At 43.4% G+C, this 131,658-nt stretch overlaps 12 protein-coding genes and 1 long non-coding RNA gene across 15 annotated transcripts in view; 4 read left to right on the forward strand and 9 right to left on the reverse strand.

The window, feature by feature from the left end:
• sirt2 (sirtuin 2) overlaps positions 1-1,773 on the reverse strand; it is a 6,422-nt gene extending 4,649 nt beyond the window's left edge. The window contains exons 1-3 of the mRNA XM_023961476.1: positions 1,636-1,773; positions 1,471-1,517; positions 443-491 (exon numbers count right to left, since the gene is read on the reverse strand). Coding sequence (XP_023817244.1) covers positions 443-491; positions 1,471-1,517; positions 1,636-1,651 — 112 coding nt within the window. The 5' untranslated portion in view covers positions 1,652-1,773. The remainder of the gene's footprint in view (positions 1-442; positions 492-1,470; positions 1,518-1,635) is intronic.
• A 365-nt stretch (positions 1,774-2,138) lies between these two features.
• On the reverse strand, positions 2,139-4,185 carry dmac2 (distal membrane arm assembly complex 2). 2 transcript variants are annotated; one of them, XM_004075455.4, is made up of 6 exons: positions 4,087-4,185; positions 3,538-3,725; positions 3,269-3,349; positions 2,947-3,086; positions 2,645-2,807; positions 2,139-2,562 (listed from the first exon to the last, which is right to left on the reverse strand). In XM_004075455.4, the coding sequence occupies exons 1-6, from the start codon at positions 4,102-4,104 to the stop codon at positions 2,406-2,408; spliced, it is 747 nt and encodes a 248-aa protein (XP_004075503.1). In that variant the 5' UTR covers positions 4,105-4,185; the 3' UTR covers positions 2,139-2,405. The 2 variants fall into 2 exon arrangements, with proteins under 2 accessions (XP_004075503.1, XP_023817245.1); XM_023961477.1 differs by having other exon boundaries at positions 4,090-4,119.
• Positions 4,186-19,006: 14,821 nt separating this feature from the next.
• LOC101175254 (gap junction delta-2 protein) lies at positions 19,007-42,852 on the reverse strand. The gene is made up of 2 exons (XM_004075456.4): positions 42,069-42,852; positions 19,007-24,216 (listed from the first exon to the last, which is right to left on the reverse strand). The coding sequence occupies exons 1-2, from the start codon at positions 42,137-42,139 to the stop codon at positions 23,367-23,369; spliced, it is 921 nt and encodes a 306-aa protein (XP_004075504.1). The 5' UTR covers positions 42,140-42,852; the 3' UTR covers positions 19,007-23,366.
• Positions 42,853-47,874: 5,022 nt separating this feature from the next.
• nop53 (NOP53 ribosome biogenesis factor) lies at positions 47,875-53,511 on the reverse strand. Its single transcript, XM_004075457.4, has 12 exons — positions 53,042-53,511; positions 52,469-52,545; positions 52,270-52,372; positions 51,170-51,369; positions 50,687-50,742; positions 50,519-50,614; positions 49,840-49,941; positions 49,598-49,762; positions 49,198-49,373; positions 48,406-48,472; positions 48,054-48,130; positions 47,875-47,974 (listed from the first exon to the last, which is right to left on the reverse strand). The coding sequence occupies exons 1-12, from the start codon at positions 53,434-53,436 to the stop codon at positions 47,914-47,916; spliced, it is 1,575 nt and encodes a 524-aa protein (XP_004075505.2). The 5' UTR covers positions 53,437-53,511; the 3' UTR covers positions 47,875-47,913.
• A 326-nt stretch (positions 53,512-53,837) lies between these two features.
• On the forward strand, positions 53,838-61,695 carry LOC101155705 (histone H3-like centromeric protein CSE4). The gene is made up of 7 exons (XM_023961865.1): positions 53,838-53,958; positions 55,084-55,227; positions 55,294-55,447; positions 55,539-55,664; positions 59,135-59,274; positions 59,341-59,494; positions 60,534-61,695. The coding sequence occupies exons 2-7, from the start codon at positions 55,100-55,102 to the stop codon at positions 60,660-60,662; spliced, it is 831 nt and encodes a 276-aa protein (XP_023817633.1). The 5' UTR covers positions 53,838-53,958; positions 55,084-55,099; the 3' UTR covers positions 60,663-61,695.
• A 9,824-nt stretch (positions 61,696-71,519) lies between these two features.
• On the reverse strand, positions 71,520-74,726 carry LOC101154795 (homeobox protein otx5-like). Its single transcript, XM_004075458.4, has 3 exons — positions 74,133-74,726; positions 73,379-73,530; positions 71,520-73,291 (listed from the first exon to the last, which is right to left on the reverse strand). The coding sequence occupies exons 1-3, from the start codon at positions 74,230-74,232 to the stop codon at positions 72,653-72,655; spliced, it is 891 nt and encodes a 296-aa protein (XP_004075506.1). The 5' UTR covers positions 74,233-74,726; the 3' UTR covers positions 71,520-72,652.
• Positions 74,727-75,306: 580 nt separating this feature from the next.
• On the forward strand, positions 75,307-84,245 carry LOC105355444. Of its 2 annotated transcripts, none has more exons than XR_909858.3 (3): positions 75,307-75,940; positions 82,355-82,413; positions 83,293-84,245. It is a non-coding gene; the product is annotated as an uncharacterized LOC105355444 (long non-coding RNA). The 2 variants fall into 2 exon arrangements; XR_909857.3 differs by lacking the exon at positions 75,307-75,940 and adding an exon at positions 77,735-78,124.
• A 32-nt stretch (positions 84,246-84,277) lies between these two features.
• On the reverse strand, positions 84,278-89,205 carry LOC101155046 (proteasome subunit alpha type-6). The gene is made up of 7 exons (XM_004075459.4): positions 88,954-89,205; positions 87,963-88,057; positions 86,718-86,799; positions 86,482-86,637; positions 86,222-86,400; positions 84,669-84,763; positions 84,278-84,590 (listed from the first exon to the last, which is right to left on the reverse strand). Exons 1-7 carry the CDS (start codon positions 89,027-89,029, stop codon positions 84,533-84,535), a joined length of 741 nt encoding a protein of 246 aa, XP_004075507.1. The 5' UTR covers positions 89,030-89,205; the 3' UTR covers positions 84,278-84,532.
• A 1,595-nt stretch (positions 89,206-90,800) lies between these two features.
• Positions 90,801-98,969, reverse strand: LOC101155947 (DNA ligase 1). Its single transcript, XM_023961523.1, has 6 exons — positions 98,732-98,969; positions 98,011-98,051; positions 96,260-96,329; positions 95,782-95,847; positions 94,813-95,708; positions 90,801-92,305 (listed from the first exon to the last, which is right to left on the reverse strand). Exons 1-6 carry the CDS (start codon positions 98,778-98,780, stop codon positions 92,237-92,239), a joined length of 1,191 nt encoding a protein of 396 aa, XP_023817291.1. The 5' UTR covers positions 98,781-98,969; the 3' UTR covers positions 90,801-92,236.
• Positions 98,970-101,114: 2,145 nt separating this feature from the next.
• sars2 (seryl-tRNA synthetase 2, mitochondrial) lies at positions 101,115-109,746 on the reverse strand. Its single transcript, XM_011482636.2, has 16 exons — positions 109,433-109,746; positions 108,200-108,295; positions 108,094-108,123; positions 107,859-107,999; positions 107,732-107,786; positions 107,589-107,652; positions 107,404-107,509; positions 107,074-107,121; positions 105,301-105,409; positions 105,078-105,123; positions 104,907-104,994; positions 104,723-104,835; positions 104,242-104,335; positions 101,853-101,945; positions 101,711-101,776; positions 101,115-101,566 (listed from the first exon to the last, which is right to left on the reverse strand). The coding sequence occupies exons 1-16, from the start codon at positions 109,706-109,708 to the stop codon at positions 101,426-101,428; spliced, it is 1,566 nt and encodes a 521-aa protein (XP_011480938.1). The 5' UTR covers positions 109,709-109,746; the 3' UTR covers positions 101,115-101,425.
• A 406-nt stretch (positions 109,747-110,152) lies between these two features.
• LOC101156424 (kelch-like protein 17) lies at positions 110,153-113,140 on the forward strand. The gene is made up of 5 exons (XM_023961661.1): positions 110,153-110,577; positions 110,716-110,869; positions 110,944-111,022; positions 111,135-111,362; positions 111,435-113,140. Exons 2-5 carry the CDS (start codon positions 110,716-110,718, stop codon positions 112,927-112,929), a joined length of 1,956 nt encoding a protein of 651 aa, XP_023817429.1. The 5' UTR covers positions 110,153-110,577; the 3' UTR covers positions 112,930-113,140.
• Positions 113,141-116,414: 3,274 nt separating this feature from the next.
• On the forward strand, positions 116,415-121,866 carry slc5a2 (solute carrier family 5 member 2). The gene is made up of 15 exons (XM_004075460.4): positions 116,415-116,589; positions 116,745-116,816; positions 117,117-117,221; positions 117,303-117,362; positions 117,446-117,550; positions 117,633-117,738; positions 117,836-117,916; positions 118,735-118,964; positions 120,064-120,199; positions 120,270-120,377; positions 120,459-120,609; positions 120,746-120,914; positions 120,984-121,199; positions 121,341-121,461; positions 121,527-121,866. Exons 1-15 carry the CDS (start codon positions 116,494-116,496, stop codon positions 121,733-121,735), a joined length of 1,965 nt encoding a protein of 654 aa, XP_004075508.1. The 5' UTR covers positions 116,415-116,493; the 3' UTR covers positions 121,736-121,866.
• Positions 121,867-122,202: 336 nt separating this feature from the next.
• On the reverse strand, positions 122,203-130,343 carry fbxo46 (F-box protein 46). The gene is made up of 3 exons (XM_011482637.3): positions 129,932-130,343; positions 125,653-126,268; positions 122,203-125,551 (listed from the first exon to the last, which is right to left on the reverse strand). Exons 2-3 carry the CDS (start codon positions 126,130-126,132, stop codon positions 123,752-123,754), a joined length of 2,280 nt encoding a protein of 759 aa, XP_011480939.1. The 5' UTR covers positions 126,133-126,268; positions 129,932-130,343; the 3' UTR covers positions 122,203-123,751.
• Between the last annotated feature and the right edge of the window lie 1,315 nt (positions 130,344-131,658).

Here is a 131,658-nt window from a genome sequence, read left to right on the forward strand (position 1 = left end):
TGTGTGTAGGGGGGGCCCAGCGACAGGCACCCTTTTACAAGGGCCCCTGTCTCCTGGTAAACTGCCCATGGGTGCCAAAGACTGGGCGGGGTCTAGCGGAGGCAGCCTGGGAATGACGGGGCTGCAGCCATCCAGCAGTGGTGATTATGTCTCTTGGGTGTTGGGCTCTTCACTCAGGGAGGGGGGGAACCCTGACATCTCTGGCTATGCCATGAGCCGGGGATGACACGGCTCCTGCTTGGCCATCCAGGGGGGGGGGCCTTGGTGTGGGGGCGACCAGAGCAGGCCTTTCCTTTTGTTTTCTTCTCTACATCCTATAACAGCATGGTGAGGCACCATAAACACTCACCTGGACGCGTGCAGTAACGATAAATGCTGGACTGGTGTTTGCAGGATGAGGAATAGAAAAAGAACAAAGGAAACAGAAAAGAGGAGAACGTACTCTCAGCTCCTGCTGCCGCCTCGTCGTCACTGCTGTCGTCCGACAGATCCTGCAGAACCAGAAAGAACGTTTTGGTTTGGGTTCTACCTGCTGATGCTCGTGTCTGCTGCTCTGTGTGGATAGGATCTGTACAAGAAGTGCTGACTATGCAAAATGTTTTTACATACATTACTGGTTAGAGCAGGAATCTCTGATTATTTACAGTTGAATTTCTGATATTAAAGGTTGTTGTAATGTCTTAGAAATATCTTTCTTGCTTCAGTCTCAAATCTTCCCCACAGCTGAAGACTGCGTTTCTTGACAGTAACTCTGAGAAAGTAGCCCTCTGGTTCAGTTATGATTGGGGTTTCCTTTAAGTTTCCTACAGATTCTTATGTTTAAAACAGTTCCGTATGACAGCTTGACCTTCTCTGCTTTTTTCTTTGTAAGAAAGAGCTAAGCTCCTCAGTGAAGGTCTGCTTCTCATCTATAGATTGTTTTTTTTCTTGTTGTTTTCAGTTGTGCTTTTATTTTGAAGCTCATTGTCTTTATGCAGAAAGACTTAAATCCAGGGCGGAATGACCTGGGTCAAAATCCTACTAACGTGAAAACTCAGAGGACGATTCGTCCACATGAAGACAGAAAGTACGATGTACGAACTTTTCACTGACTCGAGCTTTAACTGATCATTAATGCGAGAAAAGATGTCGACTTTAATCAGAAACAGGCACAATGATGCTTCCTGATTCATTAAATTACGAGAGAAAAACGAAGATGTGTTTCATTAATGAGCTCATTTTAGAATGTGTTCCTACTGTCCATCACAGAAAGTGTCATATTAATGGTTGATGAATCAGATCTAAAATAGCCTGATTTGATTCAGAAATCCTGCTGTTCATTTAACAGTGATGCATTTACAATCACTCTTATAACTTATCATATTCACAGCAGTCCTGTCATACAGACATACATTACAGAATGTAAACCTTCAACAGATCTACCTTAAATTACAGTGGATGTAATAATGCTCCCCTTTACGTTCAGCTCACCTGTAAATCCGGGGTGACCTCCTCCTCCTCCTCTGCTTTTGGAAGATCTATAATTTAAAGAAAACAAAAAAAACGTTACGTTACGTTAAAAACGCCAAGACAACAGGGTTATTATTCCTGCGGGACTTCTCCTTTGCAGAACCGAGCCGAACCGAGCCGTTCTACCTGCAGCATTAGACATTGATCAGCTCGAGCAAACTCCAACCCCGCAGCCCAGCTAAATACAGAATATCTGAGAAAAAGCTGCTGTTTCGAATATTTGTCATTCACTTCCGCTTTGTCCGTCAACAAAAACAGTCCGCGTGGTCACCGGGAAAGCAGGCTAAAAGTTCCTAGGAGTGATGAGCGTTTCGCAAACGCGCCGACAAATATTTAGATTCCTAAACGAACGTTAATTCTACGTGTGTTGCAGTTTTAATGTGTGATTAAATAGTCTAAAATCTATAAATAAACAAAAATATTTTACATTATACTTCACCAGCACCACCAGGTATTAGATGTTCAGCTACCGGTGTCTTTTATCAGTCCACTGCAGGCAGTGAGTGCAGGTTTATTCAGGATTATGGGCTTTGACCAGCTGATATAAGCTTCTGTAGTGAGAAGTGAACATACATGCAGACGGTTTACCTTACATCTTTCTAGTAGGAAAATAAATTTAAAAACCAAAGTATTTGAACCTGTATAGTCTTTATTTACAGTCATGTTTACACTCATACAATAACCTCCAACACACCTTACAGTATATTATAGTTTTTACCAATAGAAGTCATTTTCACAATTTAAACATTACTGTACTTGTATTGAAAACAAAGTTCTTTTTTTTTTTTACAAATTGTATTTAGAGTCAACATCTTCACTTTTTCAGCTGCTTTCATTGAAACCAATGAAAAGTCCGTTTCATGTCCACAACCAGCTGATGAAACCTTCCGGCTCTTTCAGCTCTCCATGCGCTCCCCCTCTGCCTGCCTCACGCTGTGGTCGTAGCCCTCAGCGATGATCTGACACTGAGGTAACATCTCTTCCAACAGGATAATCACCAAACCGGGACATGAAACCCTCGGGAGAGATGATACGTAAAGCAGCTTCAGCCTCCTTCAACAGAAACAAAAGAAACAGCCTCCTAGAGGATTGCTTTTGCGTTCACTGAACTACGACAGACATTCTGGTTGATTACTTGAGATTTCGGAGGGCAGCCAGGCCTCCTGTGGTGATGCGTGGACAGTCAGAGATGTCCAACTCCTCCAAAGAATCCTGGAAGACGTGGAGTCTCGCCAGGAACCAATCATCTATCTCAGGACAGCCTCTTAACCTCAGAGTCCGCAACTGTTTCTGCGTCTCTGAGCGGAGACATACATCAACTTATGACTTTCACACAAACATTTTAATTCAAAGCTGCGTGATAAAGTATAAACAGTTTTGATAAAGTAACTTGACATGTGGAAGGTTAGGAAATGGAAGCAGAGCTAGACTTCATACCCAAGTTTCTTAGTCCAGTGTAGTTGATAAGAGTCTGGCTCATGTCGACTTCCTCTAGAGGAGTGTTTTTGAACTTTAGGAAATCCCAGCTGAACTTTCCCCTTCTGTCTGCATGGAACCACTCGGACTGGCCAACAAACCTGAGGTCAGATGAAACCCAGATCCCATCAGCTTTACATCACAGCAGGACGAGGACCAGACCAAACCAAGAGCTTCACATAAACCCTGTAGACAAACCACAACAGACTGCACTGCGTTCAATAACCATTTAGGAAGAGTCCAATACTGGAAAAGGAAAAAGGAAAAAGGAAGAGAATCTCACCGAACTCCTCCCCCAAGCTTTAAGATATAGTACGCTGCTGCTATGTCTGTCCCATAAAACTTTTCAGTGTAGCCATAATACCTGCAATAAAATACAAGTAGAAACAAGACTGTTTCAGGAGTTTAAATCATTATGACAAATAAATGAAAACATCAAGACTTAATGTTTCTGGAAAGAAAAGAAAAACTTTAATGTCTGAAAAAACACATTTTTGCTTTCACTGTAAAGTCAGAGCTGTAAATGTGTCTTAGACTGCATGCTCTACTTACGCATTCGTTTTCTGGAGCTGGTTTCTTTTAAAATGATGCTTCCAGCTGACAAGCATTTCTACGTCATAAAATCTCTGCGTGAGGAAAAGAAGAAGCCTCGATACAAGAGGAGGACGAGATGCTGAGCTGGACATCCACTGTCGCCTAGCAACAAGAAGAGCTGAGCGCTGGCAGCATCTGTGGAGAACCTGAGCAGAGGAACCAGAAGAACGGAAGGAGGGAAGAAGGAATGGTGAGACACCAAACTTCAGTCCAGAACAGAGGGATGGAAACAAAAGACGTTTGACTACAACATAACTTTATCTGTTGAATACACTAAGAAACTAACACCATAAATCAAACAAAACTTCACGAGATAGACAAGTTCTGACAGAAGTGAAACAGGAAAAATGCATTTCTCCCGAAAAATGACTAATGTGTGAATGAAACAGTAGAAACCAAACAAACACGTGCGTTAAGAATGCAGTTTAATCTAAAGACATGCGCACTAAACCAGTAGATTAAAACACGAAGCGCTGTAGTTTAACACCGAATTCAAGGATAACTTACGACCATGGAGGCAGACATGACTGCGCTGATCTACAGGAAGCCGCAAGGGACAAATCTAACGGTTCTGCATTTTCAGGTCCGCAGTTTTTAAATTGGCCAGAGGTCGACGCCATCTCCTCATTTTTGAACTGACAGACAGGAGGCACCGAAAGTCAAAGTCAAACATACTTTTACTTCATAAAATAAGACTATAAAATTTTGTGACTTTTCAGATCATTTTTATTTAAACACAATTATTCTCCTGTTTACAAACATATTGGAATATCCATTACTAAAAACAGGAAATCTAAAATTTGAGGAAAATTAACTGCACAATAAAGTAACTATAAGTGCACAGTAAAACATTCCATTTAAAGTGGATTCGGGGATTAATAGTCTGGAAAGATATTCCAGAAGAGATGGTCTCAAGAAAAAATATATAATCAATCTATTTTGATTTTCCAGCAGTTTTTAATGAAACAAAATGTTATTAATATTTTTCTGCTGAATCTTGATCTTTGCAATTTTTACCAGAATTTAAGGGGGAAAGGGGACAAATTAAATTTATATTTTTTAGCTTCTTAACATATTTATTAGGTACAAATAAATTAATAGATTTTTCTGCAATTAAACATCTCAGGGGGTCTAGATAGATATTCTTTATTGATCCCACATTGGGTAAATTCTAGTAGAAATTCATTCTACTTGGCAGTGGTTACCCCATGGTTGCCACATAGATCCGGGACCCTCCCCTCTCGGTTTTAATTGCACCATAGACATGTAGGACCCTTGGTAGGCGGGTGCTTGGACATCAATTTTAACTGCACCCTTTAGTACACACTTTACCCCAAAACAGTAACAGTAACACACCCCCACACATTCATGCACACAAACACATTCAAGGAAGGTGGGACCTCTGATCTTCTGTCCCCTACCCCATCCCTGGCAGAGGGAACCAGGCCCTTGGCAACGGTGGCCATGTCCCTTGGGTGCTGGCTTCCTGGGCCCGGCGGCCCTCTCTCCACGCAGGGAGAGGAATCCCTCAGTATTCTGGCAAGACCATGAATCAGCGATTACATCACATGTAAGCCTGGGGGTGTCCATGTCCCTGTGGTGCAGGTTCTGGTCCTTGCCTAGGGTGAGCCTGGTTGGGCCATGTTTACTATACTCACACTTACTCTTGTGTTGTTGCTTTGCAGATGAGTCTGTTTCCCTCAGCCTGATCACAGGAAGCTCCTCAGCTCCAAACAACATTCGCTTTCGTGCAGGCATGAAATACAATCCAGACTAACACACTCATAAGAGTTATAATTCTCTTCAATGCACAAAGCCAAACTAAACACAAATCTTTGGATGTTATAAAAGTCTAATTCAAGCCTTTCATTAAGTTCAGAAGGAGTTTTTGCTGCTTCCAGGTTAAACAAAGAGCGGACTGTTCTGCAAAAGTTCTGTTCTGAGTTGAGTGAGTTTGTTCTTGTGTCCTGAGGACAGCCTCACACTGATCCTTTAATTCTTATGAGATGATGAGCTTCACCACTCCATTAGTCACAAAGTGCTGCTCTCATTATCGATGCTGCAAGATTTAACGCAGTTCGTTTTTCTTGGTGGAAAGAAACGTGCACGTGTGCAAAGGAACCACATTAGCCTTTTATTATCAATATTTCGGATCCTCTAGAAGTGTGTGACAAATGTGGCGACTCTGCTGTGTAGTTTGAGATATTCTAGGCGTTTTTAGCTTTAACCAAATAATCAGTTATCGCTTGAACATTTTAAATGCATTTTAAAAAAAGATTACACAGTAATAAAGCTTTTCTTTCTGAAACTGGAGTCAAGACTGAAGGTTTTGAAGGAGGCACAGCAGATAAACACACGTGGACAGAAACTTAATTTAATTTGATAAATGAACCCGAATATGTCAAATATTGAACCAAACAAAAACCTGTAATGTGCAAAGACAAAAGGAGAAGACAAGAAGGACAACAGAAATGTAGCTTTAAGTCTTGATGAAGAAGTAATGGAACCAGAGCTACAGTGTTAAACCAAACATGGCTTTACCTAAAAAGTTGAAAAATAAGTAAACTCAACTAAAAATGTACAAATTCTGATAGTTTCATTGTTTGTACTTGGTGAGCCTTGGGGGAAAACAGCTTTTTCACTTTTTTCTTTTTGTCATCTCCAATTAACCTGGATTTGATAAAGTAATTTCTCCAATTAAAGTCCATCTCTGTTCAGGTCAGATACTTAGGGTCACACAGACAGAGGACAAGTTTTTCATACACAAAGTTAATGTAGTGTGACTCACAGGAACACACAAAAGCACTGACAACACCAGTCAAAACAAGTATTAGTACAAAAGTAGAATAAAGTTCCTAAACATGAAGATTTGGCACAACATATAGGAAGTAAAGGTTTAAAGTTTGGTCTGAAATGTCAAAGGAAAAACTTGGATTGAGCATTGTGCTGCGGACTGACTGAGGTGCTGACTTCCAACAGCCCTTATTTTAGTAACCAGACTGAAGTTTGAACTTTATGAAAGGATTTTCACTTACAGTAAGTGTTATATAAATGATTGTGGGTTCATTAAATAAAAACATAAAAGAGATCCACTAATTCTACTTTTCTAAGGCCCCAAAATAGTCACAGTTGTCTATGTACAGTCAGTAAACAGACCACAGCGGCAAAGAAGCAGAAAAAAATCTTCTATACAGTGGTTTCCAGCATTCAGGCATTTTTTGTCAGCACGATTAAGTACCATGGTGATGAACCGCGAAATACAGAAACATTATCCTGCTTGGAGATGGCTCTCAGAATAGCACATCTGCTAAAAATAGCATGAAGGGAGGGGAGCGTGCAATTGGATAAAGGATGCTCCAACAGAAAAATGCCAATAAGTGTGAAATCTGTAAAGTGGGTGTTTTGACACCATGAGCACTAGAGTGTGTGTGAACCGTATGAGTCCTCGTCTTTCTTCCTTTAGTCGCTGACATGAAGACATTCTATAGTCTGGAAAGTACTTCTCTCTTGAGTGCAGAAATTTGCAGAGTCGAGTACAAAAATGAAGCAACTTATGACTAAATTTTCCTTTAAAAACTCCTCCTATAAAACCAAAATACGACTTTTGAAATGCAAACTCTAGAAACATGCTCACGAAAAACCCCAGATGCTCAGATTTGTGACTTCTACATGTTTACCGATCAGCCAAACAAAGATGTTTAACTCGCATCACTCTTTCCCATTGACGTAAATCACAACATGAATTGGTATGTTTCATCAATAAACTAGTTAATAATTAGATTTTAGCAATGTTCTAACTCACTCAAATAAATACTAGTATAGGATGTTAATGTATGGATAAAGACACATGAAAGAAAACCTCACATTCCTAGTAATTATATTTGTATTATTTAAATGTGTTATTTGTCTTCTGTTCTGGTGTATTTTAGGAATTTGGTGATTTCAGTCTCTGTGAGGCGCATTTGGTTTCAGCCTTGATTGCTGATGTGGTTTCTAATTTAATATCTGTATTAATTTCTGATTGGGTTTCTGTTTATGTGCCTGGTTTGATTTCTGATTTGATTTCTGATTTGATTTCTTCAGCGATTTCTGATTTGGTTTCTCCTGTGGTCTCTGATTTGATTTCTAAATTGGTCTCTGATCTGGGTTCTGCTTTGGTTTCTGATTTGGTTTCTGGTTTTATTTGTAATTTGATTTCTGCTTTGGTTTCTGGTTTGGTTTCTGATTTGATTTCTTATTCAACAACACTGCAGTGACAAACAGCAGCTACTGTAAGGAAAGCCACGCCTCTACTCATACCAGCAAGACGCTTTGGTCTTGTTTTTTTAAACTGTCTTGTAAATTTGTGTTCATTTAACAACTGCACTGCAAAACTGTTGTAAAGTCAGCACAGATTTGGTTGCTGCTCATCTTTGTAGCTGTTTTCTTTTTCTCAGTTGGCTTACCAGTAATTTCCGGGGGGAAATGTTGCGACAATTGAATGCTGTTATGTAATAAACAATCTTTGAGGAAATATTTTTTAGACATTAATATTCCTGCAGAGGATCAGACATGTGTTACCCATGGTGTCAGAATTGTACAATTAGGAACTCAAACCATTGCGGAAAAATATCAACTGATTGAATCTGTGTTTGACAAAAAAGACAATTTTTTACTAAAAAGTGAAAGTGAAGAAGAGTGACTCCGGCAACCAGGACAGTTTTTTTACAGTCAGCCACGATTGTGCGGTTAATCTTTATTGTTAGTCGTAAATCAGACTTTGTTAAATGTCTGCAATAAAACACATAGGGTCACATGTCAATGAGAATGTAGTTCAGTTTATTCTTGTTTCCTCCGTGCTGTCATCATCAGATTTGTCTGTTTCTCAGAGTCAGAAACCAAAACCCTTAACACTCTTGTAATCCTGCGAATCTACCGGTATGGAACATAACCTCCTCGCTATTTTTCTCCTAACACATTTCTGTCGCCTCATTGCAACACAGACGCTACACCAGGAGTCCCATTACACTGAAGGCAGTTTGTCAGCAGCACCGGCTGCAGTGGATTAATAATACAAATAGAATAAATGGCTTTTTCCTGCACAGCATCAGGAGCTAATGATGCACAGTATAACCTCTGCTGACAAATCTTCTTCTTGACTTGGCACGTTTGAATTGAATTCTTTCAACCATGAAACATTTGGAAATAACTGTGGACTCCCTCCAGAACCTGCTCTACAAGCTGCTGCTGGTCTATGTTTTGCTGTAACAAAACAAAATCGTTATTTTGTCATGTGATGTTGTGATCATTTTATGAGTTTCAGATTTTGCACCTGTTTCTTCAGTTCTCCTTTTTAAACATCAGTGTTTATTGCAGGACTTCCATAGAAAATCCAGTTTACTGTTATAGACATGTTGGTATTTTCACCAACATTCCTTCCTGCACTTTCCACGATATTCTGTCTTAAAGAAATAAAAAACACTGATTTTATTTAGTGGTTGATGCCATTTCAGACACATAAATCTGTTCGACTGCCAAACCTTGACGTGTGCATCACATCTCCCAGTAAATAAAATAAAAAAGCTTATGATCACTTTCAGACACCTGGGGTAGTATGTCACCAAACATGACAGTAATCAAATCAGTCCCCAAGTGTAGTTGTCCAAATATTTGCAAATATAACATTTTTACCACAAAATGGAAGAGGAAATTAAAGAAAATAAAGCGTAGAACCCATAAATTCTAACCATGGCTAAAAACAAAAAACAAAAACTGATATACTGTCTGCACAAACTTAATTCAAAGCTCTTGATACATTTTGTTCAAACAAAAACTTTTACATGCTTCTGCTTGGTTTCAGTCCAACTCTAGCACAGTCCAAAGTCACTGTTTTTCACCTAAAAGTAAGCTCAGACAATTACTCGGCAGTTGCAGTCCAGTAAGATGGAGCCCTTAGGATCAGTTTGAAAGGTAGGGAATTTCCTCAACTTTATCTGCTTTGGTTTCCTTTGTACTCTGACTGGACCGTACCAGCTATAAACTGTCCCGGTTAACCAGCAGGTCATTTTTGGAGAGTACTGCCCACAAAAGGAACAGTTTGGAAATTTAAAGAGTTTGAGGAGTAAACTAAATGGGCTCCTCCTCTGACTGTCATTTATGCATCTATTCAATTCAATTCAATTTTATTTGTATAGCCCAAAATCACAACAACAGTCGTCTCTATGGGCTTTTAAGTAAAACATGAACTTAAAAGGATCACGAATACAAAGAGTTCAATAGGAAAATACTAAAATGAACTAACAAACTGACTAAGCTATATTGGCATCCCTGCCCTTAGACCCCCCTTCGCGGTAAGGAAAAACTCCCAAAAAAAACGGATTCCGGAAAAAACGAAGAAACCTCAGGGGTGCCCACATGAAGGAGGGATCCTCCCCCAGGACGGACAGGCGATTTACCAGAACTCTTAGAGAAGAATTAACTTATCTAAATCTACAACTACATATATAAAGTCCAGCAGACAAGCTTCATCCAGCCGTGGTTGTGGGGACAGTCAGGGGCGCGAGTTGAGCCGGAGACAGGAACCACAGCCAGGTGTAGGAGAAGAAGCAGAGACGAGGTACTCGGTCAGGTACAGAGCAGAGACGAGCCAGAGGCAGGATCCACAGCCAGGTGTAGGAGCGGGAGCAAAGGCGAGGTAGACGGTCAGCAACTGGATCACGGATGAGCCAACTGGAGTCTGGAAGCACTCCCACTCCCCAGGAGGGGAGAGGAAAAGAGGGACAATACATGAATCGCACTGTACCAAACAGAGGCATGGAGAACTAAATGATAAATGATAAATTATGATCTACATCTCCTCACTGCATAACAGCAACTTCTATATGATTTGGTCTTCCTAAGGTTCAGCCTCTGTCCTGATTCTCTCCATTTCCTTGGTTTGGTTTATGGTTTAATTACATTCACACTGCGGGAACTGCTCCAAAGCTCCTCTGGAGCCGAAGATGAGCATCTACAATGAAAAGCTGAAAGTGTTCCTCCATGCTCCTGGATGCTCCGGCATGGTCCAGCATGGTCCTGGATGCTCCGGCATGGTCCTACGTGTTCCTGCATCCCCTCATCACTGGTCAGATTAGGATCAGGTGATAAGCTGATTAAATAGATGTCGGCCTCCTGTCACAGACGGACTCGCAGCGGGAGGTCCAGTGAAGCAGAGCCAAGCCCGTTTTCAAAAAGCTGATTGATTCTGCTGCTGAGCTGAGTTGAGCCAAAGATATGACCAAAGATTTTTTTAATTTTGCTGTCAGGTTCCCCAAAAGCAGTTTTCCCTAGAAAATGAAGTGGACACATCTGTATGAGCTAATTCACTGAAAATTCATTGTATTTGGGACATTTTCCTAACGTTAGCGGTGTAACAATAATGGCAGGCAATATTGAAGCGGTTTGGAGACAGACACCAGCACGGACGAGGAAAACAAAGACGTACATGCATCTATTTTTCTGCACTGGATGCTTCAGAATGGAGAAGAGCAGGGAACTTGTGGCCCACCAAACAGCATCTATGTGACTCCTAGCTTTTTCCAAAATCATTTTTTTCCAATTCACAACAATTTGGATAAAGGAAAACTCAGAATTGCAATTTCGATCTTAGTTTTCTTTATATATGTCCTCTATCATCAGAAAAGGGCCACAAGAACATGTTAAAAACACCAAAAGGATCATTTTCGTCGGAGTGGGTCTTTAAGAAAAAAAAGAAGAACATGAACAGAAAAACAAATTGCGCAGGAAATCTAAAGAAAAACCTCATAAACTGAATCCAAGGCACATATTCTCACCCTAATTTGCATATTGTGTGTCTCTAAATGATCAACAGTAGTTTGAATTCGTTGAGATACAACATTATAAATAACACACAACAGGGGAGAGCATTGCTATTACCTTTCTTTATATCTTTCAGGTCTTTCATGATGTCACATCAACAAAAAAGTGTTTCCTGATACTTTGATTGTAATATCATTGGACTCCATAATAGAATATGGGGTTTTCATGAGAAATGATTTTTGCTCCCATATTTAAATGCAGTCCTTCCCTTCCTCTCGTGTCTGCACGGGTTCATCCTTTCTTCCTGTGTTCTTACATGAAGGCGCTGTCTCCTTTATCATGTTGAAGCAGCAAACTAATGAGGTTGAAAACTAATGAAGGATTTGTCATCATGACCAGTAGCCAGCAGAGGCACAGAGCATGGATGGAACCATTTGTCATAATTTCAAGTATTTCTGCTACTCCTCTTTCATTACTTTCTCCTAATTGACTTTGTTCTCTTCTGTGACTTTACTTCCTAGGTATTTTTCCTCACTATGTATTTTTGCTTTTTTATTTTAATGAAACCAGCATGAAAAAGTGGGATTTTGATCTAATGATAAAAAAAATGAAAACTTAATTCCAGTTGCTCGTCAAAGCATCTAAAATTAGACAAAAGGCCTGAGAGGAAGAAGCTGTCCCTTCTTGCAGAGAACACTTGTTCAGTCATAACTGAACTGCTGCTCCTCACAATTATACTAAGAAACCTGAGTCTTAACTAGTGATAAACAGGAAACTTTTCTAAAAACCTCATTTTTGGGACTGTGCGCTTAGGAAGAAATAATAAAACTGAAAATAAAAGCTTTGTCTTCTTAAGAGCTGCAGCTGAATACACTTCAGAAAGTGATAAAAATATTCTTCAGTTCCAGATCCAGTTGCATCCTAACTGGTTTGCTTTACTGATCTTAACATATTTGATTCAGTGATAAAAGGTTTGTAGCTGGGAGGCTCTGACTCAGAGTCAGATTTACAAACATACAAATCCAATGCATTTACCAACTACTGATTGTGTGTCAGACCTGTCTAGTGTTACCCGCCTTCACCCAACAGGGACAGTGACAGGTTCTGGCGACCTCGAAAGGGGCATAGCGTGTTAGGAAAATGGATGGATTGTGTTTCACATCTCATATCATTTGGCAGATACATAGGAAGAATGTAAAATGCATAGCAGTTCAATATGAGTCCTAAAAAACACAGATGAAGGCTACAAACAGACTATAAAATAGACACAGCACCAGTGCTCTCTGTGACACAAAATCCACACCATGATCTAACCTTTGCATGTAAACAACGTTTCTCCTTCAGGGCAAAAATCTCTGGCAGGGATTCCCTTTGACTGGTTCTATTCACAAATCTCGTGGACAGAAATCCCAGGCCCAGTCCAAGCCATAAGGGGGTCTGGTTTGGGGACCGCAGAATTACTTTTACAGACAAGGGGGTGAAGAAAACAGAGGAAGTGATGGAGAAGTTTGGTGTTTAGGACAGGAATGCACAGATGATGGGACTTTGATGAAAGAATAGAAATGTCAGTGGTGAAGACATTTTTCCACCAAAGATCTGAGCAGTGAATGTAGGAGCACACAAGTTTCACACATCCAAGGTTGCAGCAACCAAGAACGCTTTCCAATTTCCCATAAACTTCCTATAAGTATTGAGCTATTCTCAGAGGAGGGTGTGTCAAAGAGAATTCTGCACTGTTGTGCTTTGATAAATAAAGAAGCATTTCAGCAAGTAGTGCTGTCCAAGTGAACAGTGGTGAGAAGGACTGAGGACATTGCAAGAAATCTGGATCTTCAGCAGCAGCGTGAAGAATTTTTGACTTTTCTGCTCTGTTATCGACCAGAGCTTTGATGTATGTGACACAGTCCAGGCCCTACTGTTTGTTTATGGGACAAAAAACTTCGAAATTATGCAGGAGCCTTCAGCAATGACATCACTGAAATAGAACACATCTAACATGTAATTCATTTTTGAACATGAACTTTTATTAGATGTCAAGAACTTCTTTCACCTTTACATCAGTGTAAATTAGCTCCCTGGAAACTTCTTTCATATTTCCTCCTGACATTAAACTTTTCTGAGCAGCCAGCTGACCCATCTGTCTGCATTTATTATGTCTTTGTCTCTAAGGGGGACCTATCATTGATGACAGTCTAATTTACTGCTGCAGCAAAGTCAAGTGACTAAATGCTGATGCTGACAGACTCACAGCATCGTTACAGGAGGAGAAAGGGACTGACTGGTACTTCCCACTGACTTTTCAAAATGTTCTGCAATAAACTTTCCTGTAGAGACCCAAACATTATTACCCTCATCATGGACTTCCATCATTCAAGCAAGGATTTCAAAACAATTTGCCCATTTTGTCTCCAATGTGTAGAATCTACAAAGTGGCACAGACATCACAGATGTTGCACAACTGTGCATATTCATTGGAGGTGTTGAAGAGACCATCACAGCGGACTTTCCTGAGTTGGTTCCTATGATGGACACACCAACAGCTGATGACATAGACAGCTCTCTAGTTACTGCACTGGATTTGTCATCATGAGCAGGAGCCAATGTTGGAGTGAACCGGTCACGTGATGTCTGTCTGGTCACTGATGGCGCTCCATCAAAGGTCAGGAAAAAGGCAGCAGTTACCGTGAATTCAGGCAGCCAACCAGGAAAAGCTTCTTGGACATTTCATTGTGTTTTGCACAATGACAGTTTCAGGAGAGAAAGAGAGGTTAACTACAAATTCTTGTTATGTTCACAAATGTTTGCAAGTTTAATGTAGTTAATTTTTCATTGATTTGTACATTTGCATTTTAAGCAGGGTGTTTCGTTTTTTTCTGAAGCCCCTTTTGAGTTTATTGTCAGGATTGCTTCAGTGTCAGGTGTAAGATATTCCGTATGTATAACATTAAATAAACCAATTTTTTTTAAGTGAAACGTATTTTATTTGAGATCCATTGGTGTCTGTGAATGAATGTGTAATAATAAGTTATTAGGCAACTGTGTTGGTTGAGACATGTTTCCAACTGAGGAAAACAGAACAAAAACAAAGTTACAGATAACAAGCTGACCATAGATTATTTTGCTTTTATGTCACTGGTCCGGCCCACTTGAGATCAGAGGGGCTGAATGTGGCCCCTGAACCCAAAATGAGTTTGACACCCGTAGTGTAGATGATGAAGTTTGGAGGTTCATCCTCTGGGCTTGTAGACACCCAAATTCTTCCAAATATGTACACTGCAGTTTTTTTCTTTTTTGTTTTGTTTTTTTGGTTAATTTGTGGAAATATTTGTTTGACACAGATGAAACAACAGCTTCAACATACTATCTGTTTGGGAAGCTACTAAGTAAGACCATTAACAATTTCAGGAAGTAACATGACCTGACTTTAAACTCTAAAAACAGCAATCAGATTAATCAACCACAAGATAAGGATGCTACAGTTTTCAGATAAATTATTCTCCGCATCATAATGAAGTTTAATGTGGAGAGCAGCACTTCTGTGCCCCCCCCCCCCCCCCCCCCCCCCCCCCCCACACACACACACACGCTCACACATCGTCATCTTCAACACTCTTTTTGTTCTCCTTTAAACCTTCTCTGGTCTGCTCAGGTTTCTTTTTTGAGCTGTGCTCCTGATCACACACATGGGGGCTAAAATGCTTTCAGGTGGAATCAATCAAAAAGGCAATCGTAATTTAGGCTTAGATACTTTTTGTACAATTACCAGTGTGACGCCTGTTGAGACAACCGTGTTGTGGTATTGGGCTATATAAATAAAATTGAATTGAATTTGATTCAGTACATAGAAGAATCAGACAGATGTTCTTTACCGAGGAACTAAATCTGCATTTAAAATTCTGGTTTTCCTTGCAGATTGTATGTTCCAAAAACTAAGAATATTCTGAGGGTTTGGGAGGGATCAAGCAGACAGTCAATTTATCTCTGTTTGCGTCATCGAAGGAGACTAAACAGATGCCAATGCCACAAAAAGCCTCAAATGAGTATGAGTAAGGGAAGTTGAACATTTCTGGGATTTACTTCTCAGTTTGAAGACATCTTCTCTTACCCTCGAAGTGTTCAGACTGCAAGACACAAGTATGCAGGACTAGCTGCAGCACCAGCTTCCAAGATTTCTGTTCTACATCACTCTCAGTACCAAGTGGGAAGACAGTAGAAATGCTGAAGCTTTGAAGGCTCAGTTATGGTTTATGGCTTTGAAGATTTTAAAACAGTGTGTACATTGGATGATTTGTGTTTATTAGTTGGTCTTTTAAATGTATGTATCTAAGGTAAAGGGGTAAAGGGGGTCTGTCTGTCCTAAGACCTTCATACTGGGGCCCAAAAACAACAAAAGTTCTGGTCTTTACAGAAGCTACACATTTATGGATGAAATGCACTGAATTCATTAATAAAACCTTCTAAATAAAAGTGAACATTTATAATGTCATGTAGAGGGTGAGTGTCAATCCTGAGAAACAGATGTTTTTGCTTCTTGGTGTGTCTGGAGTTTATGTCAACTCTCTAACAACGATGCTGATTTAAAATGAGGGTTCATATCAAGTGGAAAACATCGTTCAGAGTAAACTGTCCTGATTCATGGTATTTTAGCGCTTTACGATGGGTCAAGAACCATCATTTTATTGGCACTTAACTACAGAAAAAGAAGCTACAGGCTGATCCACAGAAGCACAAGAATTCTTAAGGCTTACTTTAGAAAATACAAAGTAAAACAAAGTTCATGTCCCCTGTTAGGAGGTAAAAAGGAATGTCTTTTCTCAAATCAGTGAATTTTGTTTAGTAAATGTAACGTTTGTGCTTAAGAGACCATCCATCCATTTTCTATACCTGCTATAGCCCTTTTGGGGTCACAGGGTTTCCTTTTCTGTCTCTTCATGTAACAATGATGATTGAAGGACAAAACTGCAGGTAGTATGTGAAACTTTCAGTTTTTTTCAGTGGTGATTGATGCAAATATAAGAGAGAAAGGGCTGGCAGGAAACAAACCAACAGATGTGGACTTCACGGTTAGGTGTGTGTTTGGGAGGGTTGGACCTGAAGAAACAAGGGGAATGTGCAGAAAACGCTCGTAAGGATCATGCTGGCGGTCAAGGAGGACGCCTTGGAGAACTGGTGCTTGATTGCTGCATGCTGCAGAGATCTGCTCCTTCCTGTTAGCATACGCATCACTTCCTCTCACCCTGCCCAGAGCTACTGCCTCGCCATCTCACAATCACTCTGACACCATTCCATCCCTTCTTATCTCTGCCTCTTCATCCTTTGGTTTTTTTGTCCTACCAGAACTCTTCATCATTGTCACATTGGTCTTTCACCGCCTCCTGATTCCTTCTTACTCTTCAGACTTCCTGGTTTCTTTTTTTCTTTTTCTTTACTCCTTTGCACTTTTTCCCTGTATTCTATCACAGTTTTCCTTTTTCTCCAAAACTTTCTAGATATTTCTCTGCTCGGGCTCTTAACTATAAACATGACAGCCAGTTCATCATCCTTCATCAGGCATTGCTTTGTCTCACCCTCCGAATTTTCTCTCCTCTTTAAAGCTTCCAACTCCTCCCTGACCTCCTTCTTTCTCTACATATCTGCTCTGTATTCAGTCCTTTCTCCTCCTTCTAGTCTTCCTCCCCCCTTTTCCTCCTCCTCCTCCTCAGCTGCTCTCCCTGAAGACAGAGCAGAGGCAGCCAGGCAGAACAGCCAGCATGTTCCCATGTTCTCTGCAGCAGTCTTCTCCAACCTCCCTTTTTCTTCTCCATCAATGCTTTTTACTCACATTCATCATCTTATCACCTCTTATCAGGTTTATCAGCATTTAGGATACAAAATTCCTAACTTTGGTAGCATTTTGCTTGTTTTCCTTTTTTTTCTCTTCTTGTTGAGGAGAAGGTACGGATCATCACAATGTTCTTCTACTGTTGTTCCTTTCAGATGTTCCTGAGGGCCGTGCTCTTCTCTATCTTCATCAGTATTTCTCCTTTCTTTGTTTTATTACCTTAAAGGTTTCTGCCCTTTTTCCTTTATCATCCAGTTTATAATCCCTCAATAATCCCTTCTTGATTCTGCAGCAGCTTTTTCTTTGCATTTCATTTTGTTCTAAACTTCCAGGCCCACAGCTCTGACACATCACGTGCAGCTTCATATTTGGAGATGAAAGCACTGAGGATTCCTGCTGAAGCTGTCAGGCAGATGCAGTCAAAACTGGTGGTTCTGGGTATTCAATCTAGTTGATGAGATCAGAGCAACAAGAGATTTATTTTATTCTAAACATTGAAGCTGTTGAAGGAAAAATGAACGCAGCGACTAATGTTTTGGCAGCAACTAATGTTTTGGAAATAATTGGTGGTGAAAGCTCTGAAGTGTATTTTAAAACAGGCTTCCGGACTTTTGTTTTATCTTCTCTGGGTTGCCTTGCAGAGATACACACTGTCATCTGCTCCAGAGTGTAAAACGGCTCCGAGGCTAAATATGATTGTTTGATTTTCAAATCTAGTAAATGTCAAGCAAAAGTGTTATCTTTTCTGCTGTTGCTTCATTAATAGAAAAGCCTGAAAGCACAGTGAAGATTGGCTTTAGACTCTTAGAAAGGCCAGTTTGTTCGAATTTAAACACATTTAGAATCTGTTTGAGATTGTTGTCTGGGTGGGTTGGGGCTTTTTTGGATCAACTTTGAATAATTGATTGGATTGAAAGCCTCTTAATTTTGGAGTTTATATTAACTATTAGTTTGACTATTAATCGTAGTCAATACTGATGTTCTAAACCAGAGTTTAAAAAACTGTTTTCCTACACATGTTCGTCTGTTTGGTCCATCAACAAGCCGAAGAGCTCCAGTGCAATTGTTGAAAGGATATGTACCTGACTGGACAGAGGTTTCTTTATGATAACAAAGGGAAATCTAATTCAGAGAGACTTATTGTCACAAGAACAGGCAGACGGCTGGATCCAATGGCAGCATTTCATGCAGGAAGTAGAATGGATGTGTGTTTCAGGAAGTGACAGGGAGCGTCCAGCCATCTGTTGGCAGACTAATCCTGGCTGTGCTGAGAGACATTACCAGCTGGCTTATCACCGTGGCAACAACCCTTCAATCCCAGTTGATCGCAGCCACCATGTGACCCATCTGAGAAGGTTGGATGTCTTTTGGACACACACACACAGGTCCAGAAAGTGGCGCAAACCTGCCTGCGGTGCTTTTGTGAACGAGCACATTGCATTGTGCGCACGTGTCCTGAACCCCCAGCAGGAGGGCAGGTTGTGAAAAACAGACACATGCAGAGGCGGCATTCTACCCCCCACCCCCCACCCCATCAGTGATGAGAGCTTAATCCTGCTGAAACATTTCAGAATCACCTATTGAGGTCAGAAATGTCATTTTACTAACCAGCTGCGCTGCAAACCTCACTCTGAAAAACTGCTGTGCATCTGCTAAATATAGAACTGTATCAGTGCACCACCTGTGCGCCACCGCTTCTGAGTGTTTCAGCTTCAACCCTGTCACTCCATCACAGACACACATTCAATTCATCAACCACACAAATGCAGGAACTGAATTGTAGGTCAGAAATCAGCAGGTGAAGGCTGGTTCAGGTGTTATGTCACATTCAAGGTTTATTCAGTCTTTACATACAGTACACTGATTAAATGTACAGGGACTTTAACGAAGGGCCGTCACGTATGTTTGTGAACCTGCAACCACAGATTCTCTGATGGTGTCACCAAGTGGTAGGTTGTGTGTGCGTCATTCCTGGGTTCACATCTGCTTAGATGTGACTGTGGAAGCCAGGATTTCCTAAAATCTAACAAGGTCATCTTTCTTTTATAAATATTGGCCATGTGTCGCTTTGCTCCTCCCACTTTGCTGAAACATCAACATTCAGATCTTCTCCTTTCAGCCAGACCAATGATGGAGACCTTGAGCTCTAAGGAGCTGCTGTTGGTCAGGACATGAAGTAAAGAGGCCGTTTTAACTGAGTCTGCTGCAGACACATAGTTGAGAGTGAGCATGCCGAAGGAAGATTTCTGCGTGTTGAAGTGGTTCTGATCCAGTCCAGGAGCACCAGTATGACACAGGACTAGAGCGACTCAATGGAAATCCCTGCTGAACGTTTGGATAAATCAGATTTTTCATTGCCTTTTTTTGTTGCATTAAACACAGAATTTCCTTTAAAGCTGTTTAGTTTCAGTTTAAATGCAAAAATGTCTTAAACATTAATTGGTGAAGTTCTGCAGAACTTCCTCACATTGTGCTCTTTTATATTTGGAATGTGTCTTTTATTCTATGGCTTTGTAACCTGTGATGAGTAAGAAACCCTAAAATTCTTTTAAAATCCTCCACAGAGCTGCAGACGAGCCCGTTGCACTGGCTAAATCGATCTCAGTTCCCTCTGGCAGAAACAGAGATGTACCAGCGAGAGCTGTGATCATGAAGGAAACGGACTGCACGCTGCGTCCCGGAGGAATCGAACGGTCGCTTCATTTACTGCAGGATAATTCTACAGAGAATTTGATCGGAAACGTTGTGACCTGTAAACCGTTGCAGCCAAGCTGACAGCCTGGTAACAGTCAAAGGTGTGAGCTTCGCTTCTGCAGAGCTACATCAACAGTGATGCGTGGGCAGGACTTTGCTGGATTTAAAGGAATGTATCTGAAGAAGGTAAAGTCTTCACGAACACCAAAGAGCAGATGGCTCAGGCTTTCTGAGGAGGGTCCAACAGTATCAGGATTGATGAGGACGATGCCAACGCACAGTTTCTATAAAATGTAAAGAAGGTCCACTTCTACCAGTATAAAACGGATGTTTTCTGTCCTGAGTGTGCTTCCTGTTGTTCGTTTTCTGAGAATTCAGTCCACCTCAAATACACTTTGTGCTACAGTCTAAATCCTGGAATGTTTCAGCAGCCAGTCTCATAGCTGCACATTTAATATTCTGTGATTTCTTTCTTTTTTTACAGTACTTTTTTCACAAACCCTTCAAAGGAATATCTCATGAGTCAAAGCCCATGGTGGTCATTTTAAAGGTATTTTGTGCCATTTTCTTAAGGATGAGGGTTCACAGCATTTGTCACACTCTTTTTTGGACTGGCTGAGCTCTGTTTGGTCCAAAGATCTGGGTTTCATCTGCACACTAGTCATCATTCCTGTATAACTTCAACTGTAAAAATCTTTCTTTTTAGATTCTGTTGAATAAAACATAGAAACATGCTTATTATAGCTAATACACATGCAGTTAAAAAGTCTTGTAAATTTGCATATGACTTTGGCGAAGGAGGAAATATAATGTTTTTTCTGCTACTCTTATATTTCAACGCTCTACCCTTGATTTTCACAAAACCTTTAAAAAAAAAGTTTTCACTACATGAAAAACGTTGTTTCTTTTTTGATACGTTTCCATACAAAAAGAGCAACAAATAAAAATGAATCCAATAGTCAAAACAGGAAGCAAATAAGAAAAAGTTTGCATAATTCATTTCACACTGACAGACAGTAAAGCAGGCTGTGGAGAGCAGAGGACTGCTGGAAGAGCTGGGCTTTTACTCTGAAAGGGGAGGCAGTGTTGTAATCACAGGAGGTTTGAAGCACTAATGAACTCTGGGAAAGAGCTTGATTCTTTGGCTGATGTGCCCACCTGAAGGACAGCGGACTGGAGTTCCCGCTGAAGGAGACGTCTGCTTTATGTTCAGATCTTCTCCAAAGTGAGCGCACGTTGAGAGAGTGCATGTGTGCAATTCAGTAAAAATAGAACTCAAACCTGCACTGTCTCGGAGACTAATATGAATGGACTCTGTAGCAGCAGCCGGATATAGTTCCGGACTCGGCTTTTAGGCTTTTAAGCTTAAGGTCGCATTTAAGCCTTCACTTGAAGCACCGTTTCTAATGGGAAACCCAGCTGCTATTATTAGTGTTTCTGGCAGGACCTTTCAGGGATGTTGTCTTCGCTGGTGCATGCAGAGGACGGAGTCCATTTCACTGAAGATCCTGAGTATATCTAAACCTGGAGGGAATTACCTGTTAGATTCCAAAAGGCTGAGGGAATCTGCGGCTGCTTTAGCTGCTGCTAAAGTCAGCTCTGATCTGTTTACAAGGAGGAGACGCTGAGAAAGCACAGATAATCTGCACGCTGACCTGACTGAGGGACTTCTAGCTGTGGGGCTAGGGTCATATGAAGTTAAAAACGTACAAAAAAAAAACAGAAAAGTTGACTATGAAACTTATAAATCAACCTAATAAAATAGTTTTGGTGAGTGAAGACTAATTTAAAATAAGATCATAATAGTTTTTCAGTTGCATACATTTCCTAAACAAGTTTTTCTCTGTGTAACTGAGCAGCTTAGGTTTTACATTTAACCAAACCCATTTTGGTTTCTCAGGGTTGCTGGTTTTTGCGACTGCCTCCTGTCAGCTCCAGGTTTTTAGAAAAATCTGTGACATCCAGAAATGTTTTCCCAGCATTGGTCCCTGCAGTCCGCCACTCTTCCACTCCTCTTTCATGATCCGGGTGCACTGCTCTGTCCTCTTTTTTTTTTTACTGTTCTCTCTCTTTTTTTTCTTGCATGCAAGCTGATATCAGTCGGCACAGAAACAGCTAAAAGAAAACCACTGAAGTTCAAAAACACACGTGTCTTAATAAATCCTCATCAGTAACAGCTCGGTCATTCAGGAAACGTGCACATGCCTCTAGCAAACACAGGCTGCAGCTGGTTGGCAAAGAACAAATACTGTACAGATGTGTTTACAGTTTTCTTCTGAAGGAAACCAGCTGCACACCTTCACTGGTTCACATTAAAGCCCACAAACGCCTTCAAGTCATGACGTCCCTTCCATCAGTGAAAAGATTATTTGTGTTAAATAAAGAGTTTTTACATCTGATAAAGTAAGACTTTTCAACCACCCAAAAAATAAATAATTTGATTTGGATATACTCAATAATACTATGGTATACTTTCTATATGTTCTCAACAATAATTTGAATATATTAAAAATGGCACCATCTCTGGAAAATAAAGAAAATCTAAACTCATGGTTATGTCATTTACAACGTTTGTATAAAAGTTAGGGTTTCTTCTTCTTCCTGTATTTTTCTGTGCTCTTCTCTAACAGCAAGGACTTTTGGTTTGGATTCATGGGGGGATTACTCTAATTAACTGTTAGTCCATTTGTTCACTAAGTTTGTTCTGCTGCCAACCACGGAGTTCAGGGATGAAAGTGTTTATGGTAACTTCTCTCTGTTTGTGCTCGCATCAACTTTTGCCAAGAGACAGAGCATAAACACAGTCGGCTCTTCTCTGCTTTTGGCCTGTGACGTCATCTCAGCAGAAGACACCACGCTGGAGGCAGACCAATGAGCCTCCAGAGAAAAGATGGAGGAACTTAAAAATATGTCCGTTCTTCTCTCCTCCGTCTTTTGGTTCACATGCTCTTGTCCCACCAACACCCCCCCCCCCAACAAACATGGGTTGTGACTGCTCTGACAGTTCTTCCGTTCCTCTGTTAATGATGTTCCTCTGTCCTATCCGCTCCCCCCCTCCTCTTTTTGGTGAATCTGATGGAGTCCAGATGAAAAGCACCATGGGATGCATCAAACACCGTTGTCACTTCTCAAAGAATACAAACAATTCCTCCTAAGTTTTTCCTTTTTTTCCATTTCCTCCCTAACTTCTTGATGACTTACGCCTTCCCTCCAAAGGGCAGTGGAGAAGCTCATGGATTATTAGGATAAAAGTATAAAAACAGACTGAATCTCCTCACGAGATCCCTGTTCGTGTGTTTGCTAGCAGACCCAAATACTTTGTCATTTACTGTATTATTCATTTTCCACTGCCCTTACATTCTCTTCATCTCCATCATCACCAAAGGATTTTTGTTTTGGCCTTTAATCCTGAGCAAATGAAAATCATAATTCCTTCTCTCTCCACATCCATCCTCTCCTGTTTTCATCTTCATCGTCAAACGTAGGCCGATTCGCTGGACTGAGTGCGTCCCAGGTTGGGCGGCTGGGACAAGTGGGCCATGTCCTTTTTTCTGATCTCGCAGATGGATTTCCTGCGAGCCTGGACGCCCCGGATCGCTGCCTTGATCTTCCGCCAGCCCAGGTGGTTGAGCTCGGCTAAATTCAGCACAACGCAGATGCCGCTCACTGCAAACATAAAAACCAGGAAAACAGTCTTTTCCGTGGGCCGGGACACGTAGCACTCCACTTCCTTGAGGCAGGGGTAACGGTCACACTCAAAAATCCCAGGCACGCTGAAGCCATACAGGAAGTATTGGCCTGCCAAGAAGCCAATTTCCAGGGCGTTTCGGAACACGACCTGAATGATGTAAAAGCGAGAGATGCCTTCTTGCCGACGTACTTTGGAGCTCTTCCCATGTGTGAGACCTCGCGGGGCGTTGGGAATCTCCTTAACTTCTAAACAGTCAGGCTCTTCCTTCCCCCCTCCCCCATCACCACCGTGCTGCACTAAAATCCCATTTATATTGCGAAGCTTTCGCATTCCATCTCTGCCGCCATAGTCCTTCTCCATGATGGGATAGAGGAAGGAGTACCGGCGGTCTTTCTGCTTGGCTGACTGGTGAACTGAGTAGGTGATGAAGCAGAGGCTGGGAGTGCAGACCAGGATGATCTGGAACACCCAGTAGCGGATGTGGGAGATTGGGAAGGCCTTGTCGTAGCAGGCCTGGTTGCAGCCTGGCTGCAGAGTGTTACAGATGAACATGGTCTGCTCATCCTCATAAACCGTCTCCCCAACTATGGCCACAATCAAGATGCGGAAGATGACCACCACAGTCAGCAATATCCTAAGAGAGAAGCAAACAGAGACACTGTTAGTGTAGCCAAAGATATAAAGGTTTACTGCAGAGGAAAACAGAGAAATGGTCCTTAAAGTTCATTACAAAAGTCAAAAACGAATCACTGCGACACAGTTCCACCTTCTGTTGGAGCTGGGTTTGGTGTTTCAGATGTCTCACAAGAAGTAAAGCACAGAAGTAAAAGACAGTAGTGATGGACAGACTGACAGATGAGGTTATCTCTTGTGAACCATGATGGTGGGTGGAGATTTACGGTGAGAACAGCCATGTTGTTGGTTTAGATGCACAGACAGGAGGCAGAGCTGAAGTTAGCACAGATGAAGATGTTGTGGTTCTCTTTAGGAGTGACCAAGATGGAAAAGATCAGGAATTAGTCCATCAGAGGAACAGACCGAGATAAATGTTTTGGAGATAAATGCAGGGCAGCAGACTGAGATGGTTTGGACACATTAAGAGGAGGAACAGTTATTATGTTGGTCAAAAGATGATGAGGTTGGAGCTAGCAAGAAAGACGAAGGCTAAAGAAGAGTTTCATTAAGAGAAAGAGGGCATGAGAGCGGAGGAGGCAGAAGGGAGGGTAGGAGGCTTTGCTGTAGCACCCCCTAAAGGAAGCATAAGTAGTGTGACGAAACCCAAGGTGTTCGATGTTTACCTCTCTTTGAACTTACAAATACTTCCATGGTATTTTATTGGGGATTCTGGTTTTTAGAAGATATGACTTTTAAATTATTGAACATTTCAAAATAAAATTCATTTTTGCCTTGATTGGTTGGTTTTTACAGGTAAGCTTCATCCACATGTAAACCCTCACCATCACAGATTTGAAAAATGAGGTTACATCCATTAAAGGTCATTGGGAAAAATTATTGATTACTAAAAGTTCACTTAACTCCTAAGATGACCCGTTAAGACATTTGAAATGATTTTCAATTGAAGAATGAACAAGGCCTTAACGGAATTGAAGACCTTTGAAGCAAAGAAAAAAAGTTGGAGAAGGTTCTCCTTCATCCAGATAACGTTGTCTTGAAGTTGAGTCATGACTCAACTTCAAGACAAAGAAGCAAAGAAAACCAACTCTAACTTACTGATTTTACCCATCAGACTTTAAAGAAGAAAAGTAAATAATTAAGGAGCACTCTGAGGACCACTCTATAAGGACATAAAGGATCATTTGGAAACATCTGAATCAGGTTTAGAAGAAAAAGAAGACTATCAGTGCAGATGGCCCTGGTGTGTCAGCCCTATTGAAAACTGTAGATGATGAGCTGGACACTCCCCACATGTTGCTGTCATTCATGGGGTCAATAGGAAACGTTACAACCATTAGAACATCATCTGTCTACCTAGAGTGTTTTCTGTATATTAACGTCCAGTTCAGAACAAACACATATTCTGCACACTCCTCAACTTGAAAAAATAACATCACTGCCATGGCAACAGGTAAAGGTTAAGATGAGCTATTTCATTTTGTGGTTATGAAACAAAGAGATTATTTCTGACAAAATACTTGAGTCTGTGTTTTGTCAATACTTCATAGATCCTTAGAGCACCTTCCAGAGAAACACCTCATTAAGGTTATTATAGGTTAACAGGCTCCTTGTGGACAAACATCCTTAAGTAAGTCTGAACAATGCAGAATGAAGAAAAACTTTGCTTCCTGTTTCACAGCAAGCAGTGATTTACAAATACACTTATTTCAATGATTGTCTGACAGCATTTCCCCTGGTTACCATATGATAGATTCATGTGGTCCCTACTGTGCCTCCACGCTGTTGACACCATGGTCATTGTATCAGATGACCAGCTCGGATTGTATCATTCCACTGACCATTAGGAGCCACTCGATTCCCAGCTTTGGTTCATCATCAGTGAGTATAGGAGCTGGCTTTGGCACGTTCTCCTTCCAACTGCTCATGAGTTGGATCCAGATTCAGACCAGAACCCGGATTTTTCTGGTCTTTTAACCAGTTCTGGGATGGGAGGGTGGGAGGGGTCTCCACACCGCTGTACCTGAAACACCTGAGGAGTCAGACTGCATCAGACCAAACTTCCTCTGGGCCGATGAAGAATCAAAGACATGAACCTTTCTACTGGGGGAGGCGTTTAGGTGGTCAGTGAATCTCACAAATGAAGAACGTTTTTAAAAATTTCTGATACCAATCTGTCCGCCTCTGATCTGCCAACACTGTGGGGAAGGGGGTTGGGTGGGGGGTTAAAAATGAAAATGCCTCTGCCCTTGTTGTGACTCCATTAAGGAGCTTAGTAAATCCACACACGTGCACCAATACATGCATGGACACACACACACGGACATCCATGCAACAAAGCTCCACAAGGACAGTTAAGTGTTTGAGAGAGAAGTTCAAAAAGATGCAGAAGACGAGTTCCAGTTAAAGGATTAGACTGTCAGTAAATAAACTGCAGCTCAAACATCTTGAAGCCAAATTAAAAGAACAACCTGCCAGAACGAGGATGGGGGGGCAGGGAGGTTAGCGAGGAAAACCAGCAATGGCAGAAAATCTCATCATGGAGAATGAATTATATAATAGCTTCTGCACGCAAACCCGCTCCTGTAATCTGTGGTAGGGCTGGGACGGGGAGTATTCTTACATTAGTTCTTCCTTTTTTTTTGGTTTAATGCTATAAAACAGCTGCAGATTATCATAGTACAGCAAGCTCCGCCCCCATCCTGCCTCACTTTGATCTTTCCTTGACCTTTTTTTTCTCACCTTCTTCTCCCTCCAGTGATGCACACCTCCTCTTTTATCTCTAGTTAAGATGACAGAAACTAAATTACAGCTTCACACCAGCTGACTTATGCCCCCCCTGACGCCGTAGATGTGGATGGTCCACACAGCAGCAGCAGATTTGCCATGGAGGGGGGGGTCGCTGCAGGCTGCATTTAACCTTCATTTCAGGACCTTTCTGAACAAAACTCTTCGTTTTGATGCAGATACTGATCTGTGTGCCCCCCTGCAGGCAGCTGGTTCGCAGCGCTGTCAGTGAAATGAACATCAGCAGATGTTCAGTCAAAGGACGGAGGGCAGGAGCCTTTTCTGCTCATCAGCTGCACATCATTTAACACGCTGAAGCTTTTCTGGCCTCAGATGATCTGCTGCTGATCAGTGAATAATTTCAGACTTTCAACTTTTTCTTTTTAATTTTCTGCAGTTTCATTACATTTGGTGAAACACTTTTAGTTTTGGGCCTAGTTCATGTAAAAGAGCCAAAAGCTTTCTGTCAAACAGAAGGAGCACAGACCTCCCCACACCACCACCACCACCACCACCACCACCACACAAACACACACACATTCACAGAGACACAGAAACAAATCTCTGATTTCTATATTTTACTACAAAGATTCTATTGAAGCTGTTCTGTTCCATTTAAGCCTCAGTTTGTGTTTGATTTGATCCTTTTATGACAAAAATATTCTCCACCACCTCCACCACCTTCACCATCTCCACCATCTTTACCATCTCCACATCTCCACAATCTTCATTGTCACCATCTTTACCACTCCAATGTCGTCACCATCTCCATAATTTTCTTGTGTCTACCATATAAACAATCTTCACCATGTGCACCATCTTCCGCATCTCCTACATCTTAATGGTAATATGACAGAAAAAGCTGCAGAAATGCTAAAGTGGGTTCAGCATTCTGAGCTGCAGCTGAATTTGAGGGTTTAATGACGCAGCACAACTGTTGTGTTGTTTGCTCTTTCTGAGAAACTCACTCACTGTGTTGTGAGGCAGCAGAACTAATGCTGAGAGCAGGAAGGCCTGTGAAGTGATTGAGCTGTGTGAAGAAGGAGGTGATCTGTGAGGAGCTGAAGGTCAAAGGAAAAATGAGGTTTCAATATGTGGGAGAAGCATTGACTGTACAAGAGAACTGGACTAAGCGAGTGACGTTACCCACAGCAAAATGAAGTCAATTCATTCATCTTCTTCTGTTTGTCCCTTTCAGGGTCACAGGGCTGCTGGAGCCAATCCCTATTATGGGCGAAGGCAGGGGACACCCTGGACAGGTCCCCATTCTGTCACAGGGTCTCATATATCACACACCCATGCATACTCACATTCACACCTAGGGACAATTTAGAGTTTAATGTTTTTGGACAGTGGGAGGAAGCTAGAGTCCCCGGAGAGAACCCACGCATACACGGGGAGAACATGCAAACTCCACACAGAAAGGTCCCCCATTGGTGTTCTGTTTTCAGGTTTTGTTTTGTTTTCAGGTCCCCCAGCCGGGACTTTAACCAGGGGCCTTCATGCTGTGAGGCAAGAGCACTAACCACTGCACCACCGTGCAGCCCAACTGAAGACAAGTCAGACAAGTCGGTCTGAATCAACGTTTCTATGGCAACCACTGTCGCTAATCAGGAGTAATCTTGTTCAAAGTCCGCACCCCTTCCGCCGAAAGCGGCTCGGGAAAATATGTCAATCCAACATTTTGAACATTCAAGGTGGGGGTCAGTGGGCACCACATGCTTTAATTGAGGCATCTGATTGGTCAGTTTATAACTTGAATAACTTGCAATAAATACAAACTATGAAGAAAATTAGGATTAGCAAGAACCTGTTAAAAAAGGGTAGTAGAGCAAGAATGGTTATTCTGACAAATGGAATGAATGTTGTAATGATAGCTTCTTCTTTCTCCATAGAAGTCCATTTTGGCTTCTTGGGGCCAGCAGGTACTTCCTACTTAGAACACGAGGGAGGAGGAATCACTCAGTCCAGTTCTCATTACAGTCAATGGGGAGAAGACACGGTAACAAGCATCTGCCCCCCTCTCTTCAATCCCTCCAACTCAACCTTCCTCTGCTGGTTACCACGGCAACAGGCAGGGGGCCTAAAATGAAGATGAAAGGAGAAGAAGATGTGCCTTCTAGAGACCAAATCACCAAAAGAATAAGATTTTTCTACAGAGAGATAAAGGAAAATAGATTGAAACGAAATTGATTCAGGAGGGAATTCTTAAACCATCTTCATGGATTTTATTTGGAAAACTTGAAGAGGTCGATGAAAATAATCATTGAATAATGAAAGTGAATCCTCTAAAAATAGACTTACAAGGATTCAGTTTAAAGATTAACGGTTTCCTGGACCTCCACAAACAATTAAGATAAAACAGTTAAAGAAAAAGGAAACATCAATAACTTCATTTATTTGTAATATATTCCACATTTAGGAGAAGCCTTTAAGCAAAGATGCATTAAACTTCCAGCTTCTACCTGAAGAAGAGTGTTTTTATAGAAACTGGTGAATGATAATTACTGAATAAATGTGAGAACCTGTGACATTTATTTTAATATTTATAGACAAACAAATTATCTAAATAACTTATTTGTTATTTGTTACAGATCATGGCAGCAGTAAACAGTTCACAGTTTAACTTTCTAGTTTTATGTCCTTCAGCTGAAACCTGACAATGAATGAATCACATGTGAGCTGGAGGTTTCACTGACATGTTCTTCCATTATTCAAGAGAATAGTTTCTATGAAAGATGTCATTATAATAATTGCATGTTTTGTTAGATTTTTTAGAAATTTTTTATCTTTATTATTTTATTTGAAACTATAAATTATGATATTATCAGAATAATAAAGTAGCTAGATAGCTTGGTTGGCGAAGTGCATAACTGAAGCCCGGGAAATCAGGGGTTGTTTCCCATGAGGGACAATAAGCTTCATCCACTGGGGGTCCTTGGGCAAGACCCTATGTGCTACTGCCTAGCCACAAGCGGGACCCATGTCTGAGTCTTCCTGTGCCGGTCCCCAGCCTGGATAAAACACAGTATTGTGTCAGGAAGGGCACAATCTCTACCAAACCACCTGTGTGAATCAGTGGAAGCTGCTACCTGTGGCGACCCCTGAAGGAGTATGCCGAAAGGTGAAGACCAAAATTAGAGAAATAATAAAAGTAAACTAAAAAAGTGTGCAGGAAATTCTTATACCTTAAATATGTATTAACTTAAGTGATAATACAAATGTGGAGAAATGTAATAACATTTAAGAAACTAAATGCTTTTTGATGAGCTGGCCTTTTCTCTTTAGAGACCTGGGGCCTCATTTATAAACGTTGCGTACGCACAAAAGAAGGCGTACGCCACTCTCTACGCAATAGTTGAGATTTATAAAAAGCAAACTTGACGGGAAAATGTGCGGTCCTTCACGCAAGCTCTGACCCAGGCGTACGCACAAAAACGGGTGAAATGAGAAACGGCGACACCGTCGGCAGATGGAAGAAACACGTGAAAGTGAAAATGACAATACTGCCTCTCAGAAATAACATGAAGACTTCACAAAGCAAGTCTTACAATTAACAGCTACACCAACACCCGTTTGATCGATCAGCAGTGAAACAAACAAAAAAAAATCAAACGAAAATTACAACAGAAACTTAAATGAACACATATTTGCAAAAAGAAAAGTGAAATATGTTCTGCAATATTGGCATGTAGTGCAATTCATCCTCATAAATAATATAGTTAACAGAACGAAATAATGTACAAAACTGATATTCTCGTCAATGTGTCCGTCTGGTGGAGCAGATATAGTCAAAGTCAGCTTTATTGTCAAATATGTTGCATCCGTAAGACATACAGCACAGATGAAATTGCTTTCCTCCCACCCCACAGTGCAAGCAGCATGTACAATAATAAATAAACGACTTACGACTTAAAATACATTCTTTTAAAAACAATAAATCCTTGAAACCCAAAAAGATAAAGCCAAAAAAAAGCCAAAAAACACTGAAGGTAGGGGAGAGAGGAGCCGCTGCGTGTGCACGCGCCGCCAGATGTGTGCGAATCAGACAGACGGACGGACGGACGGACGTATTAATTGTCCACTGGGGAAAGTTGTTTTCATATTAAAACATTTCTTCATAAGCTACGGAATTATGGTATTCATGCATATGCCTTTAGTTTGTTTTATTTTTGATAAAACAATGTATGGCGTATGTCTCAACCATTCAGAAAGCAACAAGAAATTACATTTGCGCGGAACAATTTCCCATTTCCACGTCGATTATTACCGACATCTGTAGCTTGTCAGATGTAATTAAATGGATGGAAATAAAATGCCCCATCACAATGCGTAATGACGCACAATGGCTGATCTTGTGCTCTTAGAAGATGTGGCAAATGGAAGAATTCGGAGTGAACGCATCTTTAGACAGCAAGAAGACTTGCTGGCAAACGAGGACGAGTGGCTTATGAGCCGGTTCCGACTTATTCGAGCCGTCCCTTTGGACCTCTGCGGGCCTTTGGGGGGGGTGTCACCCGGTGAATCTGGCGCGTCGGTGTCTCCCTCCGCCTCAGTCACCACACCCCTTAAGGGATTCCCCAATTATTGCCGCCAGTCTCTCAAGAGGGGTCAGCTCCGCTGCCCCCCCCCCCCCCCCCCCCCCCCCCCCCCCCCCCCCCCCCCCTTGGCAGACACACTCTGGCGATGCAGCGCCAGACGCTTTTTTGCCGCGACTTTGATGTCCGACCATTTCTTTTTTACTTCGGCCACGGTCCGAGGTTGTGAGGCTACAGCATTTTCACGTGCCTTTTTGGCATTAGTAATGCCCACACTTTGCCCTCCAGACAACACTTTTCTCCTCTTTTCCACCTCGTCAACGATAACTTCTACTTCACGTTGAGTGAAGTTACGTCTTTTTGATTTCCTCTCGGTGTGTGCCATGGTTTCGCAATCAATGAATATTCATTTGTGGGCGTTTCACTGACTATTTATGGGCAACTATAGGCGTGTCATGAAGCCGCAAATGCTGCGCAGCATTTAGAATTGGTTGTGATTTATAAAAGGAAAGATGCGTAGGATGTGCGTGCGCACGGTTTTATAAAGGGGCCTCATTTATAAACGTTGCGTACGCACAAAAGAAGGCGTACGCCACTCTCTACGCAATAGTTGAGATTTATAAAAAGCAAACTTGACGGGAAAATGTGCGGTCCTTCACGCAAGCTCTGACCCAGGCGTACGCACAAAAACGGGTGAAATGAGAAACGGCGACACCGTCGGCAGATGGAAGAAACACGTGAAAGTGACAGTGTGTGCCAAATCGTGCTGGCATGTGCCGTGCTACACAATGTGGCACAGCTTAAAAACGTGCCTCTACCCCCTGGCGCTGATTGCTGTGTTGGCCCCGACCCTGGCGCGTCGGCGTCCCCTCCGTCTCAGTCAGGTGACTGAGGCGGAGGAGGACGCCGATAAGGGGGACTTAATAGGGATTCCCCAATAATAGCGGACAGTTTCTCACCAAGAGGGGTCAGCTCCGGTGTCTCCCCCCAAACCCCCCCGCCCACCCCCCCACACGTGGCGGACACACTCTGCCGATGCAGCGCTAGACGTTTTTTTGCCTCGACTTTGATGTCCGATCATTTCTTTCATTTCTTTTTTATTTCGGCCACGTCCGAGGTTGTGAGGCTGCAGCATTTACGGCGTCTGCCACCGTTTGCCACTCAGACTCACGTGCCTTTTTGGCATTAGTAAGGCCACACTGTGCCCTCCAAACAACATTTTTCTCCTCTTTTCCACCTCGCCAACGATAACTTCTACTTCACATTGAGTGAAGTTACGTTTTTTTGATTTCCCCTCTGTGTTTGCCATGATTTAGCAAGCCATGAATATTAATTTGTGGGCGTTTCACGGACTATTTATGGGCAACTATGGGCGTGTCCTGTAGCCGCAAAAGCTGCGCTGCATTTAGAATCGGTTGTGATTTATAAAGGGAAAGATGCGTAGGATGTGCGTGCGCACGGTTTAATAACTCCGAATATTTCTGTGCGTACGCACGTCCTATGTTTCATCCGTACGCCACTTCTGACGCAAATCCTACGCAAAGTTTTATAAATGAGGCCCCAGAGCACTATGATGCATTTTCAGTGTTTTCAAAAGTCCACAAAGAGATTTTTAGGATCTAAGGATTTTTTGATTCATAACAAAAAATTAATAAAGAAACAACAGTGACTGGATGGTAAGAACGGTCAGAGAATCTGCAGTGTTTTTGTGTTTGACTTGTGTGAGGAAAGGTCTTCATTCCGTAGTGTTTGGTGCATCTTCATATTTTTGCCCTGGTCTGTCTTCTCCTGCTTGTGTGTTGAAGACAAAGCTGAGACTCAGGTACGACAGGCACTACAGGTTTAATCCTGGATGATCATGCTTGGACGGACGCTCTCCTCGCTGACAGTTTGTTCCTTCACCAGTGTTGATCGTGGCTCGAGGTTCCCGGCAGGTCACCTGGCACGGGTCTGGATCCAGCTCCACACAGTTTTCCAGAAGGCTGGTTCCTGTGCTTCAGGCCAAGGACAGAAGGAGAGAGAGGGCTGTGCCCTCCCCCACCGACAGGCCAACACCTCCAAAGCACGCACTGGCTTTACCGTCACGCTCAATGCGAATAAATGACACCAATGCAACTGCTCTGTTATGAGCTTCTGTGCAGCCTGGTAACTTTATCTACTGTGTGTGTGTCCTCCAGCCAGAAGAAGATCATGTTACATCTCCATCCAATCAGCAGGTTAGGATCACCTCTTCAGCCTTTGTGTCACAGCCTGCGTTCAGACTGAAGGTTTGCTTCTCTGACTCACAGAAAAAGAAGAAACATTTCTCAGGTGGACCTTGATGAGCATCAGGTGCTGTGGAGCATGACTCCGTCTGTTGTCTGTCAATCAGGCAACTTGGAAAAAACAAAAATGATCTGCCAGAAGTGTGAGCGGGGCATTTTGATTTAGTGTTGGGAACATTGTGTCAAAAAGTAATCAGTTACAGTTACAACACCAAATAACCACTACCCTTTAACTGTTTATGGGATTGATGTTATTCCAACAGATTCTGCGTGCTCTTTTCTTAAATAGACCAGCCATTCAGCAGTGCTCTTATGTGCTGCCTCTTTCTCCCATTTTCTTTTCCAGTTCCGTTTCCAGCCTTGGTGGGTCTGCTCTGCTGTGATGACCCTGCCACTGAGCGTACACTTTCTTAGGTTGAGTTGGATCCTTTGCGTTATTTTAGAGCTGTTTACTCATCCATTCAACTCTCCATGTCAAAAACACAAAGTCAGTTTTGAATTAAACCGTGAATGTTTTGTACCTATCTGTAAATAGCAACACACGTGTTGAATACGTACATCATCAGGTTTGGTAATAAGGGGTGGGAGCAGACAAGATTTATCTTCAACCGACTCCTTTTCAAGCACACTGTATTATTTTGTCTTTTAAACCACTGTGTGTTGACTTTTTCACTTGTTTTGTGTTTGAAATAAACTAAACTAAACTAAACTAAACTAATTGAGAGGTTTATTCTAGTTTATGGAAGTACTGGTGTACCGGTATATTAGATATAAGGTAACCCATCAATCCACAGTGGGATCATGTTGCGGCATTACAGTTAAAAAGCAAAATGATTCAATTTGTACAGTTAAGAAATAAGGATGTAAAATGTTTCACACTTTCAGAACTGTACTTCAGTCTAAAAAGCAAACTGACATGAAAACACTGATGACCTTTCTTTCCTAATTCATTTCAATATGATGAAACTCGGAACATGTCATTATCTGACGAGTCAGCACATCAGTTTGACTCCAGTTTCCATGGCGATAAGAGTATGTTGCCTTGGAAACCTAAGGTGAGTTAAAAACCAGAGACAGACTTTCAGAAATTGTTCCATCTTTACACCCGGTTAGAATGAAAATGAGATGGAGGGGGTTACCATGGCAACAGATCAGTCTGCAAGTTATTTGGGGTAAACTGTCAGGTTAAGGTGGAGGGGTGAGGACAAAAGCAGAAGAGAAAAAAAGGATGAAGGGAGATGTGAGGGGGGGTTTACAGAGGGATAACTGTAAGAGAGAGAGAGTGGAAAAAAATGATGGCTATAATCCAGATTAAATCAGTGGATTTTGGACAATCCCAAGCTTGGGCCGTCACATCAATGCCAATTCCCCCCCCCTACCGCCAGCGTCCACCCGTGCCAAGCTTAGACCTCAATCAGCTCTCTGGCACATGCAGGGAGCTTCAATGACACAAGCTGGGAACAACCCCCACAAGCAGCAGGTAGCTGCATGCTTCCTGCTAATCCAGAACCAGAGGATCCAGAACACGAAAAAGAAAAGATTTGGATGAACTAACCTCACATCTCCACTGGAAGTTGTCTATGGTGGATTCAATCTAGAAAATGAATTTCCCTTAAATCTGCATTTTTACTTTAGAGGAAAGCATCTCCAGTGTTTGAACCCGAGGGGTCTGTGTTTTACTGCTAAACATAATGATCCATTCAAAGTCCCACAGATCGTCTGTTACACTTTTAAATTCAATGCAGTTTTACATGCAGATTTCTGTATAATGATCACATTTAGGCTCAACATCTGCCTGTTAATATTAGATATATAAAAAAACTCAGCAGAACTTTTTTTCTAATTCCATTTGTTTCAAAAATACTTGATCATCTCATCGGGGAAATTCCGGAACATGTTGATCCTGTTGTTTGTTTCAGCTGGTTGGAGTTCATATTTTGGGCAGAGCCAACATTAACTTGACGAGTCACATGGTGTGTTACACTAAACCATCTGCATGTCCTTGGATAGGAAAAATCTCTGTAACTGTGATGCTGTATGTGCTCCACGCATGTCCTCAGGATCAAATCCCCGAACCAGAGCCTACCGGACAAGTCCAACTTTTTTCTCGCTTTTTCTCAACTGAGGCAAACAAACACAGATTCACATTTCCCAAATGTCACACTGATGCCTGCTGGGAGATTCCGTCACAAACAGCAGTCAGAAGCAAACTAACGGCTGTCTTTCTGCTAGTTTTAAATCAAAATGTTTCCCTTTTGCTTCACAGAGCCGTCTACCAGGTTGTCTCTGTGTGGAGTTGGCTGTGAGTCTGGTGTGAAGGCAGCATATTGCCATGAATCCGGCAGACTATTCCTTCAGCTCTTTGCTTCATTAAATAATCTGCAAAAGACATCATGTGACTGTGTGTACGTCTTTATGTGTGTGTGTGTGTGCTTGCATGCGTGCGTGCGTGTGTATGTGTTCGTGTGTGGATAAGTGTGAAGAACACGCTACAATCTTCTTTGGGGACAGTCTGCAGGTATGTTACGAGTGTTTGCTGGCATGTTTTCTGCAGTCTTGTTTTTTACAGCCGTGTTTTTAGCAGCCGTGTCTTTGCAGCAGTGTTTTCCACAACCGTGGTTCCTGCAGCCGTGTTTCCTGTAGCCGTGTTTTTTGGCAGCTGTGTTTTTGGCAGCAATGTTTTCGGCAGTCATGTTTTTTACAGCCGTGTTTTCAGCAGCCGTTTTTTCGACAGCCGTGTTTTCAGTAACCCTGTTTTCTGCAACCGTGCTTTCTGCAGCCGTGTTTCCTGTAGCCATGTTTTCTGCTGCCGTATTTACTACAGACACGTTTTCAGCATTTGTGATTCCTGCAGCCATGTTTTCAGCAGCCGTGTTTTAGGCAGTCATGTTTTTTACACCAGTGTTTTCTACATCCGTGCTTTTAGCAGTTGAGTTTTCAGTAACCGTGTTTTCAGCAGCCATGTTTTCAGCAGCCGTGTTTCCTGCAGCCGTGTTTTTGGAAGCAATGTTTTCAGCAGCCGTGTTTTCGGCAGTCATCTTTTTTACAGCAGTGTTTTCTCTGTTTTTTCCGCAGCCATTTTTTCGACAGCCGTGTTTTCAGTAACCGTGTTTTCTGCACCCGTGTTTCCTGTAGCCATGTTTTCTGCTGCCGTATTTACTACAGACACGTTTTCACCAGTTGTGTTTCCTGCAGCCATGTTTTCAGCAGCCGTGTTTTCGGCAGTCATCTTTTTTACAGCAATGTTTTCTACATCCGTGTTTTCCGCAACCGTGTTTTCTGCAGCAGTGTTTCCTGCAGCCATGTTTTCTGCTCTTGTATTTACTACAGCCATGTTTTCAGCAGCCTTGTTTCCTGCAGCCGTGCTTCCCGGCCTGCAGCGTTGTGAACAACAGTGAGTCAGACGGTCTGGTGTCCCGGTGCGGATGGATGCGGCCGGTGTGATCATGGATCCTCGTGTGTGGGTTATGTGGAGTTAATCACAGGCTGATCCTGCCTCTGGCCAGCAGCTCGCCAACAGAACTCTCACCTCATTTACCACAGATCCTCATTAAGAGAAACTGCAGCAGCAGAGCTGAAGAGGCAGAGGAGAGCGTCCTCTTTATCTTCAGACTGGAAGACGATTTCATTGAAATGAAAATGCAAAGTTTTTGATGCTAAGTAAAACACAAAAGAAGGATGTGATGATCTCTCAAAGACAACGATGGCTGTGCAGAAATGCTGCAAACTGCATGTCATAAAACAGTCTAAATAAAGCTGGCAGCTCCAAGCGCAACCTCACTTCAAATACCACAGCTTCACTTTGATCCAAAAAAAGACCACAGTTGGTTCATTGTTTTCCACTTTAGATTTTGCATTTCAGGGAAATTGGTTTATTACCATTTCCCGCCTCGTAATTTCAGCAACTCCATGTGCTGTAAGCATTAGCAGAGCAGATCAGGAGCAAGAGCACTAAAACAAGCAGATGTTCCAGAACTGACCAGCTTCAATAATTCTGCTAAAGCTGCTTTGGTTTCATGTCATCTGTGGCAAATGAAGCTCTGAGAGGGTGGCATTGTGACAGACAAGTACTTCTAAGATCAGGAAGTCTGTGGCTGCACCTGAAAACCAGGTGAACCACCTTTAGAAACCCTCTGCTGGCCAAAGCCAACACAAAAACAGACACCATGAATTTCTCTGCTTCGTCTCAGTTTTAAAATTCCATCTCATGAGTTTGACTCGACTGGTTGAAAAGATTGGAAGAAGACACCTGGAATAAAGATGCAAACATTTTTGCAAGCTTGAAGCCATTAAAGCCGGCTTCCTTGAAGTCCAGAATAAAGGTCATGATAATGCAAAAGACAGATTTAAACCGGAAAGCTTATCACAGATCTGGAAAAGAACGTCATGAAGGCCTTTTTAACATGTTCAAGGAAAACAGGAACTTTAAATAGATTTTAACATTCCAATCTTAGAAAATCATTTGAGATTTGTGAAGCTTTGGTTATAAAACACAATAAAACTGAACCGGAATTTCACTGAAGAACAGAACAAAATCAGTTTTCATCCAAAGCATTAGACTTGATCAGTCTGTAGTAACTTTACAAAAAAAAAAAACTCCTTTATGAAGAAAGTTCTGCTAATTCTGGTTTGCTCTGTTGGATGAATGTGTCCCTTTAACACTGACCTGCCCACAGCCAAACTAAACCAATGAAGCCCACTGACTGTCAGCAGCAGCCTCATCCTCTCCTGCTGTCTACATCCCGGTCATCCATCAGGTCTTACATTACATTTTTAGACCTTTTCATCATCATACCTATCCAAAATTAATACACCAGATTTTCCTGATTTTGAGCAGCAGGTGGTCAAGTTACATTGAATTTCTAAAGAACTAGTATGGACCATGTGAGGCCCCTTTAATTCTAAAGCAAAGAAGGGCTGAAGGTCTCCTCAGGGGACAGGCCACCAGCCAGGCGAGAACATTTCGCTTCTTCCTGTGACTCCTATAAACACAAGTGCAGACTGGTCTATGGGAGGATGTGAGTTCTCCACAGGGGACCGTGGAACAAAAGCACAGTGAGCTAAAGGTCATGTGTCAACAGCCTGCGATCCTGCACAGACATGATGGCATGCATGTCAACTGTAATGCGTGCAAACATAGGGGTCTGCAAGAGGCAGGGGGCTTCAAAGTTTTTTGGAACATATTTGACAACCCCCCCCCCCCCCCCCTCCCAAAAAGAAAAAGAGACGCAGCAAATATTTCTCCGTTCTATTTTCGAAACACCTCTGACAGCTCCAGAACTTTTTTAAGCTCATCAAGAGCTTTCTGAGGATCCTCAAAGCTTGAATACACATCAAACAGTGTTAGCCCTGCGTCTGATTGGCTGACAGTTGGACAGGGTTGCATCAGCAGGTTTTTAGCCTCATGAGACGCAATGAATGCAGGGACTAAAAATATATGCAAACAACAGAAGTGAGAATGCATCTTTCTGGAGACAGCTCTTTCGGAGCACAACAGAACCAAAAGATCTTAAACAGACCAATCCCGGCAGAGAAAAACCAACTCCAGTCGTTCCTGAAAACCTCACTGGGAGAAGGAAGGGAAATGAGCAGGAGGCGGTTTCATCTAATTCCTGGGTTATTGGTTGTAGTGCTGAACCCCTGATCATCTGTTTGTGTTGATGGGGTGGGGTGGAGAGTCCCTCTGCTCTGTGATAGAACAGTGATTAACTGCTGTTTCACTTCTGTTCTCCTTAAAGGGGATTTAAAAACTGGACAGGTTCTGACGGCTTTAATAACCGTCCAGACTATAAGGAGACCTGAGGGTCCGATTACAGACGGCCGGTCTAAAGGCGTTTTCATTAAGATGCTCTTTGTTCCATCAGGCTCCACTTTTATTGCAACAATGGAGATCAATGTGAGCGGGAGGGAGCATCGATCTGCACGTTTGGCGGTTTGATCAACAGCAGCTTGCAGGTGAGAACTCGCGGCGTGACGGATGTGTTGGGAGTAGTAAAGCGGCGTGTTCCTCATCACTGTTTATCCTCCGGGGCTCTGCAGTCCATCAGCGTGCCCGCTGCTCATAAAAGCAGACATAAATCACTGACAGTAAGTGAGTACACTCACACAGCGCCGTGCCCACAGAGGGGCTCAAACACTCAGAGTGTCTGCTCATGCACACGCTCTGACCCAAAAAGGGAATCTCTAGAGCGCTCTGTAATCTCACACTGACTTCCACTCCCCCTGATGTGACTCATGTATGACCAAGGACTCAGACTGTTGCCATGGTGACAGCACATCCCCCTCAGGGACTGCAACCTGTCCGCGGCCCCCTCTCCCAGGACTGTGGCTTGGTTCACCAATGAACACATGAGAGTGGCAGCGCCTGGACCAATGGCTTCAGGACAGACGGAGTATTAGTGTACATTTATGGAAATTTATGACGGCCCACACAAGGCCTTCCGGACCTTCAGGAAACTCAGCAAACTGCTGCTCACAAGTCCAAGACGAGGAAAAGCATCTTTATTCACTTCACATGAATTCCGCTACTGATAACTAACAAATAGAACCACCATGAAAAACAACACAACCCATGTTTATTCACTAATGGAAATTGTGTTTTTTGGTGTTTTTAACATGTCCTTGCAGCATTTTTCTCATTATAAGAGGACAGACATTAAGAAAAATGAGCTCAAGATTGCATTTCTGAGTATCTATTTATTCAAATCATTATGAATCAGGAGTAGACAAAAAAATAAAGTTTGAATATGGTATATGTATATGTGAACTGGCATCTGCATCAAAACGTCATAACTGGATAGCTCCAATATTGCTTGCCATTTTTTTTGCACAGCTAATGTTAGCTTGGGGTTATAGCGGAAGAGAGTGTAAACAAAGGGATGATAGGAAATGAGGGTGGGCTCCATGCCAAAAGTCCCCAAAAACAACAGTTTTTTTTTCATTTTGGCTAAAAAAATGGCATAAATATAATTAAAAGACCACTGGGAACGCTTTTAACCCTTGTGCTATCTAAGATGACCCCACCCTTACATTGACGTGTTCTCCCTCCCATTACAAAGGTGGATAAAGGTGGAAAGATTTCATGTAATCCATGGATACCAATTTGTGAAGATCACAAATTATTGAAGAAAAAAGGTTCAGAGCACTGTCTAGTGGGTCCAGATGACCCAACTCCCAATGTTAAAGTGCCTAGGATAGCACAAGGGTTAAAATAGATCAAAAGATGATAGTAGTCTGACTTTAAAGTCCACAACAACATCTGAGGTTTCCAGAGACTGAAGCTGTTCAGTCAGGATACATTTTCCCTATAGGAATCAGAAAAAGGTCTGCCATTGTTCTGAAGGACTATCATGAGAAGAACATCAGCATTGATGTTCCTTCCATTGAGAACATCAGGGCCTTCGCTTTATATTGGCAGAAATCAATGGAAAAGTATGAAAGTGTGAATGCCTGAATGACATATTAGTTCATGGGGGGGGGGGGGGGGGGGTCTGAGGCATGAAGACAAAGGTCCACCGTTGGTCCATCCTCCTGCCGTATTGTGTCTCAGTGTTTAACCATAACCTGTCATCTGTGGAACATGAATGTGTGTTTTTGTGCTGCATTGAAATGGTGACAAATCAACACAATACAGTCAACGAGAGACCATCACCTTGGCAACGGTTCATACCAAAAGCGCAGGACTCTGAAGACCAATCGTTAACGCAATCTCCGTTCAGTTTCTAGGATTTTTACACATCGCAGGATGTTACATCAGCAGAGACCAGACGGCAGGTGATCAGATCATCAAACCTCTGATGAAAACCTGCAACCATGTGCCCTGAGTGGATCGCACCATGTTGTCTCAACCCCCCCCCCAGACTGTGAGTGTCCACGCTTAGACCTCTACACCTGTCTCCTCCTAACCCTCCTGCAGCCCCACTCCGCCTGTAGGATGGGTAAGTATGAACCTGGGGTGGGGGCAGGGGGGTTAGTGCATACCACGTTCGTTTCTAAACAGCTTTTGAAGCTGCTCCTGCCTAAAAGTCTGATTCAGTGAGAGGTACAACAAGGACACCATCATGAAGACCTCTCTGGTGCCCCCTAGAGGAGAGATGCTGCCCCTCGTGGCTGTTGAAGCTGCCATCATGTCACTGACAGACAGGGATTAAGACATTAAAGCGCCCCCTCCTCAGGAGTTCCTGAGAGTCCCTGCTGGAACGCTGTCCCCCTGCAGATCCAGAGGTGGACACATGGAGACATCTCACCCCAAACCCTGCACTCACCTTCCTATCATGGTGGAGTGCTGCTGCACCGCAGCCTCCAGGAGGCGCTCCAGGATGGTCCATTCTCCCATGGTTGGAGTCAGGAGGCATCCACTGGGCACGGGGATCAGGATGGGGGGGGCTCCCTTTGAGTAGAAGGAGTGCTGCTGGTACTGAGGTCTTCAAGTCCACTTGTGTTGAGTATAGAGGTAGAGAGTGCAGCTGCACGCAGCCTGAAGTGTGCGTGATGTTCTCTATCCACGCACGCTCCTCCTGTCCTCCACCTCTGGCTGCTCCTGACCTCCTCTTACCCCCTCACCAGCTGGGCTGTCATGTGCTGTTAGACACACCTGGTCTAACGGAGAGGAAGCAGGAGGACCTCCATCAGCAGCTCTCCTCTCCTCCACGCATCACTGTACGAGTCATGTGAGCTGGAGGAAGGAGTCATCTCTGCTCCTGCTCTCCCGCTGCGCCCTCTTCATCGCCGCTGTCTCCTTCCTCCCTTCGGTCTCTTCTTCTTTTCCAAGGCTTTCCCGCCTCCCTCCTGTTGCTTCTTTCTCCCGGTTCGGTTCCGGCAGACTACGAGGAGCAGAGCATCGTTCTCCTGCTCCGTCTTCCCGCGTGAGGCCCCCCTCCGCCCTCCTCTCAGCGTGTTTTCCGAGCGGCGGCTCCCCTCTCTTCTCCTTCCTTCATCTCCTCCACCTGCCTCCGTCTCCCTCTTTCCCTGTTCAAGCCAGTCGGCAGTTAGACCGAGCGCGAGTCTGGAGGATTAGAGAGGAATCATCTGAGCTCCTCCCCCCTCACGCGCTCTCCATCACCATGCCCCCCCCCCCCCCCCCCGCAAACGTGAGATTCTTTTGGCGGTTTTCAAGCGCTGTCACTTTCAGGTGATCACAAGAATGGGAGGAGGAGGGGGGGGGTAACTGCCAGGGCACAATGACCCCCCTCCCCCCGGGGGGGGCAAAGCGGGTTGGACTCAAAGTGCAGCTTAGAGCTCGAGGCATCAATGATTATTGGCTGATAGGCGCGTGCATGTGCTCCAAAAGCTGGTGAACAGCCGCGCACTAAAGAAGATGCTCGATACAGATTTCTAACTGTGTGACGTCACATCTCTCAATTGAACAAGTCTTTTTTTTTTATTAAATGGCTGAACTCCAAAGAAAATGTTGCATTTTAAAAATAAAACTTTTGAGTTTTTAATGAAAAATGTTAACTTGCTCTGCTTAAAAGTCTGTATTTGTTTATAAAGTAAATGTTTACATAAATGAACTTCATAAACCAGGATAATACTCTTTTGTTTTTGTTTTCAGTTTTCGATGTTATCTTGAATCTCTGAATCCTTATTCCTCCCTCTGAGCTCATTTACATATGTTCCGTCAAACCAGCCAATCACAGACAAGAAGGTTTATGGTGATTGGTCAGAATTAATTATCTATGCCTTACATTGACATTTTCCTGATTCAGAAACCAGACAGTTATTTGGTTCTGTTCTGTTCTCCAACCTTATCTGGTTTGGTTCTGATCAGAACACAGAAGGACCAGAAAAGCCCCAAATATTATTATCATGAAATGCAATTAGGATAAAACATTTAAAAAGAAGGGCGTGATGAGGGTGTTTGGTGACCACAGAATCTGCTGTTTGGATATTCTGATGATCTTTTTTTAAGCTGTGATCTTTGTTTTGGATCTTCATGTCCATGAAGGTCATGTGTTCCCAAAATTCTTCTTGTGGTGTAGATTTTTTCTGTGGCATTGAGCGGATCAATGAGTTTCAGGATTGATTGATTTTAAGATACTTTTAACAGTTTTTAAATGTCTTAACGGTCTTGCGCCTTCTTATTTATCAGATCTTTAGGATATGAACCCTCGCGGACCCTGAGATCCTCTGGCACTTGTCTGTTAACCATTCCAACTGTAAAAACTAAAACCTATGGAGAAGCTGCATTTCAGCACTATGGTCCCCGTTTATGGAACAGTCTGCCAGAGAGCCTGAGAGCCGCAGAGAGCATTGATACTTTTAAGAAAAGGCTCAAGACCCATCTTTTTAACCTGGCTTTTAGCTAATTTTTATTTTTTATTTAGTTATTTTACTACTTTTATTTATTTATTCAGTTATTTATCTATATGTATTTTCTATTTTTATTTTATTTCTTTATCCATTTTATCTCGTTTTATGAACTTGAACCTGATTTTTAACGTGTTATTTTAATTTACCTTATTTCAATGTTTTATCGTTTTTATCAATATGTTTACTTTTTGATTCTCATTTTTATTCATTTTTATTTCCGGTGCTTCCTCAGCTGGAACCTCTCCCTCTTGGACGGCTGCTGTTCAGCCGCTGCGGCTCTGGGTGGGGACCTGCATCACCGCTTAGCTGTGGTGGAGCGGTCCCCGCCTGTGATGTTGCATTTGGCTGTCTATGCGGCTGTTCACAGGGGGGGAGGTTCCAATTACTAGCGTTTCCCGCATCATGTTTTTGTGCTCAGCATATGTTTTACAGCCTATTTTTCATTGTCATTTCCCATCAGTTAGAGAGTGGGAGGTGTGAAAGGCGTGGGGGGCTAGGTACGGGGAGGGGGGCCCTATTATTTATTTATTTATTTATTAATGCTTGCTTGTTTTTATATTTTGTTGTTTTAATGTAAAGCACTTTGTGTTATATTTTTATATGAAAAGTGCTTTATAAATAAAGTTTGATTTGATTTGATTTGATTCCTGCGAGACTGTCATCCACATATCTTTTCCATGATGAGTCTTGCAGAGTGGGGGAGTTGTGGTCATTTGTCCTCCATCAATAAACTGCTCATTACAGCTAATAGATCATCTGTCTCTGCTGTGTTCTGTTTAGATGTTGTTTCAAAGCAGAAATGAAGGATTTTAACTCGGAATGTGACAATTTATTTTAACAATGATTCGATTCACATCCTAATGTGTGGTCCCTGATAAGATTCAGTCGATGTTGGTTCATTTCGAACAATCCGATTCACTGACCTAAAATCGATCCAGGACATTTTTAGCCAAAAATTCAACCTGTGTGACTCAGAGATAAATACCTGGGTACTGAACAGTGCGGGTGAGGTTTTCCATGTTCTTAGAAGATTCTGCCACACTCTATGGTCACATGTCTGTGTTTCCGCACCTTGGACTGGAATGATGACTTGATCATTTTTTGCTGCCATCATGAGTGTGTTGTCCGTGGGATGTCACTCCATCATTTTTATGATACAGTAAAGTAAATCTACATGCCTCAATCCAAATGGTACTTTCCTACATCGATTTATTATTGCTTTATCTCATTTTGAAATGATTTTTAATGATAAAGTTAGATCTGATTCGATTCATGAGATCATCAAGAGCAGAAAAAAGGTTTATTTATCCCCTTTTAACACAAAACTACGACCATTTGATACATTTAAATTCAGTTTGGTTAGTGTAGCCTTTTGGTCAAAGGTAGTGAAGACTCAGAGCCAGATTTATCAGTCTCCAGGCGTTACAGGTTCGACATTTATAAAATGATTTTATTCAAATATTTGTCATGCATTATAACTTTAACATGCATCTTTTGCAGTTCTGAACTTTTTGAAATAACTTTTTCTGAGCAGAAATCTTTGTGCTCAAAACAATCCGGAGATGTTCATGTGAATCATCCTGCAGGACTAAGCTTCATGTCTTCATGTGTGTGCATCTGTGTACGGGGGGGTGTCACCTGAATGTTCATGTAAAAACCTGCAGTTTCACAGCACAGCTTTGGACTTTAGGGTGGAGGTAGTGAGTGCAGCAGCAGAATAATGCAGACGCATTGTCGTCATGCCAGATTGAACAACACACACACACACACACCCACCCCTGGCCTCACGTGTGAGACACAGAGCTGCCAGATTGCCCTGACGTGGGGAAGAAGGGATTACGAGTGTGCAGTCACTCATTACAGAATAGATTACTGCTCTGGTCTGAAGAGTGGCATCTGAGACGGACTGTGAGGAAACAGCATGACCCGGTCTGTGAACGGTCCAGAGCTTCTGAACGGGTCAAACACTTCTATCCTCAGAAGCAGCTTCCAGAAAACCTGCATGATCCAAACACTGAAACACATCAGACTCTGAAATCTAATAACGTGTATGTATAGCTAACATTTATGTTTAGATGCACTAAAATGTTTGCATTCTCACAAACCGCACAGCTGCTCCTGAGGAGACCATCAACAACTCAGCTGTGATAAAAGGTTTTCTAAGTTTTCTCAAAACACACAATTTAATGCAAATTTACAACAAAAACTTAGATTGGAGGATTTTGGTAGAATGTTCTGCTGTCTGATAAGAGTGCAGTCTACCCAGGAGACATTTGAACTTTAAAGAACCACCTTAACCAAAAGGATAGAAACTGGACCAAACGACAGAAGAGAGCTCCTGAAGGCGTTTGATAAAAAATGTGCTGGGCATGAAGAGTCAGAGGATGAGAAAATGTAGGTGTGACGGTGAAGCTTGTCCGGTGTTATGCCTCCCAAGAGAAAGTCTGGACAGGAGATGGATGAGCAAATTCATGGTACCTCCAGAGGGTAGAGAATGGTGATTGGAGCAGACATGTGGGTGAAGGAAACGGAGAGGAAGTGTGGTGTCCAGGACAGGAATGCAGAAGAACAGATGATGTTAGACTTACTAATGACATGGTGATATCATTTTTATTATGGGATGTGCAGTCAATCTTACCAAGAACCTGAGAGCTTCTGGAGATTATTTAAACAAAATTTAAAATCCTACTTTTTAATATCTTCACAAAATGAAATGTTTGTTCAATAATTTTTCTAATTTCTTTGTTCTTTTATTTTGATAAAACAAATTCTGTAAATTTTCTTGTTTTTGTGTGTTTTTTCTATTTTTTTTCATTAAACTTGAAATATTTAATATAGTTTATGTTGTTTGCAATTTCTATATAAATCTAATGTTCCTGATGGAAATCAGAAACATGTTAGTCATTAACTGTACGAGAGAACTGAACTGATTGAACTCAAGAGTCACTGGCTCCAAGAAGCCAAAACTCCATAGACTTCTATAGATAAACAGCTATCACAGTCTTTCCATTTGTCATAATAACCACTCATTCCTTTTTTTAACATGTTCTTGCTAATCTTTTTTTAATTACATTTTTCTTTAGCAAAAAATGGCAACTGAATTGGCTTTATGTCACTGCGAGCCAGAAGTAAGGCGAGAAGAAGATGAAGAGCTGAAAGACAAAAGGTCCTAAGAACACCTGCGGGAGTCTGGAAAAGTTACTGAGAGGCAGCAGACATTTCGCAGGAATGGAGTAGAGTTCTGGTTCTATTTATAAGAATAGAGATGTTCAAAGAAACGACAGGGGCCACAGTAACATTGTGACATCACACATGAACACCTTAAAACAGCATATTTACCTCTAAACACACAAAAAAGCAGCTCAGACGGATCAGAGTCAGAACAGCATCAAAGTTCTACTTATTTTAAATACTCTTTTCTTCTCATCCAGATGTTAAAAGGAGCGAGCAGAGGCTGAGGTCTGCTTCTTTCAGCACATTCAGTAAACTCAATTCTGATTTTTGGACAGAGATTACTAAACTTATCTGCTGCAACCAGATTTCATCAACAAATATCTGCAACGGCTGAAAAACCAAAGGTGGAGCAGAACTTTGCTGGGAATCATCACCTGAGCCCTTGGTCTTCTGCGTCGCTGAGCAGGCTCAGCTGTAGACCAAACCCCTTTTGATGATCTCACGCAGATCGAGTTATAAAAGACTAAGTAATCAACCAAACACAAGAGCAGCTGCTGTCCTGCAGAAAGAAAACGGTCAACAGGATTCTGTTGATGAGATTTTATTGACATTATTTTGACAGAGTCATGTGATTTGTCGAAAGGCTCTTTTCTCCACGTATTTGACCTTGAGTCTTCTCTTGAACCTGAAAGGAAGCAGAAGAACAGGTCAGCTGGCAGACATGGATCCAGACAGCAGTGAGGACTTCAGGCTGATGGCCTTACTTGGCCCTTTCTCTGGGTTCAATGAGGTTCCTCTTCTGCAGACTCTTGAAGCGGTCCTTGAGAACGCTGCCCTCTGGCTGCAAAGTCGGGATATTACAACAAATAAGAACAAATGCAAGCAAATCTGCTCAGCCAGGGTGATCTACTGCCTACATGTAATCCCATTCAGACCACAAAAACCAATCCCAGGTCTGGACTTATCAGAAGTAAAGGACTGGACTATCTAAGGAAAGTTAGCTGGAAGGAAAAGTGGGTCTGAGAAACAGCTATGCTGAAATAAAGACACCACATGAACATCCACACTTCACTGAATCCTGGTGAGCTCGAGGCTTCGTGGAGGTAGAGGATGTACCTTAAGTTGTCTCAGGGATGCAGCCAGTTCATCACTCAGCTGGACCTCCAGGTCCTGGGCCTGGAACCTGTGAGGAAAACCACATCTCACTTCCATGTATCTACAGTCCTGCAGAAGCTGCAGGAAAATGAGCTCTGATGACTGCCTTACAAAATAAAAGCCTTAGACTCTGATCTGAAGAGATTTGAAGCACTTTCATGAAGACACTTTGGTAAACCATTGACCTATTATTAAATCAGACTGGATCTTTTCAATGATATAGTATTAGAATGGAAGCATTTCTATAAAGTTTAACCTGTGCAGTAGTATAAATGTGATTTTAAAGTGAAAGGATGTAAACATCCCAGAATGCATCTGCAACTCCTCAAAAGGATGCTGCTTGGTCCAAACTAAGGAACCAGAAAAAAAATGAATTTTTATTGTTACTTTCAAAAATAATAAAACTTTGTTAATTAAAAAAGGAAAAAGATGACTTTTTTTTTTTTAACATAAATAACTTTTAGAGTTCTGAAAGGATCTGAGATCAACATAAGACTTTCCAGCAGCGGAACATTTTAATTAAAGACAGTTAAAACCCAAAATAGGAAAAATGAAAATGTTATTTACTGACCATTTTATTTCTGCTGGTTTTTTGTGACTTAGTTAAACCTGTTTTTACTGAGAAGACTTCAAGCACTGATTCTGGAGCAAATGTTCTTATGCCTGAACTTTTATCTCATCTGTCCTCGTCGTCTGTCCGTCTGCACTGATTCATGCTGATGTTGACTAAAGGTTTTGAATCCGGAAACGTACTTGAGTCTGCCGAGCCGTCTGGGCAGAGCCTTCTGGGCCTCCTGTCTGGCCTTCCTCTTCATCCGTCTGGCTTTGGTCTGCAGCTCCTGCTGTTTGATGGAGCTCTTTATGGAGCGGAGCTGAAAGAGCTGCTGCTGCCGCTCCGTCTGCCGTCTGCTGGCCTGCTGCTGCTGCGTCTAAAAACCATTTTAGGATAAAAAGAAGCTGTAACGCCTGAAGACATGAGTTATTTCTGGTGGTTTGGTTTTCTTTAAGGTTCTACCATCAAAAGGCTTTCAGGGAAAAATCATGGAGAAAGCTCCGCAAAGGGAGAGTAGAGCAGCAGAAACGTCAAAATAACGCTCTAGCTGTTTTAAACCTTAGCATCTGTCACCGTGGTTACCACAAAACAATGACAGACCTTCATTTTTTCTGCTTTCTCCTTCTTTCTCTGCCTCTCTGTCTTCTTCGCAGCCACAGCTATGGCACCCAGTGCTGAGTTAGCTTCATCCTCGTTAGGAGCGGCTGCCTCGTCCTCATCCTCATCTTCTACCAAGCCTTCAACTTCTTCGTGAAGGATCGTCTCCTGCACAAAGACACCAGACATGTCAAAGGTTACCGTGCACACAGACATGCAGCGACAGCAGAGATGATGGTCTGCACCTCTGTGGCTCTGTCCTCTTTTCGGAAAGCCAGCTGTCTCTGGAGTTTGTCTTCTTGTTTTTGCTTCTGGACCTCCACATCGTGGGCCTCCTGGAGCAGCGCCTGAAAACACACAAAGTCTTCGTTTGAACCAGCCTGATCCGACTGAAACGACTGCAGATTATTTCATTCAGTCCACCGCCTCCAACAACTGTCTGGCTCAGAACCATCAAGTACAGAAGCTTTAAAGCAGAAGGGAAAAGACTAAAGGAAGTAAAACTCTTTACAGTGCAGCCATTCTGCTGCAGGTCTGTTCCAGAACCAGCATTTTACCTTGAGAACAGACTAATTTCTATCAAAATCATGGCCGCCGTGAGAACCAGTTTATACAGCAACACTGAGGGAACTGACCAACAGGCATCTGCTGCTGCAACAGCCCCCCCTTTAAACAGGGTGTATTCTTCAACGCTACACTTCACCAACACGGACTTCCAACTGAAAATATCCATCATCCGAGCAACAGCAGGACAGAAACACGAGGTTTTTGATTAAACCATTAGGAAGCTTCAGAGCAGCATTTTCACCCCCATTCCTGAGAAAGAGCTTCATCCTTCATCTTTGGTCTAGGTAAAAACCTCCGTTCTTTCATGAAACAATCGTCTTTACACGTCACTCCTCACGCAGCAGAGCTGAGACTCACCTGGTGGGACAGGAAGTCTGGGTTGTAAGACCCCCCAGGAGCAATGACCTCCACAGCTGGGAGCACAGACGGTTTCTGGTTCAGCTTCTCTGGACGCTGATGGAACAAATAAGTTATTCAACACCTGCACCCAGAAGGTTTCCCTCTGATGGAGCCGCAGTGACTCACCTGAACCAGCTTCTTCCCCGTCTGCTGGAGATACCAGGGATCAGCCGAGTCGGTCACTGCGATGAAAACAACATCAAATCATACTTTTCACCAAACCGTCGCTTTGTAAAAACAGGATGAGTTAACAAAGATGGGTTTATGCTGCAGCATTTGGACTTTTCTGGTACCAGCTCTGGATGAGCTGCTGGTTCCTGAGAAGCTCCTGATGGAACCCAGAACAGGCCATGCAGGTTAAAAAAAAATGAGTGAAGTCCAATGTTGGATCTCCAGACACATGAAATCCCATTTACAGTTAGAAGTCCTGTTCTCTGGCAAAAACATGAAAACTGATCGTTGTTCTAGTTCATCCTCAGATCCCAGATGATCGTTCACACAACGCTCATCTGAGCTCCACGTTGATCTTCACATTTCCACAGAGGAAATACTGTGAGCGCAAGGATGGGATCATCACCGGACGCCATCACGCTGACCCTCCCCACTCACCTTTTTCTTCTCCCCACATGGCGTAGAAGTCTCTGTCGGGGTTGTTGTTGGCCTCCGCCTTCTTCACCGTCTTCTCTGCGGGCCGCCTGCTCAGCAGACGTCTCTGTCGCCGTGGTAACACACCTTTAGCCGCCAGCTGCTCTGCCTTCTGTGCGATCCGGCGGAGCTTCTTGGCGTTTGGCTGCTGGTAGGCCGTCACGCTGATGGTCAGAGGACAAGGTCATTTACTGTACCGAGAGACAAGCGATGCTACAGACGAAGTGATGGAATGAAGACGTTATGGGGTGAAGATGTGAAGGGGTCATGATGCAACAGGGATTCTAGTGTCTTCTGTATCTTGAAGTCCTCAGAGTTTTCAGCAGTTCCGGTCCTCTGAGCTCCTGATCCTTTTCCATGAAAAGACTGCATAGGTTCTTGCTGCACACAGGTGTTCCCACGTTGGATCAACAGGTCCAATCAGTAGATTTAATTACTAGTCAAATCTACTCTAATCAATTCCTTCCCTCGTGGAAACTCAACCGTATTGTTTGACCCGACTTGTCCACCATAGTTAAGGTCAAACCAAAACCTTTAGCATTGTTTCTTCTCAGTTTCATTTGCATGTTCATGGGACCAAGATCCTAAAGCTTCAGACACCAAACTTACCGTACTCTCGTAGGGCTACAAATATTTTTGGAGAAAATCCCTTCAATTTTCAAATAATTTTTCATGTGAATATGGATCATAAATAATCAAAAAGACCAATGCTACGGTTTCCAAACTCTCTCACATAACTAGTTATCACCTATTCTTACTAGTTAATTTTTTTCCAGTTAATAGTTGCACTGTTTTTATTTGATTTTTGAAGCTACTTCACATAAGAGCTCTGTTTAAGTATTAAATTATAAAAGGTGTATTAAAAACATAGGGAGCAACCTGGATTTATAACAATTTTTCATCTTTTACAAAAGTATCAGATCAGTACTGATCTAACGTAAAGTAGTCTGATCTAGTGTAATCTAGTCTGATCTAGTGTAGTCCTGATCCACTGTCTATACAGGGTAAATTGGCAGGAACATCATGGTTTATCTTCAGCTTTAACACCAGGTGAGCATACTCACTTTTTAGGGGCCGGAACCATGGAGTCGTGCTGAAGGATCAGGTCTATCCTAAGAGGGCGCTGAACTCTTCGTTTCCCCTTTTCCGCTTTGACGGGTTCTGCTTCTGCACACAGGAACGCGACCAACAAAACCATCAACACCTTCAGTCGGCTGAGAAGCAGAAATTGGATCATCCTGGAGTATGCAAACAAACCTTTACCTTCATTTCCAGCTTTATCCGTCTGACCAACGTCCAAAAAGAACAAGCTGTCATCTGGCTTCTCAGACAGTAGACCCCTGAAACACCAAACATGAACAAGAACCTTCACAACTAAACCAACAAAACAAACGTCTCGTTGTAGTACAAGAACAGTATCGAAGGCCAAAGAGAAGCTCCATGGATGCAGTGAACGAAGATACGTTTCTGTGGGGACCCCTTTAAGAGACAGCTGGAAGCAAACAAGTGGCCCGAATGATGTTCTATAACAGAAGATCTCTAAAAATGTCATCTGGACTGTGCTTTGTCAGAGTTAATAATCCAAGAGGTTTCTGCTGTGGAACCATCCTGGATGAGTGAGGCTCTGTACAGAAGTTCTCAACATTTTGGATCATCAATGACGCCCCAGAGTCACGTGAAACCGTGTATTTCGTTAACGTATTGATCCATGGATTCTAATAGAAGCAAACAGGAAAGTTACTTCGAAGATTTGCCAGGAATCACGTGCTTTCGGTACAAATAAAACGAACCCTTCGACAGAGTGAGACTTCTTGCTCCACGGACACACACACTCACCCTGTCGTCCTCTCCTGATGTCTGATGTCTTCCAAAAAGTCCTCCACGTCATGGATGTCACTGTGTCTGTTCCAGTTTTTTTTCTTGTTCTTGTTGACGCGTTTTCTTCGGCTGCTGACCAGCTCCGAGGGCTTGACGTTAGATTTCAAGCCTAAAAAACCGGGCTGAGAAACCGCGACACGTTTCAGCCTCCTGGCAGCCGCCATTTTGAAAGGACTGGGACGAAGAGGGGAGGAGGGGGGGAGGAAACAAGAATTCTTCTTCTGCTCTGAGGGCGTTGGAAATGTCGCCACCTGCAGGAATAGATGCAGAACAGCACAATAGGAAGAACGAGTGCTTTTTCTTTCTTTCTTTTTTAAAACATGTTTTGGCAAATTATTATTATTATTATACATTGTAAAGTTGATGTTTTGGAAGTCTGAATATAAACAAAATTTGGTTAAATGTAATTGAACTAGAATGTCATTGTAGGTATAACTGATATTATAAACTAACTAAATAAAAGTTTGTTTTTTAACAAAAAAACGAATTGTGAATTCCGGTCAAATGCTGGAATTCACTTTCTTAAAAATACTTTTGAGTAAAGTCATTGTCACATTAGTGCTACTGCCTTATTTTTCTGTGTTTACATTTACATTTTTTTAAACAAATGTTTCAAATAACAAAAGGGTTTTAACAAAGCATTACAAAATAAACACGTTTTTCCTCTTCAAAATGGTTTCAGATGGATTTCTAAAGTTACAGCTGGTGTTTATGTTTGTGCCCAGTGCATGATGGGAAACGTGTTTCCAGTTGCTGGTCTATGTTCATTTTCTTTTTTTCCTGCCCTCCTTCATTTTAAGCTGAGGACAACGCGTCGCAGACAGGAACAGTAAAATTCTATTTTCCAGCGAAAATCTTTCAGTAAGTTTTCAAAGGTAAGTATAACTATTAAAACAAAACATCACAGTATTTATTATTGTATTGTTCTGTCGAATAGATGTTATAGTGTGGTAGATTTTCGATCAAAAAGCGAACGCTGAGCAGTTGAGCTGTTTTCCGAGTCGGAGCGAGAGACCAGAAGGACTTATCATCTGCTCGGACTACATTCGAAAATGCGCCAAAAGTGAGGGACCATCTGACAAAAATGTGTTCATCAATCGATCCCCTGACATGTACAGAACAATCCTAAATTCACATTTTCCATTTGTAAGCGCCGGTGTTTCTGTAATTTTGTCGTTTTTCTCATCTCGCCCTTCGCTCGCTACAACGATTTTTTTCCCCTTCCCGTTTACATTCTTCAAGCCAGAAGCCAGCCATCATCTGGCGAGACGCTCGTTTACTAACACCGCACAGCAGACGTGGGCGGAGTCGCTTGGTTTTCCCTAAAAATAGCGCATTATAGTTGAATATAGCTAAACACGTGGACAACTGGGTAGTCCTTTCAGAGAATCGAACTAACCCATGTCGAATACAAGAAGGGTGGGGGTTTTAAATATATCGGCTCGTGATTGGAGGAGAGGCTTACATGGTCCCGCCCTGTGGATGGGTGTAGAGATGCTAATTGGTTAGTGGAGGAAGAGCTCCTTTACGATTGGATTTCTTGTTTGTCATTTATATAAAGCAATTACATAATCTTATAGTGCACTATTAAAAAGAATTTAAAACTGAAGTTAAAAATATATATATTTTCGTTTATAATTTGTGCCTTGTTTTTATATTTTTTTGCATTGTATTTTTTTATGGTGTTGACATTAGGACCCTAAGTGTTTAATAAAACTATTCTATCTCAGAATGTTAAAGTTTGACCTGCATGAATTAGGATTCTGTGTTATATGAATGTTATGGCTGCATTTCTTTAAGGCAATTGAAGTAAAACACATTGATGTCATATAAAAAATGGATGTCCTAACAGAGGACATGAAGTTGGCGAATGTTAGGGTAGAAGATGTCCATGATAGAGTGAGGTGAAAAAAGATGATTCGCAGTGGCGACCCCGGATGGGAAAAGCCGAAAGAGAAAGAAGTAAAACACATTGATGTCATATAAACCTTTCTCTGCAGGTGATCTGTAGGAAACATGGCTCGTACCAAGCAGACTGCCCGTAAGTCCACTGGAGGCAAAGCTCCACGTAAGCAGCTGGCCACAAAGGCTGCTCGGAAAAGTGCCCCCTCCACCGGAGGGGTCAAGAAGCCCCATCGCTACAGGTGAGAGCCCTCATCAGGTGTGTTGGTGCCGGGTTCAGACCGTAGACATACCTGTCTTCCTCACAGGCCTGGAACCGTGGCTCTGCGAGAGATCCGCCGTTACCAGAAGTCCACTGAGCTGCTGATCCGCAAGCTTCCCTTCCAGCGTCTGGTCAGAGAGATCGCCCAGGACTTCAAGACAGACCTGCGTTTCCAGAGCGCCGCCATCGGAGCTCTGCAGGTTTGCGGCACTGTCTAGAAGAATTCTCCTTTATTTCCTTGATTCAAGATTTCAAGATGTTTTTGTGTGTTTTTACACCAACCATCCACAGGAGGCCAGTGAAGCTTACCTGGTGGGTCTGTTTGAGGACACCAACCTGTGCGCCATCCATGCCAAACGTGTCACCATCATGCCCAAAGACATCCAGCTGGCACGCCGCATCCGTGGCGAACGTGCCTAGGAGAATCCCCGCGTCATGATACGCTTCTTTACTTGTTTCTTCTTCTGCTTCCTTTTACACTCAGTAGTTTGGTTTGAGGTTCTACAAATATATCATATCATTGTGATGACCGTCAATGTCCAATCATGTCTTCTTTGGTGCTACTAGAAGCAGATTCTGAATAGCAGTTTATTCTTCTATGTTCAGACTTTGAATGATAGAGCCACTCAGCAGTTTTACTGAGGACACAGCAATACCTTGTTACCATAGTAACTGGGGTGTTTCTGCAGGCAACAATTCTCTCTAATTTGAAATGGGAATAGGAAGTAGAGTAAAGATCGAAGTTTTCATTTAGGGAATAGCATGTACTTTGACATAAGTTTCAGTTTTTTTTTTCTTAGACATTAGTTGTAAAAGTACTGCGATTTCTGTTTTTTTCTGTCTGTATTGTTATTTCTACTGTTGATGTTGATTGTTTCAAAGAGCAGAAGCTTGATTCTAGTTGTCATTGAGAAATAACTGCATGGTTTGACAGACTAAAAGCGGCGTATATGTAGCAGACCTGTGTGATCCTGTTTTCATTTTTCAGCCAGGTGGTGTTTTTGTTCTTCTCTCAGGTTGATATGATAATCCTTTTTTTTTTCTACTGTTTTATGTTTTTAGTCATTTTTAAGAGGAAATTCTTGTACTCACATTCAAGCATAATAAAAGTGATTTTTGTGGTTGAAAGCTTCAAATTGACAGTTTTTATTTTTTAACAGCTGTTTTTTTCCCCCCCAGCTAACTTGTTCAGATGTTCAGCAGCCCCAGATGGTGAGAGGAAATGAGCCCCGAATGTTAAGAATAGGGCATGTCATGGAAACACATGTACTCATAATCAGTCAAATTCATGTGGAAACAAAGAACGGGTGAAAATGAAACCTGGAGTTGAATACTGAAAGTTGAATACTTTTTATGACATCAGTAATGTTGCTTAATCCAGGAAGCAGATATTTGGTAGTGAAATATGATGAATCATGAACCCAGACAGGCAGGGAGGACTGCTTCACAGCATGAAAGGCTTTCCAACACAACTTCAGCAGGTTTCGTGTCCAAAAACCACACAAACTAATATGTCCAAAAACTTGAATCCACCCTGCATTGAATGAACCTGATGAGTAGACAAGGGGAGGGGACTTATTACTTTAAGGCAGTTTGAGAGCATAAAAGTCTGCTGCACAGTTTCACGGCGATGCTCTCTAAATCAACCTGATGTGGCCTTGATATCAGATTATTCTGTCCCATGGAACAAAATCCCATGAAGTTCCAGTAGGGGTTAGGGTGCCAAAAAAATAAATTAAACGTTTTTTATTAAAGTAGGCTTCCTTTGAGGGTGATGCCTTCAAAAGCCGCACAGCATCAGTTCTTCAGTACTCCTGAATTTCCTCATATGCTACTTCCTATTTGAACTTCCAGATCTTTGTGGATTTATGGATCCTCTGTTAAACTTAAAACTTTATTTAAAAAAAATTAATATGTTCAAATATAGATTTTAATGGTTATTCTGAGATTAGGTTTGGTTTCCTCTCAGCAGCTTCCCATCTGATACTCTGGCCCATACAATAACCTTACCAACCTTTAGAGAAGGGTTTCTGAAGGAGCAGCACCAGTTTGAAAGTATTTTAAATATTTACCCCTCCAAATAGACTTATGGTGCAGTTAAATTTAACTTCGTTGGTTTAAGAACGAAGAATTAAAAAGGATTTTTGTCATCATATGACCCAGTTTTTCTGTAAAAGTTGTGCTCCTGCAGGTCTCTTAGATTGGTCTTGGAATGAACTAACCCACAGGCAATGCAGGAGTGTTTTGAATCACTTCTGCATTCTGGGGAGAGGGATGTTACATTACATCAGAATTGAGTTTATCTACGATACACATAATTGAAGAAGTGCTGTTTATGTGCTTCTGGTGGTCTGTGGGGCCTGCTGGGGGCATGTGCATAGAACCACCTTTATCTCTTAAAGCCAGCTGGTATGGGATAAAGTTAGGGGTTATGGATGATAACCCAGTTGTCCGTGAAGGTAAAGCTCTCTGTAAATAAATAAATTTAAAAAAATGTTTTATTTGCAAGTCCACATTTTTGTACCATCTCCTTCACCATACAGAATGTTTATAAATTATAACTACAGCTGCAAACCGTCTCCAGCTGGAGAAAAACAGTCAAAAAACGGACGAAAACATCAAATATTGCTTTTTCCAGTTAAATTATTTTCTAACTTGATGACCGTTTCACTAACATGTTTGATAACAGCGGTTGAAACGGTCCTTATCCAGCAGCGTCATACTTATCGAAGTGTTATCGGTAAACCCGATGAGTACTGTTGCATTGTGGGATACATGATTGACGCGGCGGCCATTTTCCCGCTGATCGCCTGTTTCCATTGTAGAAAGGAGGAACAAAATAGAGACGCGCCGCTCACTGTATCCCCGGTAAGGCTCCTCACTTGGCTTATAATACGTTTAAATTGACATAAAAATGTTTTTGTGTGTAAATAATTACATTTAAATTAAACATTATTTTGTTTTTCCACACGGGGGTAACAACAAAAAGAGAAAGTCGAAGCGGCGGTGAAACGCCGTCTTCCTGCCCGCCGTTCTGATCATGCGGAATTCTCTTTCAAATTATGCGCCCGTTCTTCAACTCGGTTCTACGCAGCCGTTAGCGCTCTTTTCGCCCCCTAATGGGGTTCTACTCAGTCCTGAAAACCTTCTCCGTGTGATTGTTTTATCGAAAAGAATCACAGAAGAGCCATTATTCCGTAAATGAAACTAATTCAAGCAGCGCTTCTGCCCTGATTCTTTATCCCGATTGCCCATCAAACCGCCGCCATCATCACAGCGAAGTGGGCGGGTCCAGCGATGGTGGGGTTGAGTTGTTGATCCCGCCTACTATAAAAATCCGACATCCTTATTGGCTGCTCGTTTATTGTTTGGTTTGGGGTTTAGTGTACTGACCAATAATAGCTCAGTAATATATTTGCCGTTTGTCATGTTATTTTTTCTTTCTTTACTTTTTGAAAAGTTTATCTCCTTCATCCGGGATGGATCCAAAGCAGAACAAGTTTTAATAACTTCGTCTGGTCTTTGTTTGAGGACTATAATTAACCCTTAATTTGAAATTATTTCTCAAATCAGATTCCTAATATTTTAATTTAGTTTTTTTTATATATGTAAAAAAATGCTTCTTGAGAGTGTATGAATTGAACCTTTGTGTCCATATTTATTCCATCAAATGTATGTCAAAGTAACATTTATTAGCTAAGTGTTGCTAGTTGAAATTCATGTTCAGCTCATCTTATAGACACTAAGCTGGGAGCTAATGCCCCCCTGCTTTGCACTCAGCTTTGATGGGTTAGATGGGAGAGGGGGAAACCACTAAATGTTTGTCTGGAACTGCAGATTTTTAATTTATTTTCGATTTGTTTCCCCCTGATGACCTCTGCAGGTGATCTGTAGGAAACATGGCTCGTACCAAGCAGACTGCCCGTAAGTCGACTGGAGGCAAAGCTCCACGTAAGCAGCTGGCCACAAAGGCTGCTCGGAAAAGTGCCCCCTCCACCGGAGGGGTCAAGAAGCCCCATCGCTACAGGTGAGAGCCCTCATCAGGTGTGTTGGTGCCGGGTTCAGACCGTAGACATACCTGTCTTCCTCACAGGCCTGGAACCGTGGCTCTGCGAGAGATCCGCCGTTACCAGAAGTCCACTGAGCTGCTGATCCGCAAGCTTCCCTTCCAGCGTCTGGTCAGAGAGATCGCCCAGGACTTCAAGACAGACCTGCGTTTCCAGAGCGCCGCCATCGGAGCTCTGCAGGTCAGTGTCACACTTTTACACCTCAGACCACGGTTCCCACAGGGTCTTAAAAAAGTCTTAAAAACCTTGAATTTGAACATTTGAAAATACGGCATCAAAAAGCATTAAAAAATTTTTACTTTTGACATCTTGGTCTTAAAAAGAGTGGAGTTTAAAACTTTTTCCATCTGACTGTTTTAGTCTAAAACTATATTTTTTCTCGTGTTTAGTATTTGCTGCTTTAACACTCATACAAAAGCAGCTGCAAGAAACTGTCCACCAGGCAGCATTTTCTCTTATCATGTTAGCGTCTCTGTGGTTTTTAGTGTCTTGTCATTGCTACAAAATGTGATATTTATGCCCCTTTCTCCTCTCATGTTATTCACTAATTCTCTCACTGAGCATGTGCGTGCTACAGCAGGATACGTTTGATTTGTTGTGCGGCGATGCTCATTTCTTTTACAGTCAAGGAGGCGTTCTCGCTGTTCAAATTGGAGGTCGTAAGTTTGCAGCGGGACAAGAAAACCAGTAAATGATTCCTGCAGTTTTCTGAACACTTGTGATCGATAGTTCAAGATAAAATCTTATGCTATGGTAGAAGTGAAACATGCAGCAAAAAGATTCATTTCAAGTCATTGAAAAAAGACCAATGCAGGGAAGATTGTTGAGGAGGAAGACTGCAAGACATTTGGTAAAAGGCGTCAAATTTTAGATTCTAAACAAAAATATTTTGTAAGGGTAATTTTCAGAAATATAAAAAGGCTTTCAAGAATTTGAGGAAAATGAATCCATTTGGAAAAATTAAGATAAAACTAAAAAAATTGTGAATAACTTCTAATTTGGTAATTGGGGAAAAGTCCAAATCAACAGAAGAGGAAAGAAGAGTCGACGGTGGGCTCAAACAGAGCTCCGCCCCTTTTGTCCTAACACAGGACATGACTCCAGTTCTTCAGGGAAACCCAGAATGAACTGCTGCTGTTAACTCTGTGGCGCTCATCCACACTTCCTGGTGTTAATCAGCTGTCTTTTGCCCCCCCCCCCCCCCCCCCCCCCCCCGTAGGAGGCCAGTGAAGCTTACTTGGTGGGTCTGTTTGAGGACACCAATCTGTGCGCCATCCACGCCAAACGCGTCACCATCATGCCCAAAGACATCCAGCTGGCACGCCGCATCCGTGGCGAGCGTGCCTAGGCACTGTCGTGGTTTTTCCTTTCTTTCCCTCACCTTTCTATCCATCCGTCCCCCCCACCCCCGCCCCTGTTCTGGTAGTGTGTAGAGAAAAGCTGATTCTATTATCATTAAATTATATAGACATGTTTTCTTGGTGCAGCATCGCCTCTCATCTGGTGCATGAACCCACTCTACGGTGAGGAGACCTCTGTTTTTGGACCGCGTTTGTTGGAAGAATGTTTGGATGACGCCCATGTCAGGGGTCAAAGAGGAGGGAAGGGAGGGGGTTTCTTCTGCTAGGGGGAGGTCTGCTCTGCAGCAGGGTGCTGCGTGTGTCTGCATGAGCATAGAGCAAACCGACCATTTACTCTTCTGTTCACATCATGTTCACACCGATTTTTATTTGTTCCTGTTTGATATAAATTCACACACGTGAACTTCAGTCTATCCATTAACAACAGAAACGGGGAGGAGCTTAAACCACCACCGCACAGAACCGCAGGGGTGGGGGGCATTTTCTACTCACATCTGATGCCTTGGACGGATTCTGACACCCGAGTACCAGTACTGGTTCTGACAGCAGAGTAGAAACCTGTTTTCCAAGTGGTTCCAACCATCATGGAAGCCTCGAGGCTTCGCCATCACAGACTTTTATAGCCGAGACTTGCAGGACCTTTTTTACTGCAGAGGTCCGTTAACATTCTTAAAGTCTTGAACTGAGGTAATTTTTTTAAAGAGACATGGGCTAAATGGATAAAGCATTTTAAATTGGTGTCCAGGATTCAATAACATACATCATGCATGTATGTAGACTCCGTGCATCCCCGTCTTCTGTTCCTCCTTTGAGACCTTTTGAGCATCTGCTTCTCAGGACGACTGTTTAACCTCAAATGCAGCCGTTTCTTTTTTTTCTGTTTGTTTCTTGTACATTTCTTTTTCTTTTTTTTATTTTAAAGATAATATCTGAAACATTTGTAATTTCCATATTTGTCATATAAAGTGGTAATAAATGGATGTTACACAACCTGTGGTGCAGAAGTAAATCCAAACAATACTGGGGTGAGTTATTGTTGATGGTCGACTACATAAAAATAATGTTTTTAAAGGATTTTTTCCTATAGTTGTCACATGTGTTTCGCCGCTAGATGGCGGCAGAGTTTCAATGTGGACCTGTTGACAGGATCCAGTGGTCTTTCATTTGGTTTTCTTTGTGTTTGAATGGTTCTACAAACAGTTGTGGTCCAAAAAGCAGACCAATGGGAGCTGACATGAAGAACCTTCATCACCATCATGGAAAACATCTTCACCTGTTAGAAGTTCAAATGAAACGCTCACACCGACAGTCCTCTGGCACGGCACACGCTTTGTAACACCAAGACAAACCGTATACAGTAAATCGATGACGTCCACGCATGCTGGGACTTTCTGTCAGGACTGCGCATTTGTGCATGTTCTCTCATGCGTGTGTGTCAGAAACACTCCCAGCAAATAACTGCAGGGTGTAATTACAGGCGGGGAAAATGTGCACGCAGCGCCACCAAGTGGCTGGAATAGTGGACAGGAACACGTGTGCATATAAACTGGAAACACTGGAAGTCAAAATGGGAAACACTTCCGAAGGTGGTTGAGAATGAGAGAGCAGACACCCTGTGGGACTTCCAGATCCAGACTGACAGGATGGTAATGGGGAACCAACCAGAAATTGTAGTGGTGCATAATAAAGAAGAGCCAAGCTTTTTTAGGTGGATGTGGCAGTGCCAAGTGATGGAAACATCAGGAAGAAGGAGCACAAGAAACTGGAGAAATAGCAATGATTGCCAAGATACTGTGCAGGAGCTTCAAGCTTCCCAGGTGTCTAGCAGAGGAGAAGTTTGGTGTTTTTACTGTTTGATTCAGGGTCAGTGTATTTTCCCATTAAAATAGTAGTTTTAAACACACTATATGGGGTCTGTAGGAGTGAAGACTACCTCACATGAGTGATGGTTTCAGCCGTCACACCCTTCAAAGAAGCCACTCACACAGGTAATTCAAGATGACGTTGGTGTTTGGATCCAAATCTAAACCATCATCAGGATTACAATAAAAATGTTTCTTTCAAGGTTTTTTGAAGTTTAAAAACTATAGTTTCTCATATTTTAACAGAAAATAAAGTCTTAAAGTAAATTCTGTAAGCATTTGTTATCGATTTTCTTTATGGAGGATCCCCCCCCCCCCCCCCCCCCCCCATATTTTAAGGCAGTATCTCGTGAGATTGCAGCCACAGATTACCAGAACACTCTCCTAATTGATGTCTATGTAATGGACTCTGGCCGTCCAGAGAGGTAGATGCCCCCCACCCCCCACCCCCATTGTGTGCCATTGTCTTTGTGTGTGTGTGTGTACTCAGTGTGTTCACCTTCAGCGCTCCATCTGCAGTGCTCCGGGGATTACAGCCAATCTGTCTGTCTGCAGCTCAAAGTGCTGACCGGCAGAGCAGCACCAGATTAACACAGTGCTGGGATTGGGGTGGGTGGGTGGGTGACGGGTGGAGCCGGGGACATGGATGCTGGAGAGGACAGAGATGTGTATGTATAATGGGGGGTGGGGAGGGGCAGAATGAGACATACGCCTATAGATTAACACAACTGGTATGTCTCGAAATGAGGGGGAGGAAGGGGGGTTCACAGAGGCAACAGATGGATGAGGTGAGTGAACGGGGGGTGTTTATACCCATACGATGGACTCAAACGCAGAGTTCTTCAAAGGTAGAAGAACAAACGAGCTCTTCATCTTCCTGCTTCCTCATCTTCACCCTGGACAATTTGCCGTTCATTGCAGGTCAACCAGACAACCACACTTTGGGACAAAAGTGTGGACTGCAGGAGGGAGCCCACACACACACAAGGAGAACATACAAACTCCAAAACAAATATTTGAACCAGGACCTTCTCACTGTGAGAGCAGGGACTAACCACTACCCCACCATGCGGCCTGCAGCGTGTGTTCAATGTTTTGTGAAGATGGATCTTTTTTGCATGAATGTGGGCAGCAATTATATCAAAACCAAAAGTCATTTCATGTTGAAATAACCAAAAGATACTTAGGTTATGATCCAGATCCCAAATGAGCTCATTAACATCATCTCCACTGAGTGTGTTAGCCTCTCCACTTTAGTTGTGAGACAACGTGACGGTTTATCCACCAGGAACTTAGAAGATGGTCTCTGCAGCACAATTTCCTCATTAATCTACATATGTTTTAACCCTTGTTCTATCCTAGGCACTTTAACATGGGGAGTTGGGTCATCTAGACCCACTAGACAGTGCTCTGAACCTTTTTTCTTCAATGATTTGTGATCTTCACTGGTGTCCATGGATTACATGAAATCTTTCCACCTTTATCCACCTTTGTCATGGTAGGGAGAACACGTCGATGTAAGGGTGGGGTCATCTAAGATAGCACAAGGGTTAAAGCAGCAAAGTGTCTGCACTGAGTTTGTGCCTCAGAATACCGTTCTTCACAATCGTCAAATGTGACGTCATTGTTGTAGATGAACCCTGGAACACAACTCAGTGAGATCTGGAGGACGCTAAATTTTCACAGGCATTTACATCACATTTCGGTCAGACATGTGAAGTGAGATGAAAAAAAAACATGTTTCTCAGTTGCTTTTGCGTTGGTTTGTTTGTTGGCGTGCTTGGATCAGCCGTGTGCCTCCATCCAGTGTGCAGGCTCATCCAGATCATGCGAGAATGCTGGCCGCCTGCTCTCAACGCCCTCTAGCGGCCAGCTAAGGCATGACACGACCCCTCCCTCAGCAACCTGCCACTAAAAAACAAGTTTATGAGTCAGAGTGGCTCTGTGCATCCACGTCCTCCAATCATCCATCAGGTCCCACGTCCTCTATCATGTCCCCTGTCCTCTATCAGGTACAGCATCCTCCACCAGGTCCAGGGTTCAGCAGTCAGACTCAAACACGCAGCAGCTTTAATTCTATAAAATAAGCCAGTTGAGGGCTGGACTGCGTCAATGTTCAGAACATGCTATTGATCCCATTGCAAGGTTTCAACCTGAAATGAAGAAGCTCTGTGAAACAACATCAACTATAAGAAAAATTTTAAAAATCAGGTCATTTCACCATCAATCTAGAGCTTTTATTAGAATTTCTAATGAAAACTCTTCCTACTCGATTATAAAAAGTAAAACTATAAATAATATGGAAATCAAATGTCTGTAGTAGCAAGAAAAACAATAAAAAATAAAAGTGTGTAATAAATCTCAGTTTGCCTCTTTGAGATGCACAGATGTTGATGTTTAAACTGAAATGACAGTTTGTACCTAAAAACAATAATAAACAGTGAATGAACTGAAAATCAGTTGCATTCATTTTATAAAACTGGACCTTTAAATCTTTCTCCACCAAGAAAAGCCAGAAGCAAATTCCTCTTAATAAAATGCAAATGTCCTGTAATAAAACAGAAACCTGCGTTGAAGCTAAGTTTGCAGCCCTGCTGGAGGCTTCCTGATCTGACATAGTTGGCGTCTCATCTTCATCACTGTTCTGCATCAGGCTTTGAGAAGAGGAGATCCTCGGTGAGGATTTGATGAAGTTCCTCAGAGGAGTCAAGTCTGAGAATGTGCTCATCATTAGACACAAAGACCAGTTGGTTTTTGGCACGTTTTGGTGGTGCATTGTGGGACTTGTAGTGTGGCCTATTAGCAGGCAGCTCTCTCAGTGATCAAATGTTATATAGCCGCATCTCTGGGCCATGAAATCTCGGGGCGTGGGTCCGACACGTGGAAGCGATCATATTCATCGAACACGGCAGAACAAAAGTGTTGAATGGAAGTTTGTATTTAACCTGTAGACTGTTCCCCAACATGAGATAATCTTCTGTTTTTTAAGTGTTCATGTGATGCACTGAGAGGAAACAGAAAGAAAAGATGATCTAAAAACTCCCAGAATGCCTTTGTTTGGTGATCAACATTTAATTGGTTAAATGACTGATTAAAGTCCATTAAAGCTACACTTCAACAGATTCCTTGATTCCAGATGAGTCTCTGTTTTGACATAATTTACATAATGTCCATGAAAGACTTAACAGAGATTGATCTAATATAAAGGAAACATTACAATCCTTGCTTTGTTTATGTTGAGACTTCAAAAAAACACACACATTCAAGGTGGATAAATCTAGTGTAACCCATTAACATTATGTTTATTTATGAATCAAAGTGAAGATTTTTAAAATGGCGTCAAAAATTACATTAAAAATAATAAAGTTCCGTTTGTGTATAAAGAAAAAAGGAAACAAATACATGAACAAAAACTGAATGACAATGTTTTGGTGTGACTGGCTCATAGTCACAAACAAAACACGCAAACACTGAGACACTCACATGAAGCAAACATGTTGACTTGTTGTTACAAGAGTGCATGTGTGTGTGTTTGCGTGTGCATATAAGTGTAAGTCTGGGTGAATTTGTGTGTATGTTGTAGTATGTGTGTGTATAGGTGTGTCTGTTTTGTGTGTGTGTATCTCTATGTTTGTGTGTGTGTCTGTATAACTGTCTATGTGTTTATCTGTGTGTGTGTGTAGGTGTGTTTGTGTGTGTTTATCAGTGTGTGTCTTTGTGCGACATTACAACTAATTTTGTGTAACTAAATGGAGCCCCCCCCCCCACACACACACACACACACACATTTTCCAGTATGGAGGGATTAGAGTGTGTTTCTTCCCTTTCATTCCCTGTTTCTGCCTCTTTTTCATTCCCTCCATCTTTCCCTGCATCACATGACCACTTACATCACGGGATTGAGGTCAGAGCGGGATTAGGGCAAGCTACGTGTGCAAGCGAGAGAGGCATGGTTGAAATTACTGAGTGAGGGAGGAGTGTTTGTTGGGGGGAGAGAGGGAAGAGAAGGAGGAGAAGGAGAGAAGAAGATGGTAGAAAGAGAGGAAAAGATGGTAGAAGGAGAGGAGAAGATGGTAGAAAGAGAGGAGAAGATGGAAGAAGGAGAGGAGAAGATGGAAGAAGGAGAGAAGAAGGAGGGTAAAAGATGGTAGAAGGAGAGGAAAAGATGGTAGAAGGAGAGGAGAAGATGGTAGAAGGAGAGGAGAAGATGGAAGAAGGAGAGAAGATGGAAGAAGGAGAGAAGATGGAAGAAGGAGAGAAGAAGGAGGGTAAAAGATGGTAGAAGGAGAGGAGAAGATGGTAGAAGGTCCATCCAAAAACATCAAGCCTTTTCTGTTTGACAGCAGACATGTAAATACACACCTACACCCGTGCACAAATACTTTCACACACACACACATGAACACACAAACAAATGTACATGAAAGAGCACTGGCAAAGAGAAATGTTCAATTCCAACTTCCCAAAAATATTTCTGCTAAAAGAAAGTTCACATGGGGGAGCTGTGGTGAAACATGGATGAATGGACAGAAAAGTGAAATGAGAATTTTTCTGGTTCTCTGCTTGATTCTGATGGTTGGTTTGTTTCAGGTTTAGAAAGCTAAGATACTTTCTCTCTGCGTTCAGGTTGATCATTTTGGGCCATGCCCTTCGATCTGGAAATAAGTTTCAAAAGCAGAATAAGCTCTGAAGGAGGATGGTGTTGGTGGTAACAGGATCTGCAGTAACCTGCACCTGACAGCAGCTGGAGAACCCTGCTCCACCTGAGCTGCTGGGGAGCTACAGTATGACCACAAAGGATGGTGAAAGTCCTTTGTCTGGACTATTCCTGCAAAACATTTTAATCTGGCGTGAGAAGGCTTTTCTGGTAAACGTCACGCTCTTTTAGGTTTTTCTCTTTCTTTCTTCCGAGAGATGAAAGTTGAAAAACAATACTTTGGATTCCATGACAGTTTTGCAGAACATCTGTCCCAGAAGAGAACAGTGGAACCAATCATCTGCTGGAGGGTGACAGGTTGAATGTTGCTGATGAAAGTAGACATGTCCAGAAGAAGCCAAACATAAAGGTGAAGAAATGATGAGTGGAGAGTGACAGCAAGGATGAAGAAGAAGAGGAGGGAGACAGTAATCCAGTATAATTCACTTAGTGTTACGCTGAGGGAGCAGGACATTAAGAGGATTTGGGACATTCTCTAAATTAGATCAGCAAGAATAACAAACTGTGAGGAGCAGAAGAGCAAAGGGGCAAAGAGGTGGCACCACAGAGGGGCAGATGAGGCCAAGTGACCACTCCACGACAGGATGAACAAAGATGGATGCCCCAAATATCTGAAGCAGAAGAAGGGCGAGTCAAAGTGTTGATGGGAACACTTAGGAAAAAAAGATGTGGAATCTTCTGAGTTGGTCCTTCATCCAAACACCTCTGTAATCCAGACAACCTCCAACATTTCATTAAGCCTCAGCTTTAAACACTTTTACTATTGCCGAAATTAACAAGGTGTTAAGTTGTAATCTGCAGTAAAGCCCTCAGCAGAGGTGGATCCTGAGGTTGACAGCGCTGGTTGATCCATTCATACACTCATACTGATCCTGTTACTGTGACCAGCTGCAGATCACTCAAACCTGCTTACGGGATCCTGCAGCATTACAGACGTTATTTAACCAATAATGTAAACCATCATGGTGATGACATCAAGATCCAGTGTCTGTGAGAACATCAACATGCAGCAGGTCTTCATCTGGTTACACTTGTGCAGTATTCATGTGATGATGGAATCACAACACAGGTCCATGGAGATGATTTTCAATCTTTAACATTGGTTCCTTAAAGAAACACGACTTCACCTAATTCCTTTACATTAGAGTCAGATTCTATACATTTACATTCTATACTTTGTTAAGGAATTACTCACCTCACACACAAAACACTGACCAAAAGTCTGTGCGTGTGTGTGTGTTTGTGTTAGCATGTGTGTGTGTGTTTGTGTGTGAGCTGGTTTGCGTTTGTGTCTACTTAGTTTAGATTGTTTCTATTTAGTGTGTTTATTTGTGTCTGTGTGTGCATGTCTATGTCAGTGTGTGCATGTGTATTTGTGTGTGTGTGTCAGTGTGTGCATTTTTGTCCTCAGGATGTATTTAGAATCAGGAATCAATTGAGAGGAAATTGTTCTGCAGGGTTGAAGTAGAAGATGTGAGGAGAAACGGCGGGACGCGGCGTGGGGGGGGCGGGGCCAGCTTGATTGCAGTGTTCCTCCAGAGCGGGCCGGCCACCAGCTTGTTTGCAGAGGATTAGGGAGAGAGGAAAGACATGAATCATATTTCCGAGTGTGTGTGGTTCTCCGCCCATATGCTGCTGCAGGATTATGGCCGCACACGTCTGCCTGCGTTCATCATCAGCAGAGACCAGAGATGGAGAATAGGTGTCGGTGTAGTCCTCAAGGAGACCTCAGATCTAAAGACCCAACATTCCGATCATCTGGGACTAAATCTGGACCTGATCATCAGAAACGGACCAGTGAAGATAAAAATGTCTCCTCTGAGATGTGAACTCCTCCTGGCCTATGAGCTGGAGAAAGCTGTGGGGGTGCTTGTTGTCAAAACAGCAAAACAGTTACACGAGAGCTTTGAAATGGATGGTGGTTGTTGGTGCCACCAACCTCCATGGTGTTCCACGTTCTGCTGTGCTTGAATTTCCTCCAAGAACCATGACACTTGTTCGTGGCCTGTGGAACTGACTGTTGTCAGCATTGTGGATGAGTCTGTGGCGCTACAGACGGATGAGAAGTTCAGATGAGCCTTCAGATGTTGCAGCAACACCCAGGAGCCAGAACAGAAGATACATGACATTAAAATGTAGAGAAGAACAGCTGTTTCTGTGAGAACACAATGTTTGTACCGTAGAATTTTCAAGCTTTAATTTTTACAAAAACAACATTAGTGAAGCTTTGATACAGTTTCAATAAGGAAACTCTTCCTCAATTCCAGGTACGCTGGGTCGTCACTCTACATGCTATCATCTGTCAGGCCTTCACTTTGAACTATCAGCTAAAGTGACAGCCTGTCTCAATTTCAATTTAATTTCAATTTATTTGTTTGAAGGAAAAGCCCCTTGAGATGTGTCATCTCGTTTTCAAGGGGGTCCTCAACATACAACAAAACAAGCAAATACCGACAGACACAGTTTGTGGTCTTCTAAACCAATCACGATCATATCTTAAGGTTGTGTCACACAGGCATTTTCCTGGTATGAAATGTTGGTCTTTTGTTATACACGTGATATATGTCATTTATAATTGTTTTTGCGTTTGTCAATCATCGATGTGTGGAGATGACCGTCGAGGTCTTTATGTGAATTTGGTTTTGAGTTGTTCAAAATTGTTGGTCAGTAAAAAATTATGCAGTTTATGTGTATTTTACGTAGTTTATAGGCAATCTTTACGTGAATCTTACGCAAATGTGCGTGATATTTGCAAGATGCATACATACGCAGCTGTGTGGCTTTCCACGACCACTCCACATGTGTCCAATGGACTTTTCTGCCATGTACCACCAACAAATAACTTATATATCTTGTACATGCCAAATAAATTACGGCCAAATTACGTACTTGACGCACGAATGTGGATGGAATGGATTGCATATAAACAGAGACAATAATCACACACGGTTCATGTTCTACGTTGATTTACGTGTTCTTTGCGCGGTTTATTTGTACTTCTTCTGTGATTTTAACGTGGTTCATTTGTGACACATCTGTGAAAATTTCCCGTATAGACAAGTAACCACAACAATCCTCACTATTTCCACATACATTCAGGTATGACCAATTTTCATCAGTGCAATATACACAAAATGTACATAGTGGCTGTACATGCCCATTAGTCTTTAAATTCATAGATGGTTGTCTCTCTGCATTAGATGGTTCGCTGGCCCTCCTTCACCCCTTTCTCCACCCCATTGTGGGTTAGGGTTAGGTCTCCAACCACCATCAGGTTTATTTATCCATGATCCGAGTTCATCTCAAGCACACAAGAAGCCATTGGCCCAGAGCCTATCTGCCAAAGATAATGAACTTATTTCACAGATATTTTTTGTAGCACAAAACAATCTTTACTCACATTCTTACAACCTCTTCTTTTTGAAATAAACTAGATGTTTGACTCCAACAATCATCTTCCAGGAGCATGATGCTGATCAAATTCGGAGCTTTTTCTGAAAGACACCAATAGAGTTTGGAAACCTTAGAAAGTTCTACAAAAACAATTGAGAATAGAACACGAAGGAACAAAGAGAAACTCTGACTTCCACCAACTCTGGTTCGAACAAAACTGAAATTCTGACAGTTTTAGAAAACTTTAGAACGTTTTAGTAGGTAGAGCAGATGTTGGGGTTGAAGTGGGGGTTTCTATATTGTAAGTATAAAGTATAAATTTAATGCAGCATGATGTTCTGCAGAAAACGAACATTCTGGTGCTGGCGAGGCCACACCCCCCACCCCCGTACACACACACACACACACACAGGCACAGTAAAGTATTTTCTTGGTGGGTCTGACAACAAAGCAGCAGAGAGGCAGCAGCAGCCTTTCAACATTATTGTAGTGCAGCTTAAACGCTCCGCTCATAAGTGCATTGGCTCATGACACAAGACCTCCAGCCTGGTTTCAAGATGTCATTCAACACGCAGCAGCTAATGGGCAGATAAAGAGCTCTCATGTGGTGCACTCCTCTCCACCCCCGTGGAGCTGACCTTCTGCCCCATCGGTGGCAGCAACAGGAAAACTCTACAATCCAAAGTAATCTGCCCAGTTCCTGTACTTCAGACTTTTGGATGTCAAAGTGACTCAATATAATGGGGCGTTGTAATCTCCTGCCTGTCCTCTTTAAGGACTGAAGTCTGGATCTGAATCCCCCCCCCCCAGCTCAGGTCCAACACTAAAAAGCAAAGAGAATCGTTTGAAGCGGGAAGAACGGATCTTTGCAGTTTTGTAGGAAGTCATTTAATGTCTCCGAAACATTATGGCTAACATGATGGTGGTGACATCACTGACCATGTGCACAACCCGACTCCTGTCAGAACGAAAGCAGAGGAGTTGATCATGAAAATGATTACAAATCAATAAGTGATGAGAAACGGGTTCTATCACAGCTGCTTTTGATGGATGAAGCCCTGAGTTTGAAAAGAAGAAACCAGAGAAAAAGTTGGCGGAGATGTGTAAAACAGAAGAAGAGTCGTGTGACAACACGCCGCTGATGTTGTTGTTTCAAGTTTTAATATTTACAAAAACAATATTTATAAATGTCTACCATCAATGTCTGTGTCAGCTGGAGACAGAAACAGCAAGAACACATGACCATCATTTTACGGAAAAAAGGTCACAACTTTTCAAAGAAACTCAACATCATGGGAGTCTAATACAAAAATGGACATAAGCTAACATAGAACACAAAGAGCGGCGTCATGTCTCTACAGGGTGGAGTCCAGACGGGCCACAGATGCTGGACTGCAGAAACTGTATCAAAAAACCACGCAGCTGTGGTCAGGTGAAGGTTGGCCCCCGCCAGCCACAATGTGACCATTGTGGGGCCATAACGATGATCTTATTAGACGTCCGGTGTTTGAGCTGTTGTGATGATTACAACCAAGGCAACAGGGACTGGATGCCCCCCCCCCCCCCCCCCCCACTGCAGGAGGTCTGACCACTGAAGGCCACGGAAGACCATCCTCCATGATTCAGGAGGCATAAGGTGGAGGAGGGGGCGGAGCTCTGTTTGTCAGTTGGTTGACGGCGGCCGTTCAGTTTCATGATTGTCCAGTTCAGAAAAGGCCAGAATTCACACAAATATGATTCTGTTCTGAGGTCCAGCTGTCTCCTCGCCAACAGTCAGAGCTGATGGAGGTGTTCCTCCACCTACAGGCCTACACAGAACCGCGTTCTCACTCAAAAGAATCAGCAAATCATTCCACACGTTCCAAACAACAACAAGGAATTTATTTCAGCCGATTATGGTTTTCAACTGACAAAAATGTTAACTTCCCACATTCTTCTACATCACAATTATTCTGGGGTTGTAGATTTCCACCCCCGAAATCTTTCCCTCCCCACTTCCTGTTATCTATAAGACCTGGAACTTCCAGGAGTTCTGGTCTTTGTAGTCCAGACAGTCAGCTGCATTGAAATTCAGCTTCCAGGCAGCTTGATCTTTGTAGTCCAGACAATCGACAGCTCCAAAACCCAAGGAGGCAGCCGTGTAGCCCTGGGAAGAGAGGGAAGCTGGGGACTGGCTGAGAGGCCCCCCCATGGACGAAGCCGTGATGGGGCTAAGGGCCCCTCCGGTCCCAGACAGCTGCGAGTGCATTGGAGACAGGTAGGAGCTGCAGTCCAGGCCAGTGAAGTAGGAGGAGGAGCCGGCGTAGCTCTGGCTGTAGGCTGGGGCCTGGGTGTAGGTCATGGGGTAGGTGGTGGTGCGCTGCATGCATGGGGTGCTGGAGGCAGACAGGGGGTCTGGTAACGGAGAAATGGAGGCGGGGCTCCAGATGGACACTGTAGCACTGGCAGAGCTGGAGCTGGGGGTGATGGCGGTCCCTGGAGGTGGGGGCGGAGGGCTGTATGGTCCGTTGGTGGCGTTGGCAGAGGCCTCGGCGTTGCTCTCGCGCGCTGGTGACGCCTTCTTCTTAGGAGGCCTGGGTTTGGACTGGCCTGTGCTCTGCTGCTGCTGCTGGCGGCACTTGGCCCGCCGGTTCTTGAACCAAACCTTCAGGAGGAGGGGGTGAGGGGTCCAACATGATCATCAGAACAACACACTAGAAACTGTTCAGAACACCTGGGACTGATGTGATACCTGAACTCTAGACTCCGGCAGGTTGATCTTCAGGGCCACCTCTTCCCTCATGAAGATGTCCGGGTATCGGGTTTTGGCGAACAGAGCCTCCAGGATGTCCAGCTGCGCACGCGTGAAGGTGGTGCGTTCCCGGCGCTGTTTGCGGGGAGTGCCTGAAAAACAACCGTCATTATTCTCTTTATTTCTATTGTTTGCTGTGGGATGAAGAAACCAGCACTTAAAATAAATAAGTGTCTCAAAACTGTTTAAATAATAAACAATATGTACTTTTATTCTAAAATAAATACTTCCATTTGAAAATCATGAGCCGATGTGGTCTTTGTTATTTTTCTTTCTGAAAGCTTTTTCTTTGTTGTTGTTGTTTTTTTTTTCTTTTTCGTTTTTTAAGGAAAACTCTCCAAACTCAGTGAAGGATTACAAAAGTTTTAAGGCGTTTTTTCTTCGCTGAAAACCTGCGTCAAAAAGTCAGATCTGCGCTCAAACCATCGGTTCCTTCAGGCTCCGGCAAGACAGATGATCAACCAGCGCCTGTTCTCAAATATCAGTTAATGTAAACAGATTGGAGTTAATCTGAATTTAGACTCATTTCTCTTTGTTTCTAATAATCCGCTACGTTTGGGGTCAAACAGAAAAACGGGGGGAATAAATGCACTTTGCCTCAGTTTTTTTTTAGCGCTCGATGCCATTTTTACGGACCTTACAGACGTGACAGCGCGAGCGCAGCTCCCGGAGGAAAGTGCGGGGGTCTACTCACTTGGATATCCGACGGCGGCGGAGTGGAGCAGATCCATGCCGGGGCCGGACAGCGTTAACCCGTTGACGGCGTAATGGGGCTGTTTAATGTAGGACATCATACCTCCTGCCGGCTTTAAAACGCTGCCTCACTCTCTCTCTCTCGGGGGGGCTGGCGCTCCTCAGTCCTGGGGGGTGTTTCTCTCTCTCTTGTTTTTCCCGCCCCCTCTTTGGCCGTTTTGTTGTTTTTACTTTGATGTTATTTTAAACGATTCTCATACCTTCTCCTAGCTTTGTTTTCCTCTCTGACTTTGTGCCGCTGAGCCAAATGCCGGTGACTCTGACTCCAGCGCGTTGCTCCACCTGTCTCCACCTGACCACTTCACCAACAAATAAAAGCACGGAAAAAATTCTACTTAGACACTGCACTAAGATTTAAAACCTTACAACTAAAGCAAAAGTGCGCATGTAACGTCTTTCTCCCTTCAATGTTTTGCGTAAATTCGGGCGCAGTCCTGCAGTTCCAGCGCAAGAAGAGGATGCGGGTATGTTGAGAGCTCAAGTGAGGCGACCGAGTGCTGACTGGCTAATTAGAAGAAACTTCTTACCCAAGTAAGACGCAGAGCCCTCCCTCCTTCCCTCCCCCACCTTTGTGCGCCCCTGACGCAAGCGGCGTCCTTCGCAGATCGGCCAATTATGGTCTTCGTGTGTTGTTACCTTTCATTCACACCAGCATAAAGTTATTTTTCAGTTTTTTAAGAGCAAAGTCAGGTTGAGAAAAACAAACAATTGGTGCGTGCACATTTTATTTAGCGATAAAAAAAAAGAAAATGTGTCCAAAAACCCAGCAAAACGCTTGACAAGTGCGCCCAAGTAAAACGCACATTAAAAAAAGTCATTCCAGCTCATTTCAAAGTGCTTTTTCGTTTGGAACAATTTTACAAATTGGCTTCTGAGAGAGCTGACAGGGCGGCATAGCGCGGGGTGCGCGCGGGCGGGATTAAAAAACCCGCACAAAGACCGCGTTGTTGCGGTTAAATCCCCTCTGATCCCCAACCTGCTCCGTTTGGCCTTTTCAGCAATAATAATAATAATAATAATAATAATAATAATAATAATAATAATAATAATAATAATAATAACAATGATAATAACAATAATAATGATAATAATGAAGAAACTTTATGTCATTTTTACATTAAAGAGCGATTCCACAATGAAACCTAACAAGATGTGCAGACCGTTTGACCAAAGCTCAGGGGGACATTTTAAAGTTTGAATCCTCAGATAACAGTTTATCATGTAAATCGTTTTGGTAGATTTTTCTGATTTAAATCTGTCAGATTGTTGCAGCGGCGGATCACTGCGGCCTCCCGTCGTCCGGATGGAGACGGCCTTTTATTTCTGCGCCGCCGCTGTCAGATCCGCTGTGTATTTAATAACGCTGAGCTGTTCGATGCCCTCTGCTACGGGTTACTCTGCCTTGTGCTATCCTCTGTGGCGGGACAATTTCAGAGTGTCCAAAGCCGATTCTGTGCGCTTGTTAATTGAATCGGATTTCTTATAGTTTAAAATCCAAGCGCGCACACCCACATGCGCACACACAGATCCATGTCGCTGCAGCCCAAACTGTATAAGGGGTTTATCTGGCTCATGGAGCCAAAGCAGAGATATAAAGACACTCCAACAGAGACACGGACGCGTTCAAACCTTTCCAAACCTTAACTAAAGATTCTGTAGCAGCTGCAGAAGATGCGCTGTGTTCCGGCCTACCGCGCGGCTGTGCGCTCACGTTTGGATACATCTGCGCGTGCATCGCAGCCTCCGCAGGTACGCTCTATCTTTTCTGTTTTTCCGTTAACGGCACGGTGAACCGCCGGGCCTTCCGAACTCAAGGACAGAGAAAAATAGCGGGAACACAGAGAGCGATGCGCGTCTGAGCGCGCGGAGCATAACAGGGCACGCGCACTCATCACGCACCTGCAGTGTTGAGTTTTCAGTGGCAGCTGCATTTTCCATGTAAGGCCTGCTGTAAGGCGTGCTCATCCCCGTCCTCTTTAAATCGTATTCAACCTTCAATAAACAAAAAAGTTTTTATTTGTTTTTTATTGATAAAACGAATTTTTTTATTGGATGAATATGAATTGAAGAAATTTCCCAGAAAGTATTTATAAAAAAAGACGATAAAGACACCTATTGAAACATGTTTAGATCTACATGGAACATTAGACTGCTTTATTCTGGCACTTTGATTTAGGCCAATCTATGACAAAACTATCTACATCTGAGGAAAAATATATATAAACAATCAGAGAAAACTGCTGTTTTTGTTAAGTTTTATAGTTCATTTTGTGATACAAACATCAACCAAAACTCATTTGTTTCAATAGATTTTTTTCATTTTAAATTGTTGATTTGCTGCGTTTCCTTTTTGCGTCAAAGTTTGGTTGGAGATCACTTTGCCGCGTGCGCTTTTGTTGTTTCTGCGGAAAGTGGAAGGTCTGCTCTGTGCGCACTAGGACCCAGAGGAGGAGCAAATTAAGGACAAGCGTCACATAAGAGGCTTAGTGCATCTAATCTATGGAGCTACACGCACACACAACATTTCATAAAGTCCCATTTGAAAACAGCGTGCGTGTGTGCCTGCGTGCCTGTCCCAAAGGCCATCGCTGCTTTTGTATTTTCATTTAGTTTTCATTTTCTCCAAACTCTTTCATTCCCTGATTGACCTTCATCCACATTGTTGTCCATATGCTCTTCTATCTTCTTCTCTGATTTCATTAGCAAAAGGCCTCCACTGACTCCAAAGCCAGAAGGAAACTAATTTGTTCAACACAACAAAAAAAAGTTGAAGGAAGAAAAAAATTTATTTTCAGAGAGCGTGTGCCTGCTCTGTTTACATCAATCTAATGGATCAGGAACGGCAAAAGATTTCAGTCTGGAATTAAAGTTCAGCGGAGAACAATCATCATCAAATTATCTAGAATAGAAGATGAAATCATGTGACTTCATTTGTTACAACCTGGACATTTTACCCATAAGCCCCTCGTGCTGACATGATGTAACATTTCACATTTGAAATGCAGAATGTTTGATGCATCAGACACACAAAATATATTAACACACACACATATAAACATACACACACACAAAATATATAAACACACACTCAAATATAAACACACACATACACACAAACAACAAACATACAGACACATACGCATAATTTCACAAAACACACACAGCTACAAAAAATACACAGACACACACCAACTTACACATACAAACTTACACAAATCAAACACACACACTGACTTACACATAGACACACCCAAAGGTACAAGACACAAACACAGAGACACACACAGGACACAGACACAGACACTATGGACTACATACACACAGGCATAAACATACAGACATACTCACAGAAACACATTTAAACACGCACACATAAACAAACACAAGGACCCACACATGAACACACATTTTTTATTGCTATGCACCTCTCACATTTTGTCATTTTAAACACACAGAGTGTTGCTGTATGTTGTGCAGATTTGTGCTTGCTGTGTGTGTGTGAGAGAGAGTGTGAGACAGTCACACGCTCACATGCACTGAGTTCAGCCGATTTATCATAATATGCTTTATCTGAAAAGTAAGTATCTTACCTCGGGATAAAGGGAGGAAAGAGGGGTTTGTGGCCAGATTGACAGAGGAAGGGTGGATAGAGAGAAGCTAGCGCTGGAGCCACAGGAACACAGAACTGGACCTTCTCTACGGAGTCTGGACTCAACAGGACTGAAAGAAGGAGTTTTAGCATGGAGTCTGGTTCTGTGTGGCCAAGGACGCTGACAAGCCGCGCAGGAGCTGGAACCACATGCGGACCACGTAAAGGATGGTTGTTGTTGGAACCAAAGGAACCTGAGAGAAGTTTTCTATGAAGCAGGAGGAGGCCATGAAGGAGAACCAGAGGTAGAACAGGGCAACAGCATTAAGTGGAGGGGCAGATAGGTGAGGAGGAGTATGGGAGGGTCTGTGTGTGAGTGTGTGTGTTAGTGGGTGTGTGTTTGTGTGTGCGTTCTAAGCGTGTTGCCTCCTCATTTCAGTGATGGGGGCATTTCATGTGTGTCTTGTATTTCTCTTATATCAGACAATATAAATGCTGTGTTTCTGTGTAGAAGAGTGAACTGTGTTTCATGTTTTTATGGTTTGTCATCATAAAGAGAACTACAGTTGTTGAACAGTTCAACAAACAATAGAAGCTGAAATGTTAAAGTGCAGCAGAAGAATGGTTCTCCTGGTTTCAGGTTAGATCAGCTGACAGTCACAGGTCTCTCCATCCTTTAACCAAACTTCGTATGTTTTATCAACACCTACACTGACCTGCTCAGGGTCAAAGGTTGGAAGCAGGATGCTCAGAAAGCTCCATGTTTACTCTTCGTCTTTTGGGTCAGACGGTGAAGGTTCCGTTTACAGATTTATCATGGACTGGTCCAAAGTAAGCTGGAGGAGATTCTGCCCACTCTCATGGGAAAAAGCTTAGAAATAGATGAATAAAAGGTGCGAGAAGAATCCATTTTAGTCAAATAAAATCCCTTAAAGGTGAAAATTTTCTACACGGTTTCAGTGTCAGAACTTACAGCTTCGTCACTGAAACTGAGAAGAACCGCAGAACCTGAGAACACAGTTCCAGGTTGGTGCAGAGCCCTGCAAATTAGTCATTATGGCAACCAGGCTGCCCAGGCTGAAGTGCTCTTTAGCAAAACAGGTCAGCTTCTTCAGAGAATGAAACTGTGTGTGGTGTGGACGCGTGCTTGCTGACGGGGGTGGGGGGTGTCAGTCTGTAAGTGGTGTCTGGCCAACATCTTGATCAATTTCATAGAGCGTAGCCCCCCGCCGTGTGTATGTGTGTCCCGCTGTCTTCTGAAAGCCGCCAGGTTTCTAATCTACTGCAGATGGGGGGGTGGATGGGGGGCCCTATGCGTTAAGTCACCATTTAGCCCCCCATGGTTGAACTTGTTAGCACCTGTTCCTGCTGTCATCCAACAAACACTACAGGATGGAAACACGTCTTCCTAAAAATTATGCTGATTAACACAGACATGAGGTTTCAAACGTTTTGGGAATTTTTCTCACGTATCGTTTAACAAAATGGTACAAATTGTTGAATAATTCATAAGCGAAAAGCAAAATCTGCAGTTTTCATTTTCCTTCTAGAAAGCATTCTCTCAAAAAAGTGATTTATGTCATAAAACACTCAGGCCTCTATGAAGGTGGTGTTTGTGGGCGGAGCTTTGACATAGGTGCTTTAAAGTTGTCTTTGAGGTGAGAAATGGACAAACAGTTGTTTGTCCATCCTTTCCTCCTTTAAAACAATAAAAAAACTTGCCTTCCTGCATCTCCCCTACCCCACCTGCAACGCCACCAGCCCATATGGCTGGAGGGAGCAGGAGTAATTATGGAAGTGGAGCAACAAGGCTTGAGTCTCACTAATCCTCAGCCACGCTCCAACACGTGCCACACTGATGCATATGCCCCCACCCCCCACCCCCAACACACACACTGCCAGCCAGCTGGGTGTATGTCTGCAATGTTTCCATCAATGACATTTCTATGGATGCCTCTCCACACATACAGGACATGGTTGCACTGGGACACACACACGAAAATACACACCTGGTTTATTTACTCCATGTCCTGCATGTTTATGTTTTAAAAATCAAAATAATTATGAAAGCATAAACCTGCACACCGCTGCACTTCAGCTAAATCTGTCAGCACAAGACAAAGAGGCCTTTTACACACACACAGAACCACAACACACTGAAAGACACACAAAACTTGTTACTGTGACGCACAAAGACAAGGTCCACAATGGCTCTCTTATTGTTAATTGGCTGCTTAATCCCAAAGAATGTGTGTGATTAGTACACACTCGAGGGTCAGGGGCTTGCTCAACACTCACAACTAACACACAAAAGCAGACACCTATGGACACACACAGCGTCACACATGCACAAGCGCCCACTCTCACAGACACACATACCCGGTACATGCACACAGACACACACCTATATGCAACCGCACACAAAGTGACACATGCGTGTATATATACACCTATATGGTCAATGGTTAATAGTTGTTTAGCGCTTCTCTACCTTCATGAAGGCCCAAAGCGCTTTCCAGTCACAGTCCCATTCACCCGTTCACACACATTCACACACTGATGGCGGCTCGTCTGCCGAACACTGGGGCCAACCTTTCACTCAGGCAAAGTGGGGTTCAGTGTCTGGCCCAAGGACACTTCGACAAATGGGAGGGAAATCAAATCTGCAATCATCCAATCAGAGGTTGACCGCCCTACCACGCCCGCCCATACATGCAAAAGATCACATGTACACAAACACACATAGACACATAGACAACCCCAAATCCACACATCAACTGTTCATTACTTGCAACACGCACACACACACACACACACAGTTCCCTACATGCAGACTCAAAGTTCAGTACCCAGCATGACAGTCAAACATGAACCCTGATGTTGACGTTGTTGGTATTATTAAATGTTCAGACAGATTTAGCATGAGAAGAAAATCATGACAAAAAAACCTCTGGTGTTGAGGTTCAAACCAAAACTCAGCTGCACATCACAGGTTTCCTGCAGCTGTAAACATCTGTGCAGCATCTCTCAACACGTTTCTGCAGCAGGTTAATAAGACAGAAGAATTTTCCTCCATTTATCATGAGGTCATCTGCCAACTTTGCACCGCTAAAAATTCCTGAAGGTGAAACTTACTTTTCAGGTTTAGGAACAGAAAACCTCTTCCTGTCCCAATGTTTGTGAGTCCTGGAGGTGTTTGTGTTTTTAAAGACCCACTCCAATGAATATGGTGTTTTTAGTGATTTAAACATGTTCTTGTGGCATTTTCCTTTTGCAATTCTGAGTATTTCTTTATTTAAATCGTTGTGAATCAGGAGCAGAAAAAAATGCTGTTGGAAAAAGCTTGAAGTTGTTACAAACTGCAATGGGTATAGGTCATAACCCCCCCTTCTCCGCTCTATTCTGATGCATCTGTTTGCAGACAAACAGATCTATTAATGTCTTTGTTTTCCTCATCCTTTGGCATCAACAGTCCCGTCCACAAATCAAAGGCGAATTTCTAAGGAACTACTGCTACTCTACAGAGAACAATGTACTTGAAAAAGGCAGGTTGTTCTTTATATTAAAAATGGCATAATCATAATTAAAAAACCATTGGGAACGATTTTACAATAGATCACAAGATGATTAGAGTGGGACTTCAATGAGAAAAGGAGTTCTTCACAAAACGTCCTCAGTGGCGCTCTGAGGTTTGTTTGGGATCAGCCATGATGCATGGCGTGCACACAGAATCCCTTCACATTGTTATAGTAACATAGATCTGTTGATAATTGAGAAAATGTGAGGGAATACAGTTTCAGCGTAAACCGTGTTGAAAGAGGAGAAATGGACACAGAGGTCATGTATAGAACCAGCTAGACTGGTCACAGGTACACAGGAATGGCCTGTGTGTGCACATGCACATGCGTGTGTGTGTGTGTGTGTTCTGCTGTAGGTCCGGCCAGGCTGCATCACTGCTGACACACTGCTGCTGGTAAATCCAGATTAGTGCGTCTAAAACAGGCCCATGAAATCTGCCACAGGGCTCCTAATGCTCGGGCCGCTGTCACCCTCAATCACTCACACACACCTAATCCCCCCGCTGTGACCCAACACAGGCACACAAACACATGCCCAGCCGGGCCACGCCGGACCCCATTCAGCGGGGAGAGCCGGGTCCAGTACCAGGAGACACCAGCCACAGGGTCAATGTTTCAGAGGGAGGGGGGGGGGGCGCTCAGAGCAGGCAGAGCATCAGCAGAGTCAGAGGTGTGGGAGGGGGAGTGAAGCAGAAGAATAAAACTCAAAACCAAAGTCTGTTTAAGAAAAATACAATCAGGTGGTTTCAGAAAAAGGGCTTTTTATATCAACACCAACATAGTGTTTAAATGTGAAACCAGCTTTATGTGACAAAACCTGGAGTCATGTGATCAGAAGAAATCACAGAGATCTGAATGTGAGGAAGGATTTTTAGTTTCAGCAAATGATCAATGGGGATAAGAGGATCTTATTGTTAAAGATCATTAGTGCTGATTATGGATGCATACCATGACTAAATCTGGATCCTAAGCATGTTCTCTCTGTATTCCTTCCAGGATTGGTAACAAAAGAACAAGCAGAACCTTCTCTGATGGACGGAAAGTCTTTCCGGCAGGTAACTGAAAACCTGAAACGGGTTTCATTTCTGTTAGTGTGCTAAAACTAAAGTGGAAAATGGTCAAAGGAGGTTTTAACCTTCATGTAAATCTTTTCTAATTTAACAGAGAAATCCATCAGTCTACCTTGAGATGTTCATACGTTTAGATTTAATGAGACCACAGAGACTTTCTGCAGCTCACTAATGGTCAATATGACAACGACCCTCACAGTGTCTGCAAACAAAATGAGGATCCTCTTCCTGGCTGATCTTGACTGTATCTTTCGTTCGTTCCATCAATTATTCAACTCTGTAGAAGAAGCAGAAGCTTTAGCACCGCCATCAGAGCAAGATCTGTTTGAAACAGGAATCTGGAAAATAACTAATCTGTGTGTCAACTAAGTAAAGTTTTCAGTCCTAAAAATAATTTATGTTTTTTATTGTTTGGGTTCATTACAAGCAAAGGAAAAATACATGAAATTCTTTGATTTCTTTTGTGTTACTGTATCACAAACACAGACACTACTGGACACACTATTGAACTCAAAGAGTCTAAGTGAATTTTCTTTTATTTATGTTTACAAGCAGGAACTGAGCTCTGTTTTGAAATGGCAGATGCAACATCGCCATCTAGTGGCCTCATGAAGTGGTTGTGGTTTTGTTGCAGTTCTGGAGACATCTCCGTCCCTTGAACGATTTTCATTTTAGTTTTTATGTTGTAATGTAATTCCTTGGATATTGTCTCTAGTTTTAAAGGCTGCATTCATACTTTATATGCTTTCGTGTGGATAAAATTGTCTTGATCTTTAGGTTCCACCTGAAAAGAACAAATAGAAACATTTGCTTTCAGGACGTTGCTCATCCTGACATCCTTTGTAAATTTTTCATCTGTTTCAGATAACGTCTAGTAAAGGACATCCTGGATGGGCCACAAGTCCATCAAAGGGTCATCCAGAGGCCACCTGAAAATCTGCAGCGTTCACATGACTGACTTCTCATCCACATTAGGTGAACGTGGAACAGTGGACTCGCTCAGTCGCTGTATCCAGCAGATCTCAGAAGAACGTCCTGCAGCTAAACAGATAGATGGAGGAAATATTCTTCTGCCAAGAAAAACAAAGCGGAACCTGGTTCACCTGTAGGCTCCATGACCTACAAGTCAGGATATAAACCCAGGGGTCATCATGGAAGTAGTAATAATGGACTCTGGACCTTTAACGGTCACCATAAATCCATAGAACCATCAGCATTTTACCATCTTCAAAGCAGAATCAAAGATTCGGTCCAAACCAGAGACTTAGATTCACACGCTCATTTCCAGCAGGTTCTGGACTCATCAAGGAGCTGCAAAGAACAGCTGTTCCTCCAGAACCTTCTGCTCGGGTTTGAACTAAAACCAGGAAGAACAATGGTCCCGTTTTCAGGGCTTTGCTTTCTGTTGCTTAAAGAACAGACTTAAAAACATCTCTCCAAGGTTTAGCAACAAGCAGGAACATCTCTGACGGCGTGTTGGTCCCACATGAACCAGCTGAGATGCTCAAGAACAGACATCTACTGGAGTCCACGGTCAGCCTTAAACACGGTGAAGTTTCATGAAGATAAAATCTGAAACTGTTTCCTGAAGACTTTAAACCAACTTCGACTCTCACAATGTTCACGTCCAGAACCAGAACTGTTGTGCGGTGAAGCTTAAGGTCTTTTCTTTGCTCTGTTGTCTTTACTGTGGTCTCAAAATGATTTGAGTTTAAATGTTGGATTTTACAGTTCTACTTGGGATTTTTGTGCCTTTGTTGTTGTAAATAACCTAATGTATGAGTTTACTGTACAATAAACCCCACCGGCCTTTTAGAGATTTATTTTGAAAAATCTGTGAAGATCCAGAAACAGATATATCTGTTTTATTGTGAAAACCTGAGGACATGTTTATTCATAAACACGTTGGTTGCAGAACATGATGGGTTGAACATGAAGGTCTTTTCTTCAGAATTCTAAAATCACACTGAGCCTGCATTATAAACGCTTTCATCCAAAAATAATCCTTCTAAAGGGCGGGCTGCTCTTATGGTCCAGCTGTTAAACGAATTTGGCAAACGCTGAAATGCTGGTGTGACATTCGGGTTGCCACCTGGCGGCGCTTCTACTCCCTCTCTGCTATGGCGACAAGGTGAGCTTCAATCTCTGCATCTGTCAGAGTCCTGAGGGACAGAAGACCCGAGATGAAACGGCAGAGTCATGAGCTTCATCTGTATGTGAGCGGATTCAGCCGCTGTTACCTGAATTTAGGTTTGTCTTTGGTCACGATGCCGATCTCCAGCTCATGGGCTTTGAAGTCCATAGAGAGTACAGACGACAGGCAGGAGATGGCCAACTAGAATAGAACAAAGAATAAAAACCTTCAAAATCATTTTCTGCTGAAATAAATCAGTGACTGAGTAGAATTCTTTGCTCCTCGAGGATCTGAGTTTGTAAGAGAACTGCTCGATAAACAACAAATGTGTTTCTAGAAAAAGAAAGTTTTTAATTCTACACCTGAGTGAATCTTGGAATTTAAACGGTAAAATGGTTAGCGCTTTTGCCTCGCCGTGAGAAGGCCCTGGTTCAAATCCCAGCTGGGACATTTGTGTGTAGAGTTTGCATGCAGTAAGCACCTGTTCGCTCATAGTTTTCCAAATGTGTGCGGCCAGTGCTTTATTCTTGGCAGCACCCAGAAGAAGGGTTAGGATAAGGCTAATACATGCCAACAACAACATTTAGCTTTGGGTGCAGTTAAAATCCATGCGGTCAATGCTGCAATGTGCATATTAGCTGCACCTAACTGTGGGAATAACATCAGCCTTTTTTTTGTCCAGACACGGCTGGTAACACAAATCCACGTGATTGTTTACACGGTTTCTAAGGGCTTTTCGATGCATCGAAAGCCTCCTCTTCCAGCTCACACACTATCCCAAAGCTGCTCCTCTGCTCTGAGACACAGGGAGACATAGTTCTCCGGAGTTCAGCAGCTCGCTCACGTAGAGCAGCCAGACAGACTGCGGTCCAAAGCCTTCTCTGGAGCGCCACACCATCTACGGATGACGTAAAAGCCGGAGCAGTAGTGACCCACGATCTGAATAAACTGTTTATATGCACCATGATTGGATCAACAATTGGCATAACCCACCTATCTCGATCGGAAAGAGATTTTAATCCGAATGAGTCTGATCGGGAAAGAGTATTCCGAACAGCGTTTTTACATGATTCGTTTTTATTCTGATCTGGTGTTTATTCCGAATAGTTTTGTCGATGTAACCACAGCTGTTGATTGTATATGAAAACTGGACTGAGTGACCCCTCCACCCTCCACCCCCCACCCGGCATTCCAAACAGGGAGTATGCCGTTGGTATTATAGCTATTACTCCGTCATTCTATTTGTCAAAATAACCATTTTGCTCTGATACCTTTTTTTAACACGTCCTATTTGTTTTTCCTATCTTTTCTGTAGATAAAGGTTTTCAAGTTATAAATTGACCAATCACATGTTGAACTGAATGTCAGCCTCAAACTGATCCCTGCCTTTTTCTTCATCATTCAGATTTGTGGGAAGAAATGAGTAATTACCAATTCCTACAACATGCAGAATGCAAGCTTGCTGCTATTTCCTCACTGATGGATTTGACCAACAACGATACAGAGGCCAAAGAGACGGTGGAATTAAAGCTGAAAGAGTAGAGTGTCTGAAAGAAGGATCCAGCACAGTGGAAAATTGTGAAACAGCAGAATATTAACAGCAGCTGGAAGGCAGAAGCACAATCCATTAACAACACACCTGTCAGTCAGCCTGTTTACCTGCACTGTCTTATCCAGGTCTAACACGGGCTTCTTCTTCAGTTTTTTCTCCAAGAAGCTGTTGGCCTCCGTCTGTTTGGCACCAACCGCCGTGGCTCTGAAGCCGCAGTAGTAGCCAGCCGGGTCGCATTTATACAGGACAGGGCCGAGCTGGGGGTCAATTGCCACCAGGATCATACCTGTCCGGAGCAAAAGGCCGTGCAGGAATACATTTTGCGCTTAAGAAAATCGACGGATGAGCAGCCAAAGATGTCACTCACAGCAGCCTAAAGGTCTCATCTCTGCGTTCTGCGTGTAGACCTGCGAGATGTCGGCCAGCCTGCGACACAGCACATCCGCAGTGATGTCGTAGCCAAACTTGTACTTCCATTCCCCAGCTTCCACCCGCGCTCGGTGGACCTGAGAGCGGCTGTCCGCTGGACCATCAACAAGGTTTGTCAAATTCAGGTGAACTTCAGGAGACGCTGGATAGCAGTGAGATGTTGACACTACGAACCGTTATGGCCCGTCATCACGCAGCCGATGTGGGGGGTGAGTTTGAACATGTTGGTCACAGTGGAGGAGTCCAGCAGCTTGTCCTGCAAACACCAAGAAGCAGATGAACTTCATGAGGTTTTATGATGGCGGCAGAAACCGCCATCACAGTGCCAGCTGACATAACGGCCTTCTCTGTGCTTTGGTTTTAAAATGATGCGCATTACAAACAGTGAGGGAAATGTAATTTTTCCTAAGTTAAAAACAGAAAAGTTGAGGACCGTGCACAGAGTAAAGAAGAATCTGAAGTGTGGAATGAATAAACATGCAGAAGTGTGCAGATAGAAGAGATAGTGACTGATGGAACAAGAAAAACCCAGATGAAAGATGAACAAGCGAATTACGGGATCAAAACCGCAGAGAAGCCTGATGGTCCATACTGCTACTCCAAGGCTCCAAGAGCCACAACCCTGCCTGTTATCCTGCTTATTGCTGACCATCTAAATCAAGTGTGTTCAGTCAATCAGGATGTGGAATCACTTGACTAGCTAATCAGCAGCAAGCTGGTCAGGGAGAACTGGAAAACAGGCGGGGTTGTGGCTCCTGAGGGTCTTACTCCACTCATCGTTACTGAAGTCCCCAAATTTCAGAGATTTGATGGAACTTTGGAGCCAGAAATGCTAGAACCGGAAAGTAATGCTGAGAGGAACGTTGTTCATCCCATCAAACGTCAGGACAGTCTGACCCACAAAGACTCTACCAACTGCAACACTGAAGATGTGCTGAGTTGATCAAATCTGGCAGATTAAGGACAAAGCAGAGACACCTTGATAGAAGCTTTAGATGTTTCAGCACAAACAAAGTAAACATCCCGATAGTTGAGACACACAGACTTCGATTGTTAGATCCAAATCCTGACATTTATTCAGCTGCAACATTTGTTTTGTTTTTTGAAGATACAAAGTGAACCTCTGCAGGTAAAAAAAGAAGTTTTCCAAGGTCAGAAGTTTCTGTTTGGAGTGATTTGGGAAAAAAAAATTTTGCTGAAAAACTTGCTATAGCTCTTCTGTTCTAAAAGAAAACAGTTTCCAATGTCGCGTTCTTTCCCTTTGAGTTCATGGCTGCTAAAGCTGCAAGGCTCAACACTATAAATCATTAGACATCTGAGATGTGTTCAGGGTAATGTGAGAGGGGGCATCTTCCACCAGCTTTTTGCTTACTTCACTGCTTCCTCCTCGTTTCTTCTTCTGAGTGTTGAACATCTTACCGGCACTTTCTTCTGCGTGACCACGACGGTGCAGTCCGTCCCCCTAATGCCGACAGACGTCAAACCGCTCTGAGAGATGGCTTTAAAGGCGTACTCTGAAGAAAAACACAAACACTTGATGAGCGGGGCCAGCTGAGGCCCAAAGGGTCACCTGAGACACAGAGGTTCAATTAAGGACCCCTCGGGTCAGCTGAGGCCAGGACTGGCACTGGGAGTGTGATGAGCTTCACCCAGTGTGGGTCCTTAGGTTAGACCCTTCGTGCTACTGCCTAACTATGTAGTAGCAAGGGGGCCCAAGTCTGGGTCTCCCTGTGCCGGTCCCCAGCCCGGATAAAATACAGGGCTGTGTCAGGAAAGAGATCAGGTGCAAAAAATCTCAGCCAAAACTACCTGTGTGAATCAGTGAAAGCAGATTCACTGTGGAGACCCCTGAGGGGATGTGCTGAAATGTGAACAATAGGTCAGGTCAGCTGAGGTCAGGGGGGTCAGCTGAGGCCTGTCGGTTCAGCTGGGGCCCGAATGGTTAGCAGCGCCCAGAGGGTCAGCAGAGGGTCATCAGCATCCGGAAGGTTAGCTGAGGCCTGGAGGCTATTTGAAGATGACTACGTTTTAGGGGCAGTCACATCAGAAACTGCAGGACTTCAGTGGACAAACTTTTCCATGTGATCAGAAATTGCTCAAACTAGAAAAGATTTGTTTTTCTGTCACCAGCTTCCAGCTCACCCGAGCTGTTCTGGGTTCAAATGGCAACCGAACAAGTTTTTAAACCGAATTACAGGAAATGGCAAATTCTTCGCTGAACTCCAGGTTTTATCCACACACGGAGGATGAGATTTGACAGATTTAAAACTATAGGAAATTGGTCAAAGTTGAGTTATATCTATACACTCACCTCCTATAGAAACCCCCCTAACTGTGAGCCCCCTCTCTGTGGCTGTAAACCTGCATCAGAGCTAAAGCTAGAATTAGCTGAGTCATCAGCCGTCCTCACCGACTTGGTAGAGGCGGCCCTCCGGGGAGAAGATGGTGATGTGTCGGTCAAAGCCGGCATTGGACCCGCGGGACATCCTGCTGTCCTCAGGTGAACTCTGCAGAAGCAACAGCGACGAACGGAGCGACTTCACAAGAACATCTGCGGACCAGCAACGCGCTTCTCCAAACTTCTACTTTCTCTTTCGGTTCACCGTTGGAAGGTTTTCTTTTCCAAAGGAACTTGAATGCAGCAACCAGGAAGTGAAGCTAAAACCATCAAACCAGTCCTGCTGCGTTCAGCCGCGCGCGCGTCGGGTTTGAAACCAGATCTTTGGACCGTTTGATTCCTGATGAAACGAGAACCCAAAGAATCCTGTGAGGACCCGGGGACACAGGAGCGTGGGGCCCCCGGAATATTGGACCAATTGGTTCTTTTGTGTTGTTGTTTGTACTTTTCTTTGTAAAAGGCCTTTTGCTTCATTATAAATTTATGGCTGTAATCATTTATCTCGTAAATTCTCAAGTTATAGTCATGAAGTTATATCTTTACTATCGTAATACTATCGTAACTCGTAATTCTTGGAGTTTATTTTCGTAAAATCTTGACTATTTTCTATGGGGCGCCGAATGTAAAAATTCACCTCATGAAAATTTTGTGTCACTTTTACCACATTTAGACATTTCTTTCCATTTATGCTGCATTTATATCACATTTTGTCTATATTTATCACCAATAAAAAAACAATCTGTGACTTGAGGATATGTACTTTTAGAGGTTAAAATTAAAACTAAATATTAATGATAAATAATAAATATTAATGTATATGTAAATAGTATGACTTTAATCCAGTAAATTTATTTATTAATTTATGGAGGCCCTAATACGAACTATATTAATTTATTAATGAATCAAACGGCTTCAGCAAAAACTAACTAATTATCTTTATTTTTGTCAGCAGTTTTCTGAATCCTACGGAGGGTCAGAGACCACCACAATCTGGATACACTGGTTGCTATGGTGACTGACTCCCAGAGGCGGTCCCGTTTACTTTGAGGCGAAACACTGGACACAGGGTCTTTACTTCTCTCATTCTCTTCCACTGTGGGAGGAGTTTCCCACGTTGACCTTGGGGTTTCCAGTCCATATTCTGCACACATTTTACTGTATATCTAACTAAATATAGACTAGATATATCTGTGTATATATAATTTATTTTTATAACTATTATAACTAAATATCCAAACTAGGTATGATGTGTATTTATAAGAAAAATCTCTGTTTACACTTAAATCCTCATTTCATTCATGCACCTGTCATTTCCAGCACCACCTGTTTTAATGTCTCACCACACATTTTTAAACAGCACTTGTGTGTGCATGCTCCTTTAGGGGATCCTGCACTGTATAAGAGGGAGGTGATGGGCATTCACTCCCCCATCACCTATACTTATACCACCTTAGTGGGGATGGGGCAGCATTTGGTGATGTGACAGTGTTTGTAACTTTCAGAGGCTCCAGATCTAGTGGCCCACTTTCTCCAAGGGTGAGTGAGATGCCTGTCATTCACACCTCAGGGCATGTAAGGAGCCGGGGACAACATAAGCTGAAGGGGCCACACCGTCTCACTCTGCATCTTTAAGATTTGGGATTTAACACTTTTTGTGTTAAACAGGCAAACATCCAGTAGGTTTAAAGTCCAACAGCTGTTATTGTAACAAAAGTATTTTTTAGCAAAGTTTTTAAGAACATTCTTCTATGTTTGTTTCAGTTCTGTCAGTTTTTGAACATTTGTTTCCATTTATTGAATGACTTCAGTTTAGGAATAACTGGCTTTTTGGACACCTGAGAACATAACATGGACACTGGTAACAGGCTTAAGACTCACTGTTTATTAAGCAACACAAACAGAAGAGGATCCAACAGATAACATGTACAGTAAATATCATCCTGCGGTCAGTAAAACTGTTTTCTCTGTCCTTTGAGCTCAGATTAGGTATATAATGACCCCTCCCTCTGTCCTGCTGGTTTGTGTTGCATTAAGTGGACACATTTGACACACGTCTATACAAAACAACAACAGTGCTTTCATTGTACAGCTACACAAAGTGGACAAACATGTTCTGATTGGAACAAACTCAGGAACATCTCTGTTCTGGCTCATCATACCTTTTATTCGTCTGGGTTTCTTCTTCTGTTAAACAAAGGGAGAGCAGTTTTGTATAAAAAAAAATTTATATATTAAAATACATTGCACGATAATTTTGGCTATTTATTGCATTTGTATGTGCTTTTATCTATAATTTATTGCAGCAAATAGGCCTCCATTAAAAACACCTGCACTGAGTGCAGGTACGGGTGTGAACTCTTGGGGGCGCTGTTCTATTATATTTCTTACAATCTTGGCCAACAAACCACATACATGCTACAAAAAATTAATGACAAAAATCAGTCTTCTTTTAAAGTTACTGTTGGTGTTACCAAGCAACAAGAAAATGGCTTTAGTGTCCTGCTCCTCCCCCTCCCTCCTCCTTGGCTTGGTTAGTTAAGAGTGCAAAGCTGGCTTCAGAACCTGGAGTGACACTTTTAGACCTTGTAAACTCCGAGAACATGACATTCTCTGGCTTCCAACCACGCAAAAGACAAATTTAACATCTGACTTAAGCAAGGCTGTCCAGAAGGACAATCCGCTTTGGCTCGTGTCACTTGGGTTCCTCTCAACAGTCTAGTTTTAACAGTGCGTGAGCCAAATGAAAGAATCCACTTCAATAGATTAGATGATGGAGGGCAGACCATCGCGGACGGTGGTGTAGAAGGATCAGGGCGAAATGTTAACAGTCAGATTAGCAGAAAGCGCTGCAGAGAATATTGCACAAACTTTTGATCAACTATGACAGGGATTCCCCCAACAAAAACACTAAAGAGCAGAACTGTTGACTCCTCAGTGGCTGGAAAACAATCTACAGTCAGTTACAATGAAAGTGCAAGATTTGTGAAAGTGCAACAGAAGAGACTGACCCTGCCTGGCCTACAAATCCTATTCACAATGCTAAAGACATGGGAGGGGGGCAGGGCAGGGGGGCTTTAGAGTGCAGAAAACTGCCTCATTTTTCCTAAAGACACTGTCAGCGCAGACAGCAGACAAACGTATCTACACCTTCTGCTGCTCTCCATCCTCAGGTTCCCGTTTCTTCCGAACTGTCAGAGGTTGTGTGTGTGTGTGGGGGGGGGGGGGGGGGGGGGGGTAGCTGGAAGATGTGTGAACCAAGTGTACAACAGAGAGTGTCAGCCGCTGTGGGGGTGTCTTATCCTCTACGCAGCTCCCGAAGCTCCGCAGCAACTTTACGCAGCTCAGCTTCAATCTCCAGGAGCTCCTGTGAAGAGAAGGAAAGACTTTCAACCAAACCTGTGCTGCGTCAACCCAGATCCTCCTGTTTTTGGGGGGAGGGGGTCAATGATAGAAGTTCTGTACCGTTCAATTTTCACAGAACCTTCTTCTCATCTATTGACTGTAACAGAGAACTGGTCCGAATGAGTGTGACATCACGTCCACCTCAGTCATTTCAGTCGCCAATGGCTACGTCCGAACTCCTTCACTACTCACTACGTAGTGCACCATATGGTGCATTCGCCATTATGCAGTGCTGTCCGAATCTAGAATTCCAAAATCGAGTGCCCCTAGAAATTTCCCTGAAGTCTCTGCCAAAGGCCAGTGTTCATTGATGCTCACTAAATTGATGAATATAGACCACAATGCACTGCATTTGAACAGTTTTTGAAAGAAAAAAAAGTTTTAAAAATGTGGGTTTTTTTTAATAAAACATCACCGTTTTAATCTTCAGAACACAGTGGATTCATAAATAGCCGTCATAAAACGCTGAAATCAATTATATTTTCACCTCATGAAACAGATGACATCATATTCACCTTTTTAAAAAAGAAAAAAAGCAGTAAGCAAGTTTTCGAATTGCTTTTTAAATCCAGGGCACTAGATAGTGGTATGTAGTGTTTTAGTAGTTTGGGTTAAGGGTGGGAATTTGGACATATCATGTCAGACATTGTTAGGGCAACTACTCTCACCAACCAGGAAAGAGTTTGCTGGAAGGCCACACCCCTACCACTTGAAAGTGGGCTACATGAGAATTAACCCGCCAATCAGAAGTTTAGACGTGGAAGCCAGCAGGCTCCACCTACTTTAGGCATCTTATTGGTCAATTTATAACTTGAATAACTTGAACTACAGAAAAAAATATGAAAACAAATTAGGATTATCAAAACATTTAAAAAAAAAAAAGGTAGCAGAGCAGAATGATTATTCTAACAAATGGAATAACTGAGTAAGTAATAGCTGTTTATTTCTCTCTACACGTTTATGGGATTTTGGCTTCTTGAAGTCTGTGGGTACTTCCTGTTCAAAATGCGGCAGCGGGGGGGGGGGGGGGGGCATTCAGTCCAGTTCTCATTAACAGTCAATGTTTTCACTGTTTTCTTTGATCTTTGTTGGAATTTGGCGAACACAATTTAAGTTCCATTTTGAAATAAAGATTTACAGACTGAAAACAAACTCAGTTTTACTGTTTAATAGTTGTTCTCCAGATTTAATTTAAGAAGAATCCCAAAGAGTCAAGTTAAACTTTGATTAGATAGAGAACTAAACCAGATAGTGGTTTGAACCCCTTTTATCTGAGTGATACCAGGGACACATCTGAGATTACTCCCCACACCCAGAAACAAAAGAGGTCATGTGATTTTAAATTATGATGTTTGTTCACCAATTTCACAGCAAAATGTCCAGATTTTGGTTTAATCAACTTCACAGATGATTTTTCTATTCCTTTCTCTGCAGAAACTTTCATTCATTCATCATCATTCAATTTCTTAACCGTTTTTCCCTTTCGGGGTCACGGGGCTGCCGGAGCCTATCTACTGGTGGGCGAAGGCAGGGGACAACCTGGACAGGTCGCCAGTCTGTCACAGGGTAGAATTTCCACAAACACACACCCATTCACTCTCACACTCACACCTAGGGACAATTTAGAGTTGCCAATTAACCTATGAAGCATCTTTTTGGACAGTGGGAGGAAGCCGGAGACCCCGGAGAGAACCCATGCACGGGGAGAACATGCAAACTCCTGCAGAAACTTAAAAACAGTTATTTCAGAGACCAACACTCTGCTGATCTAGAGTCTGAACAAAAAAAAAAAACAGATTTAGCTGATGTGTAATCATTTATAATGACAGAGTTAAACACACGATCCTCAAGAGGCCAGAGATCCATACAAACCACATTCACATTCAAAATCATGTTAAACTATCAAGCGTACCTTTCTACCTTATTCTGCTGTGGAGCAGCTGATTCATGCTTTCATTCGTGATGATGGTGAAGATCATTTTAAATTCTGTTACATTTCAGAACAGCAAATCCACGTGATCAAGATTTGAACAAAACATTGGAAAAAATCTTGGCCTGTGACGAAATTTGAGGAAGTGAACCTCCTCTAAAAGTGGCCTGAAATCCCCAGCAGCAGTGCCAATGATGTGCTTGTGTCCAGGTGCAATGACTTGAACCAGTGTGCTTCCAACAGAGCTCGCACTAGATTTCCTTGGATACGTGACTTCATGATCCATACCTCTGAAAACATGTTTGCTTTGAAATGTTTCTTCTGTGTTGGCGACTAAAAGCTTTATTTATGAAGTAAAGAGACATTTGTAACAAAAAAGAAGAGATAAAACAGCTACACTCAGTGCAGCAATTGCTGTAACAGCAATAGAAAAAACATTTTTAAGACATTTTCATGAAAACGGTGTGTTGTCAAGGAAACGGAGCGAAGTCAGAAAACTTTTACCTTCAGTTTCACAATGACAGGATATTGGAACTCACCTCCCCTTCACCTTCCTCATTATCATCATCATCATCTTCTTCATCCTCCTGTCTGACGTCTTCCTCATCGTCCCCATTTTCCTCCTCCTCCTCCTCCTCCTGGTTGTACCTTTCCCGCTCAAACTGTCGCGTGGCCTCGTCGCTGGCCTTCTCCATCACTCTCTTCTGCTGCGGCTCCTTAAGCTCCAGCACCTCCTGCTTCTGGTCTTCTTTCTCCTCTTCAGAATCTTTCTTCTCCTTGGTTTCATCAGTGCTGTCCTCTTTCTTACCTTGCACTTCCTGCTCTTGTATCCATTTCATCTTTTTGACCAGCTCGTCCAGCTCCTCCTGCTTCTCCCTCCTCTCCTTCTCTTTTTCTGGTTTGCTCCTGCTGTCCTGCTCCTTCAGCATGTCATTCAACTCCTTCTCCACTTTTTCCTTCTCCATCATCAGCTCCGACTCAGCCGTCCTTTGCTTCTCCAATTCCTCTGTGTCTTCTTCTTTGTTCTTGTCCAGCTCCATCTTTTCATCCTCCACCTCCTTCTTCTGCTCCATTCCTGAGCTCCTCTGGATCTCCCTCTCCTTCACCACCTCGTAACGCTTCTTTTTAAGCTCTTTTAGCAATTCTTCCAGCTCCTTGTTGTCCCTTTCATCTTTGGCTTTCTTGGTGATTTCCTCTGCCAGCAGCTCCTCTAGTTCCTTGGCTCTCTCTTCTTCATCATCCATTCCCCTTCCTTCAATCTGGGGCTCGTCCATCATCTTTGTTGCTTCAATCACTGCTGTCTTGTTTTCTTCAGGCTCAACCATTTCTTTGTCAACGCTGCTTAGACCTCCGTGGTCCTCCTCAGCGTCCTTCTGCTCAAAGCTGCTCTCATCATCTGTCAGATGGTACTGGTACTTCTGTTCCTTTGCTCTCTCTGCAAACCATGGATGACATTCATCAGAGAGTGACTGCAATGGTGACTGCAGTTAGAAGGACTGGATGCTCACCATCAGCTGCCAGCTTCTGAAGCTCTCTGAGGAGACCCCGATGTCTCTGCGCTTCACCCAGTTCATCTGCAAGAACAACAAGCATTTTCACAGGAGGCTTTCTGAGTAAAGGGCCCAGTAAAAGTCTAAGAACTGAGAAGATTCATTAAATTAAAATCACATTTTTTAAGGAATTTCTACATTTCAATTTATATATAAGAAGCTGCAACGTTCTCTGCATTCAGTCAAAGAGAAGAAGTCAAAACTGTGAAAAAATAATACATTTTATTTTTTTTCGTAAACAGCCACAGAAAAATATAAAATGGAAAATAAAGTTCTCTGCAGTCGGATTTCTAAACACCTTTTTTTTCTTTTTCTAAAACTTCAAACTAAACTGAAAATATGAGATAAATCTTGTTCTTTGTGAATCATCTGAAAAAGTGACATAAAATAGAAAACATCGAGAGCCTCAAAGGTTTGAGGTTAAATGAGATGTAACCTGCTAGCTGTGGTCCACAGTCATGATGGAGGCCATCTTCATTCAGAGCCTCCTGGATCACACACTCCACCTGTTGGAACAATAACAAACAAAATTCAACTGAATGCAGTTTAAAGATAATGATGATCATCTCCAAGAGAAACTAAGTTGAGATTGATCATCTTCTCTGATCCTTCAGACAGTCATTGTAGGAGGTTTGGATCTCCTTTGGCTTTTGAAGAACCTTTTTTGCAGAGTTTCTGTGTGATGTTGTTCTTAAACATCTTTGCTTGGATAAATCCTATGGAGCCTTCTTCTTCAACTTTGGAGACTCCAGAGCAGAGACAGACTTCGGTTTGTTCAGCCTCTGATGCCCAAATGAGTGGCTGTGTGATCATCACGGTCTTCACAGGAGACGGACAGAAGATATGGAACATCTTACTGCAATCGCTGAAGGACCTAAACCTCCTCCAGAGGAACAGTCTGTTGTGTTGCTTCTTAAAACCAGATTGCTGTTGTCTTCATTCCAGTCTGTAGATCAGGTGTTTATCCTCCTCTCATTCTCCATGATATACTCCTAAAGATCCACAATCGTCTGCTTATGCTCCACCAGGTCTCCTCTTTTCCATCTCTAACACCCTGAACAGCTGTGAAGATCTGGAGGATTTCTGATGATGACTCCACGACTCGTGCTGAGAGTCTGAGAGGAACTTGGTGACATGGAAGAGAGAGAGAGTACGGTGCCCGAGGAACACCAGGCCAAACACACTACCCTTCAGTCTCACATACTGTTCTGCTTCCGGGTGAGGTGGAGACATCCACCTGGAGTTTATAAAATACACTAAATCAGAAATTTGTAACCTTTAATGCTTAAGGATCCGTTTGGGTCAGTTTCTTACAGACCAGAAACCACCAAGAACCACAAAGTCTATCAAAGTCCCACCTTTAATGTTTTTTAAGCCAGTTATTTAAAAAATATATAGCTTTTAAATAGTTATATTTTCTATCATTATGAATTTGTTCATCTTCATCCTTTTTAATCCATTTATTATTAAATATAAACAAAACTGGTGTATAATTCTTTAAAAAAAACTATACATGTAAATGCAATTCTATTCTTTAAGAACTTTGTCTCTGAACAGCAACAAGGCACTGCTGTTCAGCAGAAAATAAGAACATGGTGTTCAACCTAATAAACCACTGTGACCAAAGGTGAAAGAATGATGAAAATGTTTTTTTTGGTATTTTTAACATGTTCTTGTGGCATTTTTCTCATGATGGAGGACATGTATAACAACAGGGAGGGGAAAGGGGGTGATGTTGCTCCACAACAACAGTTTAGCCCACAACTCCGCTCTGCAGAAACAGTCCAAGAAAACGACACAGGCTTTTTTTCAAATTTGCCTAAATAATCATAATTAAAAGACCAATGGGAAGGTTTTTACAATAGATTACAAGATTATCAGTGTGGGACTTTCAACCTGCATCATCATTTTGCTCAGCTGTCTGCCAAGTACAAAATCTAAACATTAAACGTTAACAAAACTAAGTGAACTAAAACAAATGCATCAAAACTGCAATTCCGTTATTTATTCACGTTTTTAGCATGTATTCTAAATCCAAAAAACCACAGTGGATGGATCCACTGTGGATAAGAGTGGATGGATTACAAGGAGCTCCTTGAAGTTCCGGAGTTTCAGGTTGCAGGTTTCTGCACTAAACAGATTAAAAACAATAAATGAGAAGAAGAAAAAAGCAGACATTTTTCTGACCTTGGCATCGTTGAGAGGTGAGGCTGCAGGTTTGCTTCCAGCTGAGACACAGAAATGAAGATGGACATTATTAACTGGTCCTTCTCTCTGACCGTGCAGGAACTCTGACATCACCCACCCTTTGAAGAAACACCCCCCCCCTCCTCCTCCTCCATATGATCAGTATGCATTCTGCCTAGCCCCTCCATGTCTGACCATCTATTGTCCCTCAAACTGGAGCGTTTCTATCACATATCTGATCACTGCAGACAAAGATCAATGACATCCATTGATCGGGCATTGAGGGGAAGGGATGCTGGGAATGGATTCACGTGCTCCCACGCGTGCGTGGATCCGTTTGGATCCGCAGTGTTTGCCGGGTTCGGTTCTGGCCCTGGTGCTGAGGCTGGGCTGCTGCGCAGGCGCGTTAACGCCTCTATTGATTGCAATAATTACAGGTAATTTCCAGCTGTGGTCCGCTCACCTGGGCGGAGCTTCGGTTCCGTTGTTTTTTTTTTTTGTTTTTTTTTTTTTAAGAACAGCTTGAAACAAAAACCGGTCGCGTGAAATAAAAGCACGAGCGCGGGAACGCAGGTGAGGTGGTTACGTAACCGCGGCGGTTAAGCGCCTTACGCTGAAATCCTGTCATCCATCCGCTCACGAACATCTGAGGTCTGCTCCTCTGAAAACAGATCTGCGCTGCGGTCGCGAACCAGGCGCAGAAAAGCAGGACAAAGCTCACCTCCGCACGCGGCGGCCCACAGGAAAACCGCGGTGATGAGAAGACCCATGACTTCCACAGCAGAGCAGGCTGACTCCTGCAGGAGATCCTTCTGATGGAGAGGAACAGCTCGCACGGCGCAGTGAGGAGGAGCCGAAGAGCGGACTGTCAGTGTGCGCGCCTGCTCGTGCGCGGTGTCAGGTGACCGCTTCTAGATCAGAGGCTCAGGTGTCCCTCAGTGCAGACAGGTGATACAGTCCGTCCACTGAGGTTCAACAAATCTGCCCACGTGACCAGGATTTAGTCACGTTTGGATCAAATAGAACGTGTAACTTGTACTAAGGTCATTCTTATTTTCTTTACCTTTTGGTCTAAAATGATTTATTTCTACTTATTATAGTACTTCATTTTGTCTCTACAATTAAAATGAATCCATCCAGATACATACACACACAAAACATTTGCTCAGAAAAAATACTTACTGTGCAGAATAACATAACGTTCATTCTCAGTCAGCTTGTAGTATATCATGTCTTGTCCCTTATAGTCTCTCTTGATATTGAACTCCTTGAAAACAGCCAGTCTTTTGGCATATTAGGCAGAAACAGATTTCCTGTTTCACTGAAAAAATATGCCAATTTCCACTTGTCCTGCAGCGGTGGCCCTCACTGTCAACCTCTTTTTTTATGTACAGTTGACATTTTAGAAGAGCTAGAAAGTGTTACAGAAGGTTCGCACTACAGTGATGCCACAGGTTTACAATAGGTTAAAACTTAATTTAGCCAATCACAATCAAGAAATTGTACACACGTTATTGATTTTATGAAAGTAGCCTAGTGGAGCCAGTTTAGCTCGTGCTGGTTTGCGGCGCCTTCCGTCCGTGAAACCCGGGTTCGACTCCGGGCTGCTCCCTGTTCCCTTCTCTACCTCTGCCGGTTCCAAGCCCGGTTTGAGAAGGTTGCGTCAGGAAGGGCATCCGGCGTAAAACATTGCCAAATTTACCATGCGACTCGTTCGCTGTGGCGACCCCTGATGGGAGAAGCCGAAAGTGGAAGAGCCTAGTGGAAAATTGATCGTAGGCCGCATTTGGCCCATGGGCGGAACTTTGGACATGCATGGTTCACACACTCTCCCACTACCGGTAGTTTCCAGCAACTCACAACCCCAACATAATTTTACCAGTGGAACGAAAATTGGGAGCATTATTGCAGCGATTAAGCTGTAGAGTTTTGAGCCAACTCAGACAAGAAATCACAGGGATACATAGATCTATTAGTCTGCACGTGGATGCATCAGAATGGAGTGGACTCAGCAGAGCAGCAAGCTTGTGGCCCATAGATTGCAGCACTTATGTCACTTTTTCCAACAACATTTTAGTGTCTGTTCCTGATTCACAACGATTTAAATAAAGAAATACTTAGAAGCACAATTTAAAGCTTAACTTCTTTACATTTGTCCTTCATTGTAAAAAACACAATTTTCATTGGAGTGGATCTTAGAACTAAAAATTGCATGTCTTTGTTTTTTTTTCCAAGTAATGTGAATCAGGACCAAACAAATAAATGCTGCATGTAGCACTGATGTAGAAGCTACAAGCTCCCTCCTCCACTTCATTCGGATGCCTCCACTTGCAGACAAATAGGTCCATGTACATTTTCGTTTTCCTTGTCTGAACTGACATCTGCTTCAAAACGGCTCATCTGGATAGCTACGATATCGCTCGCCTATTTGATACATCACTAATGTTAGCTTGGGGTTGTGAGGGGATGTAAGCTAGTGGAAGAGAGTGTAACACAAAGGGATGCTGGCTTACTGCGAGCCAACGGCTTCGCCCAGAACTCTTGCTGCTCTGCACTAAATATGTCCTAGAAAAACACAGGTTGTTTTCATTTGGGCTAAAAATGCCATAATCATAATTAAAAGCTTTTACAGTAGATCAACCGAGGATTGGAGTGGGACTTTAACCTGCAGTTTATCCATCCATCAATCAATGATGCATTCTGATGCATCATTAGATGCACTTGCAGATGCATCAAAACAGCGCCCCCCAGTGTAATGCATTTTCACTTACAGGGCATCATGCTTTTTCCAACCAAAAATTCAAATTGTTACTTTAAAAACTAATTCTAATTCTTGCTGCTACTGAGCATTTTTAAACTCGCTCTTTGTTATAATCCTCCATCTATTGAATTCTATGACTTCATGATCCTTGTGAGTTTATGTTTACTATACAATTACCGGTATGAAGCCCATTGAGATGACTATTGTTGTGATATTGGGCTATATAAATAAAACTGAATTGGTGTCTCTTTTTCATAATCTTAAGGCTGGTATGTCTGCAATAACCTTAAGGGTTGGAGTTATCCACTCCTGCTCTGGATCTACAAAGACACAATGCAGCTCCTTCTGATCTTCTCTGTATCTTTATTGTGAAACTGTGTATGTTTTTTTTGTTCTTAAAGGTAAAGCGCTTCAAGCATGAGAAGCCCTTTTTTTTGTTTGTTTAAACATCTGTGATCTGAACATCCTTTAGTTTCATTGGAACCAGAACATTGAGAGTCCAACTTCCTCCAGTTGAAACAAAAACTGCCTGGTTTCAAGTTTTCTATTTGACAAAAAACATCAAAGTTTTTGTCATAATGATCCTAATGTCAAAACATCCATTTGTGGAGACGTTTCTGTCGGTTTCCAGCGTAGGTAATGTTATAAGGTGGATCATCTGATTTTGGCTGCAGGTCTGGGGGGCCGATGATGCTGGTTGGGTCCGATGTATCTGAGCGGAGTGTAGCTGGGTTTCTCGATCACTTCCATACCCAGATATGGCTGCAGAGCGCGGGGAATGCGCACTGTTCCCTCCTACAGAGATGATAGGTTAATGAAAGCAAAGCCACACGGGAGATGCAGTAAACAGGACTCTCTGCTTCCATGATCTCACTGTTTGGTCAAACTTTACATTGAAATTATTTGACAGAAGTCGATGAGGATCAGCGGGCGTCTTACTTTGGTCTGGTGAGTCTCGAGGATGGCGATGATCGTTCGCGGGATGGCGCATGCTGTGGCGTTCACCTACCAAGCGTGAAAAGAGGAAAAGATGATGGGAGTGGGAGGCTGCCACAATGAAGGGGAGGGTGGGGTTACTTACCGTGTGGGCGTACTGCAGGCTGCCATCCTCCGCCTCATACAGGATGTTGAGGCGTCTGCTCTGATAGTCCGTGCAGTTGGATCCACTGGAGATCTGGCGATTGGAGGAGACTGGATGTTATTCATCCTGCATGTCTGTGACACTGATGAGGCTGATGTGTTTTGATCGCAGAATGAAATAATTCATCATTTTATGAATAAAAATCGCCAAAAATGTTTTAAAATCAAACAAACTGGTTTTAAGATTGAAATTTGACTAACTGATGTGAAATCAATAACTGGTATGATAACAAATTGTGTTAAACCAGAATAGTAAATTCAGTTAATTGTCAGATTTGCAGATGATATCATCTTATTTGCAGAAAAGGAAGAGGATCTCAGCAAGCTGCTCAACGATCTGAACAAGGAAGGGAGAAAAGATGGCATGAAAATGAACAAAAAGAAAACCAAAATCATGTGCAATGAAATAGCAAGGAAAAGGAGAAGGAAAGGAATAATTGTGGATGGAGAACAACTGGAGGAGGTGGATGAGTATAAGTATTTGGGAAGACTGCTAACACCAGGAAATGAGATGGCGAAAGAAATAGACGAGAGAGTAACATCCGCTTGGAAGAGATTCGGACAGTACAGCACGTTTCTGAGAGATCAAAAAATGCCCATGTGTCTCAAGAGGAAGACGGGCGGCCGTGGTGCAGAGGTAGGGCGGTCGACCCATGATCATAAGATTGCAGGTTCGATTCCCGCCTTGCACGCCCATGAGTCGAAGTGTCCTTGGGCAAGACACTGAACCCCACCTTGCCTCTGGTGGTAGGCGGGCGCCTGTGTTTGGCAGCGGAGCCGCCACCAGTGTGTGAATGTGTGTGAGAATGTGTGTGTGACTGGGTGAATGGGTCTGTGACTGTAAAGCGCTTTGTCCTTGTAGGAAGAAAGGCGCTATACAAGTATACGCCAAGATCATGAACACTGTCATGCTGCCATCAATGACGTATGGAGCTGAGACATGGTCACTTACCAACCGCCAAAGAGAGAAACTGGCAATCACCCAGAGGAGCATGGAACGATCAATGCTGGGTGTTACGAGGAGAGATAAGGTCAGGAACGAAGACTTAAGATCAAGAACAGGGGTGAAGGATGTCATCGAGAAAGTGATTGAAGCCAAAGGCAAGTGGGCAGGACATGTAGCCCGAATGAAGAACCACGAATGGGCTAAGAAAACAACAGAATGGACTCCGTGGGACAGGAAGAGAGGAAGGGGAAGACCGAAGAAAAGATGGAGAGATGACATCGAGCAGAAGGCAGGCAGCACGTGGACCCAGAGTGCCAAAAACCGTGATGAGTGGAGTAAGATGTGGAGGCCACCCGCCAGCAGTGGCGTGACAGGCTGATGATGATGATGATGATGTCAGTCTTCTATAAATCTTTTACCTCCAAACTGATACCTACGGTGGCCCAGAAGGGTCACCACACAACACATTAACTTTACACACAACACATTAACTTAACACACAACACATTAACTTTACACACAACACATTAACTCACAACACAACACATTAACTCACAACACATTAACTCACAACACAACACAATAACTCACAACACAACACATTAACTCACAACACAATAACTCACAACACAACACATTAACTCACAACACAACACATTAACTAACAACACAACACAATAACTCACAACACATTAACTCACAACACAACACATTAACTCACATGTGGGTGGGTGGGGGGTGTTGGGGACCGAGTGAGTGTGAGAGGAGGGGGCTGAAGAACGGAGAGGAGCTGAGCAGAGAGGGGTGTGAGTGCAGCGCGGAGGAGTGTGCATTAACATTGTGTAGCTTCTCTTGTAGAAGAATAATGCTCCCTCCACAGCTCACTGTGACGTTACTTTCTGTTAGGCAGTTAGCCACTCAGCCCAGTGGAAATTTCAGAATAAAAGCACTTCCATTGCAGCTTTACTTCCGTTGTCAGTTAATGTGTTGTGTTGTGAGTTAATGTGTTGTGAGTTATTGTGTTGTGAGTTAATGTGTTGTGTTGTGAGTTAATGTGTTGTGTTGTGAGTTAATGTGTTGTGTGTAAAGTTAATGTGTTGTGTGTAAAGTTAATGCGTTGTGTTGTGACCCTTCTGGGCCACCGTAGATACCTTTTATGCATCTGTTCGACTGAAAAGTGATGGAGGAGTTCAATTGTTCTTTGTTGATGTTTCTTCTGGATTCAGGTCAACAGACCCAAATTTTTCAGCAAACCTCCGCTGATCCAAAGGCTCATTATGGTGATTTACAGGCATTAATGGCGTCTTGCTGAGCTAAAAGGTACTTTACTGTCTCTAAAACAAAACCCCCTTTCTCCCTAACCGCGGGGGGGAACCACGCTGACCTCTCCGTAGGCGTTCCTCCCTGGCATCCAGGCTTCTACGTCAAACTTCCTGTGAGCTGGAGGGCCCAGCTCCTGGGTCGGCATGTCCAGAACTCTGAAAGGAAACACCAGTTCCAGTGAGGAAGCTCCTCAGGATCATTCAGACTCTCTGGAACTGGATTACATCTGAACAACCATCTTTTCAACAACAGTTGATTATTTTTGTTACTATTGTTCTTAATGTTTTTATCTTAGTGGTTTTCTTAATCATCTCTGAATAATGAACATTCACAGTTATTCTGTCAGTTTTTTGTTTAGTTTTTTTGATTACTTTTTTTTTTTTCTGAATGTTTGGTCATCTTGAAAAACATTTTGTTCTTCTGGTGTTTCAATGACAATGGCTGTAGAGAGGAAGTGGATTGTTGCTCTAAAGGTTTGACCCTTTGATCAAAGTTCAGTCTGGATTTTGGGGGATTCCAGAAAAGGTCTCCTCCATACTGACCTGAAGTGCAGCTCCAGTGCAGAGAAAATCTCTTTTTGCAGAGAAACAAACTCCTGCAGCAGCTCTGCGCTCTCCTGACCCGTCTCATCAGCGGTCACTCCAAACATCTCCACCTAAAGACAAAGCCAGGATCAACCTCAAAAGGTGCTCCTTCAACAGCTGGACTGACTTTAATCAGACAAACCTTATTAAAGTGATGGACCCTGTAGAGCCCCCAGGTCTCTCTTCCGGTGTCCGTCTCTGCTCGGTAGCAGGTGCTGCTGCACACGGTCCTGCAAAGGAACAGATGCCCTCAGACCCAACAGCCTAACGCCACTTAGTCTGCAGGAGACGAGCGGGAGCACGGGTTCCCCACCTTACTGGCAGGTCCTTCCAGTTCACTGCATGATCCATGAAGAAGCCTGAGGAGAAAAAACACTAACTTCAGCGGAACATGAAGCTTCCTGCAGAACTAGGTCTGTGTGCTGAAATTCTGGAACTCATTGCAAACAGAATTTTGCAGCTTTTTGTTTAGTCGGTCCATTTCAGTTAGATGGTGTGTAACAATGGATCTATGTTGGTGTAAAATAAAGTCTCACCTGCCACCCCCACCTCTCCGGTACCAGCCAGGTTCAGATCTGGGAAGCAAGTCGGATCCAGTGAGTAAACCTGAGAGCGGTGAGCGTTGGGCTGCATCCCACACCCCTCCTAGAGGGAACAGAACCCACAGAGGCGTAGGGAAACACTGAGCCACGAAGGTTCCTCTACATCAGGGGTCGGGAACCTTTTTGGCCAAGAGAGCCATAAACGTCACATATTTTGAAATGTAATTTCGAAAGAGCCATACAATAATGTTGTGTCTCTTTCCCACACTGAGGCACGGAGACTTAACCTCTCTTAAGGTTCTTAATTCTGGTTACTGCAGACCACAACAAACGCCGAACAATTAATTCAGCAACTCCTTAATCTCTCCCGCAGAGACAAGAGCGCTTCTCCCAACTTTATATTCGCTCCTCCCGCGTCAGCCCTCCTATTTCCCTTATTTGGCCCATAGCTGAACCCCATTGGTCCAAACTACCTAACAACAGGCTGAGCGACAGAACTGAGGGCCAATCAGATGCGTTCAATGAACTCCAGAACTTTCAACGCGGCCCAACAGCCATCCAACTCAGTCCGCGACAATATGTTTAAAACTAAAAATACAAGTGAACGTGTGCATTTTATTTAATTTCAACATTTTTAAAGTACAATAAGTCTGTGAATTCTTTTTAATAACATTGTTATGCTGTTGCTAATAAATGATGAGGATTTCTCGTGGTAGTTCTGCTGATGGTCTAGTCTGGTTGATACGTGGTGAGTTTCTGCTTCATGCAGGCGTTGAGACTTTAAACGTCATCGTAGGTCTGAATGTTCTGTAGATGTGAGACAGACTGCTCACATGCAGACATGGAGCCAAACACACACTCACACGCAGTGAGTGACAGGCAGTGGGTTTTACGTTTTTACAATCCCTGCGCGATTCACCTGCTGCCTGTCCCCACAACACCTCAGTCACACCCTCTGCTTTCTCCCTCACACGTCCCCGCATCTGCGCGCTCTGTCTCAGAGACGGGAGCGCGCAGTTTTAGGCACGTCAATTCACAGGTTTCCGGCTGGCACAAACTCTGTGAAATAATAGATAATTGTAAACTGATAGCGCTGGCGCAGATTTTTCTCTCTAAGCACAGCTACTACTCCGCGCCTCTGGCATCGCATCGCGCCCGAGAAGGACTGGTCTAATGAAAAAAAAGTATAATTAAAGATTTGTCTGCGAGCCACATGTGACCATCAAAAGAGCCACATATGGCTCGCGAGCCATAGGTTCCCGACCCCTGCTCTACATCTATGTCATAGCAGTGTTGGACCTTCAAACACATTCTTTTAAATTCATTTACTTAAGTCTACATAAACACTTTATTGTAACAACATGTATTACTTATTTTGTCTTATTTTGACATTTTAAAGTTCTGTTCAGATCAGGAGGTCCAGCTTCTACTAAAGGTGAAGATACTTTGATATAGAAACCTGGAACATCAAGAACACTGAGGAGAAGGTCACGACCTCTGGGTCTTGGCTACTGGATCAAAGCCCTGCCTCTGTATGAGCACCCTAGATTACAGAAGAGGATTTGAAACTCAAGTAAACTGGGGTCCATTGTAAAGCACGGTGGCAGCAGCATCATGCATCAGAGCTATGAATGTTTAGAAGAGGCTGAAACTCTGTTGTTTGAAGCACTTTAGTCAGTAACTATGGAAGGTCTGTTTCTAGTAATAGTAGATACAGTCTAAACTGCCGAGTTTGGCTCTTTTATTTAGTAAATGTCTGGTACTTACAAACACCGCCCCCTTCAGCATGTCAGGCACCACCATGGGGATGAAGCCCTGCAGAGAAGGAAGACTTAAACTCCACCCCCATCAGACGCTTTCACGGCCTGAAGGGGATGTTGCATCCTTTCACAGGGACGCCATTTTTAATGAATGATCCATATCTGAACAGATGAAGGTTTCTGGAAACCTCAGAGATGCAGAAATAACATTACTATCCTTCTGAAGCATCATTCTCCAGACAATAAACACAGAATAAGAATGTACTTCACTCCAGGAGAGCCACATCAGAATCAAAGAACCCTTGTGCTTGATAATGTCTAGAGGAAGCTTCTGTACCCGCCGCTGCAGAGTGTCCAGGGCAAAGTTCTGGAGAGCAGTCTGAAGTCTGGCCCCTGCCCCTCTCAGGTAGTAGGACCTGTGACCTGAGACGTGAGACAGGTGTCTGCAGAGGACGACAGAGTCTGGACTCAGTTCAGTCAAAGGTTAAGGAAATCGTTAGCAGAAACCAGAGTCTTCCTCACCTCTGCCGGATGAGACCCAGGGTCTCCCCCAGCTCCACGTGACCTCTGGGCTGAAAGTCAAACTCTGCAACCAACAGGAAGGACATTTTCAGACTGAACAGAAAGATGGAGAATAGAAGGACTGTTCAGCTGTTCTTCTCCACCTGGTTTCTGTCCCACCAGCTCCATGACTCTGGCTTGGCTCTCGTCTCCGACAGGCTGCAGAACAAAGAAAGCCCAGTTCAGTCATAGCGCCGGCAGACAGCTGACCGATGGCCTGCGTGTCCTTACCACATCAGGGTGTGTGCTGTTAGGCAGCCTGAGCGCTCGGCTGTAGTGTTCCTCGTCCAGTTGGGACTCTCTGAGGGTGAGCTCGCTCAGTCTGCTCCGGATCTGCCGGCCTCTCTGCAGGGCCTGGCTGTACTCCGGGAGCTGCAGGCGGATAGGAAAACAGTGAGGGGGTGTGTAGCTCTGTCTGCAGCGCCAAATGTAGGAAAGCGAAAAGCTCCTCCGAGCTTCAACTTACACCTGTGAGGGCCTTCCTGTCGTTGGTGCTCTGCCAGAGAAAGAGTTTTATGTCATGAAGCTGCAGATTTTTACTGCTGAGGTTCTTCTGAGGAACCCAAACGTACCACCAAAGTTCTGACGGTCTCACTGATGAGTCTTTTCTCTTCCTGCAGCTCGAATATTTCCTTCCTCACAGACAACAACTCCTGCCACACGCAAACCTGTAACGCATCAAGAGTCGTGAAGAACTGGATCCAGACGCATCAAGACTCTTTAAGAACTGGATCCAGAATCTTTGGTTTGAATTGGAAACTCCCCTTCTGTGCGCATTCATTCCAATAAAATCTCCATGCCTCAATAAAGGGATTTATTTGATTCATTAAATACTTCAAACTGCCATAAGATTGTTTCAGCACATTTAAAGTTACCATTTATTGCAATTTTTGCCAAGTTTTGCAATATGCATATTGCACAGCTTGCTATAGCATTAACGATAAATTGGAGATTTATTGTGCAGGCCTACCTTTACCCATGTGACATTTATTGAACTCTTAGATCTGAATACCTCCATGGAGGACCATCAGGAACCCTCCAAAACACAAACTTCATATACAATTGGGGATCTCGAACCAAACAGTCTGATTGAAGGGTTCGGTTTACTCTCATGGTTGACTTTTCACAGACTGCTGTATGAACATGTTCTAAACATTAAATCCAGAACATCTGCTGCTTGATGATCAATAGAGGATAAAGGAAAAGAGAAGGTAGAGGTTTAGTTTGTATAAATATTTATAGTAAATCAGTGAGTTCAGCAGTTCAGATGACTTTCTGTTATTTAACAATCCCATAGATTGTTAGTTCATTTTGACACCTTTAAACACGTTAAAGACAAGAGTTTCCAAGGATTAACAAAAGTGTATAAAGTGTTTAGGATAGAGGTGGAATTTTCTTCTTCCAAAATTCTGAAATGTTCTCCAATAGATTCACAGAAAAGTGAAGAAAAAAACAGAATATTAAATGCTTTGATATCTGATGTACAAATTTGCAAATATTGCAATTAATGTTGAATTTCTTCATAATGAACGCACTGTTTATATTTGTGAAATGAGTGTCTTTGACTTTTTTATGAAACAATAAATGAGAAGAAGAGGGGAATCTTTTTTATGTCAGAGTTCCATTTGAGAAAATTCAAGTTCTTTCGAACCAGAACATTGTCGGTTCTATTAAAAACTCATCTGTTTTGGTCAATCTCTCATCCTCCTTTTAATTTAAAGCTTATTTTCCTGATAAATTCCCCAACTGTGAAACAGTTTAGTCTTAAACCGGACTGTCACAAACTCGAATCACGTGTCATTTACTATTTTCCTGACGTCGCTCCCCCGCAGATCCCCCTTCCTGTTCTCCACATTGGCGATGACTTTGTGGGTCTCCTCGCACACCTCTCGCATGTCCAGCTCCGGCTTGTCGCTGTAACCTTCACGGACATGCTCGTACAAACTGCTCCTCGCTCTGTGGCAGAAGCGGTTGAGGAAAAACAGGTTTATTTTCCTCCCAGAGAAGAGCCTGAACGATGGCTGTTTCACTGTTAGTGCAATCCATCCGATTCTTCCAACCATGCCTGTGCCTTTCGCCATCTTCCCCTGATTCAATGCTGCATTCAGGATCTGTAGGAACAACGACACTTTATCATGTTAGTTTCTGATCAATTGATTTTTACACTGTTGCGAATCGACACTGCCTGATTGAGTTTGGTAACTAAGCTTTACCACGTCATTGTAAGGATTTTGAAAGAAAATTTTAGAAATTGGATGTTTTTGCTCTTTGTGTTTTTGAAATGAATTTGTCTGAGCGATTATGAACGTCGCACCAATGCGGAAATTTGTTGGGACTAAATTAAATAAAGGGCTTCTAGATTTATTTATTTATTGTGGAATGAAACTGTCCCGTTCTGGAAATGATGCCCTGATTTGTCCATGTTTGATCAAGTTTATAATTTTCTAAAACTTTATTTTAAACAAAAGCAAGTGGAAAATAACCCCGCCCCAAAGCGCCGTCACGAGCCAAAGGTCAGCCAATCAGATAAGCGGAAGTTTAACATTGCAGTAATCCGGTTCCGACATGAGAGTGCGGCCGACTCGTTCTCCCCTCAGTGTTTAGCCCGTTCGTCCCGTTTAACCGCGTGTTTGACCGGAGCGTCGTGGAGACGGGGTCGGCGGTGAGGTTCGGCTATGCGGTCCAAACAAAGCCGAGCACGCCGGCCGGCCGCGGACGCTTCTTCTTGGGGTGTTTTGGTCCGTCTGCGGGGTGTCATGGTTTCCAGCGTGCAGCCTGTAGCTTGACGCGGCTCACGCGGAACGACGAGTCTCGCTGCTGGGCCCACCGTAGCGACCCAAACAAATGATCCGAACTGTCTGCTAATACGGCCAGTCTCAGACGGTCTGCATTTCTTATCGAGACCGAGACCCAACCAGCCTTCACGGTGGAAACGAGAAGAAGAGCGAAGGTAGGAAGCTAAAAACGGCCTCGCGCGCGGATGCTCGCGGGGTCCGGCTCGTGCTTTTGAAGGGGCGGTTATGGGTGTTATGTGGTTGACCTGGGTGCTGGTTCCTGGCCTCTCACCGTTCCATGTCCCGGTTCTCAGATGAATGCTGTGCGGGGGGGCACGGTCACTTGGCGTCCCCAGCCGTGGCAGGACGGTGACGGGGGAGGGGGGGAGCCCCTGTCGGACAGCGACTCTGAAGAGGAGGACTTCCCCGACGACAGCACCACTCCGCTGGGGGACTACATCACCCACGGTGGGGGGGGGGGGGGGGGGGGGGGGTCTGTATTCTTGTGCTTTGTTAACCTGCTCTGACTGCTGCCGTTTCAGGATTGAAGCAGCTCCTGGATGCTCAGCAGCTGTGCGATGTGACGCTGCTGGTCGAGGGGAAGAAGTTCATGTGTCACAGGTAAAGCTGTCTCCTCACAGATCTAAATGAGGTGTACATGCTCTGTGGTTGCTGCTCTGATCATCCTCCATAGGTTAAGAATGACCATGTGTGACCCCCCTCCATTCTTTAGAGTCCTGTTGGCAGCCGTCAGTCCGTATTTCAGAGCTATGTTCACCAGCCCTTTGGTGGAGTCTCGTCTCACGGAGATTCGTTTGGAAGAAGTGACGCCATCTGTGATGGAGACCGTGATCCAGTTTGTCTACACAGGAGAGGCGGGGCTTTCTCTGGACACTGCTGAGGACCTGTTTGTGGCGGCCAATCGGCTGCAGGTCATGCCGCTGCAGGAGCTCTGCTCCAGGTAGAGTCCATTCCCCAAGTACTTCCTTCTTATTGTCCCCAAATTGAAACTCCTCTCCTCCTGCTCCCTCAGATTCCTGTTTGAGCACCTGTCCGTGGAGAACTGCCTGGGCATGTACTCTCTGGCCCGCTCTCATCATGACCAGCTGCTGCTGCGAGCGTCCAAGCGCCTGGTCGCACAGCACTTCCCTCGGGTGGCCAGACAGAAAGACTTCCTTCTGCTGGATCACGGCACCTTGGGTAGCCTCCTCAGCTCCGACCGTCTTGGCGTGGACTCTGAGGCAGAGGTCTACGATGCAGCACGGCGTTGGGCAGAGCATCAGCCTTTGGATCGCTACGCCCACATGCCTGCGCTGCTTCAACACCTGCGGCCAGGCCTGCTGTCGCAGGAAGAGAGCCGCAGATTGAGCCAGGAGCTGGGGCCTGCTGCCGCTGGAGAAGGCCTTGGGGGCCCGTTGAGGCCTCGGGAGGGAATGTACGAGAAAAAGATCGTCTGCGTGGACCTGACACCTCGGGAAGAGGAGAATTCGGCCAACAGAGACTACACAGTGGACTGCTTCGACCCGCGGACAGGGAAGTGGGAGAAGCTAGCAGCTCTCATCTCACTGGTTAGCCCCGGCTGCTCAGCGGTCGGGGACCGGCTGTTTGTGGCGGGGGGCATCCTGCGGACGGGCTCTGTCTCTGCAGCTGTGCACGAATACGATGCTGTGTTAGACAGATGGATAGAGCGGCCCGCTATGGTCCACCCCCGCGCCATGCTGGGCCTGCTCGGCTGCGGACAGTCGCTCTACGCCCTGGGGGGGTGTAACCGCTCTGCTTTGCTGGAGTCCAGTGAGGTCCTGGACCTGACGACGTGTCAGTGGGGCCCCGGGCCCCGCTTGCCGTTCCCGCTGCGCAGCTTCGCCTGTGCTGCGCTGCGTGGGCGCCTTTATTTGTTGGGTGGAACCACGCTGGAACAGAACCGGGCCGTGGTCCACTCGGGGGTGCTAATCTACCACACCCAGACAGACTGCTGGACAAGGGTGGCTCTGGACTCTGGGGCAACCTGCCTCGCGGGAGGTGTGGCAGTACGGGGGGGTGTCTGTGCCATTGGAGGATACTTGAGGGAAACTACCAAGTTCCTTGATGGAAACTACACCAACTTGGAGACGTTGGACGCTACTGGGCGTGTGCTGTTTTTTAGGGAGGGTAGGGGGTCTGGGGTGGAGAGAGAGGTGACGGGGGGAGGGGTGTTGGTCAGCTCTGAGCCGCGGGGTTTTGCAGGTGGGAGCGATCGAGCCCCCAGTCCAGTGGTGTTTCCTGGACTGCCGCGGCGGATCGCAGCAGGGGGCGTGGCCAGATGGAAAAGGAGGATCTATGTGTTAGGTGGAGAGAACGGCTCGCGGTTCTATGACAGTGTGTATTGCTGGAAGCCTGGCTGGCGTAGCTGGGTCCAAAGGCGGGAAAAACTCCCCGGGGACACCGGGGGGGTCAGTCAGTTTGGATGTACTACACTGAAGTTCCCTAAGAAACACATCCTATCCAGACTGAGGCTAGCCAAAGAAAACTGCAAGAAGCCCCCCCACTAGCCTGACGACAGACTGTGATGGTGGTGGGGTGGTTAATGAACTTGTCTTTGAACTTGTGTGAACTTGGGATTTGAAATGAATTCAAAGTCTATAATTTTCTATGACCATCCTGCAGACGGAGTAGAAACAGAAGCTGGTTCAGATCTAGAACCCACAGATGAATGTTACTCAAGGTCAACATTTGACAGAATAAAATTCTTTTAGAGAAAAACCTGTTTCTCTGAGTTTTATTTTACTGCTACTCCATTTCTGAAGCGTTTTGTCTTTCCCCCCTTTATTTGGGACTATTGTGGGAACAGTATGAATGACTGTGGCTCATCCGCAGGGTTGTGGTCTGAAGGGTTTGTCACATCAAATGTTCTGGAATAATCTTTGTCTGACAGAAATGTTGTCAGTTCTGGATGTTGCACTGAGTCTTAAAGCAGACAGAAAAAAAAATCAAGGAAGAGAAGAGACCATATTTAGACTTCCTGTTTGGGGCTGTTTAGAAAACAACAGTAGTTTTCCTTATGCTTTTATTCTGAAAACAGGGGGGTCCTCTGGCAGGAAACTGCTGAGTCCTCAGTCACACTGAGCATGTTCAGACAGCTGTCTGATTGATTTGGGAAGGAGGGGTTTGGTATCATCATGGTGAGATGGTGACAGCTGATCTGTGACTGACCTGAAGCAAAGGAAGGTATCCTTTTTCATCTCTCCTGCCACCTGCTGGAGCTTCAACTTGATGACATTTGTTTTAAATCAGATGTGACCTTCAGTCATGGCTTCATAACAAAGTTCATTCCTATATTGGTAGAAACACCTTCATGTCAGCAGACAGCAGACAGCTGGAGTTCCTGTGATGTTCCTTGAGCTGGTTTCATGAAAACATGCTTCAGGTGTGTTTGCTCCTCCCCTGAAATGCTTATGAGCATCCAAAACAATTACTTTAGCATGCTTAAACCAATTCAAATTTCTGGTTCCACTAGCAGCAAACTGGTTGTTCCTCATTGTTAAACTGTTGAATCTGAGGGAACTTTTTCCAACCATGTGGTATACTCTAAACTAATCTGATCAGCTGATAGGTTACCAGTCTACACACCCAGATAAAATCCTCTCAGTGCTCATTTCTAAGAATCTTTTATTAAAATACCTAAATGTTTAATATAAATATTTATATATATAAATAAATATATTTAATGTATATTTATATGTTAAATATATTTAACATAAACCTGATTCTAAACAGTTTTAAAGTTTAGAAGTTTGTCCATATACAAGTTTAGGTGTTTCTTACATAAAAGATGAAGAGGACGTGTGTTCAGAGACGTGAGTCTGTTCTGATCTCAGTGAAGCTGAACATCACCATTATGTAGAAGAACAACAAATACTAGAGCAGTTTTGAAGAAGAGGTTCAACAATATTGTTGCTTTACAGTTCCTGTCCAGTTCTTTACACATGTTGGCATCTGCATGTCTACATCACGGTAGATCCCATTGTTTTTTCTGATGCAGCTGATTGATGCACATAAGCAATGAAATGCTGCCCTCTGCAGGAACTCTGGACTTTCTGCAACAGAATGGGTCACATGCTTAGAATGACTGTAAAGAACTTCCTACATAAACAAAAATTCTGAATGGGTTTGATAGGTCATGTTTGCTTTAATTGGAATAAATCTGTACCACAGAATTTTGTTGGTTGGTATCATGATCCATCCATTGCCATGGTGCAGTAGTTTATTGTACGATTCAACTGGAAGAAGTGGAGTCCAGAACTGGGTTTTCAAGTTCTAGTCTGACTGGAACTGAGATGTTTCTGTTCACCAAGGCTGAGTTCCAAAATTTAAAACATTCTGCTGGACTTCATGCTATTGAACTGTAGACTTTAACCAACTGTTGTTCATGTTTTTAGAAACTACCAAACTTATTAGGAACTTCTGGCAACCTGTAAACTAATGGAGCAACAGAGTATTCCCATTACAAACATCCTGCTCTTCACCCTTTTTGGGGTCACAGGGATCGCTGGAGCCAATCCCCGCCGTCACAGGGGGAAGTCGGACTCACCCATGACAGGTAACCAGCAGAAAGACATCAGTCACCCCAAAAACCCTGGAGAAACGCCACGCATGCAGGAGAACATGGAAGCTTCCACAGAAAAGACATGACTCACTCAGAACAGAGCTTTGGCTCCATTAGGAGACAGATGTCTACCTCTCATCATCACTGAATCTATCGAATTTCACTTCACAGGTTCAGAAAGATTTACAGTTCAATAAAGACTAAAGTGTATTGTATTAAACTGTAAAAGTAATAAAACTCCATCAGTACATTTAATTTTCCCTTCTCCATTTAATAAACAATTCCTAAACCAGGATAAACCAGGTTTAGCAAAAGCTTAAACATGGTTTGAAGGGAAAAAAGGAGAATATTCCTAAAATCCAAGGAGAAGCCAGTTTAGCTCGTGCTGGTTTACGGCACCTTCCGTCCATGAAACCAGGGTTCGAATCCAGGCTGCTCCCTATTCCCTGTACTTCTGTGCTGGTCCCAAGCCCGGATAATTGAGAGGGTTGCCTCAGGAAGCGTGTCCAGCATTAGACATTGCCAAGTTAACTGTGCAACTCATCCTCAAAAGAGTGGTTGATTTGCTGTGGAGATGCCTGATAGGGCCAAAAGGGAAAGAAGTAGATTCCTAATATCCAAGAAAAAAAAAACATAAAGCAGAGAACAAGAAAACTAAAAGGCAGACCCTTCACAAGTTCTGCAGCTTCATATTGAACAATGAAACTGTCATCTATAAGAACAATGCGTCAAAGCCAAACTAAAGTTGTTTCTTGCTTGAAAAATACAAGAACACACTTCAGAGAAAAATGATACAAGTAAAGATGGATTTGAGATGGTTGATTGATTTGGTAAGCTGGTCTCTTCTACAGTTCCAAAGACTTTTTCCTTTTTTTTTGGTCAAAAATTCTTCTTTTTCCCCTTCTGTCCCGCTGCAGCATGGTCCATAGCCCGGGCACAGACCAGACCCCTGGATACCTGGGGTTTAGCCCAAAGCCTCACAAGTCCCCATTGCTCAAAGAGTCCTGGGCACTCTCACCTCCTCCCAGAGGCGGTTCGGGTCAATCTTCTGGTGGTTGACCGGCCAGCCCGGCAGGAAGTTCAGCGTAGGAGATTCATTCAGCTGTTCTCTGTTTATGTACACGATATAATTTGTTTCAAATCATCGCTGATCGCATGACATGTCTGCAAAAACTTTTAAAAAACTAGTCATTAGTTATATCTAAATCCAAAGTTTGTGATCAGTGAAGTATATAACATGTTTAAAAATGTTGAGGTGATCAAGACATCATCTGTGTTACTGATGTCCAGAAACTCCTGCAGAGCTCCAAGCTGCTTGTTTTGGACATATTCTGTTAATATTTGCTCTAATTATTAAACTGCTGAATCTGCCCATCTTCAGAACAAAGTTCTTTCCTAAACACATCAACCGGACTGTGATGCTCAGGGTTCATATAGAAACGCAGCGTGTTTCACATGAAGGTGGAGAGCACAGCCTGTAGTTCAAGACGTACCAACATTCTGGACAAGAATGGAGAATATATCAAACAAGGTCACCATCAGCAATGCAGCAGACATCAGTGTCATTGTTGGATATTTTGTCATGGTTCTTGGTGTTGGTTTTTGGGTAAGTGTGTTCCACAATCATAATACGAATATGGGGTTGGCTTTAAATGTTAATTTAATCCATGAGTTAAAAAACAAGAAATAATATTGAATCAATTTCTATGTCTGTTTGTGTGTGTTTACATGTGCGTCTATGTTTGTGTGTGTGTCCATCAGTCCATGTTTCGGACCAACCGTGGGACCGTGGGAGGGTATTTCCTGGCGGGGCGCTCCATGTCCTGGTGGCCGGTGAGTCAAGAACATTCCCGATCGTCACATTTGAGTTCCATTCATTCATGCTCTGCATTAAATCATCTACAGGAACACCAACAGATGATGAACATTTAGATCACAGTTGTTAAATGAAAGGTTCCATCATTCATTTAAAGACATTTTCTAATAGCCTTTTCTGAGTTGTCCAAAGTAAAGTTCATGGTTTTGCATAGATCAGGCAGATCTTTGGGGCTGAAAAGGGGATTCGTTCTGTCTTCATGTTTAATCTGCAGTGCTGATATACATTCTCGATTGCATTTCCTGCTCTGCTCACAGGTTGGAGCGTCTCTGTTTGCCAGTAACATCGGCAGCGGACACTTTGTCGGGTTAGCAGGAACTGGAGCAGCCAGTGGTATAGCTGTGGGGGGGTTCGAATGGAACGTAAGCATCTGCTGGTCAGCGGTGAAGTGAAGGTCTTTGAACATGGAATGACACTGAATGACTATGCTTTTGACGTTTCAGGCTCTTTTCACCGTTCTGCTTCTGGGTTGGCTTTTCGTACCAGTCTACCTAACAGCCGGGGTATGAAGATCCATCAACGCCATCACATCAATAAAGTGCAAAAATCATTTGGACATAAATCACAACTGTATGTGGTTCGTCAGGTGATCACAATGCCAGAGTACCTGAAGAAGAGGTTTGGTGGGACCAGAATCAGCCTGTACCTGTCTGTCGTTTCCCTGTTGCTGTACATTTTCACCAAGATCTCTGTGAGTGTTCTGCTTTTAAAGAGGCAGTATTTTACTGTATGAATATTGTTGAGCCTCATCTCCTTCCCTCTGCTCTGTCCAGGTGGACATGTTTTCAGGAGCTGTCTTCATCCAGCAGGCCTTAGGGTGGAACATCTACCTATCTGTCATCGCCCTCCTGATAATTACAGCTGTGTATACTGTCACAGGTGGGATTTTGGGTTTATGCAAGTCCTGGTGAGCTCAAACCAAATCTTACAGAAGGGAGGATTTGTTCTCTGTTGTCTCAACCCTTGACTCTCATAGGCGGTCTGGCAGCTCTGATGTACACAGATACGGTCCAGACGTTTGTCATCATCGCCGGTGCTTTTGCCCTCACTGGATTCTGTGAGTACAGGCTTCTGCAGGAACACCTCCCCAGGAACCTATGATGGGGCATCCGAAATACCCAAATATTTAGAAATCAACCAAACGTTTAACTTTGCTTTGTGACTGCCTTGATCTGAGTCTCTTTTAGACTTGCAGAACACCATGACAGATCCAGATCAGAATAGAACCGCCTCCCACAACTTTATCTAACTCAGGACCCAGGAAGATCACAGTCATAGAATCACATAGAATGAGGACCACATTGTAGAAAGGTCATGATAGCAAATGCGCTTTCTGTTATTTTAGCTAAATGAAACAAAGAATTCACAAATATCTCTTTGTCCACAAAGTAAACAGGACTGTATTTTGAACAAAATAATGAATCAAGGTGATCACATCAGTTCAAATGTTTGGTTCATCCAAGACTCTGTTTCTTTGATCAGAATCAGCTACATGGCAAAAAGAAAAAGAGTTAAAGACACTGTTGTTAATCATTAATGTCCCACTAAAGTGTGAGTGTGCTGACTCTGCAAGAACACTGCCCTGTCCCGCTGACACAAAAGCAAACCCCCTATATCCTGATAGATTTCCAACTACAAAGGTCAGTAAAGGGTAAACACCGGAGTCTGCGTCTGCTTCAAACTTAAAGTCCAAAACAGAAGCAGAGATGATTAAATGAACAGAAACTGGGCTCATCTTCGAGGTGGTGGTGGGGGTCAGTGATCAGTGCTGACACAGCAGCAGCTTTACATTTCTGTTATTAAAGCTTTGAATGATGTAGAGAAGATTCTAAGGATGATTGAAATCATGGAAATCTCCCTTCTCTTCCCGTCCAGCTTTTGCTGAAATTGGAGGCTACAGTGCTCTCCTGGCCAAATACGGCTCTGCTGTGCCCCATAACTACACTTCTTTGGACCCCCAGCGCTACAACATTTCCTCTCAGTGCTACACCCCAAGACAGGATGCCTTTACTCTGCTGAGGAACCCCACAACCGGAGACCTACCCTGGCCTGGAGTGCTCTTTGGGATTTCAGTATCAGGGATCTGGTACTGGTGCTCTGACCAGGTGAATGTGGATCTTTGCTGAAATAATCATCTCAGTGAAACCAAATAAATCAAAGGGGATAGTAGATTTTCCATCCATTTAATCGTTTAGCCAGATCTGGGTCATGAGACAGCCATCTAAGCAGAAATTTCCAGACCATCCTTTCCATTGAAACATCCTCCTGTTCTGCTGGGGAAACTCCAAGGAGCTTCCAGACCAGCAGACAGACTACGTTCCTCCTGCATGTAGTGGGTCTTTCCGGGGACCTTTCCCAGTACAAGACTCCGGAGCAAGTTCCCAGAGAAGCATCTGAACCACCCACAATTGGCCTCTCTAAATGTAGTAGAGTGGCAGGTCTACTCCAAGCTTGAAGGTGACTAAGGTCCTCACCCTACCTCTAAGGGAACATCCAGCCACCCTTCAGAGGAAACTCATCTTGGCTGATTTTATTTATGATCTCATCCTTTTATTCATGATCCAAAGTTCAAGACTATATAGATGAGTGTAGGAACATAGATTGACCAGTAGATCCAGAGCTTTGCATTTTAGCTCAGTTCCTTTTTCATCACAGCAGATCGCGCAGTGAACACATTATTGCAGCTGCTGCACCAGCCTGCCTCACAATCTCAACACTTCATGCTTCCCTTACTCGTGACCCAGACCCCAAGATGCCTTCATTCCTCCACTCAAGGCAGTTCTCCACTCAAAGAGGGTCAACCAGTTTTTCGTGGTTGAAAACCAAGGTGTCTGACTTGGTGGTGCTGACCCTCATCCCTGCTGCTTCAATCTTGGTTGCAGTCCAACACGTGGTTGAGGTCCTCACCTCATGAGGCCAACAGAACATTACCTGCAAAGAGCAGAGATGAAACCCTGTGGTCACCAAACTAGACAAAACCTTTAATGTATTCTAACAGAGAACCTGCATATTTTACACAGATTATTTTAAAACACAAATCACACTTTTTTAAGGAAATACTATTGATTTTCATAACATTTGATGGTCATCATTTGCCTTGGTATAAAACTCTTCAAATATTGTCCATGTAAAAGTGAGAATTAAGCTTCAATCCTGACTGTAGCAGATTTTTCTTTCTTCACGCATCATCCCTTGCTCCTGCAGGTAATTGTGCAGCGGTGCCTTGCAGCTCGTAGTCTCACTCATGTGAAGGCAGGCTGCATCTTGTGTGGCTACCTGAAGCTGCTCCCCATGTTCCTCATGGTGTTCCCCGGGATGATCAGCAGAATCCTGTACCCAGGTGTGTGATCTGTGTCAGAGTGCAAAGCCAGAGTGTTAGAGAAGAAAGTGACCACTTTCATGCACTGCAGATGAGGTTGGTTGTGTGGTGCCAGAGGACTGTAAGAGGATCTGTGAGACAGAGGTGGGCTGCTCCAACATCGCCTATCCTAAACTGGTGGTGTCTGTCATGCCCAGCGGTAAAGATGAAGTCCTGTTGGCCACCCTTTAAAGATTCATGTGTGTCGTTCAGCCTTCAAAGCCCCTTTCTTGTCTGGCAGGTTTGCGAGGCCTGATGCTAGCGGTGATGCTGGCTGCTCTCATGTCTTCTCTGGCTTCCATTTTTAATAGCAGCAGCACTCTGTTCACCATGGACATCTGGACTCGCATCAGGCCGCAGGCTTTCGAGCGTGAGCTTATCATTGTGGGCAGGTAAGCAGTTCAGAAACTGTTTTGGTTTTAATCCACACCGATTTATCCTCAAGTGTGGACTGTAAAAACCTCTATAGAATCAATACTAGATATGAGAATTTGGATCCATTGTAAAGTCTATGAACCTGTCCTGCAGAGTCTGGGTTTTGTGCATAGTGGCCATCAGTATCTGCTGGATTCCCGTGGTCCAGGCAGCCCAGAGCGGTCAACTGTTTGACTACATCCAGTCAGTCTCTAGTTATCTGTCCCCCCCCATTGCGGCCATCTTTTTGCTGGCTGTTTTTGTGAAGAGGGTCAATGAGACGGTGAGAAAGCCTCCATCCACGCGGATGCTGTAAATGGTCAATTCATGGTGAGTTTCTGTCCATCTCCAGGGTGCTTTCTGGGGTCTGATCGGCGGTCTGGCGATGGGTCTGTGCCGAATGTTACCAGAGTTCTGGTTTGGCACCGGCAGCTGCGTCTTCCCTTCTGACTGTCCATTCCTGTTGTGTGGGATCCACTACCTACACTTTGCCATCATCCTCTTCCTTTGTACATCAGTGCTGGTGCTTATTGTCAGCATCTGCTCTGAGCCCATACATGACAGGCATGTAAGTATTCATCATGTCAACATGGATGATCCTTCTGACTGTAGGGTTCATGAAACAAACATGGAGGACTCCGTAAACTGTAGCTGTGCAAATCCACAAAATACAAACCAAACGTGACAGAGCCTTGGTCTGTCTTCTCAGCTCTACCGGCTGGTGTTCAGTCTGAGACATTCCAAAGAGGACAGGGAAGATCTGGACTGGGAACAACAGGAACATGGAAGGAGAGCCAAGGAGACAGAAAGACAGAACAATGCTGCTGCAGGTAAGCAAGACAGAAAACTCACCTGGAAAACAGAACAAAAACTTACTGAAGTTTTTTTACATTAGTGATTGAAGAGCGAAAAAAGTCTGTTATCAATCGGATGGTCGCCAGTCTCTGTAATATGGGTGGAAACTCTGAGGAACCAGAGGAACTGGAAAATCAGGAGCAGCAGATGCCTGACATCAGTGAAGACCCGGTGTGGAAGTACACGGTGGATGCTAATGCTCTCATTATGATGGCTGTGGCCGTTTTCATGTGGGGATACTTTGCTTGACCTGCAACCTTAAGGTCCTTAAAACAAGGTAGAAATAAATGAACATGTATCCAATTCTGTAATTCTGAACAGAAAAAAAAATGGAGATCAAGAAAATCCAATAGCTGTAAATAAAGTGTTTACAAAGTCAAGGAGTCTTCAGAAATGTGGTAAAAAAAAATATCATGTTGGAGATCCATTTCTCTGAAAAATTTCATGCCGATCCAATCTCAGATCTGTCAAACCCACAGCTTCTGCTGAAGGGTTGGCATTCATCTTTCCGTTTGGAACAAAATATTACTTTACATACCACACAAGCACACATTTAGTTTAAAACTAGATTAAAATGGTTCCTACTGTTGGTTTGTAAAAACACTTATTCACAGACCTACAGCTTTAAATGTTTGTTAACCACAGTCTGACATCAGCAGCTTCACTGAAGGAGACGTACTACAGGAGCCTTTTACATGAAAGACAACGCAGTCATATTTCCAGTTTTAATCATCACTTCTGTTTTATTTAAGCAGACATTTCCCATGAGTACACATCTGCACCCTCAAAGTTCTCCCATCAAAATCCAACCATCTTCATGCAGCTTCAGCATCATTCATCACATCTATTCTCAAAGGTCCAGTCTGTCTGGGAGTGTAAAAGCTGGGGGGTGGGGGAGGTAAAGAAAACTGTTAGGATGAGGAGTCATGGCAGCACCCTTACCCATCCACATTACTTGTTTAGGGTGAATTCTGTAGCGCTGGATGGAGTGCATCAAGGGTTTACAGGATTTTGTGTAACCAGAAATCCCACTGATCAGTTGCGAGGTACCTGATCCTCGGTGTCCTGCAGCGGGGGCGGGGCAGAGGTAGGGGTCTTTTAAGGCTGGAAGCTGGTAAGTCTTCCGTCTGTGGTAAATGGTTTCATCCACTTCAAAGCATGACAGTCGGCTTTGGCAAAACAGTTCATGCGGCCAAATCAGAGGACAGAGGGTGGGGGGGGGTGGGGGTTTAAAACAAGGCTGTCGGATCAATAAAGGAAACAAAAGTTTGCAGGCTGGGCAACAGACTGATACGAGGAGAACAACCCTGCAGAATAAAAGCAAAACACACAAACCAATAAAAACAGCCAAACAAAAAGAAAACATGGCAAACAAAAGCAATCAAACAAAGTGACATCAGGCCTTTCCAAAGTGACATCAAGTTTCTCTTTTTATCCCATTCAAGTCCATCTCCCATAAATCTGTGTAAACCAAGAGGGATTCACTTGCTCCTGTGTACGGGCGGGTCAGCAAGGTTAGGGTCCACTCCAACAATGGCACAGTTCTCCGCAGACCCGCCTATTGGCAGACACTGTGCCTGTCTGTTACCAATGGTATGACTGTTGTAGATGAACATCAGTGACACAAGCAGTGGTTTCAGCAGCATAATCATCATCCTCAGGGAACAACATTACAGCACATTCAGAAGAACAAATGGTGACGGACAGCTACAAATGGCATCGTGTACGACGGAAAAATCAAGTTTGCTTCATACAATCACATTTTATCGTTATGCTGAACATTCACCACTGAGGGGGGTTCACTTCTTCTGGACTCTGCTTGCAGCACCACTGTACAGCTAATGTTTGTGAAACAACACAGAAGAAAAAGAGGTGATGGAGGAGTCAGCAGGCTCTAGGGCATTACATTTCTATGCGTCACTTTCTCCACACTAATGTTTAAATCAAACACACTGCAATATTTCCACATGAATGAAGGAACATCCATGTGCATCATGAGACAATTGAGGCAGAGATGTAGGTGATTGACAGCAGCAGGAGAGGACCCAAACCCTGGTATGCAAACGTCTCTGCAGCCACTCTGGAGCACAGATGGGGGAGAGGGATCCCAGAGGACCAGGAGAAAAAGGCAAGGAGTGTGATGCACATCTCTTCCTTTATTACCACACAACCTATCAGGTACAGGTGCCTCCTTGTACTCCTCTCAGAGGGGGGATATGCAGATTGAGATGACAGCTGATCTCTGTGAGGTGTACTTCCACCTCCTTACCTGGCCTCCTCCCTCTTCATGCGGATTGGCTGAGAACCATCAGAAGGCTGCTGCACCCAGTTGTTGTCATGGAGTCCAACGCGGCAGCCAGGCGTGTCCTTGTCTGTACGCCGGCAGCACATCCAGTAAGAGCGTCCATAAGGCAGGTCATGGTGGTAAGGTTTGGGGTGCCAGCGGCACAAAGAGACGTCCCCGCGCTCATACTGTCGTTTACACTGCTTGCAGGGGTCGTCCCTGTAGAGAGGGTCTTGATTCCAGCGAGAATCCACAGCACGCACTCCATAAGTCTCAATCAATGCCTTAAAGTAATGACATGTGCATTTAAGGGCTGCCAAAGAGCGGGTTGGCAGATAGCTGAAGATGTTGACCATAATATGGTCAGGAAGCAATAGCATGTACTGTCGTGGCTCCAGGAGGCGTTGGATCTGAAAGCGGATCTCCAAGAAGTCGTGGGAAACGTGGCGGTAGAGACGGCACAGTGAGGGGTCGGAACAGTCCTCCCCAACTATTGGGGAGTCTGGTCTTGGTGCCCGCTCACCTGAGCCAACTTCCAGACCTGCCCCAGGACTGTTGTTATTGGTAGAGTCCAAAGAACACATTCCTGAGCCAGTGCCAGAAGTCTTTCCTTCTTCCTCTTGTCCCCGAGAGGGCTGAAGGAAAAAGAGCTGTCCAGGAGGGGGATCATCCAATGAAGATTCAGTCGAGTTTCCAACTCCCCCACTACAACCTGCCCCACTAGGCATTGAGAAACACACCGTCTCCTCCTGCACATTCTCGGTGCCGTCTTTTCCATAAAAAACACACTGGTCAACAGCACCAGTCACCACCACCTCCACATGGAAGCCCGTCACTCGTTCCCTTCCCACACCGGAACCCTTCTTTTCCCCAGAACAGCTCTCTTGGAACGGGTCTGTGCTGCCACAGGCTGAGCCATCTGGATGATGGAGGTCCCCGTCTGGTTTGGGGGCAGCTGCTGTGGCAGCAAGCAGCAGACAGCTGGGATCTTTCGAGGAAGGACTGACGAGCTGGTACAGGTCACAGGTGATCTTTTCTTTGGCTCTAGGAGCTGCTTGATTGCTCCCACCACAACTCATAAACATACAACGGGACCGGCCAGCTGGTTCCAGCTGAGAACGTGGGTCTAGGTTTGACACTCTAAACGCTATCCTAACCTCCCCATGACTGTGGTTTGGAGGTGGAGGGGGTGTGGCGGTGCCTGACTCACCTCCTTTCCTATGTTCCTTTTCCCTGTCTTTATTCAATGGGGGGGTTCCAGAGCCAGAACCCAGATTGAGTCGATTCTCAAGATTTTGAGACTCAAAGTGTGCAATGGCCTGGGCTACTCTGCAAGACTCCTGTTGCTCCTCCAAGTCTTGGTCTGTGTGGATAGGGGATGATGGCTTCTGGGCCTCCCTGGTGGAGTGATTACTTGAGCTGTTTGACACAAATACCAAAGGAGAAGGATCCGACACTGTGCCACGAAGGACAGTGTGTTGATTCTGGGTAAGGTTCTGACTGTGAGTGGTAGGAGGGGAATGGTGGTGCTGCTGCTGGTTCCCATGAACAGCTGCAATCCCATGGAGGGCCATAGCAGTCCTCTGCTCAACCAAGGCAACCATCTCTGCCACAGAAAGCAGGTCCGTTTCATTTGCATCTCCGAGCTGTAGCTCATCAGGGTTGGTGGACCCAAGGGAGGAGTCATGGTTGACGGTGTGAGATCGTGTTGGAGGGTCATAGGACGAGCAGCGTCTTCGTCTTTTGGCTTTACTGCAGTCAGTTCCCCAATTGCCTTTAACCTATAAAAAAGAGATTTCTATGCTTTAGTCAAAAATGTTTATTGAAAGTAAAGAAGAAAGGTGCACCAGGTTATCACCACTCCACTTAGTTGGACTCTTACCTTCATGGCACTTGGTCTTGGTTGGCCAGCTCCACTGAACTGGTGTGCAACAAAGAAGGCAATCTTCTCCTTGGTGTTACCTGGCTTTATGACATACCAGGTGTCTAACAGCACACGTCCATCTTCCATCTGAGACCCTGAAGACTGTGGTGAAGGGGGAGAAGAAGGGAGCTGTGGAGAGTGGCTCTGTGACAGAGAAGTGGATTCATGCTCAGGCTCGGGTGGAGTGTTCTCCAAGCCCACGTCCTCCTCTTCTCCATTTCCTTCTTGAATACCAACTATCATTCCTACATCTTCAACACCATCCACTCTCCTTCTGGCACCTTGTGATGGCTCAGCCTTGCAAAGCGAGGACCCCCCTGCACCACTGGCACCTCCACTGCTTCCCCCTGACCCTGGACTCCGAGGTTTGTTCTGGGAGTAGGTGCCAAAAGGGCGTGGGCACCACAGCCGAATGTGGGAAAAGGTGTCTCGGTCCATCAGGATGTGGACCCCAGAGGCATATCTGCATGTATGCTGATCAGCAGATACAAAGAGATGTCATATTAGGTTTTCTGCTGCCGTTGCAGCTTGATGGGCAGCGATGGAGAGAGCAGCCAGCATAGACTTGATAAACCTGGGAATAAAAGAAAAACACAAACATGAGATATAAAAGCATTGGTGATGAAATCTGATCAAAATAGTCCTGTTTAAGGTTAGAATTGTTCTGAAAAGCTGCATTAATACTCATACTGTTTCTATAATCAAAGCACTAAAATGGAGGGAACAACTACACAGCATTACTGAATGTGATTACAGCCCGCCTCATACCTCATTCTCTGGCTAAAAGCCATTAGCAGACACACTTGAAACTGCATTCCACTATCATCTCTTCCTCTTTGGAGTCCAGAAATTAAATTAAGAGGACAATATTTCAGGTTTGGGTGTGCAGAAGACAGAGAGAAGACTGAAATGGATTCCCGTCTCTCTACATCTCAGCCTTTCAGAGAGAACTTGCTTAACAGGAGTTAACGTGAGCTGGAGCATGCATGTATGTTACTGCTGTCTGTCTGCCCAATACTTTCCCTGCTCTCCACACCAAAAAGACTCCTGAACCCTGGTGTTTGCCTGTGTGGCTGCACAACAGAATCGTGATCTGGGTGGGCATGTTCTTTCTACATTGTGCTGTGTGATCAAACAGAAACAGACAGAAAAATAAATTAATAAAAAAATTAAGGAAATCAAGGAAGTTTCAGTGCCAAGTGGTCCACATTGAAAAACGTACATGTCTACCAGGTGCAGATCATATTAACCAGGCTCTCCGGCAGGTATCTGCTGGTAGTGGAAGGAACGTGTCTGATGCAGTCAACACACAACTTTTTTCAGGTCCTCAGTATGAACTGATGTGGACGGCAAACATAAGCACTCTTTGGTTCCACTATGGTGTTACTTTGTGTAAACATGGATGCAGGATAGCATTAATCGGGTATTTGTATGAACCAACATTCCTGATATGAGCGAAGGAGCTGAAGACATTCGTCTGATTAATGACCTATCTGACCCACAACTGCTGTCAAACTCATTTATGGCTGATTGCACAGGTGATGGTCACAGATACATTTGTGGTGTAAAGTGAAGAAAATTCATGCACAGCAAATACTTGATTAATACACTCATGTGTAAAACTGTTAACAAAAAAATTTAAAAAAAACACAACAGTCACTGAAATCATTGCTTCAGTGACTGTTGTGGGTTTTTCTATTAATAACAGGAGAACCAAGAAGTGTCTTCTTGTTCTTTATGGTTCCATACAGTAACAACTCCAGGACCATACTGAAGATATCACTGCTAAAAGAGCTTATCAATTCATCTCCTTCATAAAACAATGAGCTTCCTCTTCTGTGTCATAAACACACACCATCACATTTACAACATTAATCTACAGGATACAACAGACAAAAAATTTTGTGCTGTGTATATATAGTCACAAATACCAGGGGTTTCTGATGCCTTAAGTGGACCAAAATATAAATATAAAGTTATAAAAATTCTGTGACATAACAGTTATTTAGAGATTGACATTTTACCTATTAAAGACTGAAAAACTTGCTTTTCAACCAATCACTGTCAACTGGCTTCAAATAGCAGCACCCAGATCACAAAAAAATGGCAACTGATTTGACTTCATTTATATCTATCTATCTATCTATCTATCTATCTATCTATCTATCTATCTAAATAAAAATAATGCAAAATCATTACAACAAAAAGAAACCAAAGCCAGTGACGTGTTGTCACAGAGGTAAATCGTGAAGTAAATAGAGATATGTTACTTTTCTACTTCAATCTGTCATTCAAAAGCTTTAGTGAATAAAGCTTCAAGTTTGGCTTTAAGCTTTTAGGACCAACCTAATCCTTCAAATCCTGTTCAGTACAGTGAGGCCTGCAGCAACACTGCAGCGTCCAACACAACACCAGTGGCTTCCCTGATCACATGCAGAGGCAAAAAACAGAACTCATATGTTTGATCTTCATGAACATGAACCAAGCTCACCATGAACTCTGTGCAGTTCTGAATGGTTGGAAATGCGTTCATTAGAACATGGGATGGACTGAAGGTGCTACTCCAGACAAAGAACACTAGGTAATTTTGTGAAAAACAAAAATGATGCTTTTTAACCACAAAAATGTACATGCTGTCAATCATTCAGCGTGCGTCATTCCGCGTCCACTTAGAAGACTGATTACGTGTTTTCAAGATTGCACAATATGTCTGGACACACAAATGACTTTTTGACTGTAGTCCGAGTCAAAGGTCTGCGTGACTGAAGGACAGAAAGGTGACAACACAAACCACACAACAGGGCTTTCAATAAGCTTAGAGGACAACTCGTGTCTTTATAGTTTTAAATGACATTTAATGAGTATATACAAGAGTTTGCTGTAAAATGTGTTCAGAAAAAGGTTGATACATCCCCGTCCGAGTGAAATGAAACCAACTTCAAGGCTTTGAACTGGCCGAAAAGGGATAAGCAGATGCAAATTGTGACTGTAAAAACTTTTTTCTCCCACATCGTCACAACCAGCAGCCCTCAAATGACAGCATAACCAGAGGCTCTGCATCGGCATCTACGTCCCTAAAGGCAACAGATGAACCACAAGAAGGAGCCGCCAACAGAACAATAGAGCTCAGTGAGTTACTCTAGCAGTCTGTGCAGGTGCGTCATCATCGCTGCCTGTCTGTTAGGACACCTGGATAGATGCCTGACTGGTCTGCACAGCCGTATCCATGACAACGTGGGGGTACTAGCATGTTTGAGCTGCTGTAGTGTCGAAGGTTAAATTCTGACACAGGCTTCCATCACGAGGAAGACGGCGCTCTAGCCGACTAAACACCTGAAAAAGGATCAACCATGCTTTGTCTAACAAGATCCCATCAAGTAGAACATCTAAACGGGCTAAGAAACCTAACACCATGATGGCATGGTGCGCTGTGGTGTTCTCCAAGTATTCCTGCTTAAATCCATTTCCTTACTATACTAACAAACAGAAGCAAAAAAAGGGGATCGTGTACTTCCTGGAAGGGCTGATCTATGTATTTTTAGTTGCATATTCATGGTATTGAAACAACTGAGACAAACATATGGGTTGACCGTTGAATTGAACGTATGTATATGTTTGGTTACCACAAAGTCACCATTAAAAAATCCCAGTTCATGATTTATCTACAGCTGTCTATATGTATCAGTAAACACTGGGGGGGGGGGGGGGGGGTAACAAACATAGATTACCACAAACAATGAGTCCATACCGTCAAAGAACCTATGCTTCTTATCCTAACCAACTGAAACTTCCTTGTTGGTAACGAGGCCCTGCAGCTCATTTAACCACAACCTTCCAGTAAGCAAGCTGAAAACCAAACCACTTTTAAAAACAAAAACAACAAGTACAACAAAGAGGATGAATATTTCAAAAAGAATCGGGCTAACATTAGCTAAGTAGTCATAAACAACATGATGAAGAGAGAGTCCGAGGAGCTCGTGAACTAGCTGCTGCTGCTATGTGTATTACAGTAACAACACGAACTTCTGATGCAACACGAACATACTTTCCTGAACGATACCGGATCACTGTGTCTCACAGATCTACTCTGTACATTTCACTGATAAGGGTTAACAACAGAGGAAACATTCCGTACTAAGCTAGCGAGCTCGCTAACGAAACCTCAGAACTTACCTGCATAACAACACAACCAGAGACCATCCACAAACTCATCGTTCTGGTTCGGTTTGTTACGTACCTTAACGGGGTAGACCTCCGAACCGGATAACTGCCGAATCCAGTCGATGACAGTGTTTAATTCACGGTTTTCCCCTAACCGAACCAGTTGGTTCGGTCAGCTGCAGGTGAGACGAGTTGACTAACCGAGTCCACGTAGCTAAGCTAACAGGCTAGCTGACTAGCGTCGTCGTTAGCCTCCAGCTACTTTCTCCTCTCCATCTTCCTTAGTTGTTGCCGCTGCGCTCCGCGCGTGCCAGCTCCGTCCGTTCGCTCCCGCGCATCCTACGCCTATTGAGGGGCAGCAGCACCCCCGTTATCTATTTAGAAGTGACACGCGCTTGAGCGGTATGTTCTCCGGGACACCAAAATAATCATGTCAGAACGGCGAGATGAGGAAGGCCATCTTGTTGACAAGCAGCTGCATAAAGCCCGCAGCCAATCACAGCGCAAAGTCGATGGTGTGCCCATATATGGCGCATGCACATCTCCCTCCCCCTGCTGCCTACGCCCCGCCTACATTCACATCCAAAAGGTCACTGTGTCACAAAAGTATTCAACCATCCACATTTCAGGATCAGAAATACTTAATTGATCACACACTTATATTTGGAGAAAAAAGTCATTACTTTAGAAAAAATGTTTGGGGGTATGGATGTACTAACTTTTGGAACTTTAAACAACTCTTTAAAATAAAGTGGTTAAATAATTTATTGAAAGGGGAAGACAATATCTGGAACGCATTTCCCAAATTATATATTTAACACAATGGGGGACTTAAGTTCTTGCACAAATGTAATTATAAAGTCAAAAAATAACCCACAAAACTTAAACTTTTATAAGCAAGCCCTGCTGGCCTGGGAACTAATTTATAAAAATATTTTTTCTCCAACATCTTGTTTTATTTGGAATAACAGTAATGTGCAATATAAGAATGAATAACCCCCCCCCCCCCCCCCCAGATGGTATGAAAACAATATTATTCTGATAAGACAACTTTTCAGTTCTCATGGACATTTTCTGACGTATGAAGAATTTCTTTCAAAATTGGGTATACCTGTTACATTCAAAGAATATGCAGCTGCTGCTGCTGCTGTGCTGCTGCTGCTGCTGCAGAGGAAAGTGGTGTGTTCGACCACTGAGCAGAAGCAGGGAATACAGAGGCAGAAAAAAGAAGCGGGTTGCATTTTCTAGTCTAGATGCAAAATATGAGATATTTTTATGAGAGTTGTTTCATTCTCGACCGACACAGTTTTGTTCAGTCTGCTTTTCTTGTTCTTACTGCTGATCACCTACTTGTGTTTTGCAGTAAAGTGCATGATACATATGTGTTTTTTAATCATCAATATGCACAATGCAAACATACATACACTGACCAAAAATATAAACGCAACACTTTTGTTATTGCTCCCATTTTTTATGGTATGAACTCAAAGATGTGAAACATTTTCCACATACACAAAATAACCAGTTCTCTGAAATATTGTTCACAAATCTGTCTAAATCTGTGATGGTGAGCACTTCTCCTTTGCCAAGACAATCCATCCCACCTCGCAGGTGTGCCATATTAAGATGCTGATTAGACAGCATGATTATTGCACAGGTGTGCCTTAGACTGGCCACAAGAAAAGGCCACTCTGAAATCTTCAGTTTTGTTTTATTGAGGGGGGTCAGGGGACTCAGACAACCCGTCAGTATCTGGTGTGACCACCATTTGCCTCATGAAGTGCAACACATCTCCTTTGCATA

This window comes from Oryzias latipes, chromosome 13 (assembly GCF_002234675.1).
Source record: "Oryzias latipes chromosome 13, ASM223467v1".
Lineage (NCBI taxonomy): Eukaryota > Metazoa > Chordata > Actinopteri > Beloniformes > Adrianichthyidae > Oryzias > Oryzias latipes.

What these genes read in the sequence shown, in the direction of transcription:
- dmac2 (XM_004075455.4), bottom strand. An exon ending in CAGCTCCAGAAAACGAATGC is followed by an intron (nt 3,350 to 3,537) that starts GTAAGTAGAGCA and finishes ATTTTATTGCAG; the next exon opens with GTATTATGGCTACACTGAAA. An exon ending in CACTGGACTAAGAAACTTGG is followed by an intron (nt 2,808 to 2,946) that starts GTATGAAGTCTA and finishes GTCTCCGCTCAG; the next exon opens with AGACGCAGAAACAGTTGCGG.
- LOC101175254 (XM_004075456.4), bottom strand. Translation starts at nt 42,139, where the DNA reads ATGGGAGAATGGACCATCCTGGAGCGCCTCCTGGAGGCTGCGGTGCAG. An exon ending in CACTCCACCATGATAGGAAG is followed by an intron (nt 24,217 to 42,068) that starts GTGAGTGCAGGG and finishes CTTCTCTCTTAG; the next exon opens with GATATTGCTGACTGTGGTGG.
- nop53 (XM_004075457.4), bottom strand. Translation starts at nt 53,436, where the DNA reads ATGTATAATAATAATAATAATTTGCCAAAACATGTTTTAAAAAAGAAA. An exon ending in CATGTGGGGAGAAGAAAAAG is followed by an intron (nt 50,743 to 51,169) that starts GTGAGTGGGGAG and finishes TTTTCATCGCAG; the next exon opens with TGACCGACTCGGCTGATCCC. An exon ending in GAACCCAGAGAAAGGGCCAA is followed by an intron (nt 47,975 to 48,053) that starts GTAAGGCCATCA and finishes GCTTCCTTTCAG; the next exon opens with GTTCAAGAGAAGACTCAAGG.
- LOC101155705 (XM_023961865.1), top strand. Translation starts at nt 55,100, where the DNA reads ATGGCTCGTACCAAGCAGACTGCCCGTAAGTCCACTGGAGGCAAAGCT. An exon ending in CCGCCATCGGAGCTCTGCAG is followed by an intron (nt 55,448 to 55,538) that starts GTTTGCGGCACT and finishes AACCATCCACAG; the next exon opens with GAGGCCAGTGAAGCTTACCT. An exon ending in CCGCCATCGGAGCTCTGCAG is followed by an intron (nt 59,495 to 60,533) that starts GTCAGTGTCACA and finishes CCCCCCCCGTAG; the next exon opens with GAGGCCAGTGAAGCTTACTT.
- LOC101154795 (XM_004075458.4), bottom strand. Translation starts at nt 74,232, where the DNA reads ATGATGTCCTACATTAAACAGCCCCATTACGCCGTCAACGGGTTAACG. An exon ending in CGCCGCCGTCGGATATCCAA is followed by an intron (nt 73,531 to 74,132) that starts GTGAGTAGACCC and finishes GTTGTTTTTCAG; the next exon opens with GCACTCCCCGCAAACAGCGC. An exon ending in TGCCGGAGTCTAGAGTTCAG is followed by an intron (nt 73,292 to 73,378) that starts GTATCACATCAG and finishes CTCCTCCTGAAG; the next exon opens with GTTTGGTTCAAGAACCGGCG.
- LOC101155046 (XM_004075459.4), bottom strand. Translation starts at nt 89,029, where the DNA reads ATGTCCCGCGGGTCCAATGCCGGCTTTGACCGACACATCACCATCTTC. An exon ending in GATGAGACCTTTAGGCTGCT is followed by an intron (nt 86,401 to 86,481) that starts GTGAGTGACATC and finishes TGCTCCGGACAG; the next exon opens with GTATGATCCTGGTGGCAATT. An exon ending in AAAGACAAACCTAAATTCAG is followed by an intron (nt 84,591 to 84,668) that starts GTAACAGCGGCT and finishes TCTGTCCCTCAG; the next exon opens with GACTCTGACAGATGCAGAGA.
- LOC101155947 (XM_023961523.1), bottom strand. Translation starts at nt 98,780, where the DNA reads ATGGGTCTTCTCATCACCGCGGTTTTCCTGTGGGCCGCCGCGTGCGGA. An exon ending in CTGTGGACCACAGCTAGCAG is followed by an intron (nt 95,848 to 96,259) that starts GTTACATCTCAT and finishes TTGTTCTTGCAG; the next exon opens with ATGAACTGGGTGAAGCGCAG. An exon ending in TCAGAAGCTGGCAGCTGATG is followed by an intron (nt 95,709 to 95,781) that starts GTGAGCATCCAG and finishes CATGGTTTGCAG; the next exon opens with AGAGAGCAAAGGAACAGAAG.
- sars2 (XM_011482636.2), bottom strand. Translation starts at nt 109,708, where the DNA reads ATGGCGAAAGGCACAGGCATGGTTGGAAGAATCGGATGGATTGCACTA. An exon ending in CTGGGTCTCATCCGGCAGAG is followed by an intron (nt 107,510 to 107,588) that starts GTGAGGAAGACT and finishes CGTCCTCTGCAG; the next exon opens with ACACCTGTCTCACGTCTCAG. An exon ending in TGGAAGGACCTGCCAGTAAG is followed by an intron (nt 104,995 to 105,077) that starts GTGGGGAACCCG and finishes GTTCCTTTGCAG; the next exon opens with GACCGTGTGCAGCAGCACCT.
- LOC101156424 (XM_023961661.1), top strand. Translation starts at nt 110,716, where the DNA reads ATGAATGCTGTGCGGGGGGGCACGGTCACTTGGCGTCCCCAGCCGTGG. An exon ending in AAGAAGTTCATGTGTCACAG is followed by an intron (nt 111,023 to 111,134) that starts GTAAAGCTGTCT and finishes TCCATTCTTTAG; the next exon opens with AGTCCTGTTGGCAGCCGTCA. An exon ending in CTGCAGGAGCTCTGCTCCAG is followed by an intron (nt 111,363 to 111,434) that starts GTAGAGTCCATT and finishes CTGCTCCCTCAG; the next exon opens with ATTCCTGTTTGAGCACCTGT.
- slc5a2 (XM_004075460.4), top strand. Translation starts at nt 116,494, where the DNA reads ATGGAGAATATATCAAACAAGGTCACCATCAGCAATGCAGCAGACATC. An exon ending in CAGTCTACCTAACAGCCGGG is followed by an intron (nt 117,363 to 117,445) that starts GTATGAAGATCC and finishes GTGGTTCGTCAG; the next exon opens with GTGATCACAATGCCAGAGTA. An exon ending in TGAAGAGGGTCAATGAGACG is followed by an intron (nt 120,915 to 120,983) that starts GTGAGAAAGCCT and finishes GTCCATCTCCAG; the next exon opens with GGTGCTTTCTGGGGTCTGAT.
- fbxo46 (XM_011482637.3), bottom strand. Translation starts at nt 126,132, where the DNA reads ATGGACCGAGACACCTTTTCCCACATTCGGCTGTGGTGCCCACGCCCT. An exon ending in CAAGACCAAGTGCCATGAAG is followed by an intron (nt 125,552 to 125,652) that starts GTAAGAGTCCAA and finishes TCTTTTTTATAG; the next exon opens with GTTAAAGGCAATTGGGGAAC.